Genomic DNA, 142,660 nt, shown 5'->3' with positions numbered 1-142,660 from the left:
ATCAGTCTTGCATAGGCTGCTGAATCAGACTCTTAAGCCTGTGGAAAGCATTGGGGCAGAATGAGAAGGACTATACTGAGGGGGTTTTACTTACTCTCCCTCCCTTTATTTCTTTTTTGAGCTCACATGGTAGCCTGTCCTGTGGCTGGGACACAGGTGGGGACTCAATCAGGTACCTTCAGCTCCCCCCTTTCTCCTGAAGAGCTGTTCTCTACAGTTTCTACCTCACTGACAGGCTCTGCGTAGAGTCTTTCTGAGCCTATAGTCAGGTCCTCTAACATGCAAGAAAGAGGTGGCTGGGACCCTGTCAGGCCCCAAAACTCACTTGATGAGCTACTTAAAAGGGCTTAGGGTTGTTCATGTACTGAGTTAGACACGGGGGAGAAATACAAACAAGATATTCTCAGGAGGTCAAAACAACAAAAAAACCCCTTTACTGGCATCTTTAGAAAATCAGAGAATTTTGGCAAAATGTTTAAAGTACCCTATAGCAGCCTTCAACTATATAAAGGGGGCCTAAAAGAGAGCTGGGAGAGGGATTTTTGACAAGAGGCATGTAGTGACAGAACCACAGGAAATGGCTTTAAGCTGACAGAAGGCAGGTTAAGATTAGCTATTAGGAAGCAATTCTTTACTGTGGGGGTGGCGAGGCACTGGCACAGGTTGCCCAGGGACATTGTGAATGCACCATCCCTGGAAGTGTTCAAGGTCAGGTTGGATGGGGCTTTGAGCAACCTGTTCTGGTAGAAAGTGTCCCTGCCCATGGCAGGGGGGTCAGAACTGGGTGACCTTTAAAGTCTCTTTCATCCCAAACCATTCTGGGATTCTACAATAAAGCCAGACAGCGATTTCAAAAAAGCAGTGTGTGTCTTCAGAGGACATATTTTTTCCTGTCTTCTTCCCTTGCCCCTTCTTTCCATAAAAATTTATCATTTACAGCTCTTCCATATCAACTTTTCCTTTTTCTAGTGCTCCTTTTATGATTTTGTTGAGGAAGTTTCTCCAGTTCTTTTCTCCTAGGAATTAACAGAGCGCTCACTAATGAGCAGTAGTATTAATAGTGCTAAGTGGTATTATGTAAAAAACCGCAAAGAACATGACACCAAAAATCCCACAAAAAAACCCCCAAACCCCTCCCCCCAGTAACAGACAAATAATACCAAACTCCTCTAAGCCCACAATGTACATATACCTGTTATTTTTCCTTGGGAAGTTTTTTGCTGTGGTATAAACCCATGGCTGGAGGCTGTGAGTGTTGTCCCTTTGTGAGGTCTCATTCCAAGCAGGTGCCACATCCTGGGATACTGCTCTGTGCCCCAAATCCATCTGCAGAGGTAGAGCAGCATGATGTTTTGTGTGACATCCAGCCTCAGCAAATGAGTCAGATACTCTTATCATTGAAGCTCCCTGAGGGTCACTGATAGGAATTTCATCCCCTTTCCCTGGAAAACATGTGTATATCTCATCCACACCAGCACAGGGCATGTGGGGTACTCTGTGGAGTAGATTTCACTCACTGAATTTCCCAGTGTGTGAGCAGGCATCCTGAACAGGGAGAGGATGAGAGTAAGTGGGCACAGAAAGACACACAGATTATCCCAGGGTAAACAGAGCAGTTGCCTTAAGCAAACAGCTAGCCCTGACCCACTCTAAACCAAACTTGTGATCTTTCTGCATTAAGATGGATTATATAGATCCTGAAAGACTTGCACACATGAAGAACCCTTGTGTTTGGGTTTTTTGGTCTGAGTAGGGGATGTTTGTTGCAAGTCTTGGGATACCAAGTCTGCTCTGTTTTCTGCAAGGGAATTTGCAGGGTTGTTGTGTTCTCTCTCTCACTGTTGGCCTGAGTTACAAGAGGCTTTGGCAACAGTGCAACTCTGGGGACTCTTCAGATTAAAATAAAAAAACCCAACCAAACTTCACTTATTCATAATTCAAGGATGTAATTATATCCTCCTTTGGACTGAAGAAGCAGAAAAGCCACCGTACCTGATACTTGATTTTCATTTGGAACATGAGGTGGACTTCTTCATCATCACTTTTTGCCTCAATTGTTTAGGGCCAGACCTTTGTCCCCGCAGCACAACTGAGCAGTTGCTACCATGCTTCCTGGAACAATTCCACCAGGATCTGCAAGGGATCCTGTTGGAGTTATACTCCTGTAAATGCAATCAGCATCTAGCCCTGCACCCACAATATTTAATTTTCAGTTCTGACTCCCTTTTTGTACTTCATGGATCCATGGGGGACTGTAAGAAAAACTAATCTCATTAACTTTTGAAGGGAGATGGAGGATGGCTGGAGTGTGTTTGAATTGTGCATTCCAAGGTTTTAATTAAGACACATTTACCACTGTCAGTAGTAGGGTTTTTTCCCCTTTAAATCTTTTTAACATCTTCCAGGCTTTCATCAGATCTCCAGGGCAGCTAATTTAGTTGGTGTGGCTTTAATGAAGGTTCTGAGCAAGAGGATTCTTTTCTGGTACTCAGCTGGAATAAGGAAATCACCACAAATCAGCTTTTGGTAGACAAGTACATGAGAAAATGTGTTATTTTGGTAGAGTGGCAACAGCCTTGAAGGTGAAAGAGCTGGATTTGATGTCTTCTTCCATACTGGAGATCTGCACTTTGCAAGGGCAAAATATATTGAGGTGCAGAGAAAGGATAGTTCAAGGAAGAAGAACCAGGATAAAGAATTCAGTTGAGGACTCAGCTGCTCCTCTACCTTCTTACAGCAGGAAGACCTTGCCAGCCCAGCTTCTGTAAGTGGAAAGCCACCTGGACAAGCCACAGGATACTTGCTACCCTTCTGAGCAGGGGTGTGGCTGTAGAAGTTCGGTGAGGTACAAGGGGAAGGAGCATTCAGTCAGCAGTGGTGGCCACACTTGGGAATATGTGTCTATGTATTCAGAAACAATGGGATGCATGGGAGAAATTAGTGGGTTGACCTCCAACCAGAGAATTTTTCTACTTGCCTTTCCTGCCAGGTGCTCAGTAGCTCACCCACACTCCCCTGTGCCTCCACTGCATAAGGAACTGACGTTTCAAGGGGATTGAGGCTCATGTAGTTGCATCTGCTTTTTTTTTTTATCCTCCCTGCAATAACTTCTGAATTTCCATCCAATATGAAAGCAGTCTGGAAGACCTGAGGATAATCTGGTTACCATACATTTCTAGAGGAGAGACGTGAAGAAGAAATAACTTGGCTGAGGCAGGGGTAGGGGGCACAACAGTGTCATTATTTAGTTTATCTGCCAGCAGCACTGTCAGCTGCTGTGCAGAGATGGCTTATGGATTGCACTGCAGGGTGCTGTGATGTATGTGAAGACCCCTCCATGTTTTACTTTGTGGCTGTTTTATTAATTTTGACACGGACAAACCTCCCAATCCTTCCCTCTCCAACTGAAAAGCCCAGGTGCCTGGAAGTATTGGCTCAGTCAGCTGGCTGGGGTCCTCTTTGGAGACCAACCTCATTAAATGGGTCTTATCACATTGGAAAGTGACCCTTAGGGAAGCTGCAGAGGGTTAGAGCTGCTAAAAACCCATCCAGGTGGCCAAAGTAGGGGTAGCAGTGAGAGATCGCCTCAAGAAGGCAGCAGTCAAGGATCAGATGAATGCTGTGTTTTCAGTATTCAGGATCAGTCCTAACACAAGCCATGAAAAAGCAAGTGGAAGACACAGTGAGACACTGGCACAGCAGTGCAGGCCTCTGCCTGCAATGAAGTGCATGCTGCAGGTCTCCCAGTGTGAGGGGAGACAAATCTGTGCTCTCTAGCTGTGTTTGAAAATCCCTTCCACAACTCCATGGAGCTCCTCTGCCTGGCAGGTACCCAGCGATTCACTGCTGGAGAGACTTGGATCTGACAGCCCCAGTCTGCTTCTGCTGGGCTGTGCTCCCTTTCACCAGCACTGCCAGCTCTTCCCTGGCTCTTCACATCCACAAGGAACAACCACCAGCTGAAGGAGGGCTGAGATGTGCTTTCATACATGGGTGGCAACACCAGCATGTGCAAAATGCTCCCTGGGCTATGAGGATGGTGTTGGAGAATGGTGTCCCATAGAGAGCGAAAGTCAGGTCCTAAATAAAATTTAAATCAAGCAGAACTTTGTGCTTGACATTGTTACTTTAGGCACATGTGGTGCCCACACTGAGGGTAGCAAATGAAATCCCTCCTCCATTCCCAGCCATTCTGCTTCTCCCTGTAGTTTGGGCAGAGGCTGAACAGCCACATAATTGTTATCTGCTGAAATCCATCACTGAAAAATGTGGTTCTATAGAGAAAAAAGTGAAGAATCAATCAGGGCTTAATGATTTTTCCGTGACTGCAATAACGGCTTTCTCAGTGATTGGAATCCCTGTCCTTCCACCCCTGCTGTAAGGCTGAGGAAGGTTTTGATCATAGGCACAAAGTGAAAGCTTCAAAGCCCTTGTCTGCAGACAAAAGGGACTTCTCAAAAACAGCTCCACCTGAGAGGGCACTTATGAACAGCCCCTGCTTTGTCAGTGGCTATGAAGAAAACCAAGTAGTTACCAAGGATGGAAGAGCTGTGCTTAAGTTTTATAAAAGGATCCAGAAATGCCACTAAGCCTCCCTGCTTCAGAGCACTGTGTGAGCTGTGCAGTGGTGGTCAGGGAACAATGGGATGCCTTTTCACCTTGTCTCGAGGTCCTGTGAGATTTCTGCACTTTTCTTGGAAGGAACAAGTGCAGCTGGCTGTTGTAGACTGGCAGAATTAATTTAGCCATGCTAGAGACACTGCTCGGGATTTTTTTGCAGAAGATTTTTTTTTGCAATGTCAAAATATATTGCTGTGAAATGAGCTCTTTCAGGTACCTTAGATTTATTTTATTTTTCTGTTTTCCATGAGAAATACACAGGCAGAGCAAGTCAGAGTGCTTCGGATTGTGCTGCCATTAAACAGGGCTGCTGCAGTGTGTCAGGGGAGCTGTTGTAACACATGCTGTGTGCAGGGTATGGAAAAGGGTCAAGCTGTGTGTTAACTTTGATCTCCCTCCGGGGCTGTCTTGGTTTTCCAGCACATTTAGGTTCCTCATTTTGCAGTATGTGTCCTAGGTGCAGCCAAGCTCCAACAGTTCCCCCTGGGCCCATGACCAGAGTTCTTCCTCTGGCTCAAAGATGTACGCCCTGTGTAAGACCGGTAGAGTGGGAAGCTGTGTGTCAGTGGTGTTGCCCTGCAGTCCTTCAAATTGACTTTTCTGGGCTGTGCCTGAGGGTGAAAGCTGAAAAGTAAGGAGTTATCGCTGGCAATTGGAGCAGAGATGCAGGAGGGGAACAGACCTCCTTGAAGCTCACCCTGTCCAACCTCCCAAACAGCCACAGTGATCAGGTCTTCCCATTGATTTCTGATTCTTCAGACTGCTGACCTCTCTGAGACAGTGGGACGTCAGGTTTAGAGTTTGAGCAGAGATCAGTGAGCAGCTCTCTCAGTCAGAAAGAGCTTTCCTCCACAGAATAAAGTTGCTTTGTTACAAGCTGCCTGGGAAGACCCATCACCAGGATGAGTAATGCAGCGGGGTAAAGTGAGACTGAGGCCCTGCAGATTTTCTGTGTGAGATGGAAGGAGCTGGGAGAATTTCAAGTGAACACTGAGGTGTGAAAAAAATTCCCTGGACACTCAGGGAGGTTGCTCTTCTCCTCCTTCTTGCTGGGTAGCCCAGCATCATCATGCGAGCACGCTAATGAGCCAGGGGAGAGGGGAATGGCAGCCTTGGGACACTTCCACTCCCACCAAATAACTTGGGACACACACCCTCTTGTCTAGGCCTGCTTACTTGTATGAAGGCATCATCCAGAAAGCCAAAGAACCATTTGTATGAAAACTTAGGGAGGCAGCTGTGTCACTGAAGAGCTGGGAACATTTATCTTTTCTTTCCTGTGGGAATATGTACTTCTATGTAAACCAGCAGGGTACTAAGTAAAAGGTGGAGTTGAGATGAACTCAGAGCCTGTAAGCTATACCTCTGCTCTGAGCTGGGCTGAGATTCCAGGACACTGTGTGTCCTGTGCACTGTGGAAAGGCATTCCTCTTGAGGTTGATAAAAGTGGCCAGGAGACCTTGGACAGGACCTTGGAGGAGGCAGAGATTGGCACAGAAGGTGTGACATTTTCGGGATTCATTCCAAAGCAAAGGAGTTAATTTTCCTCCTCTGGCCTCCCAGGTGTGGAATGGGAACTGTATCTTTCAGAAAAGCACTCAGAGCTGAGCTGAACATGAACTCCAGCTGATGTAAATGCAGTTTCCATCCTAGCGCTTCCCTTAGATGGAATTAATGTCAAATGGTAAATCATATCCAGTAGCTTGATGTGCCTGCCCAACTCTATCCCAGCTCTGGGACCACACTGCTGAACTCTGCAGACCTGCAAGAAACCAGAGTCAGTAAAAAAGAGGGCTTTCTCTTGATTTACAGGGCCTGTAACTCATAACTCAGGTCCTATTTGATTCTTTTTCATTTTCTGTCATCTGTAGATCAGTTTAAATGGGATAAGCAAAAGAGTTCTGAAGGTGAGTTCATGCAAGGCTCTTGCATATATGTATGACAAAACCATCTTTTCATTTGATTTGGACTTGTTTCATTTTGTTGTGCGTAAACACCATCTACTAATGAGGAGCTTTTAGGAAGTGAGTAGCCAGCTGTCAAACTGCTGGGATGCCTTGTGTGGCAGCCCTGTCACAAGCAGATCTGTCCAAAGGCCTGGGATCTGTTATTAGCAGTTGCAGAAGGTATGGACACATCAACAACCACTGCTGGTTGTACTGACATTGGATTAGGCATGAAAACCTTCCCCCAGGCAGTATCTAGGCCATCTATAAATGTGTGTGTGACTGTGTCAGGGGCTGTAAATGTGTGCTGGGGGATGGCAGTAACACCGACCTCTGACTCAGCTCATCCAGAACCAGTGAAGCCAAGCCTTCCCCATTTCAGCTGGAATAATGACAGCTTGCCCTCTTGAGTCAGGGAAGCGGGTGCTGCAGGTCACTGCCACCAGCAAGGGCCAAAGAAGGAAAAAAAGGGACACAGAGAAAGACAGAGACTGGGCAAACACTGGCTCCAGTTAGGAAGAATTATAAACCTGTTGGGTGTAGACTATCGCTGGAAAAGGGGAACTGACTAGGCACTGGGATCCATGCTCTGACAAACAGCAAATACTGTCCATGTGGTCTGACCATTGGAAAAACGAGGAGGAAAGACCTTTCTCCACACTCAGCTGGGAAACCAAGCCAGGACCAGCTGTGTCTGGGAGAATGCCTGCACCAGGGCTCTGAGCATGAAGGATGAATGTTTCCCATGCCCTGCCTGCTCTTTCTCCTCATATGAAGTCAGAGTCAGGGACTCTCTCCAGCTCACCCTCTTTTGAAGTGTTTTGGTCCTTCAGTGAGCAGGGTGTGTGCTGTGCTGCTGCAGCAGGAGCAGGGAAGGTTTTGCATTCAGGGAGTTTTGCACACAGAGGGTCAGACTGCACAAAGCCCAGCTGCAAAATAACCCTGAGAGAATCTGAATGAAGCTGTGAGTTGGAATGAGGGAACGCACTGATTTAGAGAAGTCAGAGGTTGGTTCCATGGGGCAGAGAGGATGTCACTGCTGGAGGAAGAATTGGAACATACCTTGGTCAACAGGTCATTCTGACAGTTTTTGGAACGTCAGAGAGGTTGAATGTGGATAAAGTGAATGCAGATAAGCCCACAGGGAAAGAAATCTGGAGCCTGCTGTACCACTGCAGATTGTAACAAGGGGACACGGTGTTCTTAGCAAGCTGGTCATGCCTGTAAGAACATCCTGATCCTGCTGCTGCAGACCCTGGCCCCAAACCCCACTCCAGCACAGCATGATGGGGAGTGCTGGGAACAGAGCCTCAAGCTGATGAGTTCAGGAACAAATAGAGATGTCTTGACGCACTTTTGGGGAGAGCTGGTTAAGCTGGCATTTAGGCAGCGTGAGCCAAATACAGGCTTTCCATTCAGTATATGAATTTCCAGTTCCAGAGCTTCCTGAAGGAAGCCTTTCTTCAAGACTTTGGCTTCATACACAACATCAGAAAATGGTCCCAGGATATCAGTGGCATTGTGGTCAGAAGAACAATAGTGATGATCCCAAATGCACTCTTCTTGTCTGTGGCAAGATGAGGAGTGTAGTTCTTCCCTGGGGATTAGAGGGAGAGTTCTGGACTACACAAGCACCTACAGAAGCATTCGCAGGTTGCCCTCATGGAAACCAGAGTTCTCACCTGCCTCTCTACCAGCTAAATAGATCTGTGTTCACAATAGACCTGAGTCTCTCTCTCTCTTAAAAAAATCCAGCCCGAACAAGCAAACAAAAAAAAAAAAAAAACAAACAGAAAAGCCTGGAATCTTCACAAGAAGGCTAGTGGGGGACTTCCTGGCCATCCCACTCTGTTCCCATTGCAACAGTGGTGATGTCTCTTTTTGCTCTAGTCTTTGACAAATTGGGAGCCAGATATTATCCTGAAATTAAAGAACTCCAGAGCAGGAGGAGCAGGGTCAGGACTGGGACCCGTTGTATTGTGGTGCCTAAATAAAGCTGCCAGCCTATTTAGTGTGTCACAAAGAACCTGATGAAATGACTGGCCAGGGAGAAGAGGTGTTAGAGGGCTTCTTAATAGGAAAGGATGTAATACCCAGTGACTGGAAATTGAAGTCAGTGAGTATCAACGTAGAAATACAATGTAGATTTTCAAGAGAGAGAGCAATCAGCCTGATTGCCAAGGGACTGAGTTCTCCATCAATGTGAGCCTTTAAATTAAAGGGAGAGGTCTTTAACAGCCTGCCAGCACAATGGCAAGAGAATTCTGGGACTTCATGCAGGGATATTAGATACAGGGGGACCAAGCAATCAGTCTCTGTGTGTGTGGCAAGTGCTGCATCTCCTCAGTGATGCTTCTAGGACAGAGGCCATCTCTGGCTGAATATATCTGGAAGAGAAAGGATGAACAGAACTAAGGAGGTGAGAAAGCTGAGCACCAGGCATTTCACAAATAAACCAAAGCCCTGCACACCAGTCTCCCCCAGGGCTGCATCCCTGGGTGAGTTGGGTGGGAGCAAGGATCACTACTCTTGAGACTGTCAGCATATGTAAGACAATCTGTGCAAATTTTGGTTTTGGACAGTTCTTCATTTTCCAAGGACATAATATGGAAGCTGTTTCAGAACATCTTTTGTAAGCTATTGCACTGCCACTTCCTAACCAGGAAACTATTATCATTTTAGAGAAAAATGTACCTCATATTTCCACAGTAGTTAGATGCGGTTTTCTGAGAGTACAGTCAGACATAACTTGTGGGAACTATCATTTAAAATTTCCCAGCTTTTAGATGCTCTTTTAAGAAAAGTAGTTTCTATTTTAGTGATATTGTATTAAAAGAATGTGTGTTGGAAGCTGGCATTGTTAATCTGGGAATGGTCTGGGCTGTACTGTGTGGGATCATCCTCTGCTTGCCTCACATTCCCATTACAGCACAGTGCCCACAGGCAGAAAAGCTGATAAAAGCTGCAGTCATGCTATTACACAGGGAACTTGATTTTTGCCTCCTGAAGTGGAGGCACATATATAACCTTGGAGGTACTTTTGGGCTTGATAACCTTGTCCACTTTTCAAGTGTATTTCACATGAATTACACTCCACAGGCAAAGCAAAGGGCTCTGACCTGAAGCAAGGCTTGGTAGCCAGAGCTTGGGTGCATCAGTGGAAAGAGCATCAATGGATTTGGATTAAAACCTTTTGGTTGTAGAGGATAAAGTTTAACAGAAGGCATCTCTCTAATAGGATTTCTCCCATCCTGGTGCTGTCATTTAATGCAGAGTTGTCTCTGCTCTTTTTGCATTACACCCCTTGCTGAACCACTTGCTGTTATCTGCACAAGTGCTGTACCTAGAGGCCCTCTTCACTTACAGCTTCAGGTTTCAGATATTGTATGAGCTTGGCTGCCTCTTGGCTGCATCATTAAAGAGAAACAGAAGTTTCTTTGCCCACCCCTTCTCCTTAAAGTTCTGTTTTGCTGCATATTATGCTGCACATATTCAGAGGGGTAATAAATTCAGTCGGTTTTGGTCTAAATGTAATTCCTTAGTAATTGCCATCTATTTATTTTTATTGGTAGCAATAACTTAGCTTTATGAATGCAGGCTCTGGACTCCTTCCATCAGTGTGAAAAGCTTTGCTTAATGAAAGTAAAAATGCATTTGAGAAGGTTTAAATTAGGTGGTTGCAAAGAACTGTTGTTATCATGGAATTGTGGAATCATAGAATGGGTTGGAAGGGACATTAAAGGTCAACTAGTTCTAACCCCTCTGGCATGGGCAGGATATATTCCACTAGTCCAGGTTGCTCAAAACCCCATCCAGCCTGGCCTTGACACTTCCAGGGATGGGACATCCCAGCTGCCCTGGCAACATGTGCCAGTGTCTCACCACCCTCGCTGTAAAGTATTTCTTCCCAACATTTTATCTAAATCTACTTTATTCTCATTTAAAGCTATTCCTCCTGTCACTACATGCCCCTTGTCAAAAGTGCTTCAGATCTTTTGCAGGCCCCCTTTCAGTACTGGAAGGCTGCTAGAAGGTCTTCCTAGAGCCTTCTCCAGGCAGAACAATGCCAGTTCTCTCAGCCTGTCTTCACAGGAGAGGTGCTCCACTCCTCTGGACATCTCTGGGCCTCCTCCAGACTCACTCCAACAGTTCTGTGTCCTTGTTATGTTGGTGGTCTCAGAACTAAATGGCAGCACTCCATGCCTTGAAAAGCACAGATGGAACGACACTTGGATCCTGGAAGGCCAAGTGCAGGGGCTGTTTCAGCCTTGTTGACAAACAGTGGGTCCAACCCAGCCAGACCTTCCCCTTCTCGTTCAACGCTGTGGGAATTGTTGCATGGTGTTGGGGCCTTTGGAATGGGATATTACTGGTGTGGTTTCCTGATTCAAACTGGGCACAGCTCTGGGAACACTGTTGTTGTAATTTTCCCTTCCCTTTTGCAGTTTTCTTTTTCATATTTTGATCTGTCCACCTTGGGAATAATGAACCCCCCAAACTCACTCTGACCCACATGCACGTGGTACACACAGATCTTTTTGGTAGCCACATTGAGCAAACTTCAAGAGAAACTCTGGGTAATTTTCGTTTACAGTTTCATCTCCATTTTACCATCAGATCATTAAAATAAGTAAAACACCTTAGAAAAAAAAAAAGAGAGACACAAAAGAAGGTCAATAAATATTAGCATCTTTGAAATATTTGATATGAGTCTGTGCTGGCTTTTGATTACTGCTGCCTTTTATAAAGTTAGAGCATTACCAAGAGATAAAACACAGTTACTGCTAGTGCAATTTGGTTCTATACCCTAAGCAAAAAAGCCTGTTTCTTGATTCCGTATGCTACCAAAAGGGATAAGATTTTAATTACCAGGCAGTAAAGTCCCTTCCCATTTTCATGGTAATAGACCTAAAGTTATTCTCCCTCACTAATTATACAATGCCTGGTAAAATGCCAGTGGTTAGGTACATATTTGGGTCACTGAAATTCAGGGAGGCGTTTATTTGCAAATCATGTCCCCGCCAGCCCCCATCTCTCTGTTCCCCTGCAGAGGGATCCTGCGGAGGGACACACAGGATCTTGCAAGTTCCACGTGCTGGGCTGTCTGGGACTGTCACTTGTCCCATGCCAAAGCGTGGGACTGTGTGTGTCTGTCCATGCACTGTGTTCTGTGTGTGGTGTCTGCCGCAGACAAGAAAGATTCCTGTAGGGTTCAGGAAGCCAGAAAGTGTGAAATGTGAGGAAGTCCTATTTAAGTCCTATGCTGCTCATAAGCAGTGAACCCAGCTTTTCAAGAAGAGTGCTTCGTCAAGAGAGGAGAATATAAACTCTCTTCCAGCTCGCTTGGGCCATAAATGAGCTTTATAACAAGGGTAAAGTGCTGTTTCCACTGGCTGAGAAAATGGGTTCTCATACAACTCTATCTCATTAGTACAGTAGGTCTGAAAAGACACTTATTTCCTGGAACAGAATGGGGCCATAACCCCAGGGATATTCCTGGTGCTAAAATGCTAAACCCAGACTTGTTCTGGTGCTTATTTGTAAAGTCTTGCCCTGAGCAGCCCGATAGAAGGGAGAGCAGAGATGCCTCCTTAGTCATACCTTCCCTGTGGCTTGTTCTTGAAAGGCGCCTGCCTTTCTCTCCCTGGAAAGAGCATGGAAGAGGAAAACAGCCTCCTGACTCACGTCTTAAGCGCCTCCCGCTTTCACTGTGAATTTGGAAGTCAGGCTGGTGAGGCGTAAGTGACACAGAGCTATTAATTTGAACATTCCTGAGGTAAAACACATGCTGGGCTGCATGCAGACCACACCTCAGAGGAGCATGGAAGAGGATGGACAGGGGTTTTCCAGAGATGAGCATGGAGACACTGCAAACAGAGTAGCCTGTGAAGGAGAGGGATGCAGACCTTCAGCTCAGCAAGCAGCTCTGGGTCACTGCTCTCCACTAATCAAATTTAGGGAAACTCCTGGGGGTTTATCAGTGCGTGCTGCTCTGTTTGGGCAGCCAGGAAAGGAGCACTGCTTCGCCAGAGCATTGGGCTGCAAGCGGCTGCAGGAAGAGCAGCATCAGGAAAGCAGGAATTGCTGCCATTAGCAGCTCGGTGGCTCTGCGTGGGTAGGTGACAAACCTGCAGCTTCTGACGACAGAGGGCACGCCGACACAGCGCCGGCAGGCGAGGCACGGGCAGATCCAGCCCGGGGACACGCTGTTTCACACAGCGAGTCAAATTCTGCTCTGTTTACCTGACAGGAGAATGGTGCTTTGCTTGTAATGAGCCCCTGTGGGGTTTCACCCTTATTTCTGGGGACTTTCCTGCACCGGGTTTTCAATTCTGAGTCTGCAAGCAACTCAGATGCCATGGCAAGTGCAGGTGCGAAGGGGGGGGATCACACTGTGCCAGTAGCAAGCCGTGGGGTGAGGAAATGGCTGTGAATAAAAACATCAGCATCTGGCCCAAAGAGGCTCCCACGTCAGCCAGTAGGCTGACAGCAGGGAAATCCAGGGGGACAGCAGTGTTTAATGTGACTCATTGGCCACGGCAGGCTGATTTAAATTCATCTGTGGTGCAAAGCCCCTTGTGCAGGAAGTGTGAAGCCTGTGAATGTGTGCTAGGAAAATAACCTGCATCATTCAGAGTTAAGAAGGTGCACGGGGTTGGGCTGGACTTCAGACTGTTGGCACTGAGAGAAATTTGCTGGAACAGAGAGGATGTTCTGTCTCTGGGTCCTCAAACTGTGACACAGATGGTCACCACTCTGCTCTGGATCTACTCCCTGAAATAGCTCGTCTTGCTATGCAGAGCAGTCCTGATCCTGCAATGGATCCTTGCTTTTCCTGAAATGATACTGAACTCTTGCAATGGGGTTTGAGTCTGTTTTTTTTAATGATTCTGTGCATTCTCCAAAGAGATGAATTCAAAGCATGGGTCCAAAATCTCACTGCAGAGGGGTAGCTGTATTTCTCAGTGCTTACACTAAATCAATCAGTTGATGTACAAGAACTGTTCGCCCTCCAGTCCTTCTGAATGTTTTGTCATCTTTGGGCTGATGACTGCAGTTCACAGCCAAACAAATCAGCAGGGTCTTTTCCAAGAGCTGCTAAAGCAAAGCTTCTTTAACAGGAAGCTCCAGGTATTTTGTCCCTGTCAGAGCCTGAAGACCCAGATTCCCTTGTTGCAGATTCCCTGCAGGGAATGGGCAGCCCCATGCTTGGCACTGTTACCATTCCTGACCCAAGCTGCTAGACCCCGTAACAGGAGTCCCCATGGCTAATCATCAGCACAGCTTTTGTGGTTTTTTTTGCAGCCCATCTGATGAGCCTGGCTGCAGGTTTCCAGGTGGGTAAAGAGCAGACGCCCACCTCTAAAGTCTTCACTTTAAAGGTGACTTGCAAAAAACACACCCTGAGACAAAGGAGATCTCTTAATGAATATTTGGCTTGGAAAAACAAAACAAGCAAAGCAACTACAGCAACAACAATAAACCCAAAAGAAGACCTGCCCCTCTGTTCTGGACTTCTAAAGGATCTTTGTGCTTGCTTCTGTAGCAAAGGAGGAAGGAACTCTGTGCTACCAAGGTAGACTGCAATTAGGTGGGGCTGCTGATTTTGTTCATGTGAGTGCTGCTGGTGGCTGTGTGGGGGCCAGTGAAGGCACTGTTCTTTGCTCGTGTTGTTCTGTGTTTTGTGTGCATCTGTATCTCTGAGATACAGGCTTTGCTGTGTGGAGACACCCAGGAGCTGGAAACCTGGCAAAGAGGCTGGTGAGGAAAAATCCCTTGGGTCTTCAAGCCCATGGGATCGCACTTCTGCTCACAGGATGCTTCCTAGAATGAGCTTTGGAAAACAGTGTTCCTCACCAGGGGACTGTTTTAGGGTACCATAATGGCTTTCCTGGGGGATTTCTTACAAGAACTGCAGATTTCTGCAGGACAGGCATTTCCAAGAGGGATTCAGCATCTTGCTGTAGTTATGGGACAAGATAACAGTACTGACCTGTGTAACCACATTGAACACTGACCACTTATTTCTGCTGAAAACCTTGAATGGAACTGGTAAACTATGAAAAATAGGAAGCCTTCATCCAAAAGTCTGGGGAAGTTCAGTCTAGTACCATATCTTCCAAACATAAGACGTGTGCTCGTATTCATATTCTGCACGAGCTGCATAGCTGGTGTTTGATGGAGCATGTCTCAGAATCAACAATGAAATGAGCGGCCTAGATAGATTCATTCTTGTAATGTGACTGTAAAGTGGAGTTTGCTCCTAAAACACCATGACATTGATTTCCCACAAAGTGACAGTCTTGTCTCATTACCTTGATTCATTTGTTGTCTGATGGATTTTAATAGCAAAGATCTGAATTTCAATGATTAACCCCCACCCCAAAAGGAAAAACCTTAGAGCTGTGTCACATCAGCAGCTTCAAAAAGAACCAGTGTTTGGGAAGAAATTCACAGTATTGGAAACCTGATGGCAGGGAGTCTCAAACAAAAGGGAAGCATTGAAGATGGAGAGATAGGGGAGAGACATGTTGGATGGGAGAGGCATTAGCATCGAACAGGCAGGCACAATGCCCCTATAAAGAAAGAGCAGCTCTATCTCTGTGTCCAAATATCTTTTGCTCTGACTTACCCTTGCCTGTGCTGTGGTACTATTTCCCTGAAGCAGTCTTTCTCATATTTGGGACTTCACACAGTGTGTTTTATGTGCCACAAAGACTTACAATTCCACTGGGATGAATTTGACTTAGGAACATAACAGATGCTGTTTCTGAGTAGATGGAGTAAAAGCCCCCTGTACTAAACATGGGAGAAAGAAGGAGTGACTATAGCATGTGTAGAGAACATCCAAAGGAATATAAGGAAGAGGAAAAAACCCCTTGGGAGTAGACAGAGATAGTGAGGTGAGGTTTATCCACTGCGTTTTAAATTTCCTGTAACATCTTAGTTATCTGAGATCTCTGGGCTTATCTCCCTATAAGTGGCAGCCAGGAAACGACATTCTCACTGTGCTGCTTCATCAAAGTGATGGCTGCTGTTTTAACAAGCTGCATTAGCCAGAGATTGATGGCCCCATTTGCAGCATGAAAGGTCAGTGCTGTTTGCACCAGTGAAGGTCTGAGCTGCCTGGGGTTCCTGCTGACAGGGCCATGTCAGGCAATTGCCAGGGAGGCAGAGCTGGTGGAGAGGCTGCTCCCCTGTATCTGGGCATCACACTGGGGACATGGGCATCCCCATGCCTCCCACATTGCCTGCTGGAACACTTGCAGCCCTCCCCTGCAGTGGCTCAGAGACTGAGTGCAAGTGAGGATCGTTCATTTTGGGATCCCTTGTAGGAAGCTGTTCAATGTCATTCCCGCACAGGTGTTGTCTGTGTGGAGCAGCAGCACGGCTGGCTGATGAGAGGGCAGATCAGACCTTCCTCTGGAGGCATAAGTCATCTGTCCCATCTGTGTCATCTGTCCCAGACCATGGGGTTGCCTCAATCCAGCACTTCTGCTTGTTCTTGAGACCAAAAGGGTGACAGGGAGGATATGGGGTCACTGACTGGGTCTGTCAAAGCCTACACACACACTGCCTATGAAGTCAAGTCTCAACCCACTTGGGGAATGCTTCATGCGCTTGTTGGATGGGGAGTCAACACTGGCCTGCTGTCAGTCCTTCTCCAATGAGCAGACGTGTATATGTCAGGCAGACCCTTTGAATCAGACAGTGGGGGTGGTGGCCATAGGCAGGGATAGCAGAGTTCATGAGAGGAAAAGTGAAGGAAGGTTAAGGCAGATATTATAAACACACAGTCAAAGATGGCAGTGGTGGGGTGAAGCTGTGAATAACAACAGGAGCTGAATCTCTCACAGGTTTCTTGCTGAGAACCTCTACAGGTAGGTCAGCGTAAAGTCTGTGCTCTTATGTCAGTTGTGACCACATTCATGTTTACTGAGCTACACTGGGTTCTATTACTGAAGACTGCAGCTGGATTCACAGAATTAAAATATTTGCTTTTCCTCTTTCAGAATTTCAAGTGATTTTCAGATGTTCTTAGCTGATCTTCATGCTTCTAAGATCCTGTATCTGACCATCTGTCTCCAATTAGTCCTTTCAGCCCTGCAGACTTCTCTCCCTGCAGTTCTCACACATCTTTTTTTTCCACTCCATTATTAATGAAAGGAACATCAAAGCACTCTCAAAGTATCATTTTCCCTATTTGAAGAAGGATAACTTCATCCATCTGGGAAGAGGTGGGACAAGACAAATGAATCTTTTCCCTGAACTTAAGAACCTTTTTTTTTTCTAATAGGTATAAGGCGACTGAGTGTCATGGCAGAGTTCCTGAGCCAGACACAGAATAAGGATTCAGGAGATCTTGGTTCACTCTTAAGCTCTGCTAAGTCATTCTGACTCCTACCTGTTCAACAGATAACACCATCTGAATCATTACTTTCTTTTTCTTCTGGTGCTGCCAGGACCTGAGCAAACAAAATGGGCTCTGCACACTCTGCCCCCGTCCTGGGACCATGGCTGTTCTCAGGAGTGGCTCCCATATGATGCAGTTGTAACCTGGGATCATGGCATTGGGAAAAATCTTTGTCCTAAAGGTGCCTTAAGCTCAGACTCTTTCTCTTGGTCTTTTCTTGAGCTGTGCTTTACGTAGGCTGATGTCTGGTCCTATACCTGCTGATACTGACCTCATTTTCCCTGCTTGACCTTGAACCTTTCTCATCAGCACAGAAGTGTTCAGTGATGACTGCTGTCTGTGGTTGCTCTCACTGGATGTGCTCTGTCCTTCTCATTCAGGTTCTATTGGACTGTCTTTGTTAAAAAGGGAAAAAGGGAGTTCTTGAGGATCAGGTCTTGTCTTTCCGACAAGAAAGTGTCCAGAAGAAATAAGGTGCACAGAGTTATTCCTCTTTGAAAGTCCTTTCCAGCCTCTGGCACTTTAAGGTAGGACCTGTTGAACCTGAAGGTACAGATGTACAAGCCTATCTTCTCTCAGGGTAGTGAGTGTTGTAGACATTTGTGTGCCAAATACCTCTGATTAGCTCCCCTTCCCTGCCTCCCATGGATTCAAAGGCCATCTGTCCATCTTGATTCATTTCTTCAAGGGCAGATTCCCTGCCAAAGTGTGCAAAATTTCTACCATTTGTCTGTATTGGGTTATTTGGCCTATTTTGTCCAAAGGACATTAATTTGAAAATATTTACTTGAACATCTCTGGATTTGTTAGCTGACTCCTCTGCTTCATTCTAGATGAGGAGAGTTAGCTTTACTGTAATGTGCTTCCTGCACAATGTACACACTCTACACGTAAAAGAGAAGCCTAAAACAGCAAAGAACAACCTTCAAATAACTCCTATGGCCCATTAGCCACACGATGACACCTGGTAGTTAAAAGAGACACTCAGAGAGATCTCAGAAAATCCCACCAAAAAATGACCTCTGAAAGCCTTTGTAAAATTGTAGGCCTGTGTGTGATTTGTGTAATTAATGGACAGTATTGTTTGAACATGGTATGGTTGTTAAGGGCGACATGTTCTGCCTCACCTTCGAATTGTGTAGGAACATGCTGAGAGTAATTTAACATCTACTGTCCGTCATTTGCAGAACTCTGTGTCTAGGCTTGGATAGTTAATGAGTCCCCTGGAGTCCTCCCTTTCAGCTTTAATTTTCTCCCTTTCTGAGCAGAGAGGAGTCAAATAAGTGAAAAATCCTATGAACAAGGGGAGAAAGGGAGATTAAAACTCACATTTGCTGTATTTGGGGTGAAGCTGTGTTTTCTGCTTAGGGCCTTTGTGCTAGACAAATGTGCATCTCTGAAGACTGTCCCAAGTCCCAAAGCAGTGTAAACCATGGGGCGCTCAGGGCATGACCCCATAGCTCTCAGCTGACTCATCATCCACCTGAAGATAAAGCTTTGTAGATTCCTCTTCGCTCTCATATTAAAGGAATCTCCTATTGTGGAATTATAGAATTGTTCAGTTTGGAAAAGACCTTTAAGATCACTGTATCCAACTGTTAATCATCCTTGCTCTTCTGGCTAGTTCTGCCTGAAGAACTGTATCCATCCATCAAAGCCCTCAAGGCACATGGGCCTGCAGGCAGCATGCGACAATGATCCAAATGAGTTCATAACCCTGGAATGCACACAGACTCCTAATTCCTCCTGTTTGTTCCCCATGCTGCATGAATTAGTGCTCAAGCACTTCAGAGACACATCCATTTAAAAGAAGAATATGTGAGAGCTTTCTGCCCAGCAGGAGACACCCATTGCTGTTACTCAGCACTCCCTTCACTCTCTCTTCTCGTGCCACCCTATGATTTAGGCTCACTTGCCTCCAACGCTGCTCAGAAAACAGCTCCGGCCCCTCATCTGACATCATGGCACTAAATCTATTCTGTAGCTGCTGATCTGAAAGTGGAGCAGCAACCTTCCTCCTGGTGCCTGAAGTCATCCACTTACAGCCTTTTCCATCACGGGAGTCTTTTCTCCCCAACCCACTGAGTACAGGCTCTGAATTTTCTTCCTGCTGTGTTGGTGAGTGTTCAGCGTCCTGCAGAAGATCCTATTCTCTTTTCTATAACATCTGTTGCTGTGCAGACTTCCCATCTCCTCCTGCACTTCTCCAACAACTTCCTTCGGGCAGGAAGACCCCTTCCCCTGCTCCAGCCTCCCAGAGGAGCTCAGCCTGTGTTGGGGCAGCTGCTGCTGGACTGCTGCATCGCCAGCAGTGCTAAGCACACACACACTGTCCCCAGCAGAATTTCTGGATTCCCTCTCTCTGCTCTTCTTTGCAAAATGCTGCATCAGTTTGCACCTTCTGCTAGAGCGGCGCAGCCCAGTTTTTGATTCTGTGTCACAAAGTGCAAACTTGGGTGGCAGAGAGGAAAAGCTTTTCTTATTCAGGAGTTCAGGGGCACAGGAAACATGGAGCAGAAGGAAGACTGAAATGTTACCCCTGCAATGCAGAGTTTCTTCCTCCTCCTAGGTCCCTCTGTATGGAGTTTCACCACTGTCTCATCCCTTCCTTTTCAGTGCAGCCAATAAAAGCCCAGGCCCAGGCATTTATCTGGCATGCGAAACTTTAGTCAGAGCTCATCAGGTCAAACAAAGTGTGGTTGTAGCTGCTTCACTGGTAAGGCAGTGGACTGCAGTATTTTTCTTCTGCCTGGACTAAAAGTCATAACATTTGATGACTTCTGTGGAAAAATGTAGGCAAATGCACAGCCTGAGCTGGTATTTGATGGGGAAAGTTGCAGTCCCATCCAAAGCTGTGGTAACACAGAAGGGACTTCCCTGATATATCTACAGGCTCATTCCTGGCTGGGGTGTGCTGAAGTAATTCAGCTTCCAGTTGAGCTTGTTTTAGAGATATCTCTGCTGTGCTGGGTCATGACCAGTACAGTTTTCTTCCATGTGCAAACATGTACCTTGTTGTTCCTGACATGTCCTGGGGATACTTTTCACACTCAGCAGCTGAAGGAGACATGAAATTCTTTCCTGCACAGTGATGCCTGATTGTATGAAGGCTGCTATCCAAGGGCCAGGCTGGAAGAAAGTGTGGGGCCTATGGATGGAGCAGATCATTGTGTTCTCTGTGTTTTGGAGAGAGGACAGAACTTGGGAAGGAAGTAGAGGACAGGAAAAATGTATCCTTCTGGCAATAATGAGAGGAGAAAGGCAACTTGTACTCTCAGGGCAGAGGAATTTAACAGTAGGCTTGGAATTAGCAAATAAACTGTTTTCTCTCGGAAATAAGATGTTGAGATACACCCTGTCAACAACATCCAAGAAAATCTGGCTTATGCATTTCCTCGTTCTTGCCTAAACAACACTACAGGCTATAGAAGAGCCTAAAATCTCTGAAGATGGGTTTGCTGCTTATTCCAGGAAAGCCAATGATATCACTGGGAATAGCTTTGGGTCAGACAGGGCTTGATGTAACAGTACAAGTGTAAGATTTCCGAGCTTGATGCCATCTGCTCACAGAGAGCATTGGATCACTGTAAGGATGTCAACAAAGGCTTGGGAAGCTTGTGAAAATGAGGAGGGGAAATTGCAGGCTCCAGAGTGTAGGAAAATTACAACTTTTCTGTGTGGCTGTTGCTGTCATGAGATTGGTCAGTCATTTTTTAAATTCTACTCCCTTCCCACTGGCCATTGGGAAATGTTTGAAAGAGGAGTGATGTGAGCTAAACTGAGAGAAATGTGGCAATGGGACTAGCAGGCTAATCAGACCAAAAACCCCCAAAACTTCCATATGGTTCTTGGATACATCACTTGTGAACCCCCAGAGAATCAGGCTTGGTGGGTTACTGTAAGAAAAACAGCTACTGAGCATTACAGCTAGGAGATATAAGATCTTTTTGGTGCAGCCCCCAATACCTGTGAGGTACGTTGTTTAAAAAATAAAATTGTGAAGAAAATGTGAAACTTAAACCCCAGGTGGTAAACTTAATAGGAGTGTTCTTTGCTCCAAGAGTCAAGATAATTGTACACTGAAATACTCTTTTGGTCTAACATTAGTTTTGCTTTTCTCTGAAGTATGACATAAATATGTTTAAAATGGATAATCATACCCAAACCATCTCCATTATCAACTAAGAAGATTTGGGTGTTGTGTTGCAGTTAAGCTGTTTTAAACAAACACTCACACTTGCTGTGCTGTTTTCATGCTATAATGGAGGTACTTAACAAACTGCAGAAGTTTATCTGTTCTTCCTTCTGTGTGGAAAATAAAACTTTGCTGGTTTTCAACAGCTGATGCTTGAATACACACAAAACACTTCGTGTATATGCAGATTGTCTGTCATAATATTTAGCTAATTCAAATTGTTGCTCACTGAAGACTAATTTTTTTCCCCCTGAACTTCTGTTCTCCTGTTTGCCTGTGACAGGTACAGAATGGTTTATCTACAATAAAAAGTTTGAAGCGATGGCCACCCATGGAGCCCAGGGAGGGGCTGCTTTGCTGTGTTGGGGGTAAGAAGGGACCCATTTCCATGGTGCCTGACACAAAGCTGTGTTTGTGTGAGGTCAAAGGGACAAGGACAGACTAGGAGCCAATGTGGCACAAGAGGCAGATTTGGAATGGATAAGCAAGGCTGTGAAACTCATTTGCATGGTTTATGAACTGCAGATCATGGTTTTACTGGGTCAAATTGTATTGAGCTGAGCAGCCTCAGCTCCCAGAAAAATATCCCAGGAAAATATGCTTGTCTAGCATCTCTTTATAGCTTAATCTTTCTTCCTCCATCACCATGTGTGTTGGTTGCTTTGATGGGTGGCTGTTCTTGAAAGCCAAGAGTTGGAATGAAAGGTGATGGGGTTACAGTTGTGGTACAGCTGGAAACAAATGTTCTAAAGATCAGTGTGACAGTGATGCCACTTGGCAGCTTACCAAAGTCAGTTCTTTCCTTATTTCAGTTGCAGTCTGTTTCACTCCAAAGCATTTTTTCTGTACTTGTGATGCTGCCCTGAGAAAAATGTACAAGGTTGCTTCACGTGTTAACCACCAGATAGAACTGTTCCAAGAGCATGTGCCCTGGGAACAGAGAAAACTTGAGTTGTGTTCTCAGTGCTTAGGGCTAACCTTGGTGATCTCTGAACTGTGAAGAGAACTTTTCTTTGTGAATCTAAGGTATATATTTTTGTGAGAGGAGCAAATCTCTTTTCCCCACTGTTTCATTTACTTTTATGTTCCTGTACAGAACACTCAACTGAATTTTATGTGGGGTTCAATTAATGCATTGATTTTTATTCTGTTATTCTCTTCTGCAGTTCAGTATTTGGCTGCATAGTGTGTTATCAAAGCTGTAAGAAAAGTACCTTACACTGCGCTTTCTTCCAGTGACCACAGGCCTCCAAAGAAGACTACACCACAAAAAGCAAATTTAGAAGGTGTCTGAAATGCACCTTGGGGTGGGAAAAGTGGAAAAATTGCAGATTTTTTTTGACACAAAGACATCGAAGACAACTTTTTAATATACCTGCTTTTATACTAATATTCATTTTACAGTCCATGCTGGAAAACCCGCTGTGTTGAAAAGACTTAAAACCTAGTGCAGCAATTTTCATGTTCACACACAGGAACATGAGGTATACTTTGTGTTTCTCCGAGAAAGCTTGGATGAAAAGGTTCTGTTGGGAAAGCTCCTTTTTTCAAACTTCACTTGTACAGTACAAAAAGCCTTTTAAAGAGAGGTGAAGAGCAGCACAGGGATGCTGGAGAACAGGCTGCCAGTGCTGAATTTTTCTGTTGAGACACATTTATGGGTCTGGAGCAGAAGGTGAAGGTTTGGTGTAGGAAGAGATGCTGAAAAGAACAGCGGCTGTAAATATGAGATTACACAAGCAAAGCCAAGCAGCCCATCTCCTAGAGGCTGTCCAGAGCTTAGCTGAGAGTGGGGTATACACGAGTGTGAAAGGGCAGAACTGCAGCCCTCAAAGCAAAGATGTCGGCATGAGCAAGACTGGTTTCAGAACAGCATGGACAAAACCTCCCAAAATTACTCCCCACCAGTCTGTTGCTGCCAAGTGTGGCTCATAGAGGTTGTGCTAGGCAATTTTCCCTTCCAAGCCTCTTGCTTTAAGACCTTCAGTACATTGCTAATTCTGCTCCTTCAGCAATCATCTAGCGTTGCTCTCTCTCCTCCTGCAGGACTTGTTGCACTGGTCACCTCTGTTGCTTTTGGGTCTGAGAGTTATCTCCTTTTCCATGTATTCGGGTGGTGAAGATGAACGACCTAATTTTTTCCGGCCATTTGGGCAAGTCCAGCTCAGGTGGACAGCACAGGGCACAGGAGTTGGTGGGAGCTGTGGAATTACGTTCTTCCTACCATCCCACAGTGACAGACAGCAGTTTCTTTGAGATGTTGCTTTCCTGGTCCCTTAGCAGTGGCTCCAGTATTCTAGGGAGGTGTAGGCGTGGGATAGAAATGGGGTTGTTTTCTACCCATCTACCCTTTCTATCCCATCCATACCCCACAACTGTTGGGAGCCACTGCAGCTTCTGCGTGGAGCGAACTTTGGTCCATCAGCTGAATGAGCCATGAACCTGGTACACAAGGTTAAACAAGGCAGTCCAACCTACCTTTGTCATGGTGGCACCAGACACTCATTAGGTACCTTTCAGCTGCCAAATGGGTTCTCAGGACTTCTTCACTCATCCCCCTTCTGAGGATGAATCTCTTTAAGTGCCTGTAGCAGTCAGCTTCCTGCCAAGGCTGATTGGATTTTGCATGGTGTCAGTGGTGTGGGTGAGAGCTGTGGCAGTGCAGCTTCTGATCTTGATGGGACAAATTGTGTCTCTGAGCTTGTCCTGAAAGCCCATCTCCTGCAGCTTTGTCGGTCTTTGGACATAATTCCGTTATGTCAGGAAAGTGGGCTGTGCTCTTCCCAGTGAGTAAGCAAAGCAACACGATTTTGGGCAAGATGAGTAGAGAGACCTTTCTGTCTTAGCCTCATGCTTGGGACAGCACCTTGCTTTCATGGAGGAGTGAGTTAAGAAGACACCTCTAGCATTGCTGTATCCTGGGCTGGATTGGCAGGCAGTGTTTGAAGGCTTACTCTTGGTATCATTTGGGAAGAGCAGGCAGCACAGTGAAAAAGGTTTTCTGGCTCCTTGTGTTTTGCAGCAGTGCATGGATTAGCACAGGAATGCAGAAAGGGCTTGGGGATGTTCAGGGATCACAAACAAGCAGCAGCTGGATTCCTGTGCCCTTACTTCTGTTGTTGAAATGTCCTGGACCAGAATACATCCCAGGTTCCCTTGGTAATCATGGAATCACTGTTATGGTACAGAGAGGGATGGTTTATAGCAGCACTGTTGGGAGGCTCAGCGGGAGTTTCTATCTGTCCCCCATTCAGTGGGGTCAATTGGAGGGTAGGGATTGGTCACAGGATAAAAGTGCAAGTTCCTAATGTCTTGAAGGGCATGAGCTGAGCTTTCTGTCAAGCTGGGCACCACTGAACTTGGTGTGTCACAGATAAAGTAGGGTTGGTTTGTAATTGTAGACATGACTTTGCAGAGCACAAATTCATGAGTGACTGGCCCTCGGCTTTTTGAGCAAGTGGGGAGCAGAAAGATCCATGAATGATTCCTCTTATCCTCTGTGCAAAGGGTAAACCATCTTTTTGCAAAAAAGCTGCAAAATTATGAAACAGGTCTGTGGGTCCCCTTAATAAAGCTGTGAGTGTGCATGGTTAAGTCTTCTTGTGCATTGGTCACCCAGCTCAAGGAGAGTGTGAGGGCACAGAAAAGCCTACCTTGGATTTCACACTTGGTTTCTGCTTGTATGGCAGCCAGGGGGTGGCTTGTGTCCAGCTATCAGGATCAAAATGCACCTTGGACATGGATCTCTAGAACACCTGGGCAACGTGCCAGGGTTTCCTCACTGGGACAATCCCTCAAACATGGCAGTGGATAACCTAATGAGCATTATTAGCTTTTTACTTCAGCACTGGGAGCCAATCATTCCTTCTAAAATCTGTGCAGAAGTGGATACTAGAAAAGGCTGACATTTAACTTTCCCAAAAAAGTTCATTTCAAGGAGTAATTCACTTCAGATTAATTTTAGAGCAAGTAATCTAAGAAGCCTGAGGAGAATGGAAATTCAGGAAGTCTGGAGACCAGGACAGCAGGGGATTGCAGTTCTGGAGAGGTGGCTGGGGTTGCTAAACTCTGCATAGAGGGAATGACTTTTTGGAGCTGGTTTGCTTCAGGTATGTGGGTTGTTATGTGGGTGTGAGGCACATATACTCTTTTTTTTTTAGAGCAGAAATTGTTTTCCTGCCTTATTAATGTGTCAGGCCCCATAACAGCACAATCTGCAGAGGTTTGGGTTTGTGTTTTTTGACTGTTTGTTTGTTTCTTGTTTCCAGAAAGCCGAATGAATGGAGGTAAAGGACAAATGGCTCCTTTCTACACACCTTCCAGAAGGAGGCAGAGGTAGGCTGTCTAGTCCTGGGTCCAGTTCTCTGCCAAAGGACCTGTTGAGTACTTCAAGCTCCCCACTCACTTCTTCCTGCGTGCCTACATTGCCAGCTGGCTGCTGTTATGGTTTGCAGGAATGATTTATCTGGTAAAATAAAAGAAAGTTTTCATGTCTCCTGCTCTGGATTAAGGTAGGTTTCTGGAGCCTGCTTTCTCCTCTGTAGAGGCCACAACTCCCTAAGGTGAGTCTTATACAGGGATGCTTGTCACTATGTGGTGTAGAAAGGGAGACAAGCTGCTAACACGCAGATCCACTCGATCCTAGAGCTGCTTTTAGCCACAGTGGGAAAGGAGTCTGTCTCCTGAATGCAAGCAGTTGCCTTGTTGATTTGTTCCTATAGGGTTTCGAGAAGTCTGTCCCTAATCCAACAGAGCTGTGTTTGTGCAAACTGTTTTAACTGCACTATCCAGCTCTTCTGTACTTAAATACTCCATCAGGCTGGCTGTTCAGTATGTACTTCTAGTGACCTTCACTTTAATTGTCTAACTGCCTGCAGTTCATTTGGATGATTCCAATAGGGCCCGCTAGCTTTAATTAAAAATGGTTTCCTTCCAACAGTATTAAGTTAATTGTTCTCACTTCTATTCAAAAGTAAAGGAAGTATTTAGATGCATATTGTGGTATCCTGAAACACTGCTGTGGAGAGCTGAGCTACTTCACGTGTCACTGCCTTGGGGGACTTGGGGCAGTTGGTCCCTGTGCCCACAAGTCCTTGCCACCTGATCAGAGCTCAGGGATGTGTCTCGTCCGCTACCCAGAGGGGGAATAGAGAAACAGGGAAGGGCCAGGACCTACCTTGTTGTCTTGGGGTGATTATATGATAATACTGTATTCCCCTATTGTCTGCTTATTGCCCAGAAATGGGTCCTGCAGCTTTAAGCTGGGTCCAGGAGAGGGGGGAGAGAAACCAGGTGAATTCTTCAGTTCAAGGATTCACACACACTCCCCCGCGTTCCCAACCACTACAGAGCTGGGGGAGCACCTGCTTGCTTTTAGCCAGCCTGTTATCTGAGGCAAGGAATTTTCCCATATCAGCATACCGAAATCTCTTGGAACTTCTTCCTCTTCTGGAGCTGTTGGGCCTAGCTGTGATCCAAGAACCACATCATCGGACCCCGTGGACCGGCAGGGAGGTTGTGGGGACGCCGCATCCCGGCCTCAGGCCTCGGGAGGGGGCCGAGCCAGCTACAGAGGGAGCTCTGAATCCACCAGCTTTCTCCCCAGAGAGGAGGTTTATCATCTGACATTACTCATTTTTTCTGTGCCCTGCCAGCACTCTGCTTGCTAAATAAATAGGTTTTTTCACTTTCATCCAAGAAATTCCTTTCATATTGGTGGGGGAGGGAGTGCTGAAACCTGCCTTCTGTGGAGGAGACGTCCCCTCCCGGGCGTTTCCCCCTAAATTTGTCTCAAACCAAGACACTTGTGTCACCCAGAGGTGCAGTGGCAGAGCTTGAATGCATCACCCTCTTCCAGAGGGTTTGGCATTGTGGCTTAGGCCAGCTTTGGTATGGTGGGGCATTCAGTTTTGGAGAGAGCTGTTGGAGGAGGTGCTGGTAAGAAGCTCAGGGGGGACTCCCCATGCCTTTGATTGCATTTGTACTTTAAACTGAAGGTCTCACTGGGTCTGTCCTGTCTGCCTTTCAAGGGTTTGTGGGATTGCATCCTTGATGGTGAATTTCACAGTGTTTGGGGTTAAATGGGACCACTGGAGCTATGCAACCTCCTCACTCATGTAAGGTCACCTAGACCTGGTTGCACAGCTGCCTTTTGAATATCCCCAAGGCTGGAGACTCCACAACCTCTGCCAGGGCTTGGTCACTCCTAAGTGCTTGCTGTGTTCAAACATAATCTCCTGTGTTTCAGTTTGTGACCACTGCCTCTTGTGCTTACACTGGATGCCACTGAGAAGTGTCTGGCACTGGCTTCTTTACACCCCATCTGTCCTTGGAAATCTCCACCACCTGTCTGGACAAGTTCCTAATCCTGGCTAGACCCACCCTGAGCTGCAGGTTAGACTACAGCCTTCCAGAGTCCTTGTCAAACTTCTATTTTCATGTGATTTTTATGGGGGAGACTAAGGATTGTAGTTAAAACTGAAGAGGTTTTGGTTTTGTTTGTTTGGTGGTGAATACACTCCTGTGGGTAAAACCCTTTCTCTCTTTTGCACACTCTTTGTTATTAATATTATTGTGGCTATTGCCATTTTCAGTAAATTGTTATTCCAACTCTCAATCTTCTAGTGTTCCCCTTTATTGGAAGAGGCAGGGAAAAGGGAGCAGCTTGAGTGGGTTTAATTTTCCAGCTGTGCTTCAAACCACCACACAAGCTCACCCAACAGAAGCAGCACTGAGCAAAAGAATACAATTATGGGCAATTTTGCCCAGATTCCTCTTTAGTCAGAGCATACTTCTTTTTATAAGAAGCCTTTAATTTTGATTACTGCAAACACTCTAGTCAAAGGCACTCAGCAGGTAGCTATGGCAACCCTGAGATAAGTTGTCTAAAATATACCAGGTAAAATAATGAGGGGATAATAACATGGTTTTAGTTCAAATAAACTATTAAGTGTGAGTAATGTTTTTACATTTAAAAAATACACTGTATTTCTGGGCTACAAATTAGTCATGGTTCAGGGCCCATTGTTCATCTCACTGCTGTAGGTGGTCTCCAAAGAATACTGCTAATATATGCTTCCTGCATTTGCTAACCCAGCACTCAGCAGGAAAAAAAAAATCTTGTAGCTTCAAAAAATAAAACTGTTAAAGAGAGAAGAGAGAGGGGAGAGGGCCCAGGTTAGAAAGATTACCCACGCAGAGAGAGCTACAAGCCCTTCTCAGAGTCTGGCCTAGCTAATTTATTGGGACTGTGCCCTTAATACCCCTTTTTTCCCCAAACCCTCTCTATTGGACCCAAATCAAAACTAGCAATTAGCAGCTGGGTCGTAAGTGTTGTGCATACTCAAGATGGGACAGCCACTACCCAAAGAAAACTTACGATTTAAATAGTCTAGTGTGTTTTCTTAACTTGTGGGGAAGGAAAGGACAGCTGGTCACACAGGAGTAAATAGACCTGTCCTAACATCAAGGAAGAATCTGTCCTTCAGACCCAGCAATGGCCACAAGGATTTTGGATCATAAATCCTGCAGCAATCTTTGCAGCTTCTTTAGTTGGTTCGCCTTGAAGCATCTGGTACATAAAAGATTATTATGTCATTTTTTCATAAAGTACTGGCAAAGTACTGTCTGAAACAGACAGAGTAAACAACAAATTATATATATATATATAGATGTGTATATATATATATATATTTTTCCCCTTTTTGGTGCCCTCCAATATTTCAAGATAGTTATAGAAAACACAGATAATAAGCGAAGGGGCTTTGCTGAGTTAGTTTTCTTACCAACAACAAAACTTATTTCAGTGTGTTTTAGGTCAATGGGGCTGGTCATGTGAGGACAAACATAGTTCTCCATGGGGTTGCTTTTTGAAATGGACTTTGTCATTGATTTTTTTTGTTTTTCAGAGGCTCTTCCCAACCAATTTTGGTTCCATCTCTAGGAGCTCTAGGCATCTCTGTATGCTTGTATTTGTCAGGTATTGGCTCTGAAAGAAGTTAGCTTTGTATCACAGCTACAGTGTCTTAAATAATGCAGTTTGCAGTGTTTAATCAGCCATTACCTGGGGCAAGATTTTTCAAGTAGGAAAGGGAGGAGAAGATGAAAGTTCTTCACCCTCTTTCAGCAGTGGGTCCCAGCAAGTGGGGGCAGATACACTTCCAGCCCTCTTCACAGCCCAGCAGTGTTTCCCTTTGGCCTGGTGGGCTCTCCTGCCCTTTCCCATCAGCTGTGCTTCATTAATAATCCTGCAGTGCCTTGGATTTTGTACCATTCTCCTCCCTATTGGTAGTTCCTGCTGTTTCTAAGGCATTTAGAGACGAGGGATCCTCACAGGAGTGGTCTCAGGAAAGCAGGGTGCTCTTTAGGCCTGGGGTGAGCTGGGGATCAATGTTCTACATCTGTCTGTCAGTCTGGGCTTCAGACTCCCTTTTCTCATCGAATCTCGCCCCTCTGGGTTTGACACAGCATAGTCTGGATGTCAGGCAAGATAATGCCCAGGAGCACAGTCAGTTCCTCTCCAGCTCCTGCTCTCCTTGATCATTACCTGCCCTTTTTTTTTTTGCTTCCTCTGATTTCCCCCTGCTGCCTCCATGCTGCACTTTGGACCACACTGAGGCTTTCTCAGCCTCTGTCACCAGCTGTTAAACAGTGAACAAAGTGAACAGAGAAAGGCAGAGCTGAGATCTGCTGTTGAATTTTAATTCTCTTATTGGCTGGTGACAGGGAATTAGCCAGTGAAAGTCGCTGGCATTGACACTTTCCTGCTGCCCAAGTGCTGAACTGAGGCTTTTAGCAACAACTGTCCAGCCATGCACCCCAGTCCCCCAAATCTTATCGGGCTCCATCTCTTTCCCTCAGCCCTGGGGTCAAAGCTGTCTTGGTGTCCTTCCTCTGCCTTTGGGTGCTGACTCTGTTGGCTGTGGTGTGTGCAGCCGGAGACTGGGGTAGGCATGGCTGACCCTGCAGGAAATGCTAACAGAATGGATATTTTATATTTACTGTGACTATTACTCACAAAGACTTATTTTTGTGTTAATGTAAACCAAGAGCTATAAGATAAGGGGTAAATAAAAAGAAGGCAGATGTGGTAGTTCCAGAACTTCCCATAACATTATAATATTCAAAGCCATGATGTCATGGGTTAGCAAGCATAGTCCTGGAAATGATGTTCTTGCTAAGGGGTGCTTACAGCTTCCTCTGTGACCTGACAGAACCTATCAGGTGGCCAGTTTGAATATGGACAATTCTTTAAGCCACTTAAAGTTGTGACCACCTCTGTGATCCACACTTAAGAATAGGAAACCCTGAGGCAGAGTCTCTCTCTCTCGTTTCCGGTGCTGGGACAGGTGGCTGCGGGCCCCGTGTGGGGGCCAGCGGGCCTGGGCCAGGCCCTGCTTGGGCCAGGCTGGGCCAGGTCACGGCCATCCTGGAGCCGATGGGCCCTGTTCCACCTGCGGAACCACCCCCCCCCCCCACTGCCTTGCTGTGGGCAGCCGGAGCGGCTCGGCTCCCCTCCCGTTCTCCACTGCAGCCAAGATTCAGCCAAAGCTGCACCGCTGTCCGGCAGAGGTTATGTGACCAACAGCGATAAGCGACATTCCAGCTGCAAGGCCTAGGTGAGATTAACCCTTTTAGGTGCTGTGAAGAGCTGAAAACCTGAGGGAAGCGACAGAGAAGATGCTTAAAGCTGAAATTCTGTTGTGAAGCTAGGATATATCAGAGTACCCATTGTAATTTCATGAAGGCATGGGGGGTGGAGTGTTCAACTCGTGCTTGTTAGCAAAAGCACCTGCGCTGAGATAGGCAGATGCTGAAGCAGCTGTAATTTCATGAGAAGTTTGAACAGGGAGAGATGGAAGCGATGAGGACTTTTGCTCCAAATGGGAAAGGAGAAAACCTCAGTTCCTAGAGATGCTCCCAGAGATAGTCCTAAAGATGAAGATGAGGGAGACCCTTTGCTCCCAGGGAAGGAGAAGGGCCTCTGTTCTTAGAGTTTTGCCATGGTGTTGTAAATGGCTGGGGCCACTGCCAGCTGAACCAGAAAGGTTGTCCTGATTGCTCTGGCTGGAGTGTCTACCTGGGGTTGGTTGTATGAGTTTGTGTGGTAGTGGGTGGTATGAACCACACTGTGACAGTGGTCTAGCACTCCCTTGCAGTGGCAAGGAGCTTTTGTGTGTTCAAAACGTGTCTGTTCTGCTAAGAACCTGCCCTGCCACAGAGGTGAGGTTTGTGGCCAGTCTGGGGCCTGTGTAAATGGGTTTTCCAAACTCCCTGGGTATCAGCAGTGAGCCTGCAGCAGAGGTGAGCCTTGCTGTGCTAGAGGATAGTGGATTTCATCACAGTGATCGTGGGTCCTGGAGCACTGCCAAGCAAAAACAGCATTGAATTTTAAGGGGCTTTCTGTGTTAAAAGCAGTTTTTGTGGTCAGGCATTGCCTGGCATAAATCAAAACATCTCTTGTTGCTGTATTCTTCTGGTGCCCAGGAACAAGCCAAACCTGTTGCTGCCTTCTCTCACTGCTCAGCAGCCATGGGTGCACACAAATCTACATGGACTGGGGAGCTCAGGGGAGGTGTCCAGTGTCCCCATCTAATAGTGCAGTGTGAGTATTTAGAGGATGCAGTTGCACATCTCAGAACACTGCTAAGAAAGGAAGTTCTCATAAGATAAGCCACCACCACAGGAACCTGAGGTAAGCACAGGTGGCAAAACAGAAAGGCATTAATTCCAGGCCTAACATTCACACAGTGGCAAGCTGTGAGAAGTGACACACATGCCAGCCCAAGTTGTGGGAGCAGCATCTATGCCCTGTGCTACCCAGGACTTGGACTGTATAAAAGTGGTACCCCCAAAGAACAACTCAGGGACCCCCACCACCAAAGACCAGGGTGAAGAAGGATCAGCAGGACTCTGCAGGGACCCATGTGGTGGTGATATCTTTCTTCTTAATCTTTCTCTCTCTCTCTCTCTCTCTCTCTTCCCTCCCCACCCCCTTCCTCTTATATCTTTCTATCTCTCCACCTCACATTTACTGTTAAATAAAATCCATACTATTGACTTTGGCATGAGGTCTCTTTTGCACCTTAATTTGGGCAGAGGCATCTCTTATCATTGGACCATAACATGCAGGTGGGCAGTGTGTACAGCACCTAGGCCAAGCAGGATCCTGGGCTAAATCAGGGTCCTAGTGCTGCTGCTGCCCTGGTGCTTCTCAAAAAACTCAAATGTGCTCCATTCTCTAGCAGGCTGTGAGCCTTTTGATTCCTTTTGACTTGGAACTCATCTAGCAAATGGGAGAAATGTTGAATCACAGAATTGTAGACCAGTTTGAGGTAGACTGGACCTTTTAAATGTCATCATTCCAACTGCTTAGCAGTGAGCAAGGACATCTCCAACTAGACCAGGTCGCTCAGAGCCCTGTCCAATGTAACCATGAATATTTCCAGTGATGTCTGGGCATTTACACTTCATTGGGGTTCTAGAGTTCCACCGCTGTCATTGTATAAAACTTTCTTATATCTACTCTAATTCTATGCTCTTAGTTTGAAACCATGGTAATATAAAAAAGATTCAGATGAAATAGGAAGCAGAATGAGGAGGAATTTAATGTTTCTCAAGTGAGAAGTCTCTAGGGAAATGGGGAGAAAACTACTTGAAAATATATGCTGAAGTGTTTGTAACCAGAGAAAAGCTTAAATCAAGGCATTCTCCATTTTGGAAGTGCAACGTGGCCAGATTTCCAATACTTTAATGAAGAGGACTCTGTTAGCCATGGCCTGTGTTACCAAGAACAGTGAGTTTTTCTGCAGTGGTGTGAGATGGATAACTTTGCTGCCTATACCTGAACTGATATTGCACAGAGTTCTTAGTTGCAGCAGTCAGATATTCTTTTCCTGACAGAGCTCTGCTTCATCCAGGAAAGGGCTTGTGTCTCTGCTGCTTTGTGCTTCCTTTTTCATTCCTAGCTGATAACAGGTGATACTCTGGGGATAGCAGAGCAGACAGAGGTTCCTGGTGCAGTACATGCCCAGGAGCTACATGAGATGATAAATTAAGATGTGCTGTGAAAACCCTACCTGACTCAATGCCGGGTTTCACTTGTCACATTTAGAGGTTTAAGGATTTCTGTGTGAAAAAGTAGTTGCTGATTTAGAGGTATTAATGTTATTAAGACTGTTTAATTAAGAAGGCTGTGGGATGGTAGTGACTGGGAGATTTCCTTCTCTGACTCTTTTTCCTCTTTTTGTCCCTTGTCAAAAGTACTTGCTCAGTGTAGAAAAGCACCATTTCTGTGGCATATACTGCAGTGAGTAAAGTCAAAATTTTGTTTGAAGGAGTTAGTTGCAGTGTTTGTGTCTGTGTAGTGAAGGAGATTTTGATTGTTTGAAAGAGAACTCTGGATAGAAAGCAGCAAAGAAGTGCCTTTCAGTTAAATATCAGGAAAGATGATAAATGTAACCTGTGCTGGTCTCTTTAAGACATAAAAGTAGATGAAACCATAAATCTGACCCCATTATGGACCTATAATAAATCTGGTGATAAATCAGAGGCAGCTGATAATGTGAGGGTAATGCCTGTTTGCAATACAATCAGCACATGATAATAAAAGATAAGTGTCCTTTTACAAAGCAGTGATGAAGCAGCTCTGAATGCCTAGAAGATCACCTTGTAAAACTGCTGGGTGAAAGGAAAAGGTACCTGTGTTGGATCCAAAGGAAATGTCATTTACACTGGAATATGTGAAAGAAACTGAACTGCCTTGGCTTGCCCAGCAAGGCTGGTGTGAGGAATGGGGAATCTGAGCTGACCTCCCCAACCTGCAGTTCTGAATCTGTCTTTGAGAAGAAGACTCCTACCAAGCAAGAAGGACAATGGCTCTCTTGTAATGCTGCCAGATGGAAACCCTCATAAAGCATGTAGGAAACATAAACATCAGTTGTGACTGGGGTAAGATGAAGTAAAAGCAGTAACTAACAGCCAGGGTTAACAGCCAAAATGTCCTGTCTCTCTATAAACCTTGGTCTGGGCAGTGGAGCAATGAACAGGGCTGCATAATTACAGCCAGAGTGTTCTCAGCACACTCAGTGCAGCAGAGTCAGAGGAATACTGCTGAGCTTGGGAAGCTGCTAATTAGTTTCATTTCTGTAAATTTCCATCCCATAAGCTGTACCCTCAGCTGGTATTCCCACTTACTTAGCTCAGACATAGTGTGTGCAGTGGAGTTCTGAGGACTTGCATCTGAGGTTGTCTGCTGCCAAAACAAAAGCAGGACTCCATCATTCGTAGATCTTAAAGCTGGATCAGCTCATTATGGCTCTCTATCATCCCCTTGTATAATAAATTCAAGCCTTGAAACTTTACCCAGGGATTTCTCTCTCTGGCACCCAGCTCCTGATTTAGTTAGGATGGATCCTTTACCCAGCTGCCTGTAGACTTACAGTGACAGTGATTCTGCCGTGTATGGAGGGAGGTTCCTGAGTGATTGATTTGTATCCCTTTTAGATATGTTCAGCTTTCAGTGTTGAACTGTATTTTGGTTTGGTTTGGTTTGGGGTTTTTTTGAGATGGAAGAATTCACACTTCTCAGTAACTTTTATAACCAACATTAATATAATTTAATACAGGTAAGAGATTTGGACTATGTTTTTCTCTATAAGACACCTGTTCCAGAACTCTGAAGGGCTTTTTTGGTCTTTCCAGAACCTTCTCTAACCTCTTGAAACATAGGTGCAGTCTAAAACCACTGCTTTGTTCCTTTCTGATGTTCCTTATGCCAGGACTAGTACAAGACTTTTTTTCGTTATTTATTTTTTAAATTTGAATTTATTTATTCTCTTCTGTAGTCAAAAATTCAACTGAGGGTGGCCAAATTTTTTGCTGAGTTCTGTGAATCAGAAATATTCTTTATGAGCTCTTTGCTCTTCTCTATCTTCTTTTTGTCACGGTTTGCAAGACATATCTGGGTCATTGTTTTCCCTGTCCTGATCCATTCATTTTGCTATCTGTCTTTGAGGTGGACTGGCATGTTACCAATGAAGCCAAATATCTCATTACAGCTTTGACAACACAGGATAATGGCCCTGGGTTCTTCTGGAGTAGATGGAGATTGAATTGCTCTGTGTGATCACAGTGCTAGTTGTTCTTCATTCCTTTATGCCCTGGAATCCCACTTAGTGGAGAACAGCACCTAAGAGAGATATTCTGATCAGATAAAGATCTTATGTCTGGATTTCCATTCAGAGATTGTCTTCCCTGGTCATCAGGAGTGTTTGGCCTTGTGTTGGGGGCCGTGTTGTGGCCTGATGGTGAGCAAGTGGATGTAGGGCTGGAGAGCATCTCCAGTGCCACTGTATCTGCTCCATACTGAGCTCCATCTTGTGCTCACGCTGGAAGGCTGATGCAGAACAGCCTGATATTAAAATGACTCAAAAACTCATGGGGAGAGTTCACGTTTCATTTACAGCTCTGATCAGACAAACTCTTCCAGTTCCCTCTTGTAGATAATAAGAGTAGTATCTGTCTTCTCCTTGGTAATGTACTGAGAGGGTTGGAAGAGGCTTTAGAAAATGTAGACTGTAATGCTCGAGGAGTTGACAAGCATCCCTTGATCTGATTAGACATGTTTTGAGCAGATGGATGGGCTAACTGACCTCTGGAGGTCCACTCCAATGTAAATTGTTCTAAAATTCAATGAATATGAGTCATCCGAGGCCCTGCTGCTATTTTAACATGCTTGTATGTTTTCATTCTGAGACTGGCTCTCGTGTTTGCTGGATTCACTCAAGCAATTGGCTCAACATTTTTAAGTTTAAACTTCTTTTTGTCCAAGTTCCAAAGCAAACTAACGAAGATCAATTTAACAAAAAAACAGGTAAAATACGTAGTGGGGCCTTGCTGCCAGCTGATAAAACTACTAAGATGCATAATACTCTGTGCCCTGAACCAAAGCTGTCTCAAACAGTGGAACAGAGGGAACCTTCAGGATGTAGATTGGCATATATCAGCCAGCTCTCTTTGCACTAATGAGTGCACCCCACCAGGGCGCATGGTTTTATGTGTGTCCAGTTTTTTAAGCATTTTCTTACCTGATCCTCTTCCACCTTGCTCCAGACTTTTCTGTTGGTCTCCAGGGTCTGGCATATTTGAAACTGATCTTACTAATAAAGACTGAAGTTAAGAAGGCATTCATTCAATACCTCACTTTTTTGCATGCCCTGTATTGCCAGGCTACCCACCCCATTCAGCAGCAGGCCCACATTTCCCCTCAGCTTAAACAGTTTCCATCCATAAAAGTTTGCATTTCTAATATTTCTTCCTTTTTTTTTAGTCCTCCAGGTCAAACTTTTCATATTTCATATTCCAAATGGAAGTTAGGTGCTTACCTAGAACAGAAAATTGTTATCTTGGAGTTAGTGGACTTTGAAAAAAACCTCAAAAAAGAAAAGCCTGGGAAATACAGATTTGGTCATGAGATGGCAGTCCTGTTTGTGGAGAGTAATTTATGCCATTTTTAAATGGCATTTCGACTCAATTTTGCTTTGATGGTAAAATTCAAATTCATCTGGACTTATCCTAAGTTTTAACAGGGAGAGAACAGTTTTGACGGAATTAATCTTCAGTTCCACTAATGCAGTGTGTTGGCTGGGGATAGAATATTACAAGGGGGAATGCATCCTGCATGTCCAAATTTCTTACTTTGAACAGTTATACATTTTTATTGAGAACTTATTTAGAAGTCTGTGGGTCAATAATTTAAATGTGGATGAAGCTATCCCCTTCTAGCATGTCTGATCTCCTCTCCTCTGCCTTCCATTTTTTTTAGCATTCAATGTCTATTATAAATTAGATTTCCCAATGAATATTTGCTTTAGCTTCACTCAGAAAACTTGCTGTTGAAAGACAGAAACTGTAAATAACTCTCCAGCTCGGGCACCCTGGCCATGTGCCTTATAGCATTTTTCTCTCAGAATTTAATTTGTTCTGTGATTTAAGGTGCAGCACTCACACTGAGCTGAGAAGTCTCTGTGCTTCCTCTCATCACTGTCTTTATCATGGTCAAATGAGCACTTACAGTGTGCAATGAGACTTCTCCACATTATTAATAACAGTTCTGACCTATGGGGATCCTGCTTTTTTCTGGCAGAGGAAATCTGTCTGTGGTGGCTTAGGAGCAATTGCAGCTCTTTGTGTTTGCAGGTGAGCATCAGTCAGTTTTATGCACTCCACAGTTCTGCACAGCCCCTGCCACCTCAGCCAGCTAAGAACACAAAAGGCAGAAGTATATTTTCCAGCCTGGATCAATCTGGAGCCTTCAGGAGGTGTAATTGGGCCATTGCAGGGAAAACTCTGCAGTGCAGCTGCTTTGAGTTGTACCTGATATTCAGAGGGATAAAAACACTTAATTAGCACTCTGCTTTCTTTAGTTTCTATGAGAATCCTATAAACCAATTTCATGCTGAAACTTTGGGCTGACTCACAGGCCAGCAGACTGACAAACACCCAGGGAAGATTTGAGGGGTCTTTTCACAAGTCTTCAAGCTCAGTCTCTATAACTGAAGTGTGCATTTTTTTGATGTGTGCATTTTTTCATGTTTCATGGATGCGATTGCTTGCAAGAGAAGTGTACATTAAAAAGCTGTTTGAATTAGGAGGTATTTATCATGTTTTCAGGTTTGTTTTTCTTTTTTGAAACCTGAAAAAATGATTCCAGCCTGTATGAGAGTCTACTGTTGCTCCCTTTTAAGTACAGCAAACCTTTTAGGTATTTAAACTGAGCAAGAAATTATTAAAATAAGAAGAGACCTGGGTTACAGTGATAATTATGTACAAAATTTCTACTGTAAACATTGTGATGAATTTTTAATCAGCATTTTGAAAGCAGAGGACAACATCTAGCTTTAGTGTTGTGAGCAGTACATTTCAGGTTTCTGAGGGATGATCTGTGCCATGTGTTTTAGAACTGCAAGGGGTTGGCTGTAGGGCAGCTGTTTGTTCTCATGGCAAGTGTGGGAAAAGAAAAATAAGCTTTCAATCCAGGGATGCTTCAGGTTAAAAGCATGCAGGTTTAGCTTTTGAAATCACACTATTCAGCTGCCATGTCAACCCTGCTAGCCCCAGGAAAAACATCCTGGACAACTTTTCCCCACCATGTGATTTAGGTTTCATTTTCTGGCATGTCCCTGGTGAACAGCCCTGTTACCTTCCCAGTCCTGATGAAATTCTTTCCTGAATCTTCCATAACTTAGGTACTAGGACAGGTTTTGCTGTCCTTGGACAGGTAAAAGATGACCCAGTTGCATGCCAGTCTGGGAGACATGTGGACTGGTATAAGACCTTTAGGGCCCTTTCTAACACTTTTTAATAAAACCTCTTACTTCATCTCCCACGTAACCAAGAGAGAATTCCTACACATGCCCCCAGTGTGGTGAGCTGCTGTTATTCACCAGAAATGACTGTAATGAAGAGGTGATGCCTGATACTGACTGTGGGGGCAGGGAACATTGTTTGTGCACATCCCACTGCAATTTAGCCGTCCCTGAGATGGAAACTCTTGTCAGTGTCTGCTGGAAAACACGGCCTGCATAAAGACATGTTGACTGCAGTGTGGGTGCTAGAGAGGGAAATGAGACAAAGGTATGGATGGGAGACAGGTTGATGCCAAGCTGATGAGAAAAGCCCAAACAAGAAATCTCCCTTGGCCCTGGTTGTGATGTTAAAAGAGCTGACATAAACTGGGCATGGTCTTCTCAGTACTAAACTCCTTCTGCTCTTTCACCACTTCTCTTGTCCAGCTCTAGGACAAGAAGGTTAATTCTCAAATATTTGAAGAAGCTGCTTGCCTATATGGTGCCTCTTTTTCCTTTCATGTGCACTGGTTTTATTCCAGCCTCCTTTGGGCTGCTCCAAGCCATTTTGGGAGCTGGGGGCAGTTGGCAGCAGTAGTTGCTAGTGCTGCTGGAGAGCTCATTCAGCTCTGTTTGCTGCACCTGTGTTGCATTTGTTGCTGAAAGAAGAACTGCAGTGTTATTGCCATGGTGGCCTGCACTTGGGGGACCTTGGGGGACCAGCTGGCCTGGAGGAATGACATATGTTCTAGGACTTGTATGAGATGAGCTGTCTTGTATCCTCCAGAAAGCTCCTGCCTACATTTTTTATCATGGAGATGCAGGTCTCTTAGTGAAGGACTTTAGGTTGCAATTTTCCTTCTCTTTCCTTCCTGTATTTCTTCTTTTCTCCATTTCCCCCCCCCCCCTTTTCCTTAAAAAAAACCCCACAAAAGCAAAGAAACAACAAAATTTTCAAAATAATGCTGTCCAGCTGTCTCAAGACAGCACTGCTGAACTCACCTTGGCAAGCTCCACATGGTTAAAAGACACACTTGGCAGCTTCTTGCTGCTTTTCTTAAAAAAACCAACAAAACTGCCATTTTTGGTTGGTTAAACCCTAAAATGCCCAGGTGAGATTGCAACGCTGTCTTTTAATGCTCCCAAAAGGGGCCGATGCTATTTTTCAGGACATGTACTGCCCACCTTGCAATTGGTAGCAGACAATTGACATGCAAATATCTCATTTGGGAAAAATTGCAAATTACAGTGTCTAGGAAGCTGTAAATTAGAAGTAGCACAGCCCATTATTCCCAGGCCTATTTGTGTGTCAGAGTGCACTGCTAAGGCTTGAATATCCTTTCCAATCTCCCCCACCTGCAGCAAGGAGCTGTGTGTGAGAGGCTGGGTGTGGTCTGGATAGTTCATGTAGCATTTTTCCTCTCTGACAATTCCATGCTTTCTTGACCTCCAGATGCCAGAAGAGTGCATTTTATCCGAGGACTCGTGTCCTCATCACAGCATGAAAAGTCAGCCACGTGCAGTCGATTGGTAGACATGGATTTTTGTCTCTCTGCCAGTCCTCGTTCTGTGAGGCCACATTCAGACCTATGGCTGTTGCAACTCCCACTTTGGGTTGCAGTCCCTGTTCTAGGACTTTTTCCTTTCTAGACACATAACTGTGTATATTCAAGCCAGTTCTGACCCCCCCACCCTCAGTGACCCAGATGTCTTGGTATCACAGCCTCATTTTACCAGTCTCTGCTGAGCTGCTGGTATTTGCTTCATTTACCAATTTTATCTGCATCAAGTCCCTGAGCATGGCTGAAAGCAGCAAAGAGTTCTGGGCATAGTCCTGCTCCTCATGCCCCCTCACCAGGGCTGTGCTGGTTTCCCTCGACTGGTTTTTTCTTGATATTTGTCAGGTAGGCAGTTCTTAACCTGTTTATTTCATGCTTTATTGATGCTACATAGTACAACATTTTAAACCCAAATATCATTTCATACTAAGTCAAAAGCGCTCTGATGATCTAAGCCTATTACATCTGGACAGTTCCCTTTATCAACAAAATTTGTAATCTCATCACAGAGTGAAATCAGGTTTGTTTGACAAGGCTTATTTTCCATGAAAACCGATTGATTTGCTTTGTATTCCCTTTAATTCCTCAGAGAATAGATCCTGTATGGAGACTTCTACAGCGTTGTCCTGGATTGATGTTATTTATCCCTTTCACTCTGCTTGTGGTTTTACAGTTTTGTCAAATTGTTACTAGCCTGTACTGTACTATGCTGTGCTGGGCTCTGCTGCTCCGGGAAGACAAAAGCAGGAATTTCTCAGAAACCACAGACCCAGCTGTGCCTCAGAGCAGGGGAGCAAGGGATCACATGGGAAGCAGTTTGAAGGGCAAAGTGGCTTAGGTAAAGGTGACAGGTCTTGAAGGACAGCATCCCCCAGCTGCAAGAATGAGCCATCCTGATGCTGATAATCCACAGGACACCTCCAACCAAGCCACTAGGAATCAGGAAGCAGATCAGGAAATACTTGTTCTCTTCATCCCTCAAAGAGGGACAGTTTATAGCTTTCCTTAGTCTCCTGGACTGGGTGAACTGGAAAAATCCAGAGGAAGATGCTCACTTTGATGGGAACCAAGGCTTTAAATATGACTTCATACTCTGTGTCACTTCAAAAAGACAGTTTGTCTTTTTTTCCAAAAGAAAGTCAGTTTTTACCCAGCTTAATTAACGGAATGGTCTTTCTCATTGCTGTTGGGCTACCAGAATTTCCACGTACACAGCCTAGGGAGGGAGAAAGGCTTGGAGCAGAGGGGACACTGGAGGGCAACATCTTGCAGCAGTGCTGTGCTGGAGGCTGGGGCTGCTGCTCATGCTGGGCTCAAATGCTTTTGCTGTTCACGTGTGGCTGGATCGGGTGGGCTGCGTCAGACCTGAGTGCTGAGGTCCAGCCAAGTTACAGAGGTGGGAACACACAAGAAGGAGAGGCTTGGCCTCCTACAGGTGGCCTCAAAGTTAAAGGAAGGTTGGAGAACATGAAGGCATTAACAGTTGAATGTATTGTGGGGGTTTTTACAGCGGAATGGGTTTGACAGGAAATTTTCATGACACATTTGCTTACGTGTTGCATAGGAGCAGTAAAGCAGAGGAGGAAAACGATGAGAGGTTTCACAGCACAGACTGAGCGGCTCTGGAGTCTCCACTTTCCAGGTTTCTGAGACTGAAGAGTGGAACCTCAGCGTGTCTAAGTGTCAAACAGGGTCATTACAAACTTCTGGAAGTGTCTGCAATGATTGCAGCCCAGCAAAGCACCTATTCCAGATAGGTTCTTGAAGGACTTCTTATGACCCTCAGTGCTAAAAAAAAACCACTCAGAAGGGAACTGCAACAGTAAATCCCCACAGCAATCAGAGCTTGTTGTTCTTCATCACAGGAATTGTGACAGAGGTGTAATTGTGTGTGGTGTGAGAAGAAATAGATAAGAATGAAAAAACTTCTTTTTTTGAAAAAAATTAAACCCTCTGTAGAAGGTAACTTGACCATTCCTTTGACATTCTCTGCTTATTTCATTTGGTGTCTACTGTCCATTCATCTTCACTTCAAGCTTTATCCTCAATAACTTCATTTCCCTGTGTCTTTTTTTTTCTTTTTCTTTTTCTTACCTTTAAGAAGAGAAGCATGACACAATCAAGATGAAACCAAACCTCCTTGTCTTGGTAAGTTTTGCAGCCACAAATTTTGGAAAATGTGAGTCCTTAATATTCCTTTAGCAATGAAACATAAAATTAAAAACTAACAAAAGAAGTCCAATTCGTAGTTTGAAATTGTAAGAAAATTTAAAGCAACTTTTTTGGGCTAGCTTTTCAGCTGCTCCATCAGAGTCATATACTAATTAGCAGGAGCTGTAAAACTCTGTTTCTCTGTAAAACCATTTAATTCTGTTAGCTGAAGTTTTAAATTATAGTTATTGTTTCATTTGCTAAAAATGCATACATGTATCTGTCTATAGATACACAGGAAGTGTGACCATTTCAAGAAAATAAGTTAATTTCTCTGTAGCCTTATATTCCAATACAACTTATGCATTCTAGGAGATAAGAAGATTGACTCCTGTGAATGGATTTTCACAAAATAATGTTGGGATGAGTAGCCACTGTCTTAAAACAGTTAACACAAGTGAATGGAAATAAATATCTCAAAGTTGTCTGCAAGTGTGAGATGTTTTAATTTTGGAATTTGCAGCATAAAAGGATGCTCAGAAGCTCCCTGCAGTTTTCCACAGAGACCTGATGGCTGAAAAGATCCAAGCCCACAGGCAAATTGATGTTTCTTGTTTCTGTCATATTGGCACGTGTTGCTCACACAAATCAGCTTCTCCCCACCTCTTTCTCAGAGGAGGGAAGGCTCAGCAAACAGACCCTGCTTATCCTCCACCCAGGGGTCAATGAGAGCTGGTGGCAATGGATCCTTTTCTGTTCTGCTGTGGTTGAGTGGCTCATGGAATCCAGGGACAGCAGAAGAAATCTAAGCCACGAGCTCTCTGGATGAGCAGGACAGACACTGCTCAGTGGTAAATGCCTTTCCAGCTAAGTGACAACTGCTCATGGACTATTCTGTTGTTGTAACAGAGGGACCAATTTTTTTCCAAAGGACTAAAGCCTTATTTTAAAAACCCCAAAAGCCAAACAAACCCCAAAAGAGAAAACCAAAGGACAAAAGGTATCATGGTTAAAACTTGTTCTCATCAGGCACTTGTATCCTGGTTTGGCTATCCAAGCTCCACATTGGCATATTCAAAGCTTTCTTATGCTGGTGGCATTCAAAGCTTTTTTGTTGATGCAAGCCACATCAGCAACAGTGGAGAAAATCAAAGGAACAAAGGGAGAAGGAAAAAAATGAATTGTGAAGAAAGGAGTAACGTATAGAAAGAGGCAGGAGATGCTGGTATTTCGGTTCCTGCCTTTAGCTAAGTGTTTGAAATTCATAAGCACTCAGCTGACATTCTACAAACAGAAGTACATTTCCTTTCACTCAATTTTTGAATTCTCCAGAGGTAGAAAGTGTTGCAAACAGACAGTTCTTGGGTTTAGTTCTATTGTATGTGGTGAATGCATACAGCACACCCACGAGTGAGCAGAAAAATTGAAGTCAAAGCAGGATCTAGTTACACATTCAAGATGTATCTTCTGCTCCCTCCAATGTATTCATTACCTGGTGTTGTTCCACAGCTGCTTTCATCAATAGACAGTGTACAGTAACAGTAAATTGGCATCCATAGGGTTATACAGAGTTGATAAGTGCCTCAGCATTTGCTAGAAGTCCTTTGGAAAGGGTGAGTTTCACCATTTCTCAGCTGACTGGATGCAGATGGGGCCAGAGTGTGGCAAAGGCTGTTCCACTCCCAGGAGAAGCTGGAAATAGGCTTTAGTTGTTGCTTTATCCAAAACACTATGGTTAGAAAGGGAAGCACTGAACTGTCCCATTCACCCGTGGGTGATGGCTGCTGGGCCAGCTTCCCCCACAGCTGCTTTACGATGGGAAAGAACACCTAAACCTTGGGAGAATTTAGTCTAGGACCTCAGAGAAAAAGGATTGCCAGAGGACATTTGGAGCTTATAAAGAACTGCCTTGAGTTTGATAATTGAAAACTTTTGCAAAACAACATCTTCTGTAGGAGCACCAAAGCAGTGAGCTTGTGAACCACATGTGAGGAACTGTGGGAGAAGACTTCTGCCCCTGGCCACTTCTGGTTGGAAGGTGTGTGCATGATTTGTGGGGTGGCTGTTTTCAGATGTTCCAAGGGTGATGTGTGGCCACAGCTCCACTTTGACTGCATGGCAGAAGATCATGTAAGGTAACTTCTGGTGGACTGGTGATAGGGGTGAGGCAAACAAGCTGTTGGATGCACATTTGGCTTTTCCCAAGTCAAGAGCAGCAGGAGTAACATGTAAGCCAACAGAGCCAGGGAGCACCTGCTCTGAGTTTCTGCAGGATGCTTTGCCAGGAGGAACATCTCCTTACATTCATCTCACCCCTGACCTAGCACCCGAGCCCACATCAGCCCCAAAATTCACTGAGGGGACAGGCAGCCTTGTGCAAGGCTGGGAAGTGGAAGTAAATCCTGCACCTAGTCCTGCCCAGAATTATCCTCGTGGAGAGAGCTGTAGAGCTTAAAATGGTGTTCAGTCACAGCTTTTCTTGTTAAAAATCCTTCCAGAAAGAATTCTTCTTACACACCAGGGAACCGTGAGTCCCATTCATTCAACTGTGAGCCCCTCCACCTGATTTTGGAGAATTCCACATTCTCCAAAAGCTGGAGAAAGAGCTTTTTTTCTCCTCCAAGACTAGCAGATCATACAGCTGAAAGTAGAAGATTGGTTCATATTAATATAAGAACATTTTAATTTATGCATCTGATTGATATTATTCCATAATTAAATTATACTCCCATGGTGCGTATAACATCAGGGTTGTTGTAATACAAATAATTAGTAATTAATCAGATCAGTTAGCAAATGCCAGATTCCAGATGAATAAGGTGACCAACAGTGTCTGTGGTGAGGTAAGCCAAGGAAGAAGGAAGAAAACATAATTTGTGTTTATAGATAAGGGAGGAAGTGAAAATAATGGGAAATCCATTTTCAAGATAAATCCCCTGCCAAAGAAAACAAGAATGCAACCTTAAAAGATGCTCTGGGCCGTGGCCTTAAGCCTGCAGCTCAGCTGTTAGAAAACATTGCACTCTGACGTCCCACACCTTGCCCTGAGTCCCTCCCAAATGCCCCTTACAATGTTTTGGTGGTAGACTAAAAGAAGGGCCAGTCCAGAAGCAGACACATGGCACCTTCAGCCAACAGAACATTCCTCAGCGGCCTCCCAGCTGAAAATTTCTTGGAGATAACAAGTGATGATGGCATGTCAGTGTCTTCTTCAAAATGCCAGTGGTGCCTTGGCCTGGGAATTTAGGAATGGGTTCCTAGTGAGTTGCTCCCACTAATTTCCAGGCAACTGAAAGGGGGCTTAGGACAACTAACAGAGGGCCATGGAGGATTAATCTACAGAAAAATGAAATATAAAAATCTGTGAATGGGACTTCCTATCTGAGAGGTTAATTCTGCAATCTGAACAGTTCTTCCTGGCTCAAACCAGTAAATTATTGTGCTTTGCCTGTTCTCTCAAAAAATAAACAAAATGTTTTTAACGATTTCAATTTGGATCTGTCAAACAAAGTCAGTTAGAAAATTCAACATGTGCTCTTGCCAGCCAAACTGCACTTGGATCAGTATCAAATATTTCAGAGACAAATAATTTTAAAAGAAAGTACCCAGCGTTGCATCTCAAAAAGGTCAGTGTGAAATATTCTGTGATTGTGAAAGGTTTTCACTTTTTATTTTCTCAATTATAAAATATCCTTAAAACAAACATTTTCCTGCAGCCAAACTTCTCTGTGTTTAAATGTTATTTTGTGATGAAAAATGTTCTTAGCAAATATAAAACAATTGCTGCTCTGTGCCAAGTCAATGCCAACAGATTCCTTTCTTCGAGGGCAGCAGGAAAAGAGAGGTGTGGTAAATGGTCACACTTGCTACAGAGTTGGTTGAAGTTAGTGATGAATCAAGAAAAACCTAAACAAGGCTTCCTGCTGATCCTGCTCCTGTCTTGAGCAAAGGCTAACGACAGAATGATGTTTGGGGTGAACCAAAGTGATCATTTTACTTTTTGTATCAACCATAAATGCTGATCAAGAGTAACCAATACCCTCATTAAGTGTTATTTGCATATTAACTCTCACAGCCCTTAGAATGCAAATGAAGAGAGAAGAGGATATGCCTTACATGCATGATCTCAGTCACCAACACCCAGCCTATGACATACAATTGTTGTTCTCTTTGGGAAGGACTAAAAATTATTGTATAAAAAAGAGGGGGTATCACAGCAAAGACAAAGAGAAGAGAAAGAAAGGAAGAATAAAACAGGAGAAAAACACCTCTGCTAGCTCAGGCTCTGTCGATGGACTTTTTCTCTCTTCCTCTTACAAAGGGATACTTATAAGTGACATATTTTCCTCCAACTGCATTGGAACAGACCCAGAAATATTTTAATGTATATAGCTAATAAATCTCTGTTACTATACCTTCTGTCCAGACACACTCTGTAGTTAGTGTATTTATCACCAACAACCTTGGACTGCTTTCCCTTTGCTTCAATAAACCACACTATTTGTGAATCTGGATTCTGGATGTTCTTACTGAATTCAGCCAGACCTATGGCATCAGTAAACACATTGTTCATGAATCTGTCATCATGAAAGTTCTTGTTGAACATGACCAAACTCTTGCTGAATTGGTAATGAATGGAAATAAGGTCCAGCTGCAGCCAGCCCCTCAGAGCTCTGAGTGCCACCGAGAAGGTTTATTTTATCCCAAGTTTCTGTGTGCTTGACTCAACAAGTGGTTGCTTGGGCTTTTTTTTTTATTTGATGCTTTAACAAGCCACTGGCTACTTGAAAGTTACTGATGAGAGCTCACATTTCAGACTGTTTTCAGAAGTGCCACTGCTAGGCATTATCTTAAAAGTCTTCCTCTTGTATGTAAGCATGTTCAGCCTTCAATTAGATGTTTTGGGTTACTTATTCATGATTCAGTTTTGTGAACAATTTGCCAACAATTTAGTAATAATACAAGCTGTTGCTTCATTCAGCTGTTTTTGAAAGAAAATCTATACTACTTAGCCTATATTGGCTCGTTTGAGCATTTGTTTACTTGTTGTGATCAGTCTTGCCTCTTGAATATGTCTCAAATGAGTGGAAAATAATGAATACACCAGGACAATGGCAGGTCTTCTAAAAACATGGCGGATAAACCAGTTCTAGGACAGAACAAAGAAATGTAGCCCCAGATACTCTAAGGTCCTATACATGGAACACCATCTTTAATCCCGGAGATTCCAGATGGCAGGATGACTGCAGAGAGGTGGTAGACAATTTAGACGAGCTCTGAAGGCCTATCAAAAGACAGAGATTAAATCCATGGCCATGATGGATCAAGGCCTGCCTTCCTAGGGTTGTGTCCTTTCTGTTGTAAAACAATGAGGGGATGCTGCTGAGGATGTGCCACTACCACCTCCATGCACAGCCACCAGTTTGGCCCCACTCGGTGCCAGCAAAAGATGCACTGGGGAAAGGTAGAAGGGAGAAAAGAAGCAGCAAGCAGCTGACTCAAAAATACAGCCGGGAAGCAGCAAAGTGCAGCTCTCACAGCCTGCTGTCCTCTCTGCAGGCGATTATTGAGCAGCATTGTTGTTATTTTTATTGCCAAAATCGCAGCCTTCTCCTTGATTGAGAACAAAATTGATTTCCCTTTCTCTTTCAGCATTTCAGATATGGCTGTATGTTGAGTATGGATATATATGTGTACAGGTACCTGTATATATGTATATAAATGTATGAATATCTATCTGTACCTATAGAGCACTAAGAAAGCAGGAGTCTGAAGGAAGAGTCTGAAACACCACTGAGTGTTCTGGAAGGACAAATTGGATTTGTATGCAAACACCTGACCTTATTTTGGGAAGGGAGGGCTACTGTAACCCATCTGGTGCATCACTTTTCCTCTGCTCAAGCTCAGTCTGTTACTTGCAAGGAAATTCTTCAGAGGGAGGGTTTTGACCAAAGCAACACTGAGTTACCAGCCAAGAGAAGGTGGCTTTCCTCCCAGCCACATGGCACTCTGGCTGTGTGCAGTCATAGATTGGATGTAGCAAATTACAGATTCTCTCCTACCTCCCACCTCACAACATCTCTCTCACAGAGCCTTTTCGTCCCCTCTTCTTCCTCCTGCAGACCCTGAAATGTACATCCCCTGGTTGTAAGTACACTTGGACACGTCCAAAGAGGGAAATGCGATGGCACGAAGGAGCACCACCCACCTTCTGACAATTGCTTGGAACAGGTTCTCCAGAGCTGCCTCATGATTAGTAAACAGCAGACATATGTTGTGCTCACCACACAACCTTAAGCTTGTAAGTGTTGGCAGCTTCTGCTCTCATTCCTTTGGCACTGCTTTGATCCTGATGTCTGCAGCACTGAGTCATGCCACAAAGTCTGGAGCAAACCCCAATGTTAGTTTTTTGTGCACAAGGGAAGCAGGACCATGTGCTCTGCTGTCCCAATTGCCTGCCCATACTTTGCTGAGTGTGTTACTGCAGCAGCATCTGTGAGCAAAGCCAGGCAGCCAGCAAAAAGCATCCTTTGTGCTGGCTGATACTGAGAGATATTTGTGCAGGGTGCTGAAGAGGGTTGTGTTGGTTTAATCGAGAAAACTGACACTGCTCTTGTTGCCCATCTCCACCTCTGCCCCCTATCTTGGATTTGAAGCTGTCTAAGTCAAGGATAGAGATTTGGATTGCATCTTGACCTGAAGAAATCTCTCAGGTGCAGCCCTCCTGCAGATTCTCATCCTGTGGTCTTGCCTTGCTCAGACAAGTGTAATGATCTCTGAGATTAATGAAGCCTGTTTCTCCACAGGCGTGGCTTATTGTGCCCTCTGACTGAGGTTCCACCACTGGCTGGGGCTTTCAGCAGCTTGAGTGTGTGTTCTTTGACATCTAAAACACAGGGCAATCTCTCTTTGTGCCCTTTCTCATATCTTCCTTACAGATAAGTTCATAGGCATCACATAAACTGCATCACATTTTTGGCTGCCTTTGAATTTCCTCTGCAAGTCAGCAGGTGGCATTTCCCAAAATGTGAAAGATGTGTGGCAGCCAGCCCAGAGAAGGTGGTTGTCACTGCCACTGCTGTTCCAGCCTTGGTGTACAGTTATGCTCCCAAGCTATGCCCTCTTGTTTCCTCAGCAGGGAGCTCTTGCAAGCTGGCTGTATGGTGGGAATTGCCGGGATGTCGGGAGAAATTAATTTCAAACTGAGCTACAAAAATGCTTAAGGCTGGGAGATTCCCAAATGAAGGCACAAAAAAATCAATGGAGGTACCAGGGAGTTATGAAATCCTGTCAGATGACAGATGCAGTATTAGTCTCTGACCCAGCACATTATTTGCTGAGTGTCTCTGTTCCCTTGAACTGTGAGAATTTCACAGAAGGGTTTTTTCTTCCCTCTCAGTGAGTCTCCAGCACTCCCCATGTATCTTTTGAGGTTAATCCACAATGACATCCTACATTACACAATTAAGTTGGAGCTTTCTGACCCTGGACTTTACAGTTTGGGATTTTAGGTATCACAGCAGCTTGTCATCTGGTTAAAGATACCAGTGCCATTTCTTCAACACCTCCTCACTGAGCCAATATGGCAAAAAGGTCTCACCTCAGAAAGGCTTCTCTCCTCTCTCTCTGGGATGGCAGAGATCTATTGTAAGCTAAAGAAGATGTCCCTGTATCCAAACACATGAGCTCACTGCGTATGGACCTTCTTGCTCCTCCCCAAGGACGAGGAGAGAAGGACCATGTGGAATAAACTGGTGCTGTCTCAAGGACAGCAGGTGGTAGTGGCAGTTTCTAGTCTTCATGCCACAAAGTTAGAGGATTTTAGATGTTTAGCCGATTGTGTCTGCTCTGCCAACCAGAGATGTTGCAGCAGGCCATGACAACATCACTTTTCTTAGGAAGACACAGCTCCCTGTTCAGCTCCTCAGTGACCTACAGCTCAGACAATCAGCAAACTGGACCCCTACTAAGGCACAAAAACAATCCCTGGGAGCTTTATCCCCACTCTCATCTGCAGTGAGGCCCAGGTCCACCCCCCCAGCATGCAAGCCCCCTTTAGCCTCCTTGCTCTTCACCCTGGACTGCCGTTCCACGTGCCAGCTCCATGTCATGCTGTGGGTTGCTTCAGGAGTGAAGCACAAGAGCATCAACTTTCAGCCAGGTGATCCTTCCAGGAGTGCTCTTGCTATGCAGGTCTTTCACACAGTGCTGCTGCTCCTGTTTGCTGTTCACTGAGGACTCCTGGGGACATGGAAAGCTGACCTCCTCAGGCTTGGGATGCTACTTTTAAAGCTGGGTGCAAGGGCCTCTATGGTATTTTTAAGGCAGCCCTTGTGGGAAAGTTTCTTCTAGCTCCAGAGCTGGCTTTTGACTCTCAGGTCAATATTCAGCCAGCACAATCACCAAAGTTCATAAGGCAGAGTCCTCAAGCATAAGACTGGTTTTAAAATTACATTACTATCATTGTTGTTAGGCTTGCTTAATGACCTTACAATATCTGTATTTGCTTTCCAATTTATTTGAACTCCAGGTTAACTTCAAATTAAGGCTAGGAAATACTAGTTTCTTTCCCTTTAAATTAATATTTAGAGGTTTTTTATTCAATATCATGTACTCCACAGCTCAGGCTTTATGAGAAAGACTATATCCCACAAATAATGCATAATAAATACGCAGAAGGGACTAGGAGTACACTGCCAGTCTTCAGGCTTAGCTCGAAGCCCAACAATTTGCCAATGTGGATAGAATCCATGTCTGTGGCAGGTGAGTTAAATCTAAATGATTTTTAAGCTCCCTTCCCACTGAAATAATTCTCTGGTTCTATGAATTCAATGCCAAAAAACCCGTCAGTGAATGCAACAGGCTTTTGGGTCCAGGGACAGCATGAGATAGTCCATACAAGCACCTCTCGAGGTAGCTGGACTGGGTGTACTCTGAGGCAAGTTTCACTCAGTCTAATGCTTCACATCCACCCCCAAAAAAAGTGTCACACAAAGCACCAGTAGCTGTATACCATGTGTTTTAATAAACGATATGGCTACCAAAAAAATAGGATTGCATGTGTTTGTTCTCCCCCCCCCAAAAACAAATGAATTCAAATTCAAACCAAAGTAATGGAAACCCAAAACAAGAGAAAAAACTGTCCCAGAGCAAAGATGACACACAATACAGAGTTGGGAATAAAGGTCTTTGATGACATCCTTGTTCAAAGAAACCACGTTTGTAAAACATGAGGCAGTTGAATAATAAAGTGGTCATTGATTTGACTGGTTTTCTCCTCTGTGTGTATATATATATATGTAGCTACATATATATGTCTATGCTGATACACCCTGGGACGGGACAAAATGGTAAGACAAAAAAATAGTTGAGTGCAGGGAAATCTGATAGACAAAAAAAGAGTTTAGTGTGGGGAGCAAGTAAAGGAGAAAATAAATGTATCATTTCAGTCAGTGAAGTAAGGACAAAGCTCAATTCCCCTACAATTTACCACTGCTCTGCTTATTGGGGAACAGCCTTGTCTCTCCATGGCTATGCTGTGTCCCTGATGCACAGCTGAGCTGTGAGCTTCTGATCTGAGTGGTCTTCACTGGTCTGTGTATGAGCAGGACCCCAGAAATGTATGAAGCATTCCTTTCTCTGGTTAATTCCCATGCTTTACCGTGATTTTTTAATTAAAAACTTATTAGTATTTCAGTTTGCATTTTTCCCCAGGTTTCTTGCACTGACTGCTGTGCAGGTCTCCACGGCAAGGTGGAGCAGCCCAGATGAGCAATAATGCCACAGTAAAGTGCTGTTATCACAATGTGACTGGATGGAGGATTTAATTTTACAACGGGTCTCATGTTACTTCGAAATTGCACTCTGTCTGCGGAGCCGAGTCATGCAGTTGTAACCTCAGCTGTTCTTCACTGAGTGGGCCTGTGGGGCACACCTTAATGCAAAAACAAGGAAAAGAAGGAAAAATGTTTTTAATTTCCTTTTCTCCTTCCATGGAAACCTACCCCCAACAAGAAGAGTAGGCATTACCACTCTATGCTGAGGTGTCTGATTCACACTCAGGCAAATGAGTCCTGCGTTTCAAAGACAAAAAAAGCCATGTTCTTCCTCTTGTTTTTATATTGCTCTTTCAGAGAACCAGTCACTGTCCATGCTTCCCCAGATCTCAGTGCCGTGCTTAACAAGCAAATTAAGCACAAGCTCATGCTGGCTGCAAAGTTCAGGTGACCAAGAAGGTTTTAAGAGAACAGCTCAGTTTGCCAGATGCTTGTAAACACCATATTGAAAAGAAGGCAAAGGCAAAACACCCTTCTCCACACATCCCCCATCTTCCTTCCTTGTATTTTTTTCTTTTTTTCATTCTTTGTCTCTCTTTTGCTCTTTCTTTCCCTTTTTTGTACAGGGGTTGATGAAGATAAGCAAGACTTGTGCATCACAAATGGTGGAACTTCCCCCAGCCCTGCCAACTTCCCACCCTACAACAATGCACAAGCCCATCTCATCCTGTACCTGCCCCCAGAAAGTGTTTGTCTCTTTTTGGAAAACCACGCAGTCTGATGTGCTGGGGACTTCTGCAGCGCAGGAGCCGGGTTGGCTGGTTCTTCCCCCTTTCCTGAGGCTCATAGATGGTTGTTTTTTGACAGGTAGGCAATAAGAGCCACAGCTACCCCGACGTAGATGCCAGTTCCAATTGTGATGGACAGGACAGCCAGGAAGAGAGCTCGCCGGGAGCTGGAGCTTGCGTGGTGGAAATCCCCCTTGGCTACTGCTTTGTTTGTCTGCAAGAGATACAACAACAACAATGCCATATATTTATTTGTTTCACCTGGAAATAAAGATGTGACACTAATTTCTTGGCTGCAACAGGGTCCTGCGACATGACAGGTTAAACTGGTTGGCAATCAGACACTTTTTCTGTCAAATGAGGTGAAGCAGGGACACCCCGCAGACAGTCAGAGATCTGTCACCTACAGGACAGGTCTTGTACAAGCAAATGAGCTCCCTAAGTTCTGAGACAGTCTTTGTTCCCTCACTACAACGAGTGAGGAGAGTGAGGAATCCTCAATGCTTTAATTGTATGTCTGCACAAATGATCAATTTGCTGGGACACTTTCTTCTTCAGTGCCATCTACTACTCTTTTTTTTTTTTTCTTCTTCTTTTTTTCCCCTACTCAGACAAATTTGTAGCAGCCAAATGACAAGCTTCCACACAGATTTAAAAAAAAAAAAAAAAAGCTTTGGCCTTTCTGTCAATGACTTTATTAGGAGAACTGTCCCTTCTTATTCATCAACCTAATTTTTTAAGCATAATGCTTTATGAATATTTCAGGCAGAAGCAATACCAAACAATACAGGAAAGACTGCAGGCTGGAGGGAACTGTTTCAAAACAGCAAGATAGAAACAACACAGGTTTACACACCTGCTGTCATGTCCTTTGGGTTAGGTGAGCAAGCCATCCTACTCACTTTGCAAAGCCTCTCAGCAGGGTAACCAAAGATCTCATGATCTTCTTGTCTGGAGCCTCCAAAGACTCAAAAGAAGATCCCTTTTCAAAAAAATGCCAGGGCCTTTGGGGATCATGTTAGGGCCTCTTAAAAAGTGTTGGCAAGGAAAGCAGAGAAAGCTTTAGAAAGAGCTGGTCCTTCAGCTCCCCTCAGAGACTTTCCTCGTGCACCTGCTGCCCAGCACAGAAACAGTCTTGATCTGGAAGGCTCCTTTTTACTGAAATTGGACTGAGGTAAATGAACAGCAATGAAGATAACAGAGCTTTTGGATAAACTGAGGCAGACAGGTTCAACCTGCCAAAACAGAGTGAAAGTTTAAAAATTATAGAACATTTTCAAACCGGCATTTCTCAAATGTCACTTTATGCAATGGAAAAATCTGCAACATTTGGGTTGACCTCTTTTAAGTGAAACTTTGTAGAGTTTTAAACCAGCATTTCTTCACCTAAAAATAGATGGGAAGTCAGAGGGAAAAGAAACCATTAGTCAAAATGTCAAATAATCTGAAAACTTGACAGTATATCTTGATTGCTTCAATAGAAGAGGTTGGATTTACCAAAAATAATGAGATGAAAGACACAAAAGGATTCAGAAGGCTGATTTTTCAAATACAAGTAGCCTTTTTCCTGATAGGATCTTCAGTGCAGCAACAAACCTGCTCAAAAAGAACAGGCTTTTTTTCCTTGATGAACTCTTTGAGGACAGCCCTGACCTTTGTGAAAGGATTGGACCTATGGTGAAAATCCAGCTGTTAAAATGTTCACCCAGACAAAACCAGATGTCTTGTGTTAGTCATGTGCTGCCATGAAGTTTTTGAATTATGCAGCTCCAGACATTACAATATAGAGTGATTTTGCTTGGGGAACACACCCATGCCTTCACAGAAATTCTAGTTTCCAACAAGTTACCTAATCTGAGTGCATTTTCTCTTCTTAACTTAAGGCATATTTTGTGATTTAGGAAAATTAAATCCCTCCAATATGGAATTTTAACTGTAGACTGCATTGGAACAGGCACATGCAAAAGACAATCTTACAGTTCTCCTTTACTCCAGTCAGAAAGATTTCCACTGAGATGGAGGAACATCCACACTGAAACCAGCTTTCATCCCTGAAAGAGTAGTCTGAAAGAATTTGCTTAGTAATAGGAAAATTCTTTGATGCTATTTCCTAATTAGCAAAACCCTCACATTATTACTCAACATCATATGAAAATTACAGCATTTCTGCAGGTTTAAGCTAAAAGGATCTGAAAATACTTACCAAACAAAATGCAATTGAGGCCAAATGTAATAGTTTAGCATCTAACAAATAATAAACGGTTTTTCTTGATTTTCTTGTTTTTAACAAGGACCAGGCTCTTTGGTAGTTTTGATCACCTTGATAAAGTCCCTTGGTTTTGGGACCAATCCAACTACTCGACCCAGTCCATTTCATACCTGACATGAAGAAATGACATCCTGCTGAGTTTTCCATGAGAGATGTCTGTGCTCTGGCAAAATCCATGAGGCCAAGAAATGTCTTGTGTAGATCAGAGAGCCAAATCACACCCCGATACACCAGCTTTTCCACAGATTTTTCAGCAACATCTGTTTCAGAGGATAGGGCAGCCAGGACTGGTGCAAGAATGAAGATCCAAATGCCCTACTAACAAGAGCTTAAGGTACTACAGCCTCTTCAAGCTACTTGTCTCAAGAACAAGTATCTCAATCTTTTCTAATGTGCCTGGAAGTTGCTGCAAAAGTTAGTGTTCTTCCTGACCAAAATTGTGTTATCTGTGGAGTTTTATAATACTTCTGTCCACTCACTTCTTCCCTTCCCTGGCAAGGCTGTGGCTGGCAGCCAGATGATGGATACAACAATTTAATGCAGCCTTTGGATGGAGCAGGGGGCACAGGCTGTGATGAAGGCTGGGTGCTACGAGGCTGAAAACAGGGATTTTAGCAAATACCAGCCGCCAATCAATCTTCTCCTTAGAGGCTTTGGAAGTAAGCCAGAAAATTGAGGAAGGGTAGGGGAAGAAAGGGTAAGGAGATCTGGAAGGATTATCTCCTTTTGTTTAACTAAAAAAAATGAATATCTTTTCTAGAAACACTTTCAAGGAACTTCCCTGGAGGTTCAAGTTGAGCTTCTGCAGACCATGTTCAGGGTGTCTCTGGGCTGCATGTTTCATAGGCCGAGAGAAGATGAATAATGTACCTCCAAGCTGCAAGGCTAAAACGTTCTGCTGCATCCCACAGTGACTCATATATCATACTCTCAAAATACCTTCTGGTACACAGTATCTGGAAACAAGAAACACATTGATCACAATTATTAATCCTGCCTCATCTCCCCAAGGCTGGAGAGCAGGATTGGCTCCATGCAGGAGGAGAAGAGATTATCCTGACCCCTTTGGTCAAGTGATGAAAGGATTTCTTTTCACTTTGTGAGAACAGCCAGAAACTCCAGGATGCACAGGTTCCTTGCAGCCACTGGCCAGATCCTGAGTTTTGGTTCTTCGAGTGACATGCAAAAAAAAAAAGGCCACAGAATGAGGAGTAGCTCATAAAGACAATGCTTCTGCTCCTGTATCTTCTATCTTTCCTCTAGTCAAAATCTGTCTCCTCTTTTGAGCTTGCCTAACTTGTATGTCTGCTGATCTCCAGTTTTTGGGCAATAATTCCATCTTCAGGCTTACACCACTTATTTCCACTGATGGTGAGGAAAGACTCCAGTGTCTTTGCTAAAGACATGGATGGGTAAAGGGTGAAGTCAGGATCTGGCTCTGGACCTTGACAATGACAGCAGGGAGCTGCCAGTCAGCTGGAGAAAGCATAGGGCTGACAGACACCTAGCACAGGCATTGGGACATGGCAGAATAGTTTTCAGTCATGAGAATAACATCAAAGGGACTATGCAGTCTGACCAAACAGCTCCACAGGCAAAAATGATGAACTAAATAAAGGGCAAAACGTTCTTTGCTCTGACAGGCATTTGAAAATTCCATCATGCCCACGGTACAATAGAAAGTGGCCATAATGTGGTGGTAAAGAGCTCTTCCAGGTGTTTCTGTAATTTCTGCTGGAAGGATGGCCCAGGGAATGGACATGAGTCTCAAACAGACATTCTCTGTCTGGAAGTTACCGAGGAAACAATGGGGAGCAGGTGTCACCTGAAATGCAGGTACTTCCAAACAGGTCCAAACAGTTTAAGTTCCTCTGTAGTTTAATCTGACCTTTCTTCATCCAGCCTTTCAAGTGGCATTTCCTGCATTGTGAGCATCCCCTTCTTTCCCCTGCAATATCATGTTAACTTCCAGCCTTTACAATTTCCTGCCAAGCTCCTGAACAGTGATGCAGCAGGTGAAAAGCAGTGGCCTGAGAAATGGTACTTCTACTGCCACCAAATTAAATGATGCTGTGTTGGTAGAAGGAGATATACCGGGAATGATATTTACCCCTGGAAATCCATGAAAGGTTCAAGAGAAGAGAGTGTGAATGGGAAGATGAGGGTGTAAATGAAGACCAGCAGGAGTCTCTCTCTTTTGCACGTTCAACTTTCGTAAAACCAGGGTTTCAGCCATTGGATCATTTTGGTATCAAAGTATTCTGCTGGAATTTGAAAATATGGCATAGGCAAAGACATGATTCAGCCCCTGGCTGGCGTTGCCTGTGGCCTTTGATTGTGTCTTTGAGTAGAGATAAAACTATAAATGTCCGAGTGAAAATTCAACACTTGGAAAAAGAGCACAATACTGGGAACAGCAGGCATAAAAGACCTGAATGAGCAGAATGCAGAGAGTTGTTTTTAGACAAGCTCCACAGCAACAGCTGTTCATTTGATTGCACTGGAGAGAATGAGACCTCAGCCTGAGATACAAAGGCATTTCTCTTTTCCTGGCATATACAGGAATTTGGATGTTTATGGTAAAGAAGATGATTTTGCCCTTCCACTTTGCTTCTAGACCTCAAGCAGATGTTTTGTGATGAAGGAGAAGAAAATTTGGGAAAGATGACAGGTGGGGAAGCCTGATTTACACATACAAATTCAGAGACTTACAAGTCCTTACTGTTGTATGAAGTTGTGCAAGGTGTTATTCACAATCTGCTTATACACAAATATGCCTGGAGAAATTCTCCTCTCCGTTTCACAAGGAAAAGCAGGGCTTTTAGTATCCTGCAATGACTTTGTTAGGGCTCTGTTGAAGGCACTGCCAGAGGGAGGCTCTGGGAAAAGCTGCATTCATCTCTTTCTACCTCTAACTTGCTGTATAAGGTTGGCATAGAGAGCAGATTCTTTGTCCAAATCCAAACCTACTGCTCCTCTCTGCACACTGTCCACAGTACCAAATGAGAGGGAACCAGCCCTGTCTTTTTTTTTTTTTTCTGTGGTTCCTTCTATCTGTGTCTGGTCCTCTTCCTCATTTGTGATGAGAGGAAGACCATGTCAGTGTGTACTTTACATTCATAACAATGTCTCTTCCCTCCAGCATGAGTCACACAGCACAGGGAAAGGGTGGAGGATGCTGCTCAGTGCTGCCAGAGAAGATTTCAGTCCTCAATCCTCACCTCCCACCCTTGGAACAGACAAGAATGATGGGGGTTTCTCCCTTCTGAGCCACATTTTGGGGAAGAACAAGGTAAAGACAACAGGCGCAGTTTTAAAAGCATCTCTGGTTTCTCCTCCTGACAGGAAGAGATTTGATCAGAGAATTAGTTCATCAATTTTCTCAACCACAGGGGTCCCTCCTGAGCTGAAACTAGAACTCTGGAAATTATAGAGTCCCCTACTATATTAATGACTTTGGAGACAAGACTAAGAACTCGAAGTAAGATTCACTCATTTGTTGATCACAATAGCTTTTCCAGCTACTTTTTTTGGTGTTGCAACCACCCATGATTTCCCAAAGTGTAATCTGTGTCACACTGCTTATTTACTCCCAATTTCATGTGTTGAGAACTTTCAGAACAGTACTTTCTGACCTGTTATTGGCAGAACCTGGTTTCCTTAGGAGAGTTTGTTTTCTTCCCAACATAAGTGGTGAGTACCACGCCACTTATATGGAACTGTCCCTGGAGGGTTGTTCCTGGGAGTACCATTGGCCAGACCAGCCTGTAAAGTCTGCAATTCCTCTGGTCCCCACCGATGTGGTTTCATTTTTCTAGGAAGGAGACACGGCCTGAGCTATTCCCTGAGAAACATTTTGTAATTTGGTGTGTTAACTAACAGGGTAAGAAGTTACCAGGCACTGTGGACTCTGCAGCGCCTGACAGTGAATGTGAGGTAACTTAATCACCTCCCTTTCTGTTTACCTTGAATGAACTCAGCTTTTCAAAAGAGTCACCAAAGATCGAATGATGAAGATTATCTCCTTCATAGGAAAGCCTTTTTCCCTTTTTCATCCCTCTACTTTCTCAAAGCCCACAAAAAAACCCCAACAATGGGGAAAAAACCCCCCCAGATCTTTATTTTTTTCTTGCATTACATGTTTGTTTTCTTTAAAACTTAATCCTTTCTTCTCCCTCTCTCCTGGAGACAGAGCATAACTGGCTTTAGCAGGCAGGCACAAGGAGCTTCAAGACCAGAGGGGGGATTAACAGGGAACAATAGTCATACTCCATGGATTGTGTTGAGTGGGATATGAGAAAAATGCCTGACAAACAAAGACTGAGAAAAAGTTGTTCCTGGGCTCCCAGCGCATTTAATCCATCAGAAAAAAATGCTAAGGGCAAGGAGGGCCACAGGCTGTGAGTGTTTTAACCATCTCTTCACTAGGCCAGAATGTTCAGTCAATTTGCTTTTTAACTGGAGAGAACACCGGATAATTACGAGCCTGATGATCCTGCAGCACTCTTGCCAGGCAAACAACTTCAGCAGGGATATATCCCACTTAGAGTCCAGTCTGAATTAACATTAGCAGGCTGCCTTCGATTTCCCTGCGGCCAGGTGTAAGGACATAATACAGTTCCCTGTCTCCAAACGCTGTCAAGGCCACAGAAGGAACTTGCCATAAGGTAAGTCACCACAGTGGCAACTTGAAATAAGCACAGAAATTTGTCACAGAAAGGTGCTAATTCCAGGCCTGAGGATGTATCTGATTAAGACAGAAGTTCCTACTGTGGCATGATGTTGGAAAAGAAGCAACTGCTGATACACTTATCACCTGAAATTCTGGGAATGGCATCTGTGCTCCATAGATACACAGAACTTGAACTGTATAAAGGTGGAACCCCCAGAAAAACAACTCTCTGGGGCCCCCCCACCACCAAGAAGGGTGAAGAAGGACCAACAGGATGCTTCTGGATTGACAGGTGGTGATTATCTTCTGCTTGATCTCTCTCACCCCCTCATCATTTCTTTCTATCTATCTATCTATCTATCTATCTATCTATCTATCTATCTATTTCTTTCTATCTCTCTACCTCACATTTACTATTAATTAAAATCTGTATTATTGACTTTGGCATATGGTCTTATTTGCACATTAACTCGAGCAGGGGCATCTCTCACCCACTGGATCACACCACCAGGAAAAGCTGGAAACTTTCTCCAAAGGTCTGAGACCAAAATCTCCTTTGAATACAACGGAAGAATTCATGATTTTTTCAAAGTGGCTACAGAATGGGGCTCAAAATCATTGTTTCTGAGCCTGCAAGATCCTCTAGAGAGAGATCTGTGTCTTTTACACACTTCTCACCCGAAAAATCCTGCAGGGAAAGGCAGAGGCTTCAGCAAACTCAGGCTTCTGCAAGGTATTTGGATTCCACTAAACTTTTATTTTAACATCAATCAGAAGGAAATCTAACTAGATCACAGGGTCACTAGGATACAGAAAGTGTCTATACAGAATATTTACCAGTTTAATTGCATCACTTCAAGATGCAAATCAGTTTGCACTGAGCTTTTCAAATAAGTCAGCTCTGCAATACATCACCTTGCAGGGTATGAACAAGGCTCTTCTTCCCTGCAAGGAAAGACTTTGGTTTTGAAAAGGCGCAAGGAGGTTTGCTGATGTGTGTCAAGAAGAAAGTGACTCAGTTAATCTGGATCTGGTGTTAGAAGGATACATTTGACACAGTAGGAAACACTGAAGATAGATGATGGTAGAGAGGAGACAGATAAATAGCAGGAAGCCCTAAACTCAACTCCAGAAAACTCCTGGTGGTCTGAAGTCCCCAGGGCAAGTAGGAAGGGCCAAGCTTGGCACCACAAAGCCCAGTCCACAAAAATAAGCAGAACGCCAGGAGCTTCAGTTCCTTCTCTCCATATCCACAGCCATTCCACGACAGGAGCAGCATCTGCCTGCTCTCAGAGTCAGCATTTTCCTGCCTCCTGACTTTGGCTCCCAGCCAGACAACAGCAGCAAACCCAGCTGAGTGTCAGGAAATCTGTGTTTCAGGTGTCTCAAAGCTCTGGGATTCCCTCTGAGCAGTGACAGAAAACAACCTTGGACAAAATTAGCTCTTTCTTGCAGGCACTTCAGTGTTTGCTTTTTTTTATTTCAAAAATTTAATGTGTTCCCTTTCTCTCCTGATTAAAATGATTAACACCTCCTTCCCAAATAAAACAAAATGTATGGATTTTGCCAATTAATTTAATTGCATTAAAAATACAACTGTGACATTCCAGAAGGTAAAAACACAGAAGGAAAGTTTTAAAAGTTCTAGAGGAGAAGAAAAGAAGAAGGGGGAGATCTTTTAATATATTTTTTTAAATCTAACTCTACTGAAGATTAATCAGAGATAAAGGCAAAGGACTGAGATGAAAATTTTCCCTTCTTTCTGACCAAGAGCAGAAAACACTGTAAAAAATACGTTGAACACAAATGTATGCCATCAGAATTATTTTTTAATTATGGAAATTATTTTAGCAGTTTTAATACATAATTTTGAACTATTTCTTGCTGCTTTTGAGCTTTTCTGTGTGTTTTTATGTATATATATACATTAACTAAACCTTGCAGGCGGAAAGCTTCTTTCCAGTTGAAAAAAGGCATTTGTTTTGTTCTGCTTGAAAATGTATTGATACGGGATGACAAAATATTTCCAAAACACTTTTGAACACCTTCTGATACAATAAATTTCTCAAATAAACTCTTTTCTGAAATTATATATGTATATATATGCACACAAAATCTTAAAAAAATCAACAAAAGTTTGGTGCATAAGTTCCTATTTGGGTCATTAAGCATTCAATTTTTAATTGCTTTTCAGTAGTCAACCCATGTTTCTTCCGCATAAATGTGATCCTACTGAGGAATCAACTCCTCTTGTTGAGGCTGGGAGGTTTATGTGAATAAACTCCTGGGAAGAGATGTTCTGGGCCTAGGGGGTATTTTGTCTCTGCTGCTGACTCCAGACTTGAGGATGTACTTTGGAAAACACAGAGCTGAGAAGGGAGACACTAAGGAAATTATTCCTGGCCAGGATGCTCATTCTGTGGGGCAGACCTCGTAATTGCATTACTTAGTGTGATCACTGCAGCACAAAGAAAATAGCTGGCATCCTTCCTGCCTAGTCTCCAAAACCATCGCTGGATGAGAAAAGAAAGAATTGGGAGAAAAAAATGCTCTGTAAGACATGCATCTTACCCAGACACCCATTAGCATCTACCAGTGCCAGTAGCACCGGCTGAAGAAACTGGAGCACATGTTCTGGAATCTCTGGATTCAACTCTGTGCTTGGTATAGGAAGACTCAACAAGATCCCATTTTTCACAATGGGAAAAGTTCACCAGCTGACCTGGAGCAATTAATTGCTATGCGTCACCACCCCGTTGGCATGGAAATGGAAGGTCTAACCTTGTGTTAAGCTGTTAGCACCCTGAAATTACTGCTCTGCCTTTTCTATGACTCAGCAACTGCAAGACAAGAACTCCATGTTCTCCAGCAGAAACACATCCCAGTGCAGTCAGCAGATACCAGCCCCTAATCTCTTGTAAACAAAAGCCCTCCCTCCTGCAACTGCAGCCCTTAGAGCCAAGCGCTGCTGGGTTTCAGCGGGCAGGGTTTGCACATGTGTGGGTGTCATTCAAGGAGATTTATCTCTTCCCCCGTGGAAGAGCTGAGTTGTAGGTGTGCAGAAGACAGTCAGGGGTGCAGCTGCAAGGAGCCCAGCAGCACCAAGAGACAGCCAGAAAGGCTTTGCCCATCCTTCCACTGCACAGTGAGCAGGGCAGAAAGCTGGTGATAAATCAGGGCAGTTCTCCAGAAACGATGCTGCTGAACAGTGAAGTCACCTGCCCAAGTACAAAGAACAGCTTTCTCCCAACAGTCTGTCTGCCTGTACCACAGGGAGACCAGCAAGACCCCACAACTGCAGGGCAACAAGAAAAAGAGTAAATGAGGGAGCCCTGCAGGTCTTGTAGCACTCAGCTGCCTGTTTAAGTTCCATGATTTCAAGAACATCCTGTTAATGTGCCTCCATCATGACTGAGTCAGCTTCTATTCTTGACCTCAGGAAAAAGTAAACTGCCTTGAGGCATGGATCTCCAAGGATTCTCTAACTGGTGCTTTTTTTGTCCAGCATCTCAGCAATAACCACCTCATGATACTGTTTTCACGAGGCAGCCTTGCTCCCTGAATCTCCTATTGCTGCACTAAGAGAAAGGAGTAGGATGAAGTAGTGCTGCAGCACTTTCTATGTTGGCATTCTGGGACCACTTCATTTTTGCTCCCCAGGGCCCCAAGTCAGAATATTTGCTGCTTTGATAATAGCTGGTGGAAGAAAGAGGCCATCCCAGGGGCCTCTTCTCCGTTTAACAAAATGCTCCACAGAAGCAGGGTTTTTCCTCGGTGGAAACCCATTAGCACACAAACATAAGTCCTCATTGCCCAACAGGGAGAGCAGAGATTGCTAACAAGGATGTTTCTTCATGCCTCTCAGTAGTCATCAACAACCTGCTCAAGTTTTTTAATATAAAATGTTTCCAGTGTATACAAACAAAAACATGAAGTCTGTTTCTTTTCTCTTTCCCTCTCTTTCTTTTGTGTACATAGAGGAAGTGTCTCCTCATCTGTGGTTTAACTGGCCTGGCTATTTATGCCAAAAGAAGTGAATCACAGGAATCAAAAGCTCTGCTCTCCAGCCCATTGGCTTGTCTAGCAGCAGGTGGGTCAAGCCTGAGTCAAGCTGCTGCAGCTCCCTGTGTGAAAGGCTGTTTGTCTGTGTCCCTGTCTGCACAAACACATTCCCTGCGGGAGCAGCCGATCCATATGGTGCGCTGTGTGAAGAGGGATACAAGCCTCAGCAGGATGGCCCGGTTGAACAGAGGACTCATCCTGTCAAATGCAAACCTCAGGAATCAGGGCAGGCCCCCCTCCTCATACTGAAAGGACTTTGCTTCTTGCTATCCAGTCCCTCTCTTTTAAGGTATGGGGAGCAGGGTGTACTACCCTGGGCATCTGGCACTATGGCAGCATCTGGGAAGGAAATCTTCTGCCACATGTAAGTCCCTTTATTTGGACTGTCTCATGTCCAAGACCACTCCACCACATACAGGCAGGAAGAGGAGTGCTGCAAGTTTGCTTTTGCTTTCCCTGAGAAACCCAGATGAAGACTCTTGTTCCCTATTAAATACAGGATGTCACTTTTCCTGACAGGAATCACATGCCACACCACCACAGCAAAATTCTGTCTATCAGCTGAGATGCTGAAAGTATACAACTCATGGGCTTCACCTCAGCCTGGGGAAGGTTAGGCACCACTGTGCCTTGGCATCTGACAGCTCACAGAACACATATCCTGGATTTGCTTGTGCCAGGGTTTTCCCAAGACCTCAGCTAGCTGGGAACAGATGGAAGGGGCAGTCAATGCCAAGCTGGTTTTAAAATCTGCCTCCTATGTGGGTTCCTAAGTAAGAGCCGAGTAGTGAAGGAAAATTTGGTCTGCCTCTGTGGACCAATTTCTCAGAAGTTGTTCAGAGCCATTCTAACCTCACCCATCTGATTCACTCAGTTGCAGTTTTACACAAAAGGCTACAGAATATGGTGGGCTCCATCCACAGCTGGTAGCAAGTCAAGCAAGGTGAGAGTCTGGATGCGAAGATATAAACAGTGTGGATGCTTAAGTATATTCCACAATGGAGCTACAAAAGGAGAGTTACTCAGTGAGGTCCAAAACCTGTCTTGATCTGATGTAACTGTTGCATTTCTCCATCAGGAGATTTCAGCAGGAAGTCATGCAAGTAGAAAAGGATTTGATAATTAATTGTTTCAGAGTTTGCTTGTTCACTTCTCCTTCACCTTTTCTCTGTCTTTCCCTGTCATGTCTCCGCCTCACTGGGCTAATACATGTTTCATGACTGAAATACATCCTCTCCAAAAATATTCCACTGAAATATTCATGAACAACAGTTTTAATTATTTGCTCAGTGCTTAATGATTTCATGGCAGCTACTCTGCCAGAGGCCTAAAACAACTGTCTGCCTTGGTGACCAGCACTTTCCCATTGTCGCCTTCTTCTCCCTCTCTGTGTCTCACTTATCCTCAGGGAGGGGCTCAAGCATTTTTCTTAGTATTTCCAAGGTCTTTGATTCGTAGAGCTCCTAGGAAAATAGGGACCCTTTTCCTGGACAAGTGCTGGTGGCAGTAAAAGAGATACAGACATTATCAAGAGCATCCTAGTGACACAAAGTTAGCTGTCCACACTTCTCTTTTCCACTGGAAAACAGCAGAAGGCCCCAATACTTTTTGGGACAGGATGAAAATGTTATTACAGTGTGCTCTGAGGCCCTCTGTTGCCTTTCAGTTCAGAGAGGAGGTTCTCTGAGTGGCAAGGATGCCAACCCCAAAAACACTCTAAGGTCAAGCTATACTACACTTGTACTTATATTTCTATCTCCCTCTACAGAAAAGCTGTCTGCTGCTGGAGGAGGTATTTCCTTGTTGTATAAGTAGAGTTATTCCTGCTCATTCAGAGTAACCTCGTGGTTCTTCGTGCCATCAGCAACATCATAAGTAAAATGTGCAGAGATAGGAGATCACTCTCCCAGGGCACAGCTCCACCACTTCTGATGGCAGTGGTACTGCAGGGCTCTGTGCCTGACTCCTTCAGCAAATGTCTCTGTGACATTTAAAACCTGCTGCTGAGACAGATTTAAGACGTGCTCTGTGGTATCTGCATGCTGGGGGCTGAAGAAAAGTATCCACTTGATGACGCCGTTTCAGGGAGTGTCAGCAAATATGTCCCACAGGCAAGCACCAGCCAGAAAGAGGGCCTTCAAATGTCCAGAGACATTTGGATGATGAGGAAGGAGTGGAGTTCCAGGAAACAGGAGGTTTTGAAGCCAGAAGGCCTCCTGACATCTCTGGGAGGTGGTGTGGAACAGCCACAACTGTTGGTGACTTTGGCAGCCCTGGGCAGCAGGACAGATTGCCAGCAGTGTGCACCAAAGTTCTGTGTGGGGCTCCAGAGCGGGCTGGATGTGGTGCTTCCTCTCTTCTCTGTGCTGTCTCTCCAGGACTGCAGACTGAAACTTCCCTCTCCAGCTCAGTACTAGGCAACATGCCAAAGAGCACTGGGAACAGGAAAACGGATGATAAGGAGAAAGATAAGAGGCTCTGCTGCAATGAAGAGTCAAGAATAAATAGTTGGAGAACTCAAACAGCAATCTTTAGCAGCCTTTAACTTCTCCGGAATTTGAAATTTATTGTCATTTGTATGTTTTACTCAAAAATCTCTTGGGAAATCCATCAGAACGGGAAGGTCTTCATAACACAGAGTGGGCTGGCAAGGGGGCTTTGATTCAGAAAAGCATTGAGAACTTGGTCAGCTCGGACTTCCACCCTGCTCTACAGCAGCCTTCCCAAACCCATGAGAATTCCAGCACGGAGCCTTTCTCAGCAGCACCAGGGGCCACTGGCAGGTGTACTATCCTGCCCTTGCCTTGATCCTGATTAATTGACCTGTGTTTTGAGCCAAATAATTTTTGTGAAGAACTGAAAAAATTGCAAGAGTACTTGAAGAAGTGGCACTGTTCCTGCCAGTGTCAGCTGATCCCCGTGCGGAGCGGAGGTGGCTCTCGTGTTTTGCAAACGGGCCTGAGCTGCAGCTCTTCTCACTGCTAAGCTTCTTCTGAAACTTTCTGCAACAGCTTTTTTACACCCACTCACACAGAGAATGACACGCTCCCAGGGCTGCATGGGGAACTTAGCAACGCTGTTCTGCTAGAAAGACACACAGGTAGCAGCAGCAGCCAGATCCGAGGCACCTCGCAGTGCCTGCACCAGCTCTCCTCCCCACCTGCCACTCAGCAACTGCAAGAACACTTTCACACCTTGTCAGGGGTCTTGCTTCAAAGAATGTGATCAGCCCTTTGCATCCATCATAGGAGAGTGCAAGCTCAGGGGCAAAGCAAGATCTCAGGTGACACAGCAGGGCCAAGGACAGCTTTGGGTCCCCCCAGACCCAGCCTTGATCCTGGGTGACCTGCTCTTCCTGTGGTTGGGATTTCACCAGGAATGAGCGCAAATGAAGCTCTTCAGAGCAAGGACACTTGGGGATGAAGCATAACTACAGCTGGGAGAGGATACAGATGTGGTAAAGCACCAGCCTAACCTGCACTGGAGTTTGTCCATGCCCTTAGTGTGCAGTGGCATACACAGTTTCCCAAGTTCCTCGCATGAACACAGACATGAGGACATCCTCCCACAGCACATAAAGGGAGAGGCAGGACCAATGTGCACCAACTCTTTTAAGAGGTCTGGAAAAGTATGGCTCAAAAAAAATCCTAGAATTCGCCATTGTGGTCCCTTATGAGGGACTGCAAAAGTAGGATATCCTTGAGGGATAACAAAAAAATAGCAAGAAGTTTGAGGAAGAGGACAGGAAGACAGACTTCGCATTTGTTGCTGATGTTACAGACCTCGGTGGGACAGACCTGAGGTGGTCCAAGGACAGAATACCTCCAGACATGTTTGTTTCTGTGGCTCCATTTTATGAAACAAAATCCAGTGTTCACACTGCTTTGTTGGTACCAAAGTAGGCATTGACTACAGTATTCTCACTACATATATCTTGCTATGAATCCTTGGAAATCTCATCTCTAATGCTGCCAGGCTTGGAGGAGAGACCACTCTTTGGGATCCAAAAAAGCTGGAGATCACTGCCGGCAGTGCTGCTGTTCCTCAGCAGGTCTGAGGCTGGAAAAATGAGCTAGCATAACATCAAAGAATGGACACTTGAAGTCTTCATCAGTGGGAAACATACCCTGGGAAGTGTAAAAAGGCTGGGAAAGTACACGAAGCTATTTCCCCTAAACAGACTTCTAGTCTTCAAGGAAGGTTGCCATGGAAAAAGAACGATTTAGAGATCTCAGTTCCCTTTTGTTTGTTTTGTTACTTTGTTCATTCCTTTGTGCAGTGAAGATCTCAGCAGAACCATCAGGCTGGCTGACACAGTCAGTGACAGATCTTAAATATTAATATACAGATCTGCCTTCTGTAATTTGGAGCAACCTTCCAGATCAGGGTGCTCCGAAAGCAGCTGTTTGCTTGCATGATCTGGTTGAAGAGGATGTCAAAATGATGTGCAGGATCCAGAATTGGCAAAAGAGGGTGATTAAAATAGCTGTGACTGCTGGCAGAGCATGGACTAAAAGTGCTCCTGCTCTAAGTGGGTAAGTTTCAATGAAGGAAATAGCTGTCAGCTGACAGACACAGAGCCCCAGCATCCCAGGAATACAGAACCCAGGGGGAATTTTTCACAGCCCTTTCTTCACCAGTAAACCTGCAAGGCAGAACCTGAGATTTACAGAAACAACTGGCAGGGCCTGGCTGGGAATTCGTTCTCCATGTGTTTTATGTTTGTTTGCCTGTATTATGACATTTGACAGAACAGGACAGCTCCCTGTAAAAATTTTCTTGAGGATGTGTAAAACTGTTCTGAGGAAAGGGAAATATTTTGGTTCCAGTTCTCTGTTGTAGTGTGGCTCAAAGGCAGCTCCACCAGGATGCTCCACAGCCAGGAAGCTCCAGGATGCTCCTGCAGAGACTCCTACCACCACTAAAGAACACAAATAAAAACCAGGGTAGCAATTCTGTATGGAGACATGGAGTCCTTTAGCTGCAAACTTGGGTTTCCTTTTGTTTTGCTCTGACTTGTGTGTTCTCATTAAGGTGTTGTTTGCTGGGTTTAAGTTCTCTTCTTGCAAGGAGGGGGGAAAAAAAGGAAACATTCTGCTTTTGGCCCAGCTGTCAAACCCTTTTTGATGGCTGGAAATGTATCAGCACAGCCTCTCAGTATGGATTTGTAACTATTCTTAGATATTCATTTCAGGTTTACTGAGTATTAAGAAACCCTTGGAAGTCTTCTTCCTGAGGGAGGAGACTACTTATTATTTTCAGATTATAGGATAAATAAAGCACAAAATAAGTAAATATCATTCTAAAAATAGTCTTTATCTCTGCAATCCTAAAAAAGCAGTAGGGTCACCATCTAGGAAATTCACCAAAATATTATATGAGAAACATGACATCAGACCAAGTGAACACAAACACAATACAAATGTGACAGAGATCTCATGTCACTTCACCAGTTGAAGGACACAAAGGTTGGATGAAGAAGTGAGAAACCATGCAAAATGAACATTATACCTGAAAGCAAAGAAAGCATACAATGTTTCATGCATATCAAGAATAATTCAGAAGGAACCAGCCTGGAGTCTTGATCTGTCCCATTACTCAGAAACAAAGTATAGACCTTAAGTAGAAAATTAAATCCTAGAGCCTTAAATGCACCCATTTATGGGAAATGGAGACCTCTTATCTCATAATGCAGGGTTTCCAGAGCTGCAAAGTGATTTCTAATCATCAGTCCCACTTCTTTCCCATTTCTTCATGAAAAGCACTGAAATGTCAGAACTGGAATTTGGTCCTAAGGAAACTTTCTGAAGTTTGGAAAGACTTCTTAGATTGAAAAATGAGTTGTTGTTGTTTTTATCCGGAGGAGAAATTAATGGTGGGAGAAAAGAGGCACCAGGTATTTGCTGCCAACACTTCTCTGGTCTTTGAAGAAATGAGCTCCTTTTCAGGCCTATTTGCCTACCTCTGTGACTTGGAAGAACGCTGGCATTATGTTTTCTAATAAAGCTGGCTAGGAGACATGGACAGGACAGTACTCACCAACCCAAAGATCTGTAAATAAGATCATTGGGAAAAGACTGCAAATGCACCAGATATCAAAGTAGCCAGTAAACTAATTTAAGAAGGAGATTGATTGCTGCTGTGCGAAATTAAAAATTACTATGCTTTTTTTTCCCACTGAAATTAGTCACAGAGAAGAGGCATGTTAATAAATCAGTTCTGGTGCATAGCAAACAGGCATAAGGAAAAGTAATTAAAAGCTTGTAGAGATCTTCATCTGTGTCTATAAAGCTGCAAAGCCATTCCTGGCTGTTCATTGAAGCCTTTTGTCCATCCCTGCCCAGGAAAAGTGATATTGCATTTCACCCTCTGTACTTCTCAAAAGCTTTTTCTGAAATCAAACCCATCTCGCTGGACTGAGGGTGTTTTAGTCATCCTGAAGTGTGTGTGGAGAAGAATATAAATACTCCCTGCCTTTCCCATGCTTGGAGAGCATTCCTGAATTTCCCCCTGTTCAGCTCTTCTCCAGCCTTTTTCCCAGCTCTGCTCTGCAGCATTGAGGAGCCTTAGCTGCCCTTCAGACACTGAATTTAATGAGCCTGGTAACTGTGCCACACAATAGAAGTGTAGGCAAGAGAAAGAAGGAAGACTTGGCACAGGCAGAGATGTATTGTGCTGAATTTTACGTCAGGACCAGAAGGCTTTTTATTACATGATTTTCTTCTTTACAGCTCCCAGCAGAGCAGCAAGTGCACAGATGAGGCTGCAAACCCATACAGTGCAGTCTGTATAAATCACAAACATAAAGCCACGTAATACTCCCTCATGGGATCCAGCACCATCAGCCCTGTCAAAGCCGGGGGGGGGGCCCCCCCATAATTGCTTTTGGTGGCATGTCTCTGTTTGCAGAGATAAGAGAAGAATGAAGAGGGGGCACAGCAAATGGAAGGGACCAAGGGTACTGGGCATTCCCAATACAAGACCAATATATCCCAAATATAAGGAGACTTACTCAAGAAATTTTAGTTGACCAAAGGAAGTGTCAGGATAAGGGTGAGAATGAGGCCATGACAAAATGGGTTTAATACCTCAAGACCTTTATTCCTAGCTGGGATTTTGCACCAGAAATGAGATCCCTGCTCCTAACTGTACAAAAATGCCCCTTCCACATATATCCTGACACTCAAGGAAGCAGATTCAATGGCTGTGAAAGATGCTGTTTGAAGATGTTTCACTAGGGAAAAAAAACTATTTTGTGAACTAATGAGCAGCCCTGGCAGCTGAAATGATCAGCGGCACATAATTTCATCTCAAGAGAGATTTGCCTCCTGAGAGCCATATAAATGGAGTCCAACTGGGTGTTGATATGGTTATCCATTGCTGGCAGGTATAGAGATATCATTTTGCACAGGTAGACAGGCTGCATGCTAATGATCCTTCCTTGCAGGGGCTCAGAGGCAGCGAGCTCTCCCAGAGATCCCTGTCACAGACAGCTAATCAGGGAAGTCAGGGAATCCATGTGGAGGGGAAGCAGCTGTCCCAGTCCCTTCTACTCCAGCGGGGAGGATTAGCCCATGCCCACAAGCTGCTGAGGCCACAGTGGAAGTGCTCCTGGGAGCTGAGCAGGCACGTGGCACCGGAGATGGATTGGGTTTTCACGTGTTGCCCTGTGGATAACGATTTCCAGTGGGTTCTCACGATGCTAGAGAACACGTGTGCCATAAAACAAGTTGAAAAAGTAGCTGTCCAGCAGCGTAGGTGCTGGTGCTTGCTCATGCAAAGCCACACTACCAGCTCTGACAGAAGTGCTCTCAGGACAGCCAGAGCACGCAGGGTTTTCAGTCAGCAGTGACAGCAGAGACGTCACAACAGCAGTAATGAATGTGCAAGGAGAGGCAGAGAGGATGGCTGGCTTGTATGTGACTGCAGCTCCTGAGAAGTCACTGATGTGTGTCCCTCAGCCTTTCCTTAGCGGTATCACGGTTGGAGTATGCCAGATTCTGTAAAAGGGTGTGATAACAGACCCTTTCTCTTCCACCAGCTTTTGTTCTACAGCCTGCCTTTCATGCTCTGGATTTCCAGCAGATCTTTCTTTCCAGCAGCTGTATTTTTTACCCTTCAACCTGATGTGCCCAGCCAGAGATGTCACCCATTAGGGATTCTCTAGGGCTTTATTGTTCACAGTGAGTCATGAAAGCCATTAGCTCTGAAAAGTAACCCACTAAATGTAAAAGGAAATCAGCAAACAACACATGACAGAGCAGTTGTAAGAAGTGATGTAAGCCTTAGTCGGTGCTATGTGGCATTGAATTCAATCACATTGACTTCATGGGCTCTGCTTTCAGACCCAGGGTGATGTACAAAAATGAGTAAAGAATTTTTTAGTATGCCCCACTCTTTAAGAGTGTCTGTCTCTAAAGTAGTTTTCTTGTTTACCATTCTGAATAAGAACATGGTGGTGACAGACAGATGGACAAGATGAACTTAAAAGTCTTTGCCATGTGTAGTGTCTATGATTTCATGAGTCATTTCAGTCCGAAAAAGAGGTGATGAAACATTTGAATGGAGCTAAAAAGACATGACATCATGGTTCTCTTTCCTTTCCTTGGAATCAGTAGTAAATTAAATTAAGCTCAGCCATTTATCATTAACAAAAACCCCTTTAATTTGCTTTCTACAAAATACGTGTCCCCTCTCTCTTAAATCAACTCACTAGAGAAAAGTGAGAGGCTTTCTCCTGCATATGCAAAGCAGAACAATGTGGTCTTTCAGCAACTTAGAGAACTTTCACCATCAAAAACAAATCAGCAATGTCTCCACCACAGCTACATCCAAACACCAACTAAAATACTTAACTGCCATCTTTAGCAGCAGTTCTTGTTCTGGCTGCTTAACTGAGCATCCCTTCTGTCTGGGCTGGCTGAAATGCCCTGTTGAGATTCCCTTGGCATAGCTGTCTATGCCTTTCAGAGCACTGCTGTCTCTGGCTTGTTTCTTTTTAAGGCAAGAAGTCAGGATTTTCCTTGACACGTCGTAACTCACAGTGACACAGTTTTACAGGAGACACCAAAGGGGCCTTGAGCTGATTAAAGGACTTCCTATGATTTGGGAGGGTTACACAGACAAGGTTCAAGCTGCCTCCCAGCAGGTCTCTCCTTTTTCCACTTTTGATTTTTCTCCCCTCTTCTCTCCTAAAACAGACTCCATGATTCTGCTGTGCATGTGGTGAAAAGAATAAATAGAAAGTCACATTGCCAGAGTTTACAAATGGTGGTATTTCTATATTTTGCCATTGATCCTCTGGTTGCAAATTGCTAGGAGGAACAATCTTACTTGACACAATTAGAATCACAATATCTGAAGCTTTGAAACAAGGTTGATTGAGGAAAAATTGCTCAAGTTTTGACAGAACAAAGTCAGATATGGTAAGAATAAGAGCCAATGACTTTGGGATTTAAATATGGATTTTGACTGTGGGGGATACTGAATGTGCTGGGAAACAAGAAATCTCAACGATATAGAGCGAGCCACTGAATGTCACAGGACAGCGTGGTCTGCACCACATTTAACAAAGTGAACCTTGCAAATATGTGTGACATCCTGAGGACACATCAGGACAGGCCCAGGTGACGCTCAGGTCAGTCAAACTGAGACTGGGTGAACATGCTGAATCCCCAGCACAGATTACTTGGACAGTCTTGGGACCAACACTGTGACAAGGTCCCATGAGGTCACACAAGTTCTTGCTTTACAATAGCTTCTGTGTAAACCAGGGCTCCTAATTAATTGCTTAATTAATTACAGCCTGTAGAAACCTGCTCAGAACAATGCCATCTGTGCAACAAGGTCAAGGAATGAGGACACTTTTGGAACAATGACTGAGTGTGGTGTCTTGAATTAAATTCAGAAATCTCAGGCTGGGACAGTTACTGTTTAAATTAGTACAAAGTCCCATGTGACTCTGGACCAAAGCCCATTTCCTGGGTTATCACACCTGCGAGGATTTGGAGTGTGCTCTCTGCCATTATCAGCCCAAGGACCACCACCAGCTTTTGCAGCACATCCTTGTCAGAGCAAAGGATGAGAGAGTGCAGGGAGAAGCTGTCTGGTTCAGATCTGTGGAGAATGAATTCTCCACAATTCCTTCCACAGATTCCCCATGAGATGAATGAGCCACAGAAAGTCCAAAATCCAAGCCAGACAAGGCTCTCCGAACAGAACTGGGAAGAAAAATTGCCTTCCTTGCTCCCACCACCACATTTCTATGCCTCTTGCTAGAGACAGTAGCTGTACATAAAGATCCTTCATGGTGATACACCTCGTAATGCTGGGACAAACAGAAACATCCACTGGCCACCGCTGGGAATGGAAATTCTGAGTAACAGCTGGCTTGAATTGCATCCTTTCTCCTGGATTTCATGATGATGGCAGGATAAGGAAAGGAGTCAAGCAGGGATTTGTCAAGCCCACCTTTCCCAGAGGATGCTGTAAGACCTCTTCTTCTGCCTCTGGTCCTGCCCATCGTCTTGGAGGAAGCTGAGTCCTCCTGCAGATGTCTGGACAGGCATTCACAGGAGCAACCCTGACTCTTCCACACTACTTAGAAATAATGCAAGAAATGGTTATAATGCAACATTTGGAAATGTCATTGGTAACTCCTTGCTCATCACAACCCATAATGAGTGTATTTAATACCAAACTGGCATGGCGGGAAGATTTTCACTTGAAAAAACTGATGGTTTTTTCACCCCAAGATAAAATTGTAGACTGGTTTTATTACCAAGAGTAACAGTTTTCTTACCACCATGATGAAAATGTCTTGATAGGTATATTTGAATGTGTTAAATGCAAACTGCACAGATGAAGGTAGATCCTAGCCCATTTCCTTTTAGCTGGTTCTTGTACTTTGTGCCAAAATAAATATATAAAAACTTGATCTCTTTCCTACTGCTGGGAAGTCAGTCAATTCAATAAAGAATTACCATTGTCTGGGAGGCATCTTTGGGTGCCTAGCTCACTAGATTCAAATCTTCAGAGTGTTACTCTGCAGCTTGTTTGAAAGAGATGTGTAGATTGAAATCAAAAGTGATCAATTTCCTTTGCTTGCATTTAAACAAAGTAGTAATTCAGAAGCCCTCACCAAAAGAGATGCTAAGAGATAGCAAGCTGTATATTCAAGATTAGAATACAGCCCTGAGTCTCTGGTACATGATGTTAATCTTTGATAAGAATATAAAAACTCTGAGTATGTTGCACACTGATAAAACGTTAACCTTAAGCCTCAGAAACATTCTCATCCTTTACTGCTGCATACTTCGAACTTCAAGTGAGAGGGCCTCCTTTCACTAATCTTGTTTTTTAAAGGGTGCTGCCACAGCATGACATGAAAGAAAGGTCTATTCTATAAACAGCACCCAATGAACTACTCTGGATGAACACCGTTCTCCTTGCCACAGCAGACTTCGAAGGAGATCATTCACCACCTTGCATGTGAAAACCTTCAGCGTATCACAGAGCATCCAAAACCTTCTGGTCTTTCTGACAATGGAAGCAGACATTGGGATGGCCAGAAGGAAGGGACCATCTTCCATTCCCAGACATGCAAAGAGGTCTCTTCTCTTTTTCTCATGCTTCCTTCAGCAGGGCAAAACCTCTTTCAGGAGGTGCAAAATAATGTGCCCTGTTTCTGCCCTCAGACTGTGAACATGCTCCTTCTGTTTCCTCTCCTGAAATATCATTCTTCCTGGAAAATCTACCTTTGCAGATGCAAAAGTTGAAGTATTTAGCTGAGACGAGTGATGATTACTAACAAGAGCCCCTCCATATTCCTGCCAACAAGTCTATTTCCATAATCCTACTAACAGCATCCCTACTCTCTAAAATTTAAAAAAAGCAAAACACTAAAAACCCACTGTTTAAAGAACTAAAAAGTTCTCTAAACTTAGTCAGAATTGCCTAAATGTCAGGGAGACTGAACCCCGACCAACTCTGTGGAAGATTTATTGCCCTACTCTTCAGATGTCTCCACCAGACAGGCCTCTGAGTGAATTTGTGAACACTATAGACACTTCCAGTTTAGTGGCAGCTGTGGGCTGAAACAACCCTCACATTCTCATAAAACTGTGACACAACAAGTCAATAGCAAAGTAACAAAAAGTAACTGCAGTATGAAGAGGGTGCCCTTCTGGCATCAGGATATTTTATACCCTTGCAGTATGACTATATTGACATGTCTCTGGGGCTGTGTCTGGCTCAGCAAAATGTGTGAGGCATAAATAACTGGCAAAGAAAAATTCATGTACAATACTTGCTGTTGTGCAGGATGCGCTTGAAAATAAAAAAAGGTACCTCATCTTCTCTAACACTTCAAGTTGGTCTCTCTTCTGTCTCAAAACTTCCTTGTAATTAAACACCTGCATAATGAATTAAACTCTCCAGGGAATGTTATTTGCCAGCTACTTTTTCAATTATTTAAAATTAGCTTAAGGGCTAAAGCAATCAGGTCATTCATTAATTTAATTCCTTTTTGTAGCTGTACTTCGTGACTTGGAAATAAAACTACAAGATCAAAAGGACAAAGAGGAATGAAGAGGAAATTATACAAGACACTTATAAAGTTCCCTGGCCCATGACCTCAGCGAGGATGCAGAGTCTCTGCTGGTACACAACACACTCTAAATGGCCATTTTCTTGTGCAGACAAACATTTCTCCAGAGACATCTACCCAAAGGGAGAAGTTGGCAGGAGCTACGTCTATGCACACGCAAAGCACTGGCTGGCAGCCAGCTCCCGCTTGGAAAGATGAGAACTGGAGATGCTGGTAATTCATCAGCCCCACTTCAGAGCAGCTATCTATGTCTGTGGAATTGCCTGGGGGAAGAGGGCCATGAGATCCTCTTTTACCCAATCCAGGACGAAGCTTTCCTCTCTTCTCTCAAAGGAGCAGAAGTTGCAAACTTCTTGAATGTTTTAAACCGCGCCATAAGCTTTTTGCAGAGGCAAAGGCTGCCATCCAAATGCCCCTAATCAGGGGCCAGGGTCATCTATTTCTGAGCTTCTTTTCCAAGCACAGGAAAGCCAGCACTCTCACACAGTGACGTGCAGCTGGCTACTTCAGCAGGCAGCTTCTCTCTGTGTCATGGCTGGGAACAGAAGCCTTGCTAGTTCATTCTCCTCTGCCTGGCAAATCTGTCACCTGCCTGATGGGAGTAAGGGGAGCAGTGTGGGCTGGCAGCCAGCAGTGACCTTCTGCAAGAAGTCCATGGCCTGGTGACCTCCCAGGACTAGTGCTCTCCTTTCAGGACACACCATCAGCCCTGTGCCATCTCAGCAAGACAATGGCACAGAGTTCTTCTAGGACAACTTCTGCCTCAAAAGACCTTTACAGCTCCTTGTGAGGAGGTACTCATTTTAACCTATTTTCACTCATTCCTAGCACAAACGGGTTCAATTGTTCTACACATCACCTTTTGCAGCAGAAAAACTACAGCACTTCAGAAGGGTAGAAGGGCACCTGGATGTGCCTGTACTCACATGCACAGAGCTGGATAAAGAACTCAGGGATTTGCTTTCTGAGTCACCAGCACAGAGAGCTCAAACCTTTGTGTGACAATCAGCAGAGACTGGGCCCCAGAATACACCAGCGCCCTATACCCAGTCTGTGTGACTCAAAGCACCCTGCTTAAGCAAAAGAATTGCGTGACTTGGTATCTGGTCCAAGACAGCAAAACAAAGGCCTTTTATTTCTATTAAAGCTCATCATCTTTAGACAGTTCTTTTGTCCAAGCATTACTTCGACCAAGAAATAATGCAGTGTTGAAAAATCTCTTAAAAATGCAAAAGCCTCCTGTTTGCTTTGCCAGCATTGCTTCAGCAATGCTGACCAGCATATCCTGCAAGTATAGATCTTGGCATGTCACTGCCAAGTAAAGAAAAATACCACACTTTTGTTTTTCTTTTGCCTTTTCATCTTTGATATAAGAGGCTGCAGCATCTCCTGTACAAACACACGCTCCTGGCTGTGTGTCAAGCTCTTTATAATAGACCATATTCATTTTTTTGATGGAGTAAAGTGGGACAGACAGGAAAAAAAGCAGGGTGGACAGATAAGAGCATGGCATCACCAGCCAGTCTGGTGAAGTGTGGTGTATCACACTGCTGTACTCATGTGCTCCTGATTGATATGGGGACTATGAGCCACCTTTCTAATGAACCAACAGCAGATAACATCTGGCTGCTATTTCTCTGTCCTTTTCTTTTAAATGGGACTAGGTGTCAAAACATTATGCCAGAAAAGCACAGACAGTGAAATCCACACATGTATACTGAGCACTGAAACTCTGAAAAAAGTTAGAACTCACATTGACTGCTACCTTCCAGTGGGAACATGGATATTATTTCCTTCTTCTCCCCAGTGACTACTGAAATATGTCAAAATACAGATTTTTTCCCAAACCTTCCGTCTCTGAAAACTGGATGAAAAGTAACCAAATATTTCAGAAGTTACCATGAAGAAGGACAAGCTACTCTTTTTTCCTGGTCACATACACCTTGTTTCTGTGTGAAAACTGTAGAAAATCCTTTACCCAGTGAGACAATGCGAGCAAATAATTACAAAGCTTTGCATCCCTGCATCCCCCTGCGAGGGAAGTGATTACAGCAGGGAGTCAGTGCAGCAGACGGGAAGTGATTGCTCCCTTGTGCTCACAGTGCACTCTGTTGCCTGGCAGGTCTCACCTGCTGCTGGGGAAGAGGGAGGATGTGGAGGCTATGTGAGAGCCCAAGCATGTGGAGAAGGGTGCAGAGGGGTTTTTCAGGTGTGTGTCTAGGTCAGTGACACAGGTCCTTGGAAGGTTCATGGGAGCTGGGTGGAGGTGTTGTGCACGCTCTTGTTTCTGTAAGGGAGCAGATACAAAGTGAAGTTCATTCATTCCATCAAAGGCTCAGCTCTCTCATAATGAATTTCTGTTTACAGTAGGGAGGGAAATGTGTGACATGGTATTGCTCTCTTTCCTAAAAATAAAAGCAGGGAGAAAAAGAGGATTCATGCAAAAAGGCCTTTCAAGATTTTTACCACCACCCCCCAGCCCAACCAGAAAGCCTGACAGCCCCTGAGAAATCATCTGACAAGTTCAGTGGTAAATCTGACATGACAAAAAAGATATATTTTTAAAGTTCTTTCTTTGATTTATGAGGCTTCGCACTTGCCTACAATCTACAATGCTAAAAATATCTTTGGAAATAAAAACTGAGGAACCCGCAAGACTCCAGAGGGTGGAGATTTATGAAAAAATAAACATAATGAGGGTTTTTTTTTGATCATACATTGTTTGTGGAGGAGAGATTTTGGTGAAAGGCGTAATTTACTTCTCTCTTTCCAAAGGTTTCCTTGCAAAATGCACAAAAACTCCTTTGATTGAGCAATTCAGCTGTTGGGTAATGAGACAATCCAAAAAATGGCAAGCCTAAAAACTCACATGCCTCATTCTGAAGAAGCAAGTGTGATAGAAGGTGGGACACAGGGCCCCACCCTGAGAGTGGAGCTGAGAGGAGCACAGGACTGGGAAGCTACAGGAAGTGGGGACAAGTCTCTTGTGGGAAGGAAAACACAAACAAAACCAGAAGGAAATAAGTGAATAAGTAGACAGCACAGTGATGGCCTCAAGGCCCTCTGTTTTTCTGAGGGAAAATGAAAAGCAACAAGTCTCAGCATTGCTTGGGATAAGATACCAGGTGACATCCTTCTTGGAAAACTGGATATCCCAAAGGGAAAAAAACGTTTTGGGCTTTCATAAAGTGCATTTCTGAATCCACTGCTCCTCCCTGCTGGCTCACCAGCATGTGGATGCACATCTTCATTTCCACCACAGAGGCAGACCCTGCACAGCTGCACCCTCGATACAGAGGCTCTTCAAGAAGCCCCAAGTCAGCAGCACCTTGGCAAGAGCCTTGGTGGAGACAGTAAGTCCCACACAGAGCAGAATCATCATCTGCAGGAGAAACTTTGCTTTCATGGAGCCCAAACCCCTCAAAATTCAATCATTATGCTGGTAAAGAGCACCTCTGCTGTCTTACAGCATCCAACCTTGCGTAACTGTTTTGCAGCATGACACAGGCAAATGCATCATAAATGTGCTGGCAGGTGATGCAGGAATAAACAGAGCACCTATGCCTTTGGAATGAGCTGTACTGCAGATACATCTTCTGCAAACAAAGGCTTCATCTTCAAATGCGTCCCACACCTAGAGCAGACCAGATTTAAAAAAAAAAAATTCATTGCCAGCGCTGCATACTGCATCAAAGAATCCATCTCCCATCTCTGCATTTCCTATGTGCTACAGTTTATTCCCAGATGGCCTTTTTGGTAGAACTGCTCAGGAGACTTTAGAAAACACAAGATTTTCAAGAGCTCAAGCAACTGCAAAAAAAAAGGTTTGAACATGAGTAGCAAGAGTTGATCTTTAGCTATACTTCTGACTTTTGGTAAAGAAGAGGGAATGTTAGACTACCCTTTTGAATTAACAAGTGATCTCAGATGTTATCCAGGAGTTTAGGTTGAACGACCTGTACAAATAGAAATCACATATATGGTTTATGTGTCGGAGTATGAGTTGATAGCACGGTCAATATTAGCTTAGCAAGGTGCAGGGTTTTGATGGATTGTACCAGCTACCTCAGCAAGTTCTCAGTCACAGGAGGTTTGGGCCTTAATGTTGGTTTCATTTTTCTCCTGGAAAATGCCAGTTTGTTGGATGTGGGGTTTTGCAAAAGAACTGCTTTTACCACATGTTTTCTCAGGGCTGTGATGGACCTGCTGAATGGGAAGGTAGGGAGAGAAAGGAGCTCCCTGCGAACTCAGGGAGTGGACAGAGAGATATGTCTCTGCTGGCCTGGAACATCCTGGACCATCTTTCTACAAGAGATTTGAAAATTCAGTTCTCAGGTTATTCAGTAGTTGTGGTCAGAGAATCAAGACTCGAGGAGAGAAGCATACAGAGGTTGGGAGTACTATGATTTTTTTTTCGTAGGGAGAGATGACAATATTTCTATCTCCAGTGCAGGAGTTGAAATTCCTCAGAAACACAGTACTTCTCCCTGGATGGATTTAGCCACAACTTGCCTGGATGCATCCATTGGATCAGCTAACAAAGGCTCATTTACAGCCCCTGAACTCACAAAAAGTAGAGCACCTGCCTGACTTTCCTGCTGACAGCTTCTAGGTTTAGGCAGCCACATTCAGCTATTCTCCATCATTACGCTAAACAAAAACACCCAAGTTTTCATTTTCAAATGCCCAAGTCCTTCAGCATAGTACCATAATTTTTCCCTGTATTCATGCCTTTTCCACCTTCTGTATTCTCCCATGGAAGTCAGAGGTTCCTAGAGATTCATGCTGGCCCTTGGGAGCAGTTCACAGCTGTATGCCTTGGCCTTTGTACACTGGTTCTCCACACATTTAGCTTCTCAGCCATATTGCTTGTTAGTATTAATTACATTGGGGTTTTTTGTATTTATTGGACTGTGCTGTGCTTTCTTCGCTCAGATGAAACTAGCTCACAAACAGTCAAAACTCAAACAACCAGAACTTGTTATTTTCCACTAGACAAACACTAATTGTCTCAGAGGCTTCCCAGTGCAAAGACAGATTGTTCATGAAGTAAAAAATAGTAGTTCTCTGTCTTTTTTTTTTTATCTTGAAGTGTAGGATTCTTCAGATCTGAAGAGCCTGCTCTGGTTTGACAAATCAGCAGGGCTGGTAGATATTTAGTGCAGGCAGATTAGGAAGACAGCTGAGAGGGTGAATGTGAAGGGTGCTATGGAGCAGAGACTGTAGTTTGCAATAGGCACTAGAGAGAAATATAATCAAATGTTTCCTTGCAGTCTCTGATGAGGCTGCCAGTGTGACTCCTTCTCTGTCACCTCACATTATCTGCCATGCTGGGAGACTCAGTAATTACACTGCAGACACTTATGAGGACATACTTGTCGAAACAAATGATGGGCACGAGTTGATTGCAAGTTAAGCAATGTTAAGACTGTCTCGTGAAGGAAACAAACCAAAACACAGTCGCTTCTTTGGTAAAAAGATATTTGCATATTAAAATTTGAGAAGAAGAACTGACTGAGCAATTTTTCCGTGGGAAAGGAAATGGTTTCTGGAAAGCAAATTCCCATCTGCAGAATGGAAATTATACTCCTGGAAGGATATTCGAAGTTTTCATCTTGGGACAAGTAGATCTGTTTTCCCAATGGGAAAACCAAGCATTTGAGCTATCAAGGGTGTTTCCTATTCAAAAGCCATGCCCACTGAGGATTCTTAGCTGGACACATAACCTGACATGGAACGTGACCATTGCCAACTAAAAGCTAAAATATTTTGTAGACACCTCCCTCAGCAAAGTATCTCAAAGGGCAACCACCACTACCACAGAGACATATCCAGGCGGGGAAGACACCGTCCCCTTGAACTACCTTCCACCATCCTCCAGAATGTCTGGCAGATGTTCTAACATTACCTCATGGGACAGGTAGAAGGCAGCAATTCCCAGTGGCCAGAAGCAGCAGAGCATGGAGAACACAGTGAGGCCAAGATGATCCCTTGGTGGCATCATCAGGAAGTTGTCTTCACTCTCAGTGTCACTTGAGTAATCGCTCTGGAACAGCAAAAGAGAGAAACGTAGATGTGCTGGTTAATGACACGATTGCTTTTCCTCTGCCATGAGCCAGTTCCCTGATCATTTGCCCATTTCTCTACTCCACCCCAGCAGTGGCCAGCAGGTCTCTTCCTCCTCCTCACCCACTGTGTCACAGACTCCATCACTGTTGCATGAGCCTGAAAGCAAGAAAAGACAAGTGTAGGATATCACTGCGGGCAGCTGAAAAGGGCCCATGAAAGGAAGGAGCTCTCTAGTCAGGTGAACCAGGGTCAATATTTCCTTTCAAAAATAAAGGAGGAGAAGGAGAGGGAGAAAAACCACAGTATTGCTGAAACCATCCCTTGAAATTGTGCACTCACTTGAACAGGTGAGATACAAAATCAAAAAACGCTTTTGATTTTCAGGATTTTGGCTGAGTTGTGTACTGGCATAGGATCTGTGGAGACCACCCCTCTGATATTTCAAATTGCCTTTTCTTTCACATAAAGATGAAATGGGGAAAAGATTCCTCAGGTAACTTTGGCCACATGCTGAACCAGAAAATTATCAGTTACGCTGCCTCCCAAAGGCCAGGTTGACCTGCCCATGAGTTACCAGAGTGAGAGAATAATTCTAATCATGAAGTCCTGACCATGCAGACCAACTATGAACCAGAAGGGTGAAAAAAAGTCAAAAACCACAGAAAGAAATCCAACAGCAAACGGTACCTCTTAACTCTTCCAGCCAAACACTCCTGTCTCCCAGGAAACCTTCCTTCCTAAGATTCTCTCTTACAACAGGATACCTGATCCTGCGCTTACCAAGAAATCTTGTCTATTCAGAACCCCCCCTGACACTGGAATAATTGATAATTTGGCTACCTAGCTCTCTGTCTTCATTTATTCCTGGATGTGCAAGAGTTGCACCCTGACACTGAAGAGGCTGGGCATTTACTGTTGTTCAGAAGTCAGAATTACATTCATCAGTTAAGAGTTCCCTTCCCTTCCCTTCCCTTCCCTTCCCTTCCCTTCCCTTCCCTTGTCAGTTCTTGGGCACTGTTTCTCAAGTTTGTTGGAGAAATCAGGCATTGGAAGGCAGAATGCCACAGAAAAACATCTACACAGGAAGAAAGAAGAGAAACCAACTCCACTTGTAAGATGCATTTAAGATGCAGTTTCATCACAGACTGTAAATGCCTGAGTAGATAATTTCTGATCAGAGGCAGCTCTTTCATTTGGTAGAAAAGCTGAAGTGAGTGAAAGAAGAATAGATGAAGAGCAGACACAAGGTGCAGATTTTTAACAGAGATGGTGATGAACACTTTCCTGCAGTTGTAATGGATTTTCTATTAAAAAAAGCCTTTTCTTAAATCAAGGCTGGCTACCCCTAAAAGCTATGTGCTTTACCTCAACCGAGACATTACAATTGCTCTGCAGACAGCCTGCCAAGCACACTGGAGATGTCAGACAACAGGGTCTGCTCTGAACTACAGCTGCCAGCAACCTCTGATAGATATTCAGGAAACAGCCCTTTTGCTTTTTTCCTTCAAAGCAACCAATTCAGTAACACGCACACACTGCATACAAAACTAATTCCTCACATGGCCCTGTGGGATCTGCCCTCAAATCCAGATGGTCCAGTGGTCTGGTTTTGACAAAGACCAACACAATGCTGCTCTAAGTTAATATGTGCTCTGTTTCCCTCCACACAATGCCTGTTCCAGTAATGTAGTTAAACATGATGACCTGTTCTGACCAGCACTCTGCATCCTTCTGCTCTTCTGCAAGTGTTTTGAGTTCACCTCCATGCAGCAGACGCTGAAGGCAGCAGCTGGATGGGGACTCTCCCACCAAAGGCTGTAGTTTATCACTGCTCTGCCTCCACACACTTACTCATCCCTGAGCAGCATCTCGGTATGATTTTTAAGAGATGGTATCTCTAAAGCCTGTTATTTATTTAATTTTGCCTGTCTATTTATTTCTTTTTACAACTTTGAGTTTTGCAGTTGATTCTCTTCAGTTTTAAAGGCATTTAAAAGATCCATAATCCCCTAACACTGACCTCTGCAGCTCCTCTCGTTTCCCCAACTCCCAATCTAAAAATTGCCCTGTCAGTCAGGCAGACAGCCTTGCAGAATGGGCTCACAGAGGTCTCTCCTTGCTTGGAAAACTTTTCACATGTAACTTTGCATCACCAAAACACAACAGGGGAAAAAAACCCCTGGGTGTATTTGTCCAAGCCTATTCCTTCTTGAGCCCTGGATTTTGATCATCTCCCTTGTGAGGTTTTCTAGACACCCACAGCCAGCCTGCCAGTAGCTCCTCAGGAACTTGCATCCAGCACATTGCCACTGGAATGGGATCACTGCAGACAGCAATGAATGGATCACACTAAAACAAGCTGGGGCAAGTGGTGTGACCCTTCATGATTGTCCCCTTTCTGCTTCTGAGCTGACACAGCAGTCCTCAAAGAAGTGTGCCAAATATCCACCCTCTACAAATGAGAGCATGCAGCTCATCCAGAGCTCCTGCCACTCACAGGCTGGACCCCAGAGACATCACTGCAGAGCTGCAGCCGGAGAACCCAGGGGAGTGATGACGAGAAAGGCAATTGTCACAGGCCCTGGCTACTATTAACAAGATTCATAGGAGGGCACTTGGACACTGCTGAAGGTGACTTCCCAGCCATGTTCCCTTCATCTGGAGCTGGCTAATAGAGGTTAATATCCCTTGGCAGCACTCAGTATCTCCAGACTTGAGTGGCTTCTCCTTCAAAGGAGAAAAAGAAATCAAATGCAAAGTGTAATCACTCTCGTAATCTTTTAATAATGTGCCTTTGAAGGACCTCAGAGATATAAAGTGTGTCCTATGGGTGAGATGACTCAGTGCCATGACTGCATACCTGAGTGCCACACCTCTTAGGAGCTCATACCTGGGCACCACACCTCTGACAGCACACTCTGTGCTCTTCGGAGCATAGGCCACAGGACAAAACCACCAAAAATTACATTCCCAAATTCTCAACACAGCCCTAGATGAGCTTGGGCAAGGTATTTATGGTGCTGTTTTCTTCCATTGCCCAGGTGCAGAACAGAAAATATACTGTACACCCACTGCAGAGGAGAGCTGTGATGGACAGTGAATTCGTGAGTAAAACCAGGCTGCAAAAGTCTTTGCCCACGTTGCACAGCTCTCTGAAGAGGGAACTCTGTCATATTCAGCTCCCCAAGGGGTGTTCAAATCTGCTTTCTGGATACCTACTCCCAGGGAAGGCTGAGGACACAGCCCAGTGCAGGACCACAGGCTGGAAGTATTGACAGAAAGCATGAGTGGTGTCATGGGGCTTGATGGGCATAAATCTCCTCAGGGCCTTCTCTTCATGTTGCAGAAAAAATGTGCCAGGAGGCACTTGGGAATGTTGAGAAGAGTGATTGGGTGGAACGGGATCCAAATTTTATCTCTACAATTTCATGCTCAGGTCCAAAAGGATGAGTTTTCACAACAGCATCCAGCAATTTCTAGGGGGAAAAAAAGAAGAAATGCATACCTTGAAAGCACTACATTTCTTTTCTTCTTTCTCTCCCAGAACATATTTATTTTGCATTTAGAGATTGTTTCAGACATTGCTGGATGCTGAGAAAAAGTAAGAGGATTTTAAGAGAGAGCTCCAAGGTATTCTTTTATGCGACGTATATGAATAATTTAATTCGCTGCCATGAATAGCTTGGGTTTCTCTAAATAAGCAATCTACCTAGTGGCTAGGAGGGAAACGAGCAGGAGTATAATATGACAAATGCTATTTTTGGATAAAAGATGGCACATGAACTCTAACAGGAGAGTATTTCATCTTGTAACTCATTTCATATTTCACTGCCGCCACATTTGACAAGTTGTCTGTCTATTAGTTGTGGCGTAAAGAACTCATAAGATATTTATAAATTTTCCAGAGATACCTAAATAGGGAATCATTTGATTTCAGGGATGGGCATGGAAGAGAGAAGTTTAAAGCCCTGGCAGAATGTGCAGCCTTCTGTTTTCATGCCTGGTAATTGCTGGAGAAAAGCAGGGCTCTATATGCTAATGAGAGCTGTTTCTGAGATGTTTCTCCCTCCAGACAATTATGATTTTCTTAGGCAGACTGAACAACCCTCCACCAGGACCTGAGAAGCACTGCCAGTAAAAAATCCCAACAAGCAAGTTGGTTAAACATTGCTGCAGGGTACGACCCATGATTAGGATGTCTCCTGCTCCTCTGCTGCATCTCCCATGTTCCTCAGAGTCCCCAGGCTTGGGAAGGTAAGAAGGTGTCTCCTTCCCAGCAACTTGTCCTAGAGCTGGATAGACCCATCCTGAGGAGGATGACAGCGAACAGAGAAGCAAACCCTGCAGCTTGGCTTGGTCAATTCTTCAAAATCAAAACCAAATCAATCAAAATAGCAGTGTTTTGTCAGAACCTTTCTCTACTGCAAAGTTTTCTGCCAGAGAACAGCAACCTTTCTGGCTATCAAGAGCCCAACCCTTTTCAAAATGAAAATCATGTCAGAAACAGTCTGACCTGCAATAAAACCATCTTCTGCATGTGTCCCTGCTGAAAGTATTGCATTGAGGTGGGGGGGGGGACACACTGCAAAGGGATGAGATCGATTTTTTGGCATTTCTAGGAAATTAAGTATCCATCCTGAAAAACCCTAGGCAGCCATTCTGGTACAAGGCAGGCAGTGCCAGGGAGACATGGGGGAAGAGCAATGACTGACATGGCTGATGTGTCTTCCAGAAGGCATTTTACAGAGATGCTCAAGCTGGGACTCCACTTGCCTTGCACTGACACGTGGAGAACAGGAGGAAACCCTCAGTTTTCAACAGAAAAGAGCTCTTCTGCACAAAGCTCCCCTGTTTCCAGCCAATGTTTCCAAAAAGGGGCTAATTTTTTAGAGTTTTCTCCCAGAAAGAAGTGCCAAAGCAGACATGTTACAATAATAAACAAGAACTGAGCCCTGATCTGCCCTGACACTCTACAGCTTCCATGCCTTGACAAGCCATGGCTCGATAGTCAAGGTGACAAGATACACAGCAATGTCCTGTGCCACCCTCAGTGGCAGACTCAAACCCTTTAGGCCTCTCACAGCGGGGAAGCAAAATTTGCACCTTTGTTGTGTCACCCTCTTCCACTGTTCTCCTTCCAGCTTCTGCTCCCAGTCCTGGTACTCACTCTTTCCATCCCACCTATTAGTAACCTGAAAAAAGCATCTGCTTCTTGTCAGTAACTGGCAGGGAAAAAACTCCTTCTAGTGGGACACACTTGTGTTGTGTGATTCAGGTGCTGTTTTTGTGTAGCTAACAATCTGGCATGGTTCATTCACCTACTCAGTGACTGCTTGTCCTTCAATCATTTTCTTCCATTCCCAGAGTCTCTGCACATGAAGTTAGGTCTCTAATGAAGTTGTGTTCTAGCCAAGCCCAGGAGGCCCTCAGGCATCTGGCCACACAGACACAGCCTCTGTCCACATGGGAACCCTAAAGAGCACAACACAGCAGCCACATTTTTTTCTGGTCTGGTGCTGTCAAATTAATCTCTCCTCTCCTACCCATCCTTCTTCACGACCAGCTGCATCTGCAGAATTTAGACCTTCCTAGAAAGGAAGTTTTTTGCCATGCTGAGCTACCTCCTGCTGAAAACAGCTGCTTAGCAGGTTGATCGTTTGGGATCATGGAAAAGTTCATGGAAAAGTGTGAAAATCACAGTGCTGCACAGGGTTGGTCAGGAGGCACAGCAATGGAGACAGATCCTGGGCTCAAAGCAGAGGCTTCCAGGAAAGCGTTTCCAGCTAACCAGGTCCTTATCCAAACCTTGCCTTGTTTTCTCCTCCCATGCTCCACTCTCCTAGTGGAGGAGACATTTTGATGGAGAGGACAATCCATGGGTGGTGTGTACTTTGTGAATGTCTTCTTATTCTGAGTACTTTGTACACATAGCTCAAGGTGGTTGTCCATGCACCTCTGTGTTTGTTAGCACAGCATCACTCCAAAGGGTCAATTGAGACTGGGAATCTGTGATTCCAGATGCACTATACCCATTTAAGAACTGCCACATTTGACCTCAGGAGGCTACAGTCCTGAGAAACAGGTCAGAAAGAAGAAGAAGCCAGGGAAAAGGATGCACACACTGTCAGAGCATGTTACCAACATTTACTGTCTCATTTCTCCCCTTAAAATCAGGGAAGGATGAAGTTCTACAGCTGGTTTTTAAGACAGAAATGTTCTCTGTGAAAAGCTGATCAAGTTCCTCCAGTACAACTTTGAAGAGGTTTTTTTTCCTTATGCTGCTCATTTTCCCAGCCTTTTTTTATCTCGTTCTCCAAAAGTTGGCTTAAGAATGTCTTCTTGACTTGAATTGCCAAGAGGGACACTTTTTATTTGCTGCCTGAATGTCAGGCCAGATGTGTCAACAACACCATGCGTGCTGCAGTCACTTGTGTCACTACAGCACAAGAGAAACCGGGGCAAAAAGACAGCAACCAGGAATTTTGTTTTGATTAAGGAAATTATACTTCCCACGGTCAATTTGGAAATTCTGTGGAAGGGTGTGATTTGAGCTAATACTCTCACATGCTTCAGAGAGAAGCTTTCTGTCTCCCTGTGGAGGCACTGAATACTGCATTAGTGGTGCGCACTGGGAAAAACACTTCCCTCTTCCCACCTTATCAATACAGAGAGAAAAGAGAATAAAAGGGAAATCAGGCTCTTGCTGGATTTCCCGTGTGCTGATCACAGGGTGAGACACTGGTATTACAGGAGGTGAAAATAGACATTTTAGGGCTTGTTAGGTCTTGGTCCTAACCGAAAAAATCACAGCAACAGAGAAGCATGAGCAGTGTCCCTATCTCAGCTGGGACATTCATGTTTGAAGGTATGGCTTTGCTCTAGACAGCCAGAGGGTCTTTGCTAGGTTAGGAGTCTCTGACCAATGTTGGAGAAACTTTCCAGATCAGCCGCATTATGTTCACCCTCCATTCCCACAAACACTGGCAAACATAAATCCCTGCCACACTTGGGCCTCTGGTTAAAATAAAAAAATGCATCATTTTAGAATGAATGAAGTTGATTTCCATAGTCTTCCCTGTTACTTTACAGTGAGCAATCAATGAAGCACGGGACTCCAGAAGAAAATATTGTATTTGGGTCTAAAGAAGTGTTTCGCTCCATCAGAAAAATGTCATTTATTTCAGAGGCATGGATTCACTGCAGCTTGAAACTGAAAGACTTCTGTTTCTGCATTCACTCAGAGACAGAAATGTTTTGTGTCTGAGCCAGTAATTTAAAACATTCTGCTCAAGTAAGGTGAAGGCAAGAAATGATGTTGGCCTGCTGAGTAAGACAGGCTCCATGTGGGTAGGCAGATGCTCCCAGTCCCAGCCTTACACAGCATTTAAGCACGTGGTTCTTCATCTGTTTCTGACCAGCCCCTTCAGAGGCAGAAGGGAAATGCTGATCTCCATTAGGGCCAGTGGGAATATTGCCACTGATATCCACAGATCTGGGACTTTACCCAACAAATAAAGATGAGTGATCATTCATTGTCCTACTTGGAGGAGAAAGTGATACAGCTGATATGAAAAGCAGCTGACCCCCTGCCATTAAGCTCTAGGAGGTTGTACCCTTAATTTCAAACCTGCCCTCCTCCTCCCAGCCTTCCCCACATATCCCAAGTGACATCTGACCTCTAGTTCCTGGAAATCCTCCTCTTCCTCCACCTCATAGGAGAGGGTGTGGATCTTGATGTCGTCTGCAGAGAGGTCGATGAATTTGCTGTCAGGGTACTCCAGGCTGTCTTTGGTGGGCGAGCGCTCCTCGATGAAGGTCGTCTCACAGCACTCCGAGCCCAGGCTCTCGCCCCACGAGCGCAGCACGTTCTCGGAGTAGAGGATGATGTTGGGCCTGTAGTGAGACTCCACTGTCTGCTGCAGCATGTTGGGGTCCAGGAGCTGCTGCACGGGGTCACTCCTGCCATTCTCTGGGCGTCTCGGAGAGGACAGGCTGCCTGCTCTGTGGCTCTGGTACTGAGGGGTGGGGTACACAGAGACCAGACCATCGCGGCTCTCTGCCACTAAGTTCCTTGTGTTAATCAAACCATTCCTTTTCCCAGCCTCACTGATCTTACTGTGCATCAGCACGGTGTTCTGCTCAACCAACCCATCCATACTGGGAGGTGTCCGAGGCAGTGGGACCAGTGGCCGTTACTTTGCTGTGCCTTAGAGCTCACGCTGGGTGAGTGGCTCCCATTTTCCTGATGAAGAAAGGAAACAGAAATGAAGGTGAAGAAAAAGGCAATTAACTGAGGGACTCCAGTTAGTTTGTTTTCCGTATCATCTCAATAGGAAACAGAGCCCCACATATGTGCACACTCTCACTTAGTTCTCCAAATATATCCCCACCCAGAGAGGCAAAAAAAGCCTGCCCCACATCCACGGGGTGTAGAGAAGCAGATGAGGTGAAATGTCTTGATAGTGATGGACCCCACCAGAGAATGGCTTTGCTGCCTGCTCCCAGCCTCCTACGGGTACACAACTGTCATCCTGGGGACAACGTCCCTTTCCTCCAAACACTTTGATAAGAGATGGGGAAAAAACCAAAAAAGACAAAAACAACAACAAAAAAAGATCCTAAAAGAACCATTTTCAGCTCTCAGAAATCTGCAATTGCAAAAAATGGGCAGGCGCTGTGTTCACCTGTTGGTGTCTGCAGCCTTTGCCCTTGGCAAGTGCTTTACTACCCCTTGAAAACCCATTTTTTCCAGCCCAACCACTTCCTCATCAGGCTGCTCATTTTTCTCAGGTGTAGCCAAAGGAAAACGCCTTTTGAAATACTGATGCATTGGCTATAGCAACACTAAATTCAGGGGTTTGTTTCTGGGCAAGAGCATAGAAATTACAGACGTGCTACTAGCTTCAAAGTTCTTCATACCAGATCCTCTAAGGCCAAATTATTAATGTAGGATTACCTGTCCCCATTGTGTTGTCTGGAAACCAAGAATGACATACACAAACACATAAATATATGTAATTATTTTACTCAGTGCTTTCTCTCTAGTCCTCTTTTATGTCAGACAACCTCTAACAGAGCAATGTCCAGCAAAAGCCCAATGTTATTTCCTCTTAACTCCAGACTTCAAACACCGTCAGTCTCTCTTTTGGATGCAGGAGGTATTGAAACCACTGCTGAGAGCACCACCAATTAAGCAAGAAACTTGTTTCACATCCAAGAGAGCCTGACCCAGTGTGCTGATGTGTTTACATTCACAGCTCTTGGTTTAACGTGCAAAAGCCCCATTTTATCGTGTTGTCAAGTAGTTAGTTCAGTGCTTCTCTAAAGTGAACCAGCAGGAAAGCTACAGAAGAGAAAACCCACTACAGTGAGATCCCATGGAAGTTACACGTGCAATCCAGAGAGCAGGAGCATTCTGCTGGGCCTCCAGCTGCTTGACCACAAACCTTCCACTTCTACCTCCTGCTCCCAACAACCTCCCACCTCCCCCAAAGAAAGTAAATGAATCCCCACAGGCAGAAGATGAGAAACACTCATCAACTAAAGAGTAATTTCTCAGGCTTTGCTCAGTTTTTCCTGAGCTGGCTTGGAAAATGCAGAACTCCTCCGATGTGTGACATCAGCCATCAACCCTGCTGAAGCCAGAGAGACTTCTCCCAAAAACCACAAACCCTCTTGCAAACACTCTTATCCCTGCCACCTGTCAAGCAAACTGAAGTGGTCAGGAGGAATATGCCACAGATGTGTAGCAGAAATTGGAGGAAGATTCACCAATCAAACAAGTGCCCTCCCAGAGAAATACATGAAGAGGTCAACAATTTGTCACTGCATCAATGGCTGGAAAACTTGGGTCAGGCCTTGCAGCTCCCTGTGGTCACATCCTTCCAACAAAGTCTGGCTTAAGTAGCGCTCAGGAAAATGCCATTTTAGGGCAGTTTTATTGCATGCCTTAGAGCTGCATTGTTGCTCAGTCCTGCCATGGATCTAAACATCTATATGGCAGGTGCTTACCTTCTGTGCATTTAAACCAGTCTGGTAAACCAATATTGCAGATTCTGAGTGACACTTTTCCCTTGGTAATGGGCAAAAAGTGGAAGAAAACATCCAAAATGAGGCAAGGACAAGACAGGGAGCATCCTTCTCTCACAGAGCTCCTCTGATAATAGGGATAATCCATTGCTCAGGACATCCTCCCTGGAGTCCCACACAGCAGTGCAGCCAGCATGCCTCAGGGAAGGTCAGCAGGGAGATGTGGATGGCAGCATGCAATCAAGGAAAATGGTTTAACCCTAGGTGCATTTTAATCTGTAGCTGGCTGCCTGCCTTACCAGAGCCTGACCCAATGTTCTTGGCCCTGCAAGAGTATTGCTCAATGGGAAGAGGCTGATGAGATTCAGGCCTTTCCGGTATGATATATTAACAGGAAAAAAGGGGAGAAATAAATAATTGCATTAGTATTACTCCCTGGAATGGAATCCCCCAGGCTGAGATGGAGGTGTGACAGAGAGTGGCACCTGGTCACAAGTGATGCTTGGGGGCAAAAGGCAGCTGTGCTTCTGCAGGGGCTCAGAGCCTGTGTCCTGCCTGCAGGTACCCCTTGGACATGGATCCAGTCACTCCACTTTCACTAGGGGCTTTCATGGACATGGCCTGGGCCAGGCTCACATGTCTGTGACTCACAGACAGTCCTAAAATTACGAGTGCTCCAGTTTCCAGGTTCCCTGCAACCCAGAATCCCCGGATGGCAGTGGCAGGGCAGGTAACCTCTGACAGACCACCTGAGGAAACTGGAGGGTGCCTTCTCTGCAGAGAGCCAACATTCAAAGCAGAAAAAAGCTCTTATTGCCTATGACCACAGTGAGGTTTCAGAATGATGTTGACAGGAAAATGAAATCCATCAGAGCTCTTGAAATAAGAAAGCTTTTCAGTCTGCTTCAAGATGCAGAGTTAATTTTAATTGGTTGGATTCAGGTTTCTTCTGTCTTTGCACGGTTTTAATTGTCCCACAAATCACTGACTGGTACTGAGGCCAACCAGAAATAATTCTGCATTTTCATACTTGAGACTGGAACCACAAGGAAAAGCCAAGTTCAAGTTATTAACAGATAGATATATCTAATCAATATATCAACCTTCAATCTAATGTTTACCTTGGGGTTAGACATTTTTACCCCAGTCTACTATAAAAAGTGAGTCCATTAATTATTTTAACCTTCACTCTTTCCAATTTCTTGCATTCCCCCTTCCCCCTTTCTTATTTTAATAAGAAGCTGCAAGCAGTGCCAAGATCTTTAGTCTGCAATGCTGTGGTTTATTAAGCTATCACTCGTGTTACAGCAGAGCCCAGCTACAATGAGGAGCTGCAATGAGAGCTACGCTCTGCTGGGTGTTCTGCAGCCTCCTGCTACGATGACAGTGCCTGACAAACTAATTAAGCAGAGGGTGTGAGACAGAGAAATGCCAGCTGTAGGGAGGGCAAGGAGAGAACAGCTAAATGCTGTGCCCCAGCCTCCAGCAGACAAGGAGCAGAAGCCAGCTCTGTTACTGCTCACCGTCCCAAAACTCCTTCGCTCATCCTGGCAGGATGCTGTCTTCCTCCTCTCTCCATGGGACTTTACACAGCTTAAAGGTTCTTCAGCCTTCTGAGACCCTTGCCAGGCACCCAAAGTCCTGTGTGAATGAGCAGTTGGGAAACTCTGAATTCAAAACCCCTGAATTCTGAACAAACCATACAGTTGAAACATTGGGCTATGGCTGAAAAGCCCCGACCGTGTCCTCACAGCAGAGCAGAAGGACACTCATCCACACAGACAAAGCATCACCAGCCCAGCAGACTGGTTTATTGGCAAGAACACTTGGAGACGAAGGCAAGTGAGGCTGAAGGCAGAGTCCCCATCTGCTGTCAAAGCCTAAGGCTTTGCAGATCTGGCAGGTCATCAGCCAGGAAAAATGGCTCAAAAACTCGTGTACTTCTGCATGGGGGTACTAGATACCAGCAGAAATCTCTTCCCCATTAATACAGCCAAGCAGAGGAAAAAGCTGCCCAGGGAGGTTTTGCAGTCTCCATCCTTGCAGGTTTTGAAGACCCAACTCAATGAAGTTCTGAGGAACATGGTGTGATCCCACCGTTGACCTTTCTTGGAGTATGAAATAGAACTGGAGACCTCCTAAGATTCCTTCATCTTGATTATCCTATGATTCTAATCCTCTGATCCTTACAGATTCCCACCTGTCTCCCATGCTCCCCAAAAGACATGTACTCCTCCGAAATCCCTCAGCCAACCACTCAGTCATTCTGAATCACCAGAATGGCAAGAAGGGACAATAGTGACCCTTTGTGCCACCAGCACACTGATTCAACCTCAGGATTATCAGACTGGCCCTGGGTTTGACGCTGGTTTCCCCTCTGCCAGCACTGAGAAAGCAGAGGGGAGAAAGATCTCTTGAAGAGCAGTCAAGCCCTCCATCAAGAAAGGAAGTTGCAGATTTCCTGGCATGAGCTTTCAGGTAAGAGGGAGTTTCTAAAGGACAATGCAATAGGCTTCAGCACGGTTTGAGATACCCCAGACATTTAGAAACTGCAACACGTAATACGGACCTTTTGCATGAGAGAAATCACAGGCAATGTATGAATCTGGAATGCTGATTACAAAGTGAAACATTCAGCAAAATGAAGGAAAAAAACCCTTTCCCACTTCTGTTTTTCTTCTTTGATTTAGCTGGGTTTATTAAAGTAGGTTTTGTTTTAAGGGAATGCTGTATTTCAGCAGCTGAAATTCCTTTTGCCCTATTAAGTAAACTACAGGGAGTTTCATAAGGCAGTGCAACTAACTCGCACTGGGAAAATTAGGAATGCATGCATTAGTGATAGCTAAATGTTTCATTGCTAACAGTGGAATTAAAAAGACCTCCATGCTATTTTAGTATTGCCAATATGCAGCAAATCCACTGTGAGATGTGATCTGTCCTCCTAAAAACAGGGAACTTGGAGTATGCTGAAGTGCCCAAGGTCATGTCAAGACAAAGCTGGAAATAAAATCCAGGTCTCCTGATTGCCTGTGCAGAGATATATGTTAAAACAATTACCATCTGCATATCTGCCTGAATAAGTGATTGCTTAATTCAGTATCTGAACCAAAGAACAGAGTGGGGAAGAAAGGAGGAATTACCTTGCGTTGACCTAAAACATAATAATGTTATTCCTGCAACAAAGTATTTCCTTTTGAGCAGATGGAAGCACTTTGCCTGAGCTAAAATGAAATGTTATGTTTCATTTATTTATTTTTAATTGAACAAGCTGGCTTTAATTCACTCTACCTCAAGTTGCCTCCAAGAAAAAAAAGACACATTCAGACTTTTGTAGCAATCCTCCTTCACGACTTAAATTTTTCACCCTTAATTCTTAGTGGGGTTCAGTCTGAACTCACAACTTTTTTCATTCACTGCACTTTTCAGATAATAAATAACTGGCCTGACATACAGCATCTTGCTGTGGTGTAAATAACCCTGGCTGTTGTGGAAAGCACCAGTGTAAAAGCACCTTGACACCTGTACCACTTCTGGCAATTACTCTGCAGAGTGAAAGCAGTCAGGAAGTCTGACCCTGTTTTTTCTGCTGTGTTTTCCAGAGGCTCCCCAGTACAGCAGACCAGGACCATCATAGAACCCCAAATGTATCCAGCATCACCTGTGAGCTCCCCACATCCATTTCAAAATGGGGAGATTGAGGCATTGAGGAGCGATTCTTACTTTAAGAGCTTCCAAAAGAACCCTGAGAGTCTCCCCCAGGAACAGCAACATCATCAAGCCCTCTTGGTCTGCCTGCTGGCTGAATCCTGTGCCTCCCCTTGGACCTAAAATCCCTGTTTAACTATGTTTGTGACCAGGCTGGCCCACAGACAGGAACACCCAAATGCGGATCCAGGAGTGGCCCTATTAACTCCAGTCTCATTCCTGATGGGCAGCCAAGCCCCCAGAGAGCCCAGTTCTCACACACAGCCTCCTCATCTGGCTCTGCTTGCTTTCCCACACTGCATGCAGGAAGCAAAGCCTCACACTTGCTCTGCATGTAAACCCCCAGTGCTGTGCTCCAGGCTGGACCTGAGGTATTCCTGAAGCACAAATGGAAAACAAAGAGATGCCAGAACAGGAAGACAGCCTGGTGGTGCAAACTTGGTGCAAAATGGAAGTTTCTGTACCTCCTGCCCCAAGTGAAGCACCCCAGGGCTGTAAGTCACTTTGCCAGAAGAACACTGTAAAATTACCAGAGTCAGTTCATCTGGGCAAGGATGATTAGAACAAACAGCCGCTTCTGGGGCCATAAAATCATCTGTGCTCCATAAGACTCTAGAAAAATTGCAGAGCCAGGAATACACTGTGGGACAAAAGCTTTACAGAGTAAGTGGTTTAGCCATGGCGAGAGTGGTAGCTGGAGGCAGACACAGCAGGCAGGGAAAAATGAAGCAGTAGCATCAGTGGGGCATAGCTTGACCTCTACAGACCTTTCTTAACCCTTCACTCACCCCTCCCTGCAGGAACAAGAATGGAAAAGAATAGTGCTAATGCCCATCAGACTCAGGGCATTGTCTGAACATGAAGAAAAATCCTATCCCCTCTTTCCTCTGGGAGGAGAAGGAATATAGGACCTCAGGGATTTCTGTATGGGAGAGGCTGCACAGGCTTTGGGCTGGCAGCACATCCACAACACAACCTTGTCTCCATGATCTTGTGAGCCACATGCAGCTGGAAGAAGGGAGATTGTTCTGTTGCAAAGAGCACAAGGATAGGAGCTGTAAGCTGGGTGGGTGACATGGGGACACCACCCGCTGGGAGAGTCACTGCAGGTGGGAGATGCCCTGAAGCAGCACACTGAGCACAGCTGTCCTGCAGGACCTGACACCAGGCTGGATGCTTTTCCTGGGTCCCTTTTCAAGAAGCTGAACTATTTGATTATGCCCCATTCCTGGAAGTTTTCAGGTTGGATGGGCCCTGAGCAACCCGAGCTAGTGGAATGCAACCCTGTCCATGGCAGCGGGTTTGGAACTACCTGATCTTAATGTCCCTTCAAGCCCAAACCATTCTATGATTCTGTTGTTTTGCAAACACCATTTCAGAGTTCTTTGTTCTCCCTGGGGATTTTTGAGGTGTCTGAGCACTCAACCAAAGCACACAAACCCCATCAAACCTCTGCTAGAATTATGCCAACTTGGTGCGAAGCATCAGTTCATTCTTCTCGTGCCTCAGTGAAGCCTCGAAGCGTAAGGACAGAAATACAGCACAGATTTGGTAAATGAGGGAACTGTGCACATTCAGGTTTTATAGAGACACACATACAAATGCACATCCCTAGGGATGCCAGGTGTAAAACTGGCACTGCTAAAGGCATGCATGGACTCACACCACTCATGCACTGCACCACCGCTTCAAAACGCAGTCTTTGCTTGTGCAGTGAAAACAACCAGTTTGTCACTCTTCTGATGTTGCAGCACCAAATTAAAACCACAGAATCTTTTGATTCTTAGGTGCTACAGGTTAGACCAGCTCCATGTGAATCCTCAGGGTCACAGGCATCTACATCTGTAGAGAAGCATTTTGCTGTGATCCCATGACTCAAAGTAGTTTCCAGCTTTTGCCCCAGAAAGGGTACTCAGAAACAATTGACATGATAGCTGGAGGATGTGTATTCAGACACTTACACACAGCCACTATTCATGCTTGTCAAAGCAAAGCCTATGAACACACAGAGTATTTTTCTCCTCTGCGCACCTCTGCAGTTATTTTCTTTTTCCCCCCAATTGCACCATACAAACAATAACCTGTAAAAATTTGAGTCTTCAAAGTGAAGATGACAAAATTTGGACTCTTAAAAACCACACATGTAATCTGCAATCTTAATAACCACACAGGCAGTATTAAAAAACTCTCCTGGAAGCATTTACAGCTGTCTGCAGATATGAATTTGCAGTAGAAAGAAAGACAAAAAAACCTTATCCAACCATGTTGCTCATTTTCTCTAATACTCTCCTCAGAAGCAAAAGCATTTTAAATCCTGAGAGCAGCCTTCCTCAAGTTAAATGTGTTGTGGTGGTGCCTGTGTACCCCAGTACTGCATTACATCTGCATTTGTATAAGGAAGAGCCCTCCTCTGTGTGTGAGATTTATTCCAGAGTGTGTGGCACCAGTGCTGTGAGACATCTGCCTGCCCGCTTAATGAGAGGAGACTTCATTTAATTCCCGCAAATGAATTTATCCTACACACATCCTGGCATGACCTGTAGTTACCAGAACTGCCAATAAAATGTCACCTTGTCCAGTAAAATCAGTCTTTGTCTTAGGAGCGAGGTAATTTGAAATTAATACAGACCATCTACATGCAACTACTTTAAAGATGACAGTTAATTAACCATAATTAAGACTAAGTAATTTAAATACATGAATGTAGAAAAGTGTATTCTCTGTTCTGACTGCCTTTTAGAATACACAAAAATCCCCCTCTATGTGCCAATTAATGCATCATCTTGAGTTTAACACCATCAAAGCATCTTTTAATTGTTGCTAATGCTCTGTTTACACCCTATTAATGTCTAATTAATTTCAATTTGAATATTTAATCTATCGGAAAGTTTAGATTTTTTTTTTTTGCTTCTTTCTCTTTCATTACACACGGAGGCTACAGCCTCCCTCCAGTGATTTTGAAGGCACAGTTCAACAGATTGCTCTCTGGAGCAACTCCTGCCACCCCTGCTCCATGCTCTATCCGAGGGGGTTTAAACCCCACCACCACCGCCACTCCCACACAGACCCTTGCAGCTCTCCCCCTACAGCACACTCCTGACCAGGGAGTGCTACCGATCCTATTCCAGGAAGGCTTGTACTCCTGGAGTGACAATTCCAGAAGGGTCTCAGTGCATTGCCAGCCTCTTCCTACTGAAGAACTGACCCCTTGCGGGATGCTTTAGTGACACCCGGATACCCCACCCAGAAGGACGTGGCAGGTATGGGGACTTACCCAGTGTCACCCCTCTGCCACTGACAGCAGGGACCACTGCTGTCTCCTTGCCTCAACCATCCCTTTGTCCAACTTAGCTCTCACTGCTCTCACACTACAGGATAGGAAGGAAAAGAAATTCAGTCCGGCGCCTCTCCGGAGCAGGACAGAGAGGGGAACGGGTATGTGCGGCTGCCAGGAGCTCAGCATCTCCTCCGCCTGCCCCCGGCTCGGGCTCTGCCCCCACATACCCCTGCACAACCCCTCTTCCCCTTCCCTGGGCTGGCAGGGCGGACGGGAGCTGGGAGGAAAGCTGCTCCGCCACAGTGCGCTAAATGGGATTCCTCATGGGGAAGAGGAGGGAAGGGAAAAACAGAACCCCGCGCGCACTTTCCCTTCCGATGCTCCCAATCTCGCCACGGCACTGGAAAAGCCTCTTCTCCCCCCAGACCCCGCAGGGCAACACCGGGCACGGTAATTTGGGCTCTCCGCAGGGCATCGGGGAAGCACCTCTGCGGGCGGCCCCGCTCAGCCCCCGCGCTTCCCTGCGCTCCCCCCGGAGTCCCTCCGCCGCGGCGGCTGCGGGAGCCGCGGTGCCCCCGCCTCCGCTCCGTGCTCCGGAGGATGCGGCGGAGCGGGTATTTGGTGCATCGCTGCCCGGAGGGGATGGGACAGGGTGGGCTGGGGGGTCACTCACCTCCCTGCAAGGTGACCCGCGGCGCGGTGCTCCCGCTGGCGCGGCCGGAGGGGCGGCTCAGCGCCCGGGCGCTCCGCCCGGCAGCATCCCCGCGGCGGGGGCGGCGGCGGGGACCGGGCCCGGGGCTGCACAGCGCGGGCGGCGACGGGGCTGCGCTCCTGCACCGCCTCGGCGGCACTGTGGGCTCGGGAGGAGGAGGAGGAAAAAGATGAGGGAGGGAGGGGGAGAGAGAGAGAGAGAGAGGCAGGCGGAGGGAGAGAGGCAGGAGAACGAGCCCTGCGCGGCAGCGCGGCCAACTTTCCTTCTGCGGCGCAGCAGGAACAGCCTCCCGTCCCTCGGTGTGTAACCCCCGCCCCGGGTGAGTATGGCAAAACCCTCCCCTCTCTGACCCCCCTCTCCTCCTCCTCCTCTCTAGGCCTTCCTCCCAGCCAAGTCTCCTCTGTTCCCCCCGCACACCGGAGCTCAGCGAACCTCCGCGGGCACCGCTTCTCTCGCCCCAGCCCCGCTGCCCCACACCCTGCCCTCCCCCGGGACTGCTCCCCCGGCCACAAGGGACTGCCAGCACGGAGCCGGGCACAGCTCCCCAAGGCGATGGGGAAGCTCCGGCAGGTCTGCAGAACTTTAATTGTTCGTGTGGTTTATTTTTCAGCGTAATGACGAGCACACTGGGCTGCATCCCACGGCATTGAGGGGTGTTCCCTGCTTTCCTAATAATCCTGCGTAATAGGGGTAAGCAGTGTTCATTCACTCCTCTTTCCATTCCCAACAGGCCTGCTAGCCAAGTCATTTGCCTAAAAGCGTCTCTGTCACCACTTCTTTCTAGATGCTTCAGCATCCACGGCTCAAAATGCTGTTGGGAAATCACATGTCCCGTTTAGATCACCGCTTTCCTTTGCCTTTACAGGGAGAGAGACACGAGGACATAAAGCCCTGGTGCATTTTTGTTGCCTCCACCTCTCTGGGTTAAGGCTTTTTTTCCTCTCGCTGCTTGCTTATCATTTGTTATTCATACTCCCAAAATAAGCCGTGCCAAAATCTTTGCTTAAGGAGAACGTTCAAGATTTAAAACACACATTAACTAACTTGAGCCCATATTAGGGTTTTTCTCCAGCCCTGTTTTCTGCTCTTCCACAACATTTTATTGGCCTTCCAAACTCACTTTGTTTTAGTATATCCTAGTGGGTATTCACAGAACATTTTTGTCTCCTTCTAAATATCTGGTCCACTGTTAATTCCTGAGTTGATCTGGACTGCAGGGAGGCTTTGTATCTTAGAGAAAAGAGTTTCTGCCTTAATGTAATAGGCACTGGGAGACAATTCATACATAATTAGCAGAAAGAAATAACCCCAAATTATGATCACCCTGATTCTCCAGAGTGTTTTTCACCTATACTTTCTTGAGAACAGCAGTCTCTAACTCATATTCATTATACCTTTACCAAGTAACACTTTCTAGGTCATTCCATCCTGCTTGTGCAGGGACTTAACTTTAGGGGGGTTGGCTTGCAACAAAAGCTGTTTCAGCTCCTACAGTGCAAATTCATCAATCATCACTGCTACCGATTGGAGATACCAGCTAGTTTGGATGGATGGTGAATTCTGGCTGAAATACAGGTTTTTAGTGACCAAATGTATTTGTGAAATAGGGGGAAATCCAAAAAGATTTGTTAGGATATTTTTTTTAAAGAAAAAAAATTCATTTATACAGAATGGACTGGGGAAGGGATTTCTGAATCATCAAGTCAGATTTTCTTGCTTCCAGGCAGTTTTGTTTCCTTCTAACACTTCCAAAATGTGCTTTTTTCCATGATGCTATCAAAGTGAGGTTCAGTGACACCAGGGAAGTAAGAATTTTCTCTAACACTCCACCTTTACAATTCTCCCCACACCAAACTAAGCACATCCTTCCTTCAGTCTGGGAAGACCACGGGACCCTGTGCCCATGAGGAAATCAGGAGCCATTTGGTTTACTTGAATTTTGCAGCAGAACCAAGAAAATCTAAGTAGAGGAGCAATCACAAACCAACAATGACAGGGGTTGTAACCATTGCTACAGACCAGGGCATATTTTGCTGGTTTTTGTAATCAGCCTCTTCTCTTGCCCAAAACCACCAAAGAATCTACCAATGCTCTAATTAACTCATAATTAACTAGTGTTAATTATGCCACTTCCCTATTGTACTACATTTGCCATAAATTGTCCTGTTGCTTTTGCTGGGAAGCCGATGACTGTGCCTGATTTGATTTTGATATTTGCGGCTCACTGGTACCCTGCTGATTTTTGGAGAAAGTTCTTCAAATAGCAATAGAAAGGGGCTTGTGGTGAGGCAGGTGAACTGCAGCAGGCTCCTTTGTGATTTGGTGGTTTCTCTTCAGGTGCAGCAGCATCACTGTCAGTCTTCAATACCAGGTTGTGCAATGCATCCTTGATGCATGGGGCCAGCATATTTCACAGTGTCTTGTGGGAAGAAATTGGGGGGCTCATGCTATGTGTCTAGCAGTGGTAACTAACCCTTTCTTTTTGTTTCTAAAGGTGCTTTCCTCCACAGCTGATGGAGATGCACCTCAGCAGGAAAGCTTCTGTGCAAACGGAAGCACAAAGCGCGGCACTGACAGGGAGCAGCACGAAATGATATTTGAAAGGGGCAAAGCTGGGGAGGAAGAAAAGTCCCCCTCCCTTGGGTCTGATGGCTGTTGGAGCAGGGCAGCCCATGATGGCTTGGGAGCCTCCAAGGTCCTTCAGTTTCTGTCTGTGAGGAGTTAGGGATTTGGGAGCCACCAAGGCAGGATGTAAAAAGGAAATGCTGCCTGGCAGCAGAAATGACCAGAGATGTACAAACAGCTCTTCTTACAAAATGGAGGTTTGCAGGAGTCAAGGAAGGGATGAGACTTTGCAGGCACATGTCACTATAGCTTCAGGGAAATCACTTCACCACGAATCGCTCTGACCAGGGCTGTCACAGGGCTGATGCTGACCCAGCAATTGGCCACTACCTTCAGTGGAAGCACCCTGAGGAAAAGCACCTGGATGGGGAGTCACACAGTCCTGATCTTTGCTCCCCTGGGTGCTCTGCACCACCTCAGCAGTCTGTCTGGGAGAGTCCTTGGAGACAGAACTGCTGTGAAAGCCTCAGGGCCAAACCATGTGGGAACCATTGCAATGTGAGAGCAGGAGAGTCCTGGTCTGGAAGCCACACATCCAATGCTGCAAGAACAGAGCTTTGTGGTAGCCAGGAGGATTTCAGGAGAATCTTTAGCTGGTACATCTGCTGATGTGCTGAAATGCTTGTGGGAGTGTCACGTTACGCTGCGGTCCTCAGCTGTCCAAAGTCAGAATCTAGGATATGATGCATGCTCAGGACACCACGAGTAAGCAAATGGAAATACAGTGCCTTGCAAGTGCATTCCTGGTCTGTAGGAAGAGCAGCAGCACCACCTATCACCGCAGAGGGAAAGAGAGAGGATAGACAAAGTGCTACTCCTCCTGCCTGTTCTCGGTACAAGACTGGAGCCCAGATTTTCTAGATCACCACAGAGAAACCTCCTTTTTCTAGCAGAAGAACCCACCCAATTTAAATCTTTCACTGCATTCCTTCTGCTAAACCTTCCTGTGGTGCAAAGCCAGCAGAAGGAGGTGGGAGGGATGGAAAGGTGAAGGTTTTGGAGGAGAAGGGCTGAGAGCTGGTATTTACAGTGATAATGAACCAGAATAAAAATAATAACCTTCAGGTCTACAATACCCAAAGAATTGTTCATCACTCAGAGGGCACAACTAGGCCCAAGGACCCTGTGCTCCACGTTGTGCAGGGCTTTTGTCTTGTGGGTTCTGTCAGTCAAAAATCCTGGCACCAGAATTATTGGTATGGTATGAACCATATGTAGCTTGATTATAATTCAGAGTGATGGAACAGAGCAATCAGGAAATAGCCCAAAATCTGTAATTTCTTCTTGCCAAAGGCAAAATGAATCTTTCCATGTAATTGGATCCAACCCCAAAGGCATAGCCAGGAGTGCTTTTAACTTTCCGAGAAAGAAAAATTGGTTAACTGGAGTGGCTGAGCTGTGTGGGTGCTGAAGTTTGTGTTGATTTGTTTGCTGGTGGTTCTGAAACCAGAATAAAAATGAGAGTTTGGATTAAGCCAAGCTGAGCACGTTTTTTTCTCATTCTGTATTCACAGCAAATCGACAAGCAAAAGATACAATTTTTTGGCTGAGTGAATGATGTAGCTTAGCTCAAGATCAAATGTTTCATTGCTCTGAACTCTTCTTTATAAACTGGATATGCATACTTACTTGCAACAGAGGGAAAATCTAAGCACAATCACTGCCTAATTAAACCAGGAGTGGCTGCTAGATATTATCTGCCAGGAGGATGAAAGAGGTCTTTGCATCTGGTGCTAAATTAATTTGGAGGGACCTGTTAGGAAAAGTGGGACAGGACTAACATTTTATAGATTCCAGTCTCCAGAAGGGGTTGTCTGTATCTCCTTTGCCTTAGACAAGTTGCTTGAATTCAGCCAAAGTGGCCCCGTTTCTCATATGTCCAGGAGCTGAGAGACTCAGAGGCTCAGAAAAAACCTGCACTGCTTTTATTTTGCCATCTGTGCCTTGCCTCACTGCATACAGCTCTTGTGTTTGAACTTCTGGGGATTCTTCCAGGAAGCCTTACAGCGAGTTCTGGCACCAGTGCTTTCCTGTCCAAAAGGTGGCTTCTTGACCACTATGGGCACCTCCAAGGGAGAGGGAACTGTGTCATTTTTGTGCTGCCTTGCACTGGCCTTTGGAGGTAGAAGGAAAGGCACAGGCTAATTGAGATGTGGCCATCTGTCAGACAGAAAACATGCCAAGGCCACCTTGTGACTTTTTTATACAGGACAGAACCAGCCACTGGTGAAGTATTTAGGTGCTACAGACCTTGAATGGAGTCCGACAAATATCTGAGATGATAAAGGTTCCTCTTGGATGTGATTAAGGATCTCCTGAGTTATCTAGCACCTCACCTTAAGTGCCTTTTCATCCACTGTGAAACTGCTTTGTTGAAATCAGACACTTCTCTGGAGCTGAGTGCCATGAAATTCGGCCCATTGTGGATTGCTCAGGCACCCAGGATGTAGGGACCTGTATATAAGCATGGTCCTTTCTCCAAAAATCTGGTACTTCAGGTAGCCAGGACAGTAAAAGCGGGGTTGGAGGCACCTAGTCCTGTAGGGGATCTCAGACCTGGATTTATATCTGGGCATGCTAATGGGTTAAATTAATTGCTGATAGATAAAGTTAAATTAAATTGATTGCAGATTGTCCCATTGAGCTGGTTCACTCCCTTAAAGATTTTTGGGCACGTGAAGAAGCCCTGGATCACCCAGGCAGTGTCAAAGGACTCAACACAAGTCATCTGGGGGAGGTACAACTCTTGGGAGCAGTGTCTGGAAGCAGGAGGATGCTGAGCTGAGCCTTCTGTGTCTGATTCCCACCTTGGCAATTATGATTTAAGGAGAATGCCAGGCTCTTTTCTTGCTGCCTGCAGCCTACACAGTGTGGGTGAAGCCCCATAGCTTAGAAGCCTCAACAGCAGCTGTGCACAAAGGACATGATGGGTTCCAAATTCTCCATCATCCTTCAGATTTAAACGAGCCAGTGCCTGTCCTGTAACATTGGAAAAATGCTTTGGTATTGGCAAAACCAAAAGAAAATGCCTTTTTCTTTCTGCACTAACAGGCTGTGAAAATAAAGAGGAGTTCAGATTTCCAGTTCCAGTCTCCTGCTGCACCTCCCATGCTAAGGACACAAACCTACTGCTCCTCAGGATGCCTGACAAGAGCCTGCAGACCTGTTAAGGCATGGAGGCACTGACAGGACCTGCCCTCAGTGTTGTCTACCCAGACAGACCATGGAAAATGGCTGGACACGACAGGAGAAGGTCCTGAACATGAGAGAGAGCAAGAATGAGAAGCTGGTGAAAATTGGAGATAGCTCCATGAGGAACAATCAGATTTCCCTGGTGGGGAGGAGAAAGCTACTGATATGAAAGCTTGTGGAAGGGCAAAGGTGAGGAGACAGGTGAGACGGATAGGACATGGTGGTTTGTAAGCAGTGTAGCTGAGGAGAAATGGCTCAAATACTGCACAACATTGCACTAGATCCACTAAAAGAATTAATCCATCTGGCTGAAAAATACCTAGCTGCCAGGAATCCTCATTGAATTAACTGATTGAATTGCAGAGGGGAACATAAATTTATCTTTCTTATTAATTTCCCTTTGCTTACCTGTCTTTTATATATGATGAGTGAGGGTTCTTTTCACATGGAGTACCTGTTAAAGAGAGAGGACAGGTTTTACCCAAAGCAGATGTCCTAACAAATAACCCTAGAGGTACTCTGGAGATTCTCTGCATGTCCTGTGTGATGCAGAAAGCCTAGGAGCTTGTGTTCCTAGTGCCTTAGCTCCCAAGATGGCATCCTGCTCTGACTATGGAGATGTTTTGAGGCAGACATGCTCCACTTGTCATAACTTAGCCAGAACTTCCAGGCTCAGAGCACCGGGATCTGTACAGGAAAGTTCCTCAGAAGCCTCAAAGACCCCTATGATTCCAGGGGGAAAAAAAGGCATGATCTTGGTAAAAAAAGCAGATTCTTGTCTCTTGCCTTCCTGTTCATGGGAAGAGGTCTGGATGCCAAACTCCTTTTCCTTTTCACCTTACTCATCAGTGTCCCAAAAAACCAGACCTCTTTTTCCTTACAACAATGAGGGGATCACCTACAGCTTGTTCTCTGCTGGTCTCTTTGCATATTACAATATATATTTGTGTATATATAGCAGAATTTTGAGATCCCTTCTCAGAAAGGAGATCTATAGTGGAAAAGGAAGATATTTTCCATGTAAAGACAATGTTAAAGGTAGACAGGGACATGTCGGGGCTCTGGTGTTCAAGAAAAGTCTCCCAGCTGAAATCAGCGAAGAGTTGTGCTTCCAAATTAATTGCATGCTTCTGTCCTTAGCATCTGGGCATGAAATCAAAACTGATGAGCCAACAAAGCAGCACTGAGCTGCTCCTTCGAGCAGTCACCATCAATAACGAGAAATACTAGGAGAAGTACTCTTTGAAATTCAAATCACAGGGAGCATCATTTAAAAAGGAACTCAGGAGGAGCAGAAATACCATGCACCATACATTAATTGTCATGCATGTGACAAAATCTTCAGCGTTGCTGTTACTTAGCAGCATTAAATTTATTCCCAGGTTATTAATACCATACCAGGGATGAAGTAATTAAACTGGCAGCCCATTTCCTCCGAACTGGAGGCCAGGCCTTCAGCTGGTGTAAATCAGAACAGCTACACTGCAGTGACTTGGTTTTACAACCAGTTGGGAAACAGAGCCATTTATTCTAAAAAGGGAGAGCTGAAAAAGAACTCGAACCCTTCATCACTTCATGTTGTCCCTTCTCCCCCAGAGTGAGGGTAAGCAAGCAGGGCTAAAGTCACTGCTCACCTGGAACCGCTCCCAGAGCACACTGCAAACAATCTGCTCCCAGCAGATTTAACAGATTAAATTTGGAAGGTTAAATATTTAGTAACATGCTAGTGATTTCTTCCAAATGGATACACCCTGTATGCTATTCCTTTTATACCCAAACCTACCAGAAATACTCACAGATCTGTTTTGACAGAAATTAATTGGGTAGGAAAAGAGCTGATTTAGAGTTCATCACCCTGTCCTCCCCTTTCAAGCCCTCCAGCTTTTTGCCTTCCTGGCCACGTTTGGATACATTCCTTCAGTCTGACCCAAGTTCTTAAGCTTCTGTGGCATCCCAAACTGCCAGAGGTACTAGACATACATCATCTTATTGTGTGGTTGCAAAAAATGTGTGCATGTTCTACAGCCATCTCTTCCAGATGAACTGTTTTTGCCTTTTTTTTTTTTTTTTTTTTTTCATTTCTTAGGTAGAGTTTTATACCCTTCTTTAGTCAAGGCTGAGTTTTGCAGGCACCATCTGGCCCTGAATTAAAAATGGCAAATTTTTCCATTAAAATTGCTTTTCAGCAGAAATTCTTTGAGGTTTTGGGGGGGGTTGTGGTTTTGTTCTCTCTTTGTTTTCAGCAGGTGTTTGTTCTCATTGAGAACTTTGGCTTCCAAAATGAAAATTTGACCTTTCTCCTCAATGTTTAGGTGTTGCAACTCCTCACTTTTTCATTTATGGAAAACTGCAGTGTGTAAGGGCATATATTGTTTTGGGGCATATTTTTGGAAGAAATATCACAACTTCTGATTAAGAACCCTCCATATTTCACAGCTCTTTCCACATTCCACATGGAGCTATCCAGTTAAAGATACTTTGGATGAATAACCCAATACTTTCGAAGTCCAAATATCTGTATTTTTGGTACTAGATCATTGCCAATCTTCTTCTTTCTTCCCCTACTGACAAAATGACACTATGTTACACCAGTTTTTATTGGTGTCTTGGAAATTTCTCTTTGCTTGGTTAGTACAGATTCTCTCTTTCACAATGCCTTGTCTCCATTTTAAATGCCTCTTACCTGCAAGCAATTAGTCTGCCAGCTTTATCCACCTCTTGTAATCTACCTATTCTATAAATTACTGGAATCACTGGGACAGAAACCCTCCTCTTTCTTACATTTCTGTGTAATGCTTACAGGGGAGGCAGAGAGAATCTAAGCTTTGGGATTTACAGCAGTCACTGCTTCATAATTAATGAATGATAATGATACTGAAAAGGTGGCTTTTCCCTCTTTTTTCAGTCCAAAAATCTCCTTTCCTCCAGGGAAATGCAGCACAGGATCCCATAGGGAAATTTTCTCCTGATCACCAAGAGGAAAACTTAGAGCAAATTATGCTGAGCATATAAAATGCAGAAATGAGTCCAGGCTGCTTAAGACAGTTGACAAGGCAAAGCTACTGGATCCAAATTGTTATGTCCAGCACATTCTAACCTCAGAGGTGGTCAGTCAAAGCTTTGTGTGATACTCCTATCACCTCAAACTATTGGAATTTCCAACTACAACACACCTACAGAGAAGGCAAGGAAGAAGACATTCGCATTTTATGTAAAACAGCTTCAGCTGGGGTGAATTGGCATGGCTGATGTGATTAGACTGCTCTTCATCAGAAAGAAACCCTAAGGATCCTATGACCCATGATCCTATCCTAACTCTACTTTTTGAAAAGTTTAAAACATATGAACAGTAAGCCTACTGTTAACACTTAACGAAAACAGAAGTGTGCCCATATTCTCATTTTTTCATATGCCAAAAGACTTGGATGCAGACTGCAGAGACTGATTTCAGGTACTTTAGTAATGGTTTAAGCTTGGTCCATCTTTCTTCTCTGTCTGAACATATCTTCTCTCATCATTATCATTGCTTCATATTTTTGTGGAGGAAGCTAAGGAAGTTCAGTGGAATAATTGTCTGGGATGCACTGAAACCCAAATGTCTCATTTTTAGGGCCAGTTAAACAGGTGGGATGAGAAAGTATTCAAGCATCTTGGAAAGATCCTGAGGAAATTGTTGTCTTCCATCCCTGAAATCTGAACCTCCAAGGAAAATGTTTACTGCAAAGGCAAATTTAAAGAATGCTGAGGCACTTTGATGGCGTGTGTGCCTTGGCCTTTCTCCTCCCACCACTGCTTTGCTGCTGGAGAGTGTTATGCCTTGGCTTCTTCAAACACAGATTTTCCAAGTGTCTGAAGTATCAGCTGGAGTATTCTCCTAAAGTCACTCCCTAACACTCCTGCCTGGGTAGGACACAGTACTTCTCTCATTGAAGGATCATGAGTTTCTCTAATTCCCTTGGACTTGAGGGTCTGCAGTTTGCTCCAATGACCCTTGAGCATAGTTTTGCTCCAAATGTACTCATTGGGGAAGACTACTGTGTTCGTCTCCAGCCTTATCCAGTTGGTCCTCTGGCATTTCAGTGTTAAAGCAAACTTCACCAAGGGAGGTAAGTTAATTTTCAACTGTATGTTTCAGTATTTCCAGGCCTTGGCTGAAGTCAGAATTTCAGAGAATCATAGAATCACACAATAGTTGGTCTCCAAAGGGACCTTTAAAGGCCATCTAGTCCAACCCCCTGCAATAAGCAGAGACATCTTCCACTGGACCAGGTTGCTCAGAGCCCCATCCAGCCTGACCTCAAAAGTTTTCTCTGAGCAACCTGTTCCAGTGGTTCAACACCCGCACCATAAAAAATTTCTTTGTTATACCTAATCAGAATCTCTCTTCTTTTAGGGCAGATTTCTTCAGAGCTTTATAGTTCCTAAGGAAGAGCAAAAATCACTTCAGTGAAAGCACAGGCTTGATGTGTCTGGAGAGGCTTTGGAGGAGCCTCCAGGCCAGCTGAGATGCTGCTGGTGGACATCAGAGCTAAAGGCATTGCTCCAGGAATTAATCTGGCCCCTGAGCAGACTGTAGGATGCTGGCACCAGCCCTCTCCAGGCTGGGAGATGGTTTCCACTGGGACACCGAGAGCTGTAGCTCCCAGCTGACCCTATATCTGGGCCCAGCAAGAAATGCAGGGCCTCAGAGAAGCAGCAGCTACAGCACTGTAACTACAGTCACAGCATTTTGTCAGAGGTATGGACTTGTTCTCACTGCTGGGTGAAGTTAAGCTGAAAGCTGACGTTGAGGCTCCAGTTGTTCCCTGGAGTTGGGACTGCCCTGGCCAAGAATGGGAGGCTGTGCCAAGGCAGCTGCTTTCTCTTCCTCGCCCTTCCCACAGGTCCTGTGTCTGTCCCAGGATGGATGCTGAGCAGGGGCAAGTGGAAACACTCAGCCAAGTGCTAAATATTTTATGCTGTTGCCTGATTGATTTTAAACTGTGCTTACTTGGCAACGCCCCTCAGGACGGGTTATGTAAGATTGGACGTGTTTGTTCCTGATGCTGGGGCCTGTAAACCCCTCGTGTGCTGGCAACAGCTGAAGAGCCTGCATTTAAAACTGGAGCTGCAGCACTGCTTGGCTCACACTGCCAGCTCTGCCCTCCACCCCCACTGTGGCATGGCAGTGCCACTGTCCCCAGCAGTGAGGTGCACAGTGGCCAAGCCTCAGCTGCTCAGCTGCCGTCCTTCCCCTGCAAGGCCGGCTCGAACAAGGGACATCTGTGTGTCCATACTTGTGTTTGTGACCTCTTAATATCTTCTTGGGTGTTTCCCCACTTCAGGGAGCTGCTGCTGGTTTGCTTTTCAAGTGGCAGGTACTCCACTGCACTAGGACTGGGTGAGAAAAAGCAGTGCAGGACTCGGGACTGCAGAGACCTGCTGCTGCAGGAATCACTAAAATCACCTTCACATGTGATGAAGAGTGTTTCAAGCCTGTGTGTACTCAAAATGATGTTCAGTAGGGAAAAAAAGGCCAGGTGGAGAGAAAACCTCCAAAGATCCCTTGTCAATACCACAGAGCTTTGTTGGTTTAAGATTTGCCTAATTATCTACAATAACAGGGAAGGAGAGAGACAAAACTATGCAACCCTGGTGAGATCAGCTGTTGTCTTGCCAGATTTTCAGAAAGAGCTTCTGAGGAGTCTCAGAGAGGAGAAAGGATGGCAATAGTAAACATGGCTGAGTTGCAAAACAGCAGCTTTGATGTGTGAGATGGGAAAAGCTTATTTTTTCTGTAAAATAATGTACTTTTTATTGCACTTTTTCACAGTCCAACCAAAAGGTGAAGGACCAGCCATTACAGCCAGCAGCATGGGCCAGCATCTCAGCTGCAATGGATGACAGAGTCTGTCAGTCAGCCCTTGGGGTACAGCTGCTTGCTCTTCCCAGCACACTGCCAGAAGTGCCCTGGCCAGACAGAGACTTTGGCAGCCCTCAGCCCTTTGCACAGCTGCAAGGAGGAAACAACAGAGCTTTCCCAGCCCCTGCAGCAGCCTACATCACCCTCTGTGCATTTCTTTTAGGTTTCTAGTCACAGATCCCATCAGAGCTATGGAGAAACCTGGAGCTGCTGCGGGCAGTGGAAGTTTTGCTCTTGACCCGCCCATCCACCTTTTGTCATTACTGGTCTGTTTGTACCCTGGGAAGAAAAACTTCAAAGAACAACTGTTTCCGGCTGGTGGTGTGAGATTCCATTAATGTGTGCTGTGCTGGAGTTTGAAGCTCCCTGGCACACTTTAAATTTCTAATTGGCTGTTATCTCTAAGGGGAACCTGACTGGGCAGCTGCAATCTGATGGCACTACCATCAGGGAGACAAGGAAGGGCCAACTCTGCCTCTTGGTGAGAGAGTTTTGACTGTTTAGGAGATGATGAGAAGGATGGGGAGGCCTCTTAAACTTTTCTCAGTAGCTCATTTCAGTAATTGAGACTGGTGCTAGCTGCATGCTTAAGCAGACCATCAATCTCAGCTCTGTATGCCACCAAATCTCTGGAAAAAGGGGAGAAGATGGGCTAGGCTGGAATAATAAATCTGCCCTAATCATCATGTTAAGGGCTATCTTCATGGGACTGGTGTTATAAATCTGGTTATAAAGAAGAAACTAAATAAGGAGCATTGGGGGGAGTCTTATCCATGTCAGGAAGTATTTTCTGAGTTGTCTCAGTATGAGGCTAAATGTATCTGTTGAAACATTTTAGTAGGCAGAAAAGTCATTTTTTGACAAGATGAAAATTTTCCCACCCCATTTGTGTTACTCTTTTATTTTTACTTCATATGCTGTATTGGGCAATAAAGATTTTCAGTCAATTTATTTCCAAATTAGTTCTTTCTAACATTTGCTCTCGGGGGGGCTCATTCTTTCAGCTCTCTTGATCCCCAGCTCGTGGATGAGGGTCAAGGGATAGCAGAGTCTTCAGCACTTCTCTGGAAGGTGATTAATCCCATGCAAAAAAAGCATTGCTTAAAAGCAACAGGGACCCCAGCGTAAAAAGAATTAATACTTAAAACATCTGAGTTGTACTGACTGGATGAGGTGATGCCTTCTGCTCTCCAGGGACCACGTTAGAGCTCTGGCTATGTCCATCTCTGTGTGGTAGTCCACTGAACAGGAACCAGGATATCTTTTCAGGCCCTGCAGGCATGGGGATAGCAACCGCTGCACAGCCCAAAACCTGCTGTGGATTATCTTCCAGGTGCACCAAGGTGGGTGTGGCTGGGGTCCCTCAGTACCAGCTCTTCTCCAGCTCCTGGTCCTCCTACCCCCTGGAGTGACTTGGAGGAGAAATGAGGACAAGCTATTAGCTTCATAATAACTGTTCCCTTCACATTCATTGTTTTTAGACATACACCATTGGATTTTTGTGTTGAGGGGGTTTGAAAAGCTATTCACACGAAAGCAAGCATCTGGAATAAAAACATCTCCAAAGAATGCCTTTTGCATGCTTCCCACTAAGACAGCAGGACTTGCACTTAGCTGCAGGACTTGGCTGGCATTGCCTCCAGCAGCATCTGCCCCAGGTAGATGCCTGGAGCAAGAGCTTCTGACTGACAGGAGCGGCCAGGAGAGCTCAAGAGGGTGCTGTGACTGCAGAGCTGCTGGGTGAGGCTGATGGGAGCTATTTCCATTGGGCATGAAGGGGCAATTTACTTTTTAATTTTTTTTTTCATATTTTAGGCAATAGATATGCCAGGAAAAGTAGCCTGATTGCATGAACCAGACTCATCCCAGAGGAATGGAGGGGGCAAAAGAGGTTTACTGTATTGTGGAGCAGAAGTAGTAAACACAAGGGCAAGTGGGATATGTCAGAGAAAAATCAACAAAACATCATAAATTAATGTTCTTGGGAGGCCTCTGGGTAATTGGCAGCTTTACTCGATCCATATTTTTTTGGAAATGTAGTAAACAAAGTCCCTCTACAAAGATCCCTCATAATATCCATCAAGGCTAAACTGGGTCAAGCACTTCACATATTCACAATCAGTGGGGAGTAAGGGTCTGTTTTCAAAGAGCAAGATCATTGAAGATGCCTTCCCTTCTCATTGACCTGTGCTACCCATCATATTCACACGGACATGAGGAAAAACTTGAGCAGTGGAATTGCCAAGACTGCAGATGATACAGAATTACCTAGGATGGTGATGGGGATTCAGTGAAGATTGGGGAAAAGGGTTTCCAGAGTAAGTTGTCTGCAAAGTGGCAAAGGAAATCCCGTGTCAAATGGAAAGAAACTGTATCATGGAAAATAAACCTTACAATACACAAATTGTGCATTACTGTTAACACTCACAATGCAGATTTAGAGTTAGTCTGGAGAGCAGCACTGACAGTGCTACCACCTTCCTCAACATCAGGCATCCTCCCTGCCAGTCAGTCTTGTATTTTGAAACACCTGTGGTCTGACAATAAAGCCAAATTCCAATCTGCATGTGTTCTGACTCCCTAGCACAAAATTCCTGACACTGTCCTCTTGCCTGTATGAACATCTTTGCATCTGCTAAAATTTTTAAGATTTGGCCATTTTTTCTTACAATCCTGTGTGCCCCATTGAACAGGTTATTCAAAAGGCAAAGAAAAGACCAGGGGTAAGCAGCATCCTGCCTTTTATCAAAACCTTTCTTTTATGTGGGATTCTTGTATACACCTCCTGAACAGTGTGGAATTAAACATCCCATCTTACAGGTTGCCTTTCATTTTCATTTAATTTACACGTGGTCCTACAGCTTCTCTTTTATTTCCAGTGCAGTGTGTCCTGAATACATCAGTTTTATTAGTATGGCCTGCTCACATAATCTCACAGTCTGCTCATCATCTTTGTCCTAAAGAATTTCATGATCACAGCCTGTTTCTTGCGGTACCGATAGAAAACCCTCTTCATCCTTTCTTTGAGAAAGGATGCTTTGTTTTCCACCTTCTTCTTAAGAACTAAAGAAAAAAGAAAGGGAGAAAACCTACAAATTCTCCTTATGGCATTCTCCTTTTCCAACAGTTCCATCACTGTGTGCTGCATTTGTTGTCTTTCTAATGTATCCCTGCAGCAGGATGATGCTTTTTCGCCAAAGTTTTGTCTTGTCTGTTCCCCACTGTTTATACAGTTATCATTAAATGTTCCTGTCATATCTTAACCTTGTTGGTTTTTTGTTTCATCTTTCCCAGCTCTCTGTAACCCACTCTCACCTCAGCACACAGCCATTAACATACAGAGCACGGCTGCTGCTGTTGTTCCTCTCATTATTACCATAATGGCTCAGGCCAGAGGAGAGAAGCAGCTTTAGGCACTGTACAAATAACAGACAATCCCTGACAAAAAGAGAAAGCTCTAGTGTTGTTCAAAATAATAATGAAATCACTCCTGTGAGTATCCCTGCTCTTCCTTTAAAATATTCATTTTTAGCCATTGGAAAGCTACTATTAAATGCAATGTGTTTTCCCTCTATTTTTTTGACAGAGTGTCCTGGGTATAGAGGCAAGGGGGTAGAGCTTTTAGCCCTGTCTATTCTATACCATGCACTCTCTTCAGAAGCGTTTTTATTTGTTTGGTGGTGAATACCCACCTTTTGCGGGTAAAACTCTCTCTTTTGCACACTCTTTTATTAATAATGTTGTGGTTATTGCGGTTTTTCAGTGAATTTGGGTTCCAACCTATAATTTCTCGCAGTGTTCCTCTATTATGGGAAGAAGCAGGGGGGAAAGGGGAGCAGCTTGAGTGGGTCTAATTTCTCAGCTGGATTTTAAACCAGCCCACAGAGCTGACTATTGTGCATTATTTCTTCCTCAACACCTCACTTTCCAGCTACTTTTAGTAATGGCATTGGAGCCACAGCAGGTGAATCCCCATGACACTTCCCTTGCATTGTTTCCTTTCTCCTTTATTCATGTAGGGGATTGGCTCTATACTGAGCCATTTCATAGAAGTTTGGGTTGGCCACTGTGGCATAGAGGAGCAAGGTTTGGAGCTTTGGATGGTAGTGTAACATTGGGCTGGCACCCAGGGCAGACCTACAGGACCAGTAATAAATCGTGAAATAGGAGGGAGCATAGCAGGGGGGTGGAACCAGATGCTCCTTAAAGTCCCTTCCAGCCCAGACCATTTTATACCATGATTCTGTGATTTCTCAGTGTGGGAGCTGGAGGACAGAAGTGCAGGTGAGAGCTCCATGGTTCTCAGAGATGCGCTCACCAGAGCACGATCTCCTGGTCCTGGATAGCAGGAATTTGGTCCCTCCATGCCTCCTCACATCCCAGCTTCATCCTCCTTCTGCAACATATCACCCACCTATGAGCAGGCCAAGGAAGTCTTAAGACTCTTTTCCACCCTGAACAATTCTGTGAGTCTGTGATTCTCTGATAATGGACATTCAGGAAGGTCCCCAGTCTCTCCTTTGCCCTGGTAATAGTTCTGGGAGGTTATTGCATTAAAGCTGTTTGAGTTTATTGTCATGCATTATAATATTTCTTTGAATAGGGATGGAAGAAAGGGAGGGACACCATGGTGAGGGAATTTAAGGATGTGGAATTTTCAAAAACTGGGCTCTGTCCCTAGTTCAGGAGGTATTCTCTGGCCAAGACAGCACTCTTCACATCTTTAGGATGATGATAATATTCCTGGCTGGTAGTGGAACCCTTAATTGATCAATATATGGAAGACACTACGTTAATGCAAAGTTATTGTCCCCAGAAAATAAAGACATGCTAAAAATAGCGTAGTACATTTTGATAACACCTTTGTTATTTTCTTTTTATGTTCAGTTCCTTTGAGTCTGTCTTTTTTCTCGTTAGGAAAGCTTAATTATCATTTTCACTTTCATTTCATTACCGGGGCCAGGTTTTGGTGCTCTGTAGGCAGCCACTAATTGTTCAGTCCCCACATGAGATGAAGGCTTCTTGGAGCAAGGAGCACTGCAGGTATGGATGGAACAGACCCTGCTCTGGATGGAGGCAGGGAATTAGAAAACTTTTCACTACAAGGCAGAGCTCTAGGATCCCAACCATAAAGAAAGGCAAAGGTTTTCTGAGGTAGCTTTCCCTGCTTTTTAACGCTATCAATTTGGACCAAAGCTCTTAAACTGCTTTGTTTTTCTATTGAAGCAATCCTGGGGTAGAAGAAGTGTCCTTACATCTGTGCCCCCAAGCTGCTGGATGCCCATTTCTATAGGTTCCCATATTAGTGTGCCTAGCAGAGAGGCTGTACGGAAGCAGGGAAGAAGCTGACTGAGGAAATTCAACCTCCGGGTGCTCCTCCACGGGGCACGACAATGACCAACGGTAGAGGGTAAACAGAAAACATCAAGCTCTCCATCCTGCCTCCCACTTTTTTTTTAAAGTATATTAATTTAATATAAAACTATATCTAAATAATTTTATATACTTTATATCACATTTGTATAAATAAATTTTATCATATTTTTATAATGTTATATGAATTTTACAGAAAACATTTCTGAAGGTCTGTGAAGGTTGCAGTGGCAGAGGAGGTATTTGGGGAACAGGGCTGGAGGAGGAAACACCAAAATAATGAACAGGAGGAAGAGGAGGAACCAAAGCAGAAGCAGGAAGAGCAGAAGGGCTACCCTATCCTCCTGCCACCTTCTCACCTTCTCACCAGATAGGCTGTAGGTGTGGGGTACACCTGGTACCTTGCTAACACTGTTTTTATCAATAGCAGATTCAAAAGTAAAGTAACAGGCTTGAATTTAGGAGACTGAACGTGCGGCTTGGCTCCTCTGCTCTGGCTGGGAAGGGAAGTCCAGCCTGATGGGTGGAGTTACGTGTTAAATGTAAATAAGTAAGGCTGGGAGGAAGGCTCAAGCTCTGTACACTGCTTATCAGCATTAACACTTCCCCCTACCATGGCTCATATTTCCAAGCAGCAGCATGAGGGATGAAAAGAGAATTTAGTGTGATCAGGGCACTGTCATTTACCTTTTGGACATGGCCCCTGCTTATTTACCTAGTGCTAGGGGCTGCCAGGAGCATGAAGACTGTGAGACTCGGAAGACAGCCTTTGTTTCAGCATTTGAGACAATCTCTCCCAAGTTCATTGCAGTGGGCACCTCTTGACTTGGAAGTCCCCAACAGCTTTGGGAAAGAGCTGAGCTAAAGGAGGTTTTGGGGGTATGATACGCCTTCCCTTCATTTTCTTCTCAGTGTTGCCCCGGGACAGTGTTGGCACTGGAAGCTGTCAGCAGTGGGATGAATGACCTGTCTTCATCTGACAAACAACACCATGGAGTTTTAAGAATACCATTAACAATTATGTGCAGGCAGATGGAAGTTTCCAGCCTGGAATGCTCTGTGCTGAAGAAGCTGTGCGAAGCAGTATTGTCTGCATGTGAATTACTCATGGTGTGAATAAGTGTGGCTGAGCATTGTTCTGCACACAGAAAGGCTGAAAACTTTGCTCCCTCCAAGCTCCTGCAATTGGTTTGGTGATAAGGGAGCATATTAAAGCTGTCACCTGGTATTCCTGGCACATCTGAGGGCTCATATTGCAGTACAAAACTCCCTGGGGAGGGAATGGATGAATGGGCAGATAGAAATGATCAAGGAATCTGTGATTCACATGTTTGAGGCAGGGTTCTCATTTTGCTCGCTTTGTTCTCTGCTAGACGTTTGTAAAGATAATTCTTTCTGACGATGAAACCTCCTTTGACATTTCTGAAAGCTCCCACACCCAGAGCTCGTTCTGATCCTTGGCTTTTAGAGGCAACCACAACTATGCTACAAATGAATGAAACCCTGCAGATCTTTAGATCTCTCCAGTGACCAGAGCTTTAAACCTAGAAGCCCCTTGGACTACGTATAAATGCTTTTGCCTTATCCCAGAATCGGCTTCTGCAAGAACGGAAGAGAAAGTGTTTGTCCAAGCACTGGTGCCTCTTACAGTGATGATATAAATTAATTTCTAGCACCCACGGGGCTCTGATAGCCAACAGAAGCTGAGTGCAGTCTACCTGAAACAGATGGAGAATTTCTCAGCTCCGGACTCTGCAGAGGCAAGGAACAGTGCTTCTCTCAGTGCCTTTAGCTGTGTAACTCCTAGTCCTAGGCCTGAGTCTGGTTTTTCCTCAGCTTGGGGGTGAAACCAGCTAAACTGCTCAGTATTTCCAGAGCATAAATCCAGCAACGTGGTTGGGAACAACTCTGCAATTGCAGTGTCAGTTTTTGAAAAGAAGAAACTCTTCTGGTGGGCTTTCCCTTTTCTGCTTGTGTGTTTTGTTTGCTATTTGTTTGGGTTTTGCTTTGCTTTCTGATTTTTTTTCTATTAAGATAGCTAAGAACTCTTTGGACTACTGCCCTCAATATGGCTTCCCAAAACTGGAGCATGGACTAGGTTCTGGAGTGTGGTTTTCACCCTTGACCCTCAGAGCTGCTCTTCACCTCTGGCAGTGTTTTTGCTGTGACTTCAGTATGTTCAGGATCAAACCCAGAAGCAAGATGGAGAAGGTTGAGACTATCTTTTGGGTAGTAGTGCCTTCGAGCATACCTCCCTCCAAATAGCCTGGCTGTTTTAAAAAAGAAATGAACCAAAGTAGGACTGAAGTAGGAATTGGAGGAAGTGAATGTGGATTTTCCAAGCCTCTGCCAGGGGAAGCAGCAGGTTCTGCATATTTACTGATTACAGTGTGCTCTACATCCTAGGAGGGGGCATTCAGAGCTGAAGGTGGGCGTATTTATTGTGTCTGGTTCACAAATCAACATGAATTAATATTAAGCAGCGGAAAGCAATTGGACTGCTGACAAGTTATTTTTACTTGCTTACATGCAAGAGGAGGGAGGGAGGGAGGGAGCCAGGCTGGGCTGTGAGCTCTGCTCGGGTACAGAGGGGCTGAGGGCTCGGTGAAGAGCACCTTGGAAGGGACAGAGAAGGATCTTCAAGCCCACCTCTTAAGTGAATGGCCCATATGGGACTGAAGCCATGACCTTGGCATTATTAGTACCCTGCTCTGACCAACTGAGCCCATCTCAGGGTCATTTGTCACTGTAATGAATAAATCAGGCTCTGGATCCATGGGAAGCCTTGGGAATTATTTTTACTAGTTTTTGTTTGTTTTCTTTTGGCATCTTTTCAGCAGGAAAATAAATTATAAAACATCTGTCAATACAGGAAAATTGTAAAGGAGTCAGGTTTTGGGTTTTTTGTAGTTTGTCTAACCTGAAGAAAAAAAGTCCTTCCATTTGGATTACATGCACAATGTATGGTCTTTCATTGTGCTCTGGAAGGATTTGCTTGAGGAATACAAAATATTACATACCAACTGCTTGTGATAAATTTAATCCTCTCCCCAGCAGCAGCATTAGGGGCCTAATTTGGATTTACAGCAAAGCCTAGATAGCAATTTTTTTTAGTGCAGCAGCATAAAAAGCCCCTCATGTGAATGAGAATCAGACCCATTGTGTCCCCAGAGGTGTCAGAGGACACTTGTGAGAGCTAAGAATTTAATTCCCTAACATCTTCATTTTCTTAAGGATGCGTGGGGGTATTGTCAAATCTGAGGCTGGGCAGAAGAGCCCCAAAACATTTCAACTCCAAATCAGTGACTGGGAAGATCAGTCAAGATGTCTGGAGTCCTAAAGCTCTTTCAGGGAATAGGAGGCAGTGACTTTTCTCCAGGATCCCTGCCCCATGCCCAACAGTCTTTAGTGGATCCTTAACACAAGGTCCGTGGGAAGTTGCAGCTTCCGGGAAAAAATGAATTTTTTTGAAATGTAGAGCAACATCTCCATGTGATTTGCCAGATCCTTTCTAAATGTGTGTGCAAAGCCCACAGGCCACCACCTCCCTGATCCCACCTGTGGCAGGCTGCAGTGACTGCAGAACCAAGCCCTGAGATCTGCTCTGCTGTGCTGGGAGTAGCCAGGCTCTGAGGACATTCTGGAGGCAAGACTTGTCAGGAAAGGTAATTTTTTTTTTTTTATGGGAGCGATTCACAGAGGTGAATAAAAGGGACAAGGGTTTTAGAGCTCCCAGGTCCTTCTTCATGTGTGAAATAGGAGCAACAAGAAACAAGCCAGGGAACTGAAATTTAAAACTCTGGACACTGAACATCAGGGCCTCGATAGAGATACTGTTTTTACAGCACTTTATAATTCTTATCCCCTCCTCTCAGCTTACAGCTTCTTGTTAAACCAGCAATAAATTACCTGCCGCTCTCATTTTCTCTCTCCCTGTCTTTCCCAGAGGACTGAATGACTTTTTTACTTCTCCTCATGCTAAAAATGTTCCTCCTCCACTTACTGGTACCAAATGCTTTTCCTCACCCAAGGTGTCGCCAAGTTAATGAATCAAATTAAAGCCTAAAATTAAATTGAGCAGTGATTCTCAGTTTGTATTTAGGGCTGCAGCTTGCATGTATAACCTAGACCCAAAGATAGAGGTGTGTGTGCCTGAAAATCAGCTTGTTTCACACTGCTTTAATAAAATGTACTATGCTTAAATTGACTTTGTGCCACCCAAATAAAGCAGGCAGAATTCCCATGGTGATAGAGAATTGGCAGCCATACCGGGAACTTTTCCTGGCGCACAGAGCTGCTCTGTGATTTTTGGGTTTGTGAGGTTTTGGTGAGGGTGAGTAGCCCCTGGGGGGCTGCAGGTTAGCCCTGCACTGCCAACAGCATGTGCAGAGGGTCTCATTTCCAAACGTGGTCCTTTTGAACCACAGATTTTAATACCCACCGCTGGATCCATCCCACTGTCACTTCAGGGGTTTAGCCACTGGGCACAGGTGAATGAAGTGCAGAGCATCCCTTGGCTCTTCCCACAGATCAATGGCAGAAGGAGGCTCAGGTTTAAGCCAGCCTGTCTGGAAGGATCTGTTTCTCTTCATTAGGCCAGAGCTGTTGATTTGAATACTTCCTTCAAGAGATTTGTTTTGATTTTTTTTCCTTTCAAAACAAACTTTTAGGGACAAATATATCTCTGTGTGTTTAAAATAAATGAAGAGCACTTAAAGTGAGGAGTCAACACCTCATTTCAGTTAAATCAAATATCTCTGCTCACTGAAAGTATTTGAAGGAGCCCGATGTTTCATTTCAGAAATCTTAAAAATATTTCTACAATTATTATTTTGGTTTAGCTACTGAACTGGAAAAGTGATTTATTTGCACAGCTCTGATTAAGGCAGAAAGAAACTTAAATAAGTACTTTGATTAATTATTCTATTCCCAGCTGAACAGAAGTGGGAATTCTAAGTCAAAGGAAAGTATTGCTTCTCTTTTCTTCACCACTTTGGTAAAAGGCTTTGAATATGCATGTATTCCCTTCCACTAGGGTAAGGCTTCTGCATGCTGCTGGGAGCTGCTTCGTGACATAAAAGTCATTTACATTTTGTCTGTCCCAGGTTTCAGTGGTATATTAATATTAAACAAAAATAATAGCATTGCTTTTCCACACTCACCCTGTTGTTTTCCACACCTCTTGCTCTCATTTCTAAATGTTTCATTGGTGTTGTCCTGCATGGGAGTCTGGAGCAAGAAGGAGGGAAATAAAGGGTGCAGATTTGAATACTGATAACAGTTCAGCTGAAAATTGCAATGTTTTGGTTAGTAACAAAAGTGATTCTACTTGGAAACGTGCCCTAAGCTTCTCTTTCCTGCCGTGGCCGCAGGTCCCCTGCTGCACCCTCTTGTCCCCTCTGCAGAAGGGGCAGGAGGGAATCTCTCAGAGATGTGCAGCACACATGGGATGGGGAGAAGGGAGCAGGGGGATGCCTGGGTCAGGGAAGTTTTTGGAAGCTTTTTGGGGGTGGCAGGAGGAATCAAAATGTTACATTCAAAAGATGTAGATGAAGAGCTCTGCCCAGCTGTTGGCGCAGCTGGCTGTGCTTGCCCATCGTTCTGCCTGCAGGCACCGGGGTTCATCAGGGAAACGAGTCCGTCTCTCATGCAGGAATGCAAAGGCTCTGCTTGCCTCCTCCACTGTCTTTAAAACACATTTCAAATGACAAATGGTCAATCGATACAGGTATGGCTTTCCATTTTTTTTGCTCAAAACATTGATCAATAGATGTTTCATCTGTCTGCTGTCGAAGATGTGATTCACTGGGACTCTTACAAAAGCGGAACCGTTCTGAAGTCATTTCTATTCTCCTTAAATTGCATTTGAATTTCCCCTGAAGCAGCTGCTCGATGCTTGACCATTTCTCAGAATTAGAGTTTTTTCCACACAGAAAAGTGTCTCAAAGCCCTGCACTCCTTTCTGGCTCCAATCTCAGTGATATTCCTGCATGTGCATAATTCCACATTTTTAGTGGCTGGATCCAGAGGAGCAGGATGTTGTCACAGAGATCCAAGAGAGAGCAGAGAGTTGTCAGGAAAGAAACCACATTATTATGGCTTTTGTTTTCAACATTGACTAGCCAAAACTTTTTTGGGTGGCATGAAAGAGCTGCTTACACACCTCAGTGCCTGTGGAGCCTTGTCAGGAGAGCAAATTCCCTGCTTACTGCCAAGCAGTTCTGCTGCTTTAACACTTACAGGAGCAGGAATAGCATCATTTTCCTTGAAATTGTTGAAAGTAGGCATTGATAAGTACTTGGCAAGAAAAATGCCACTTTATTTTCTGGATGTGATTGATAGAGGGTGACTACAATAAGCCTCAGTTCTCCTCAAAGAGAGATGTCCCTCCACGTCAGAAATGCGGTGAAACCAAGGCAACAAAATGAGAGACAGAGGTGGACGTCCTGTGTGAGCAGCTCACAAATCCTCCTGATCCATCCTCTTCACCTGCCAGACAAATTGCAATCGTCAGGCACCAGGCAAATGTGACATTTTGTGACACTGAGCACCCGTAAGTGCCCCTCACACAAAGGAGGTGACAAGAAAACCACAGACTGACAGCGGTTCGTTGCATCCCTTGCAGGGATGTGGCCTCACGCTCCCGTCTTCCTTTCCAAAAAAACAAACAAGGGAGGTGCTGTGGTTTTATTTGAGAAGCCCAAGAAACAGGCCACTAATATCCCATAGGGAAAGAGGATCTCTTATTCACAATAAAAAACTCACCACTAGACCCCACACCCTTTCCTCACCACTCCCTCAGTGCAGGGAGGCACACGAGGAAATGGTGATGGGATCAGACAGAGTCACTGGCTGGGTATAAATGGACAAGTACTTTAAATAGTTGAGGAAATGGGCCCATGTGGTACCTTCTTTTAAGGCACTGTGGTCCTGCACATCATTAAACCAGTGTATTTTGGCAATTCCACTGTAAATTTTGAAGGCTCCGACAACTACAACTCTGACAATTTTTACACCACTCAGGAGCAGGCTGACCCGACCTGAGATGTGCTTTGTGTTTCTGCTGGTCTGCTTCCTGCCTCAGAGCTGGGAAAGTAAACAGGCTGAAGAGTGAATAGACAAATAATTCTGAATTTGGTACTGATCCCTCTGGGTCTTTGTGCTGGTGATGCGCAGATGGGCTGACAGGCAATTTCAGGTTCAGTACTGATCTCTGCAGACCTCCATAAGCCAGCCTGCTAGATAAATAATTCCAGGTTCTCTGCTGATACCCCTGAGTAAACAGATAGATTCACTTTCTGGCCCAGTCCCTCTAGCAGGCCAGTGGATAAGCAAACACACGGACAATTCAGGTCCTGCTGTGAACTCTCACGTCCTTTCAAATGTAGCTTTTGGATGTGAGCAGATCCTGCTCTTCACCCCCCTCCCTTTGCTGAAGTGGGGTTGCAGCTTTAGCTAGCAAGTTTGATTTAAAAAGCCAAACTTTGTCCCATCTTGTACTAATGTAAATCAGCCATGCTGAGAATTACTGCCTTTATTTTAAGAACTGCTAATTTTTAGAAAGGTCTGGTTGAAAATGGAACAACATCTCCTCCATTACTTCTTGGCTCTCGTTTAAGAACTCTTTGAAACAATAAAATGGTGTACTTGCAGGAATTTCCCCTTCTATTTAACACCCAAATATAGTGATGCTATTAATATGAGACATCAGATTCAGTTTGCTATTTTGGGGTTTTTTTCTGGGTTTTTTTACTACCCTCTTCCCTTTTGTGCTGTGGAGGAAATCCCTGACTCTTGCTCCAGCCCCAGCCCATCTTTACAACCCTGGCTGATCTGAATCTACCTCCTTGTCCTTCAGAGCTTGGCTCAGGACAGTTTATGACTGGGGAGCCCCAACAGCCTCCCAAAAGGTGTGATCTGCTCCTACTGCCCCATTCTTTTTTCTTTTATGTTTTCTTAAAGAATATCCGTTCTTTTTTTAAAAAGCTAATGAAAAACATTTCACTAAGTGAAAAAAAATCCAGATTATTTTGGCCTAGGACTGCGGGATCTGTGGTGACCAGTGCATGCTGCAATTTGACCTCACGCTCATTCCTTTTTTTGTCTGTGAGGGATTCCCTGCATACATTTATCAGTCTCTCTTTTGGGAGAGAGAATAATGAGCAAGACAGAGTTGTAGTACACAGTACTTTCTGGGATATTTCCTGAGATCCTGACTCCAAAGGTCTTGATTCAAGAGGTTAATTTAACCAGATTTGGATTGAAAAAGAAATACCTAGAAAAGGTGAGGTCTTTTCTGTGTCTTCTGGATTTGTGGCATCCAAGAAACCTCCTTTTCGTGCCTGATTCCCAAGGCTTAGCTCTGTCATATCTTGACTGTAGGGACTGGGTCTTTGTGAGAGAGACTATCAGATGAGTTTATTACATACTGGTGATGCAGTGAAGTTCAATTAATTTGTTTGCTCTGCTTCCCAGAATGAGAAATAGACATGGCATAAATGTGAATGATGCCACCACTCTGGTTCCCTGTCAGCAGATAAATGCAATCTGATGATGTTTCCAAGTCACACTGTCCTTCCTTGCACACCCCTGGGTTCTGTGATGCTGCAGACAAGATGGGAGGATGCTCCACAAACACACCTTCCCTGGCAGAGTGCTGTTGGGTTTGCATGGCTTTGATGGAGAGGTTATATTTGTGTCCTGAGAAAACCTGCAGGAGGGACCATGAATGGAAAGTCAAAAAGCTGCTGTGTCCTTGGCTGAGGATTCTGGCAAGTTTAGCAGGATGACACCCTGCCTGGCAGTGTGGGACTGGTGTATTACTGATGTGAGGGGGCAGGGGGGTGGAGAGTTCCGAAAGAAAATCCCAGGAGGAGTCGGGTGGGAAAGGTCATCACTGAAATTGTTTTACTCCAGCTGTCAAATTCTCCTCAATAAAGAGTATCTAATAGCTTTTTCCCAGAGGAGTGGAAATCTCTGTTCTTAGATTCATCCTAAAGGGGATGGCTTGATAGCTTTGAGAATTGGCAGTCCGTGACTTCAAGGTATTTGGTACAATTAAGTCCCTCTGCAGTCCATGAAGTACCACAAATGCTGCAAATCAGTCCAAAGTAAAAGTTCTTTTCCCTTTTGTTCAGGTCCTTTTGTAACAGAGAAGGTGGTGCTGGCACCAGGAATTTCCTCCAGTTTTCTAGCTTTCCATTACATTTGCTGTTTTGTCTGATGTTCCTTCTCTTTCCCTGTCCCACACTTCACAGACCTTTTTCTGCTCCTCAGTGTTCCCTCATCCTTCTCCCCGACCCCTAGGCATAACTTTCTCCGTATAAATGGGCATAACTGGGCATACCCACTGTGATTCACAACTGTCCTCACTCTTTGGACTGTCCACAGCACTTGGCACCTCCCATCTGTATTAAACAGGACACACACACATGATTTTCCACTGGCTCATCCTTTGAAGGGGTGTTCACCTGTACATCAGGGGCTTGCTCCTCTGCTTTTTCTCCTGAAATAGCAGTAAGACTACAGGCTCTGGAGGTTTTGGAGCAGAGTGTGAGATTTGGTGGCTGGGGAAGAGGGAAGAGAGAGGGAAAGATGACTGGCAGGTCATGGAAATGAGGGTAGGGATTGCCTGAATTTCCCTTAATTTTCAAATTGCAAAAGAAGCAACACATGAAGCCAAAAGAAGGTAGATGCAAAAACTATCAGGACATAAACTCCATCCAACATGTTCTGGGTTGGTGAAGCTCAAGCTGCAGGATGTTGTGAAAGCCACGTGCTTGCCTGGTTTCAAGGGAAATAGGAAGTGAATGAAAGAGAAATCCTTTCAGGGTGAGTAAATATGCAGAAACCATTTGTGGGCCAGGAGCCAGGCTCAAGGGGGCCTGAGATAGAGCCTCAGTAAAACTACAGCAGTTTGGAATATAGTGACATCGTTGGGTGTTGTCTGCTGGAATAGGGCTCACCTCCCAGGAGAGGGAAAAAGTGTGCAAGAAAATGGGTGGTTCCTGGAAGATATTCCAGCAATGGCTCCAGACAAGCCTTTTGGGGCTGTTAGACCATAGCAAAAATTGAACAATGTAATAGGGTAGCAGGGGAGAGGAGTGAACTGCTGTGATTTGAGCTATCCAAGAAATTAACTTAGCATAGACACTACAGTTCCAGGAAAGCTGTCAGCAAGCAGTGAAAGCAAATAGGGACTATTTAAAAAAAAAAAAAGGTTCTCTGTTATCTGAGAGAGGAAATGCAATCAGTTTAGAAGAGAATGACAGAACATCTTTTTTTATATTTGACCTCTAGAAGCCCTGGAGTACATTGGCTAAGGAAGATTTAATTGTGTGCCAGCAGCACTGCTGGGAGAGAGTTAAGAAATTTCACCTGGAGCTGGGAGAACTTCTACAGTAGATTAAAGATAAAGGGGTAAAAAAAAAGCAAGCAAGCAAGCAAGCAAAAAAATCCATCAACTAAATCACCAGAAAAAAACCCCACTTTTCTGACACAATGTTTCTGGAAGAGATTTTAACACCATCATAGCAGAAAATAAAGCACCCCCACAAACCTCCTGTGCTTTAATGAAGTTACAAGAAATGGTAATCATGGTAGAGAGTAAATAGATAGGAGTGAGGACTGCCTAAACTGCTGGAGCTAGAAAGCTATCTTTTATTGCTCATGAACAGAGTATAAACTATCAGTAGTGACAATCCAAAGAGGAACATGAATAATGAAATTTGCTTGAATTAATTTTAAGGAATCCTGGTTGAAACTAAACCCCAAGGTGCTGTGAACAAGCTGTTGTGCTAGCCTGGGAAGCAGAATAGTTTTGAGAGTGTTTTAAAAGTGATGAGTGTGACAGGTTGGTTCAAACCAAAGGCAGGCTTTCTGCAAGCTGTAACCCAGCAGTGTATCTTAGACTGAAGCTTGGGCATTACTTAAAGAGGGAAAACTGACATGGACTTGTTGATGCCAAGATGCATCTTGAGGTCTTTGTTTCATTAGACACACAGCCAAATGCTGGTGTCTGTTCTCCAGAAAGTGCAAGCACCAGCTTCCTGCCCGAAGTTCTCGATTTGGGCCAGAAAGTAGTACTGACTTCAAAAAAAAAAAAAAAAAAAAGCTGAATCTGTCCACAATATAAACAGATTTTTCCAAAAAAAGAAAGAAAGAAAGAAAGAAATTTTTATCTATTATTGATGAGAGAGAGGAACAATCTCGGCGTGGGGAGGAAATGCTGGATGGATGATGCTGCTGAACTTCCTTGCAAAGCAGAGCAGTCATCCTTAAAGGAAATCCAGTGAAAGAGATGGCATGGGAACAAAAGACAATCCAACTGTGGTGCAGTTGGGGGTGCAAAATCATGACTTGGCACGTCAAAAGCGTGCTAAGACCACACAGGTATCCGAGGCAGTGATAATGATGTGAGGCACCTGGAATGGGGCAACCCCGGAGAACAGAGTGTGACATGTGCATGAGGTCTGGTGATGGTGGCATTTGGGATTATGGCCTGGGATATGAGCAGGGAAGACCACAGCAGTCCCTTCAGCATGGAGAAGACAGAGGCAAAGCTGAGAGCTCTGCAAATGCTGAGCTGGTTTCTGTCATTTGAACAGGAAATGAGAGTAGGTAACTTAGTTGGGAAGTTTGGCATTCTGTTTTCTCAGTAACATAAAAGCTTATGGCTTTCCATCCACAAAGCACTGTAACAAGGTATTCCTGGTCTTTAATCATGATATTCAACAGCCAACAGCAGCAGTTGGAATAAAGGATGTGCTTGATCTCAGAGCCGTCACTGAAATGCAAATCCCCTGGCAAAGGATGGAGGAGAGTCCAGTTTCCAGTAAATAAAAATGGTGATGTCTTGGATGCTCCCATATCAATGCAGCCATATAAAGAACTGGATCATTAGCTATGATTTTACTGAGGAAAACTGAACACCAATGTAATGTTCTCTTACCAGGATGGCGATATTTCAGCTCATTTAACAGTGGGATGTGTGCTTTTCATTATGCTGCTGTGGCAAAAGTGGAAGTGCTCATTAACTTTCCTGGGAATCAGATGCTTCTTCTGGATAAATATGCCTGTCACAGCTTTACCAGATCATTATGTTATAAGGGGATGAGCTGTCCTGGAAAATTTGCAGCAGATTAAATTTGAAATTAGACTGGATAATCAAGAGATAAAACCTTAACAAGTGAAAGAATTGTGGAAAGCAAGGCACAATGGCTGAAGGGTCACAGGCAGAATGGGATCTGTGAGCAAAAGGGATGTTATGCACATCTTGGAGCTGCAATGAACCATTTGTCATACAAAGGAGGTCATCAGGCAGGCACACAGAAGATGGAAATGCAGAACAGATCTCTCATCTGCAGATGGTTTTTCAGCAAAACAGATCAAAATGGTTTTTAGCAGTCAATCCAGACTGAAATGTTGGCATCTTAATATTAAAACCTTCATGGAGAGAGTAACAGAAATTACCTGCACTTTACAAACACAGCACACATAGTTTACAAAATTGAGATCTCCACATAGCAGATTGTCTAGGGAAGGAGCAGCAGTCTACATCCAGACACAGCACTGGGGGAAAATGGAAAAAAAAATTCTGAGCAGCAGCCTTGCCTGGATTCTGAGCAATCCAGAGCATTTGGGTTTCTACCCTTAGAGGAGAGGGAGCAGCTCCCATCATGGAGCCATGGCTGAAGGCAGTTGCAGCACTCCATCAGTGAGTCATGAGATTTTTACAGCTGGATTACTTTATCAGGCCTGGGAGGGTGCTGTGGAGAAACCTGGAGGTAGCTGGAGGCAGCTGGACATAGCGGCAGAGAGAGAGAGTGGGAAATGTGGCTCTGTGAGAGAACTATTCATCCTTCTGCAAAGAAACCATAGAGCTCTAGTGGGTAACCTGGCTCTGTCTCCTGGAATTTCTTATGTCCAGGGCTTCCCTGAAATAACAGGGTCATTCTCTGAGAGAATGACTGTCAATAGCAAATGGATATATTGGATTTCAGAAAATAAAATCAAAAGGTGGGGTCAGGACTCTGGGCAGAGTGCATTTTAAGAGTTGTTTATATTTTTTTATGTGATGCTGTTAGATGGCTTTGGCAAGCTCATGACCTCCAGGTAGAGTCACAAATCAGAATTAATTCATTTCCTCCTTCCCTTTCCATTTATCATGTATGTAAATCTTCAGTTAAGACACAAGGCTTATTTCAGCACCAAGTGAAAAATAGGAAAATTGTAGTATCTGATAAGTCGTGAGGAGTCCAATCCCTGTAAGTATTCCTGGCATTGCCCAGAAAACTGGAGTTTTCAGCTTTGAAGGGACTATAATTGGCAGGATGTCATGATTAATTTTGTTTAGTGGAATCCTTTGTGCTTTGCAGGTATTGCGGTGTGTGAACTGGTGCCTTCAAGTCTGCAGAGGTTGATGTGGTAGTGCACTGCAATTAACTGGTGTTCTTAAAAGAAAGAAATTTCTGTTTAAGGAAAATGGGGGTGGAAGGAGTGGAAGAAGTGGAAGTGTGAGTTACTTAGAATAGCTATCAGAAAGCAGCAGAATTAACTGAACTTGATCAAGACTCCTTTTAAAAATCACTGTATAGGCCCCATTGGCTTTGAAAAGTGGCAGCAAAGAATTTGTGAGAGTACCTACTGACCTCAAATCTTTGGCCATGTGGATATTAAACATAAAGCTTGTTTCTTGACAAGAGAATAAGAACAATCTTATTATTAAGTTATTTTTTAAAGTGCTCCACAAAAACTTAAAACAATACAGGTGTTCCTCGGTTAAGATGCCAGCTCAAATGAAATTATCATAATTTAAATAAAAATAAAAGTTGGTGCTTTTTCTCAAAGTACCCAGAAATGTGCCAGTGAAGAGCTGTATGAAGAGATGGGAGGTGAAATCTTGAAGGCACTGCAACACCAGTTGTGTCCCTGCGTGGATTTGTAGGGAAACGGGACTGTTTCATCTGCAGCTCTGGTGAGTTTCTACAGTAGAACCCTGCCAGTGTTTGTCTTGTCTGAGCTGGCTCCTGGCTCCTGCAGGGAATGTCTGTGCTCTGTGCGAGGCCACAGCTGTTTCACACCAGTCTGTGCATCCTGGCACACACGGACAGGTGGGTGTGGGTAGGTAACTCTGTGCACCCACATTCCCTGTTTTCACAGGAGAAAGCGCCTCTTGAGCTGGGGAAGAAAACACAAACTCTTTCATGAACAGGGTGGCAGCTTGCTGGTGTTTTTCTCAGGTGAAACACACTGATTTTGACAAAGGTGGTTTTTTTGTTTACAACAAACACGCAGAGAATCTCTGCTGCTGCCTGAATCCCACTGGAGGATGCAGAGGAACCTGTTCATCCTGTTTCTATGGAAACTCATGCAGGGGGTTGGGGCTGGGGGATGACAAGGGAGGAACAAGGAGAAGCAAAATAAAAACTGGAACAAGTCCCTAACAAAGTACTCTAATTCTGTGCCGTTTGTTGACATTTGTCATTGAAGATTTTTGTATCACTGAGATGACTGCAAGGCAGTGTCCCTAAATCCAGAGGCAAAGAAGGCTTTAATAATGCAATACTGGACTCACAGAGACAGCTTAGTGCTAATTGTCCTCCCTCCAGTGACTTCAGGAGCACCAGATTGGAGCCTATAATTTCTGACATGCCCATAAGAATAAATGTTATTAAATTTCTGGGATGGAGTCTGCTACCAAGTGCAACTTCACTTTTCCTTGGCTCTGCTGGGGAGATCTGTGTAGCTGAGCACTTCTGAGAAATTATGCAAGGATCTGGAACTGTAAATATGCATTTTTGAACCTCTGCATCTTGCACAGAAATCCTGGTTTGCAGAGCAGCTTTATCTTCAGGTCTGAAGATGGACAAACGTGTATTTCAGGAATTAGCTACGGCTCTGGTCAGCTGGAGTTCGGATCATTAAGAATGCTGTAAGATGCAGGAAAGCTTTTGAGATATCCAAAAGGCACGCATAGATTAGATACCAGTTGGTACCTCTGATCCTTTTGGGCACCCCAAAAGCCTAAGGATGCAGATCTACCTGCACCTTTAGACATTTACAAAACCTTTTCAGCGTTGTTCATAGATCAGTTCAAAAATTGAATTTGGTCATCTAATATCCCATTTCAAAAATCTTACAGGCTCTCCCAGATAAACCAAGCAGGAGAAGAGGAAAAAACCCCGCACACTTTTTTCTGCCTCCCAGTTAAATGCACACTGCAGCACATCGTGCTTTGCCTGTGGGTCTGTGTGATGAAATAAAGCAATCAAAAGCAATGTGTAATAATGATAGCTGTTTCCAGAACTGTCAGAGCTCTGCAGTGTCCAGACCAAACATCCCCAAAAACCTTTATTCAGCTATTTTTTTCCCATACTGCACAGATTTATTACCTTTGTTGACTTTCCAAATGTTTATACTTGGAACATTCATTTGTCAAAGCTGCTTGCTGCATCTGCAATCAATCTCCGTGGTTTCAGTGCCATGGACAGCAGTATGAAAGCCTTGTTTTAAAGATCACCTAAACCTTGCATTAGTCATTGTTGCAGAGTAAGGGAAGCAGGAATAATCTATCCCAAGTGCTTGTTCAGAATTGTGTCAGAGAACTTGATTTGTGTAAGTTGTTGCCACAGCAGCTCAGGCTTGCTGGACAAACAGGTTTCTCTGCACCTTTATTCAGACACGGTAAATTGCTGACACAAAGGACAGATGCAACTTTGCTTCCCACAGTGCCTCCAGCAAGGCTTGAAACTCTTCACAGTAGGGAAACTGAGGCTCAATTTGCTGAGAATTTCCCCAGACCATCTAAGGATCCCATCAGCACTTATCTTACAGGATCATTCCCAGTGTCATGGCAAATTTCCCCAAGCCTTAAGACCCAAACTGCAAGGCAATTGACTCTTAGCTGAGAGAAGGCAGGCCCTCTTTTCCCTGTGTATGCCCCTGGAAATAAGGCAGTTTAAGTGTGCACTCAGCTCTATTGAGGGGCTCTGACCTGGATGGACAGGCCAGCAGTCATTGTCTTTCCAACGAGTTCATAAACTGCACACCCATCTGCAGAAAAATCCATTCCGCTTTCCTGGTGACACGGTGCACTTGAGTGACGTCTGCTTGTTTTGGAAAGACTCTGGGCTATTTTTGGCAATCTCATGCATTTATACATCTTCCCCAAGTGCCAGAGAAGCTCCCAACTTCCTACAAATCTCCTTTCAGAAATTCTTTCAAGGAGTAGCATAAACAACCTTGACTTATGGATGGCCCAGACTCAGGCCATCAATTTCCATTGGTGTGACAGGCATTTTGTTTCCTCCTGGCTGTTTCCAGGACACCACGAGGTAATAAGAAGCACAAGGGCTTGCTTGGATTTTAGGTTTTGTGGTCTCTTCAGTCCTGAATTGGGGCCCATCTCAACCACAGGGTTTATACCCTTTGTGTCCAGGCTGCCAGGTGACCTCGCAGCATGCTTTGCACAAGTGGCAGAGCAAGGAATTGGACTGATATCCAGATGGAAGATGGAAGATGGAAGATGGAAGATGGAAGATGGCCACCTGCCGTCCATTTCAATGGCAAGATGACACCCAGGGGCTGACAGACCAATGCTCTGCATCCTCTGCCTGGCAGCCCCCTCCCTGCTACAGGGAAATTCTGACCTCCTGCTTTGCCCAGCCAGAGGTGCAGCACACCGTGGGTTTGCTGCTGTTCAGGGTTGTGGATTAAAGTCACTTCTTGGCCACTAAACCCACTCAGCTGTGATGAATAAATGTCTTCAATCTGTCCATGCCCTGTTCTGTGGTTCATATCTAGTTATGCACTTTGCATTAACACTCCCAACCAGTGCTTTTGGGGCACTCTGAGGACAAGTTTCAGTGGATAAAACACCGGCACTAATTTGAGATTAGCGGTCTTTGCCATCCACCTATTCATCCATCTCCTCACTTATCCTCTTATGCTGTTGAGCTGTTTGTGTTATAATGTGTTTGTCACGTATCTAAAGATCTTCAGCCACAGCCATCCCAGCAGGTGACTGGAAAATAGACTGAATTATTTAAAAAGAAATTACATTACCAAGCATTTTCCTCCCCATTGCCTCCCTTTCCAAGGAATTTGTATCTCTGGCTGCTGTTCAGCTGGCCCTTCTTGGGTATTTTTGGCATGAGGTGCTGTTCCAAGCCTTTTGTGAACATCCAGGATCCTCGTGCTGCTTCCTTCTCTAGGGAAGATGAACAGAGAACCACACTCGCAGCAAGAAAAGGTGGGTGCCAAAAGGGTAAAAATAGCTATGGAAGAGCTCTTCCTGCCCACTCCATGCTTTAGTTCATTTTTCACCTTCAGCTTTCCTGCCTTCTCTGCCTGGGCCAAAGAAATCCTGCATTATCTAATGCCAAGCTTCTTTTGGAAGAAGAAAGTTCTTCCTTTCTTTGGAAAAATAAAGTTCCTGCATTTCTTGTGTTGCCCACAGAGCCATGGAAAGAACTAACTTCTCCAACCAACTACCTAGTCCTGAGTCCAGAATGGTTCACTTGAGCCCCAGGCTGAGCCCTGTCTTTGGACTTTGTGACAGAGATTTTTGCTTTTCTCTCAGAGAAAACACCTGCAGCCTGGATTTCTTCTTCCCTGTATACTCTCCCCACTGCTGCATCCTGACCCAGGTGTTCCTGGTGTATGGCCCAGAGATGCTTCTCCTGCCTGTGGGACTGATTTCTGCAGACACCTCCTCAATGCCATAAGAGTTCAGAGCAGGTTCTTTTCCGGAGCTCTAGGAGACCTTTTGATAGAAGCTCAACCCAGACTTTCATCTTTTTGGTCACTGGACAGTCCGAGACAAAGAACAGCCCCAGTTTTACAAAAACTGGAAATTTCATCCTTTTCCCTCTCCCCCCCCCATCAAAGAAGCCTTTGAAACTGGCCATTAGGAGATACTATTAATGCCAAAAATGTAATAGGAGACAAGCCCACATTAGCTGCTTTTATGGCTAAGGAGAAAGTGCTGATTTGCAGCAAAGAAAATTTAGATAACAACTCTTTGGAAAGATTAGGAATCCACATCTCCCAGCCTCACAGCATCTACTAGCTGGTGAAAGTCAGGAAATAATTTTGTTTTGGACAGATTGCTGTTTCCTAGGGGGGGTTTATGCCTTCCCAGTAGGAAAGCAGTTATGAGCAGTTATTCAATCCTGTCCAGCAATTCTGCTTTCATTAGTGTTTCATGCTCTGCACTGATTTCCAGCTGCAATCACCTATGTCCTGGGGACTCGTGCTGCTTAATCACCTGGCATTATGCTAAAGCCCCTATTTGATCAAACAGGTACCTCATACAAAACCAAAGATAATTTCTATTTCCAGGACCTTTCCTAATGCTTTCAGCAGTGCTAATGACTTGAGCAGTTCCAATCTCTCTGCCCCTCTTTGGTGACAAACTCTGAGAGGAGCCGTGGCTCCTCACGGCCAGGATAAATTCATTTTTCTTCAGCTGCAACTCACAGAGTGCTCTCTCTGGCAGGCAGATTGTAGAAGAGTTATTTGGCTTGAACTAATGAATCTTTGCTTTAGATCCCGTGGGATATGTTTTCATGGATGCTTTGTTTTGCAGTGTAATTAATGTTATCAGTGTTAATGGATTCTTCAAATCCCTGCATATCCTGCTGCCATTGTCCCTCATGTTCTTACATGGAATATGTACACGAGGGAAGCAAGAATCAGAGAGAGACAAAGCAGAGCCCAGAAGGTATGGGATCAAAGGCGTTGTATCTGAGGGATACTCCTGCACAGGGAAATCCCTGCCCAGATGGGGGCCTCTCTTGGGGAAACTTTACTGGAAGACCCAGGGGTTTATTCCCAAATGTGGTTGTGTCCATCAGGAAAAGCTTTCTTCTGGAAGGTGTGAATGTGGAGACAAGGAGGTGGACAGCTCTTGACAGAGCTCTGTACCTTGCATCCCTCTGGATAACTTTCAGTGTGAATCTTCCCTCACCTCCATGCCCATGCAATAAGAGCTGGCAGCCCTTTCTTCACCTCCTGGGTCCAGCACTAAGCTCTTCCTGCGTTCCCAGAACCTTCTGAGGGGTGCCATGCTGCATCCCTTGGATCTGCCCTCACCAGTCTTCCCATTGTCATTGAGTTCACCGAGAGCTACCACAGCTGGAGCAGCAGAAGCACCCAGAATCATGTTCCACAGGGCAGTCTTGGCACATTGTACAGCCTCTTCCTGCTGCTTTTTCCCCCTGCCCGAGTCTCTCAGGCATTTCTGGGATATGGCTCCAGAGATGGCACGACGGAGCCAGGGACCTTCATGTCACATCACTAAATGTGCATCCAACACATCCTCACATTACAGCCCTCCCCCTTCTGGCATTGCTGGCCTCACGTGGGATGGCACATGTAGATATGTTTGGGGAGGCTTTGGGATGTGAGGCTGAGTGCTTCCACATGCAGTTCCACCAGCCCTGCAGAGCTAGAGCAGGGCAGCATCAGCAGATGGCCTGAAGCCCCTGTGCACTCAGCTGGACGTAAGGCAGAGCTCATTCTGCCTGAGGATGACAGGAGACACTTGTCCCCCTGTCCAGAGCTGATTTTTAGGACTGCTGTACCTCTGTGTCTCACTCCTGCTGTCTAACTCCAACATACACCTGCAGGGAACATCAGATGAAAGGCAAGGAAAAATTCCCTACCTTGTGTACAGACCTATTTCTTGTGATTAATTGAGGAAAGAAGCTGTCCTGTCTGAATAAGAGACATTCAGCTTAGTGTCTGAAACAAAAGATACACGAAATAATTAAGCTTATCTTGAATTTATTTTGCTTGATCTCAGATGGGAGGGCTTACTTAACAGCTTTTCAGCCTAGCTCATTTCTTCTCTCTTCTTTTTTCTTTCTCCCTCAAAGACAATTCTAAACTACAAATGCAATTCAGAAATGATCAGCATTTGATGCAGCTGAAATGATACTGTGAAATGAAAATGTTTTCGTGACTTAAAATATTTTCCCACATTTTCTGCTGAAGTAAATTCATAAATAGATTTTTTTCTCCCCTCAAAGCTCCATTTTTTTGTTCAAACTTTTGGGTTTTGTTGAGAACAAAACAAAAGCTCCTCTGCCAGCTCACTTAGTTCTACTTCAGTGGGTGTGCTGTTTGTTGTGAGCATAGGGAATGTCACAACAAATTTGTTCATTTGAGATTTCTTAAAACAAACATACAGAGAAGGCTGAAAACTCTAAGTGGGCATCTGCATTAAAAGGCCCACCAAGTCAAATATTGAGGAAAATCAGCTTGTCCTTAACAAAAGGACGTCTCATAAAGACAGCACTGACTTTTTCCAGGGGGAAATGTATTGCTACATGATTAGGAACCCATGTAGGAAAACATATTTATTTATGTGAATGCAGGAGAAAATTGTTTTTCAATTAAGATCTCACCATTTACATATTCAAATATTCACTAACCTAACCTTTTACCTTCAGGAAAGCCTTACCAAAGCAGAAGCAGCATTACCAAGCCAGCCCCACTCTGCATTAAGCTCTGCAGGAAAGGTTTGTGTAAGACAAACCCTGACGTGTTCCAGCGAGAAACCCGGCAGCGCTCTCCAGGGAGGAACATGCAATAGCTGGAAGCCCTGGAGCTTGCATAGCAATTTTCATCATAGCCTGGAGCAAATCAGGGATTGACTCACCTCCAAGGCTGTCCCCACCAAGCTGCAAGTCTCAGAGATAAGTCTTGATATAAACTAAATCCCTACTTTCCCTCGCTTTTTAAGGGGAAATCTGCAACTCCTGGAAGGATGTGATTCACATGGCTCCCCTCCTCACGCCACACCTTGCACCTGGGTGACTGCCATAGGATTTCCAGCTCTATCTATTGCTGTCCCAGCCGGCCAAGAAGCAAAAGAAATGGTCCCCCTCTGGCCAGAAAGAGGCAAATCCAGTCCGATGGGCTGACCAAGAGTACAGGCAGTTCAAGGTTGCATTTCCAGCTCATGCCTCTGGGTTTCGGGTTGGCAAAAGACAGTTTTGCCTTCTGAGAACCTCTTCAAGTTCAGAGATACACTTTTTTTTGTGCACAGAAAAGTGCAAAAATAATTGTTTGGAACTCTACACCCATCCCTTAGAAGGAGTGGAGCAGGTGCTTTCATGAGAAATAAGGGTCTCACTGCCATCAGCACAGGTGCTTTACAAGAGGGGCTTGCATAAAGAAGTTAATTTGCTGGTCTTAAAATGCAGGCAACTTATCACAGCCAGCTGTGCAGTAAGTAATGAGCAGGGAAGATAAATTTCTTCATTTTTACAGAGTTAAATCTTGCTAATTAAGACCACATTGCTGCTTGCTAGAAAGAATTTGCATGGATATCTAATATTTCCCACATGTACTTACCAGAAATGAATGTTTCAGCCTGTCTGAAGCCCAGGCATTAACTTCCTCTGCTTCCCCAGAGCATTGGTTTTGAGGAAAGGGCCCTTCATTCGTGTGGAGGGCTGTGCCTCTGTAGACCTCCTTTTTTGGAGGAATACCCCTCCACTGGTGTTATTTGTAGGCATTCAGACTTGTGCCCCCTCCCCATCTGAGAGTGGGGATTTCATGAGAGTTCAGGAAAGAGAAGATGGAGGTCTTTTTCCAAGACATTGGAATGCCTACATGGGATGAAATTCTCTCATCCACAAGGACATGAGATGCTTTGTAGTGCAGAGACTGAAAAAGGCCAAGGGTGGGATTGCAAATTTCCTTCTGTACCTGTTGTGTGACACCTCCTTAGCTGCTGTTTCAGAAGAGCTGCAAAGCTCTTCTGATGCTTTGGTTGTGAGGGTCTTTTCTTACAATGTCAAGCTGGTGACTCAGTGCAGGGCTTGGGAAAGGGAAGAAAAAGAAGAAAGGGAAAATGCTCTCCCCTCAATGACTCAGTGAGCTGGATTCCCTGATACTGCCTGCCACCCAGGACATGGAGCAAGATGAGCCATGTATCTCCCACGTGCCACTTTCCAGCTGGGCAGCAGACAGATACAGAGAAAGGCAGGATCTGGGGAGCTGGGAAGAAGGGAGGTGACCCCACCAGACTGAAGGAGCTGAGGGATGTAAGGTGGCTCTGGGAGCAGTACTCACCTTAGCAGTGAGCTCAGGAGGGGATCAGGCTGAGGGAGGCAAAGGAAGGCTTGGACAGCAGAACCGGGACATGCCAAAAATCTTTGCTAAATTAGCACCAATATCCTAATTGATTGAAGGCTTTTGAATGCCAAACCATGTGTCTGTGTTTGCAACTGAAGGGACATGAAGAAGGATCTTCCATCACACAGCAGGTTCTGTTGTTTCCAAGCGCTCTTTAATTTGTAAATGGAACAAACAGTAAAGAAGGTTGAGATTTTATTGCAAAATCCCTCTTTTAAAAACTCCCAGTACAGCCCAGTGCTGGACAAACACGTTTCATAAACTTGGTGATAATACTGATAGTTGTTTGCATCCAGTAATGCCAAAGCAACCCACAGCAAAGTAGGCAGCACACATTTGGCTTTAAAAATGTTGAAGCCAAAGCACTAATGCTGCAAATTGCAAGGTCCATTTAAATGAAAATGAATGTTAATATGTTTGTGTAAAGCCAAAATGGAATTTAACAGAGAAAGCTGTGAAGCAGGATATTTTGTCAGTGGAACAAATCATCAGGAAGACTGAAATGCACTGGCTTGACATTATCAGAATGACCTGGGCAAGGTGAAAAGATTTGTCTTGACATTTATTCGTGGATGGATAATTTTGCTGACCGGATTTTCTAAGGGAAAACCGTTTTTGGCTGTTTTGTGAGAGTTCTACCTAATGAGCCAGCAGGAAATACCAGGGAAGGGCGCTAGAGCAAGCCCTGAGCTGCTGAACCTTCCCTACTCTGCTGCCACTGGCAGCAACAGTGGTCTTATTGCTAATTCTTTCCATTCAATTATGAGCCTTGTTGGTTTTCAGCTTGGGGTTTGGTTTTTTTTCCTTAAATTTTCTGGTTTGGGAGTTTTCACAGGGCAGGAGAGATCCAAGATGCCGCTGCAGACAAAGAAATCCATGATTAAAGACAGATAAGTGGCTCCTTCCTCAAAACATTCCAGCTTTTTCCACAGAAGGTAAATTTTCTGGCAACAGGTTGTGCAGTTTTCCATCCTCTGGGATATTCTCTAATTATTAATAACTTTGATGATTACAAGGTTGGGCTGGACTCCCACAGGGACAGGTGGTTAGCTGCCCTGTAGCCACAAGTCAGGGAAAGCAGCCCCTTCCATGTGTGATTCTGCACAAATTAGTCACGAGAGCTGCTGCACCCAGAGCAGGGACAGGTCGGTTCAAACCTGGTGTCTAAATGTGCTTTTCCATCTCCTGGGAGAGCAGTGCTCAGCAGTGACCTGTGTGAGACAGGTCACATCCTAAGCTACAGGCTATGATGGCAGGTACAACCACATCATTGTGCTCAGAGGTGGCTGGCAAAGGGGAACAAAAGGGCAACCAGGCAGCAGGGAGAGGTGTGGGAATGAACAGGAGTAAAGGATCCAAAGAAGGGCAGAGAAAAAAAAAACCTGGAGGTGAGCCTGGACAAATGATGAAATACATATCCTCCAAGCAGGCAATTAGCAACAAATCTTCAGGCTGATGAGTCTTTCAGCCTTGCTCAGTGCAGCCGGGGTGAGGAGTGAACCAGGGTGTTGTAATTGGGTGTTGTAATGTGCAGGTGATGAACTGAGCCTCTTCTGGAGGAAGGTGCACCACAACTCCTGTGTCTCAGAGCCTTGCACCTGCTTGGAGCTGTTGATAAATCACCCTGGAGAAGGTCAGGACCACATCATCATTGCAGTGGTGAAGAACAGGAAAGCAGTTTTGTGTCAGTCACCCTCAGAGTCCAACACTTTTGGACTTTTGCCCTGAACTTTGGACTAGGCATGAGCAATAGGTAAAGCCAGAAGGTAAATCCAGACCTTGTGTGGTTTAGAGATGAGATAATTAATAAAGTGAGGCTGCAGCTGCACTCTTTCAGCAGAGCTGAGGGTAAACAAATCTGTGCTGGACTCCTTCTCCAAAACAAGTCTGGAGAGCATCTCTCAGGGGCCATTGCACCTGGGCAGCAGGAAAACAGGTGGGAAATGATCTCTGAAAGAGGATCTCAGAAAAATCTCCTCTCAGCCCCTCCAGAGACCTCCACTTCCTGCTGCCTCTGCTCCACGTTTACCAGCAGATTCTCCCAGGTGATGTCCCACCTGCTCAGCTCTTTTGTAAGTCTGGCCCCTGCAGGGAAACTCTGGTCTTCCAGAAAATCTGCTATGAAAAGAGTGGAATGAAAGCATGTTGACTCCCATGGGGAGGTCCTTGCTGTTTCCAGCAAGCTTTGGCTCGTGCCAATTCATTTCTCTTCTCTATTCCCAGCAAATAAGACAGGTTCAAAAGATCAGAGTGAAACAGGGTTATGCACTTCACCACTGATGTAGCACAAAGAAAATACATGCTGTCCAAAGAATAAATGAAGTCACACTCTCAGTTCTTAACTTACTTTAATTGAGTATATAAAAGAAGACTAAATTTCATTATCAGACTCAGCAGGAAAAGCTAAGCTGGAGGGAGGCAGTTCTTTATTAATTCACAGGGCTGTACATCACACATTATGTCTGGCAGAAAAAAAAGTGTTTTAACTTGGAGGGAAATATTAATTCAAGCTGGAATGAAACAGTGTCTAACGTGAGCACACCAGCCTTTCTCCAGCAATATGGTTTAGAATCTTAAGGTAAATGCTCTAATTGTCAACGTGCTCTCTGTAATGCTCTGATGTTTTCAGTAGCCACAATTGCCAGTGGCACAGAGCTCCACAGTGCAGCCAGGTGCTCTGTGAGAAGGCAGCAGAAGCAGGGTTTCTTGGTGTCCCTTTCTTTTTTGTCTCCCCATCCAAAGAGCATCTTTTGAAGTCGAAAAGCCTTTCAGGCATTGAACTCCTACTAAAAGCCAGAAATTCGCTTTTCTTCTGCTGTCCTGGTGCACCAGTGGTACTGCTGCCACTCAAAGTAGGCTTCCAACACTTGTGAATTATCCTCTTCTTCCCACTTCTGATTTTTCTTTTTTCCTCACTTTCTCATTTCTTTATTTCCTCTTGCAGGAGAAGGACTGGCAGGCTCTACCTGGACTGCCACCATGTGTTAAGTGACTGGTTAGAGGTGTCAGAGCTGTAATGCAATTTGTATTCATTATGCCTCTCCAAAAGAGCAGGTAATTTGAGGGAAGACTGAAGCTCTGGACAATTCATTAGATGCTCATCTCAAAGGGAAGTGTGCCAGACAAGAGTATCTGATATGCTTCTGAATACCTGGGATTGATGCAATGTTCCGTGTTAAAAATACCTTTCACAGTTATTTTGGAAAATTTGCCTTTGACTGTG

General features: G+C 44.7%; 1 protein-coding gene and 2 long non-coding RNA genes across 7 annotated transcripts; 2 read left to right on the top strand and 1 right to left on the bottom strand.

The window, feature by feature from the left end:
- Positions 1-31,160: 31,160 nt before the first annotated feature.
- On the top strand, positions 31,161-51,310 carry LOC121675849. The gene is made up of 2 exons (XR_006020250.1): positions 31,161-42,227; positions 48,353-51,310. It is a non-coding gene; the product is annotated as an uncharacterized LOC121675849 (long non-coding RNA).
- Positions 51,233-100,245, bottom strand: SYNDIG1 (synapse differentiation inducing 1). 3 transcript variants are annotated; one of them, XM_042051644.1, is made up of 4 exons: positions 100,158-100,245; positions 90,150-90,715; positions 82,313-82,450; positions 51,233-53,008 (listed from the first exon to the last, which is right to left on the bottom strand). In XM_042051644.1, the coding sequence occupies exons 2-4, from the start codon at positions 90,627-90,629 to the stop codon at positions 52,850-52,852; spliced, it is 777 nt and encodes a 258-aa protein (XP_041907578.1). In that variant the 5' UTR covers positions 90,630-90,715; positions 100,158-100,245; the 3' UTR covers positions 51,233-52,849. The 3 variants fall into 3 exon arrangements, with proteins under 3 accessions (XP_041907578.1, XP_041907579.1, XP_041907580.1); XM_042051645.1 differs by lacking the exon at positions 100,158-100,245 and adding an exon at positions 99,482-99,569; XM_042051646.1 differs by lacking the exon at positions 100,158-100,245 and adding an exon at positions 94,026-94,119.
- LOC121675847 lies at positions 99,666-112,866 on the top strand. Of its 3 annotated transcripts, XR_006020248.1 has the most exons (5): positions 100,276-100,515; positions 100,807-100,886; positions 105,873-110,119; positions 110,407-110,751; positions 111,826-112,866. It is a non-coding gene; the product is annotated as an uncharacterized LOC121675847 (long non-coding RNA). The 3 variants fall into 3 exon arrangements; XR_006020249.1 differs by lacking the exon at positions 100,276-100,515 and adding an exon at positions 99,666-99,934 and having other exon boundaries at positions 105,873-110,751; XR_006020247.1 differs by having other exon boundaries at positions 100,275-100,515; positions 105,873-110,751.
- Positions 112,867-142,660: the final 29,794 nt, after the last annotated feature.

Source organism: Corvus kubaryi, unplaced genomic scaffold, assembly GCF_017639235.1.
Source record: "Corvus kubaryi isolate FWS band 111438036 unplaced genomic scaffold, C.kubaryi_AGA036_p1.0 76, whole genome shotgun sequence".
Lineage (NCBI taxonomy): Eukaryota > Metazoa > Chordata > Aves > Passeriformes > Corvidae > Corvus > Corvus kubaryi.
This window is presented reverse-complemented; position numbering and strand designations above follow the sequence as displayed.

Coding starts and splice junctions, on each gene's coding strand:
- SYNDIG1 (XM_042051644.1), bottom strand. CDS start 90,629: ATGGATGGGTTGGTTGAGCAGAACACCGTGCTGATGCACAGTAAGATC. Junction 82,451..90,149: donor AGGATTTCCAGGAACTAGAG/GTCAGATGTCAC, acceptor TTGCTGTTCCAG/AGCGATTACTCAAGTGACAC. Junction 53,009..82,312: donor CCTTCTACCTGTCCCATGAG/GTAATGTTAGAA, acceptor TATCTCTTGCAG/ACAAACAAAGCAGTAGCCAA.